This window comes from Sparus aurata, chromosome 8 (assembly GCF_900880675.1).
Source record: "Sparus aurata chromosome 8, fSpaAur1.1, whole genome shotgun sequence".
In the NCBI taxonomy this organism is placed as follows: Eukaryota; Metazoa; Chordata; class Actinopteri; order Spariformes; family Sparidae; genus Sparus; species Sparus aurata.
This window is the reverse complement of record NC_044194.1, coordinates 29,274,158-29,418,336: the sequence shown is the minus strand read 5'-3', so window position 1 is coordinate 29,418,336 and position 144,179 is coordinate 29,274,158. Positions and strand designations below refer to the sequence as shown.

The window sequence follows — 144,179 nt, the reverse complement described above, 5'->3', positions numbered from 1 at the left end:
AAGTACATATCTAAAGAGACCCATCTGTAGCACTGGAAATCCAAGCTGTAGTCAAACACACACTTGCTTTGACGGAAGCTTTTGAAGCAACGTGACACACCACAGCTGTGCAGCAGGATATGAAGCAATGTGTGAAGACAAGAGCTATTTAAAAAGGGATGGTGGAGAAAAATAACATTCTTAACGGTTCTGGTCGCTCATAAACAATCATTAAATCAAGCTGAATTAATTTCCTGCCTTCCTTCCATGCTTCTTTTTTCTCGGCCCCTCGTTTCCCCTCATTTTCCCGCTGCGTTTTTTGCGGATTAAAAACAAATCCTTTTCATGTAGCTCATGTGTTTCAAACCCCCAAACTTTATCCCATACCCTAAAGGAAATTCAGAGGATTCTGATTGTACATAAGTCAACAGTTTAGCAGAATTATTTCAGCCAATGGAGAAAAAATTAGAAATGAAGTGACTACAGCTGAAATGAATACAATTTTTCTGGGTCCTTTTGACCATTTCCCTTGGTTTCCACACATAAAACTACAGGGGTTCGTTAATGACTTATGATAGTTTGACCTGCTGTGTTTCTTTTTGGCCTTTGTTCCTAGCTCTCAATAAACCACACACACAGGGTATGTTCAGACTGCTGCCACCTTCCATTTTCTTTGGACATAGGCAGATTCTTTCCAGAATAGTTTTAGGGAGTCTGGATGGCAAAAAACAACACACATCCTCCTACCTTAAAAACTGCATGAGTTGTTTGTCGGCATCAACCAAAATAACACGAGTATTGCAGTAAACCAGCAAGTGTAAAAGACCTTCGTTCGTATAGTCGCAGGTCGGTTAGGTTTCGGCACTGCAAAGACTTGGTGAGGTAGAAAATAACAAAAAGTGCGTTATGTTATGTACATGACGTTACTTCCCTTATAAGAATTTGCCACAAACAGCAGTTTCCTGAATAAAACTCAACTTCAACTTTCTCACCCTCTCCCTATATGGATTCCTTTGCTCTTTATATGGCTTGTCCTAACTTCCTCCTTTGCAGCTGTAATAATAAGTACAGCTGCTAGAAGTTGCCACCTAATAACATCCATCATCATGGGTCTTAATAAGCTGCTTGAATTTTAAACACATATTGTCATTTTCCAGGTGAGAACCGGCTCAAAAAACCACAGCAAATGTGATTTTTAAATTTTTTTTTAACCACATTTGGAGGAGGTGCTTTGTAGTGCCACTCACTTCACTCATGTCTGATTTGATTTGTCTTTTCTGTCATCTGCAGCATGACACACAACATCATATCCGGAATCATGGAAGTGTAGCTGAGCAGAGTGTTATGGAAGACAACACAGAAAACAACTGTCTGTGGAAAGTCACGCTGAAATACATTGTCTGCTCTGCCATTTGACTGGGAGATTGCTTGGAAGGGAAGACCCTGTTGGAAAGCCGCTTCACCAGCGTATGTAATTACAGACTTACTTGGTGACGTCTGGGCACAAAAATCTGGTCTGATCACTTGCAAACAACAGTGTGGATAGTCTTACTGATCCGATTCTAGAAACAAATCTGATCATCCCAAATCCTCATCTCATCTGTTACATGGAAAAGTAGCAGTCTTGAGGACAGCAGAAAAAATACATTTAAAGCCTGAATCTGTGGCGCTTTAGTCTAAACATAGAGGGCCCTATTTGGACGGTCTGAAGTGCAGTGCACTAGTGCGTTCAGGGGGGTGTCCAAGTCCATTTTGCTAATTAATGGTGGAATATGTGGGTTCAAAGTGCGGCACACAACGCAAAGAGGGGGAATTTACATAAATCAAAATAATCAGAGTGTTGTCTCCTATTCCCTTTAAGAGCCAGGTGCCAGGACCTGAAACATATTATATAGTAGCGCTCCTCTTCCCTGAGGCTGCTGGACCCTCTGCCCTGCCATTCCACAATCATCTTTCCCATCAATACCTCTGTTTGACTGCATATGAAAACATACAGTGATCTTAAACTGAGGAGGAGGAGGAGAGCTGCTGCGTCCCTCTGTGTGTGTGTGTGGATATCAGTCTGAGGATCAGACGGGACGGGTCTTAAAAACATCATTATCAATAACTGTTGGGACGAGAGGTGAAGATACGTCCTAAATTAGGGGAAAAAAATGTGTGACATTACCTGCAGCAATCCTCCAACATCTAACATGCACATTTGTTCACAAGGAACAGCTGATGAACTCCATTGATTATTTAAAGCTCCTGACTCGTTTCCTTTGGAGACTTTATAACTACATATTTTAGTTTTGTTGATTCAGTGTGCCACGATATTTGTTATGGTACATGACTGTGTTTATGGAAATGTTTAGAATAACTGAAGGCAGCCAAATCATAAAATCAGAGTGTTTTAACGGTGTGAACCCATCTGTTTAGGAGCATCTAATGCTTCCTTTAATTATCAGGAAACAGACTGCACCTTTGACTTCACACCAGCTTTTTGTTGGTCTATGGCGCTGTCACTTTCAGCTGCCTCAAGATAGCAAACCACTATCAGTGCTTCTGACCACACCTCATTTTTAGACCAACAGGGTTGCACAGATGGCACAAGTGCATTTGTTGTTTAAAGCGTGGGCGCTGGGTGTGAAAATGACAACTGCGTCCGTCTGAAACTAACAATGACACTTGCCCTGCGCTGTGTAAACCTTATATGTAACACAAGCTGTACACACACCTGCTGTGGTCACGGTTATTCGTGATGGAGATTAAAGTGGTAGTGAACACTACACATGCATTGGTACTGGGAATGGTTTAACACTGCATTTCTAAGCGAACAAGTTAGCTTTTAGCATCTGGAGGCATTTGATGACAAGGGAAAAAAAACACTTTAAATTCCAGAGAGCAAAGGTTATTGCATTACCAGTTACCCCTTTATAATTACAAAGTCAGTGGATCAATTTATATGTCAAATATTGATAAGTGTAGTTTTAATGTGTAACATACTCTTCACCCTGAGACATATGATGCATTTTTTAGTTTCATTCATGGAATATGAGCTGTAAGTATGGTGTAAGTAAGTCAATTTGTTATAATGGGTCCAAGCTGTACTCATATCAATGTGAAAAAAGCTTTGTTTGATGTTATATCTCAATCTGAATGTGAGACCAACAAAAAAGTGTTGGGTAAAAGTTTAGTTTATCGCTTATTTTCAGTTTGGAGCAATTGCTCCAAAGCTTTAACCCAATTTGCATTTGCAGTCCCTGAGAGGGAAGGAAGTTTTAGTCACTTTGTGAAAACTTGTGTATGAGCCAATTCCAGGTGTGAGAAGTAAACAGAAAGAGGCCAGAACGATAGGAGGGCCTGCAGTTGGTTGCCTGAGGATACCATTAGGACGTGTCACATTATTCTTTACTGTCTGCATCCATTTGAATGTGTGAAATGACAAAGCTGGTGTTTTATTCCTGCCGATAACAAGTTTCCCAAAAACTCTTCTTTCCTGAATGATAAGATGACAAAGTGCTGAGCCAGCGTTATGCAGAATCCACCGCTCACAGTGTCAGGTGTCAGTCACATTGAAGACAAAGCTCACACTTGCTTATCTGCATCCATTCACGCACAGTCTTAATAAACACAGCCACACATTGCCTCAGGCAGCATGGACAAAGTCCGTTGTTGCAAACACTGACTTGGGGAATGAAAAACCTGTCTTAAAAAGACATAAGAATGGAACAGAAAGGGGATGCTCGTCTTGGAAGGGGAGTCTCTCGGGACAGCGAGGTTCATTCAGTGCCTCTGGTCTTTAAACTCCCCTGCTGCAGAGGGCGTGTTTTGCTGAGACAGTGATTCATTAACATACATATGAGGGAAGTCTGCTCACCAGGGATTTTAGAAGGTTTTAGTTTTAAACTCTATAAGGCTTTGGCAGGTCTGTGTGCGTGTGTGGCTGTGTGCGTAGACAAGCATGCGTGTACGTGCTCTTGAGGCCACAACAATAGTGTTCTCTGAAATTGAATGAAGGGTCCCTGTTTGTCCTTGATGCTTCATTTCCACAGAAAGTGGTCAATTAGATCCAAAAGTGGATCAGGTGGATTTAGAAATATGATAATGCATGCAGCAAAACGGATGAGTTTGCTTAGGGACGACGCCAGGCAATTTAGGGCTGAAGAGCTATTGTAAGTGCTGTAAGCTGGGAAGGCCTTGGGCCCTTTACAGAGGTAATAAAGGACAGCCAGTATGTGCTCCAAGAAGAGATGTTACTACATTGGCGTCTAAAAACACACACACACACACAAGCACATACACATTCGGGTACTAAAATAGTATCTTCAAGGACTTTACTGTTCCCACAAAACTTTGAAAACACTACTATGTGACTAGTGCACTACAACAGACACCTTGGGGTCTAAAAAAATCGTCTCACCAATGGCAGATTGTATCAGTGGCATTCCTCAGGTTCACAACTGAAAGGAAAATGCAGGATGTATACTTTTTAAGGGCTATGTTTAATGCTGGACTCCATTGATTAGCAATTACAAACACTAGGAAATTGGCTTGAAATTAAATGAGCATGAAACCCCTTCTGGCCTACAGTACGACCACAGCTCACTCCCAAATCAATACAACTTAAGTTACGCCCGGTTGCACACAGATAGTTATATTAAGAATGACAGCAAGAGCAGATGGAGAAGGTTACATTCAACATGTGTTTGTGAAGAAATACCTGTGGAGAAGAGACAAACCAGTTCAAGCATATTGAATAGAAATCCCTGTAACGCCACAAATGGCAGTTGTATGACACACACTGTACGTTCCCACCAAAAGCTGCTCATCTTCTTTATCACAGCCAAACCGGGAAACATGTCAGTCAATTGTGTTGTTGCACCGATGCTAATGCACTGTTGAAATTCTCGACAATTTGAACCGATTTGGTGTGGCTGCAGACGGTCTGTTTCAGTAGCCTGGTGGGATGAGCTGAGGACATTGTGAGACTGAGGTACAAGATGTGTGAGCTGTGTTGAGCTGTAAAAGAAGTTGGTGTCATGAAACCATATGCATGTGTAGTACAAGTAGGATATAAACTGTGGGGAAAACCTATTTTAAACCTTATTTTAGAGCACCAAACTTTGAAAGCAGTTTTGATCAGATTTGAGCAGTAATACATTACATATAGTTTTTATTTACCATTGGCCATGTTATGGCGGTCTCTCCCCACTAATTTAGATAGTGGTCTGGTAGCCTGCAAAAGTTTCAAGGCTTGCCTGAAAGGACTTTATGCAACCAGTCCATGTGTCTGCTAATTAATACTCAACATAAAGTCCAACAGAGTCTAGTGGTAATGTCATCACTACAAGTATTTGGTTATGAATAGAGGTATTGGAAAACATTTAATTATTGACCTGATGATGGCACTACATGACAAGTCAGGGGATTATCAAAGTTGTTGCAATTCATCCTGAGGGGAACTTGAACATCTCAACCACATTTTACTCCATTTGGAATAGAAATTTCACTCAAAACCCCAAATGTCATACTCATGGTGATGTGAGACAAAACATTTGCCCAGAATCATTATGATTCATTCTCTTGGAACCACAATGCTTGTGCTAAGTTCTGTGGCAAACCATTTAGTAAATGGTAAGTAAATGTTCTGGAAAGTGGAGAACTTGACCTGTTGTTGGCACTAGATGAAACCTCAATGAATCAAAGTCACTACGGTTAATTTATTCACAATTCTGTGGAAATTCAGCTACTAGGCATCAGTCTGGTTTAAGTTGTGAATTTAAGTAAGCTGACCAACAAAATGTTCTGCCGTAAAGTATTATCTAAGTGTTGTCAGGCCATACTTTGTCGATTGATTTGTCAGGCTTTCATCAGCAAAACTAAGCTGATTTTACCAAGTGTAACAGAATTCTGGTGAAGTCAATTAATATAACAGTGTGGGTTTGGTTTCTCATAAGCTGACACACCCAATTCATTAGCCAAGACAACAGCAGGAGCGAAACAACACATGCCACCATCTGCTGCTGCTACAAGCCCATCACCTGTAGGCAATGCTGGGCTGTCAGTGGCGAACAATCGTCCTTTAATCAAGGTGAAGTGCTGCAAATGAATAGCCTTGTGAGGATATAACAGCAAACAGCGAGCAGGGCAACAGCTGGTGTAACTGTGAGATAAGGCTAGAATCCGGATAGAAGCTCCTATAAGCTGCAATTTTCACTAAAGGGAACAGTATAGAAGTGAACACACAACAGAATGGGATCTTTTCTTATATTAATGATGAGGTCATGTGATCATTAAAAACCATTAGTGTTTATTCTCTACTGATGTAATCTACTTGTTTGATTCAGATATATCTTGTCCTCAAAAATGGCCTTTATTGCCTGATGGTGGTGACCAAAATGGAAAAGGTTCATCCTCTGGGGACCACCAGTGTGCTCAGTAAACTTGATGATAATCTGCTTTTGAGATATAACTTGAGTTCAAGTAAACAGTTTGATTGTGCTGCTTTAGGAAAGGTCAGTCACCAAAGAAGAAATGGTGTCTCCTATATATTTTATGACTGAAATGTAATCTATAGACCTAGTGGATGAAATTGAACTTTGTTGGTAAGACTTGCATGTTGGGCAATTTGCGTAATTAGCATAACTAGCTAATTAAGGGGAGATGCAGGTGAAGAATAGGGATTTTTTTTAACTAATATATCACCATGAAACTTCCCCAGTTGATTACTTACATTAGGACAATTATTTTTTGTATTATGAGTTTTCTGAAATTGTATGATTAAATATGCAAATGGGGCATTATCTTATTAAATGTGCGTTAATTTGCATACATTTCTAGAACATAAATCTAAACACTGGATTAAGCCAGGTTCCAAATTCGTATTTCATTTTGTAGACATATTATAGTCAAAGGTTTTTACAGAGGGAATTTTGGATATCTCTTTTTATCACTCCATAAATCAGAAAATACTGTCAACAGCCATTAAAAAAATAAAATAAAATTGCCCTGTTTTTAGGAATAAAATATGATATAAATCAGACTATGAATGATGTATGAACAAACCCCTCTGTTAAAACCTTAAGAATATAGATAGGAATAAAATTGGAAAGTTTGGTGTATATAAGTGCTACTGACGTGGAGATTTTTGGCTCAGAGTTTGAGAAAATGACTTATGAACGGCAAATTCACTTTCAAAACACTGCCAGATGGTTCGGTTGATAGGACAAAAGTTATCTGCAGGTACTGTCGACATGAAATGAGTTACCATTGAAGTACGTCGCGTCTCAGATATCATTTGCAAGCCAAACACAAGGCAGATGCAGAGAGCCCCCCCCCCCCTCGCCAAAAGCAGACATCACCATGTTTTGATCCCATTTAGGGTAAGGGGATATTTTTTTTGCCTTTTATTATCCTACATGATTTTTACTGTTGAATAAAATTTTCATAAAGCAAGCATATTTGCCTAACCCTAACCCTTTCTTATGTTGTTAAAAGTATTAAAAACTTGAAAAAAACTACATTAAGGTAAATTTAGAACAGAAAAAAATGTGCCAAAAAAATTGCGATTAATCGCGAGTTAACTATGGACAAAATGCGATTAAAGAAATTAATCGTTTGACAGCCCTAAAAATAACCCAAAATCTCAAAATTGTAATCAGCATAATTAGCTAATTATCAGGTAAAATAAAGAAGAAAATAAAAATCATCACAGAATTCCCAGAGTAGGTTTATTTTAATGGTAATGTACTGCATAGTGCATATAACATATAACAAAACATTTCTAGCCCCATTGTCATGCCCTCATTAGCATAATCATTAATACCAACACCATTTTTAATGAAAAAGCTCATTTGAAATATAAAAACATGTAGATTGTAACAAAAAATAATAACTATATTTAGCTTATAAATCACGCAGCTAATATTGGCTAAAATTAGCTAGGTGGCAACTAAGTTAGCTAACATAGTGATTCATAACAGTATACCTTTATCCTGCGCTCTTTTTTTGCTCCTTTAATTTTATTTTTTACGGCCTTCAGCTCCAGATGGAAATTTCCATTTTGGGAGGTATTATCACTCATTGTGGATATTCTTGAGGCATCGTGGGGAATCAAGTGCAGAGCAGCAGGTGACAGAAGGATGGAGGAGGGGGGTTATGAAACATTCGGCCCTTTGGGATTTCTGGATAATACAATCATGGACTTAGACTCCTAGATTACCTTTTGAAGTTAACTAGAAGCAAAATTATAGCCATTTTCAGTTTCTTGCGATCAGCCAAGATGGTTATTTTGACCATTTTCAAATTTATATGTGCAATAACTTTGATGAATGAAAAAATGCAATACTGTTTTTTAAAAGTGTTTTTTTCCTAAAAGTGTCTGTATTTTAATTTAGAAAAGTTTTCATATAAATTACACAAAAGACAAAGAAAATATGATATGTTTTACCTTCTTTGGCTATAAGCGGTCATATTGTCACATTCGTATATATTTCTTATGCAATACATATCTTTAAAGGATGTTTTCTAAAAATTTGCTTTTTCTCATACTCTGAGCCAAAAATCTCCACTTCAGTAGCACTTATATACACTAAACTTTCCAGTTTTATTCCTATCTATATTCTGAAGGTTTTAACAGAGGGGTTTGTTCATATATCATTCATAGCCTGATTTATATCATATTTTATTCTTAAAAACAGGCTGTTGACAGTATTTTCTGATTTATGGAGTGATAAAAAGAGATATCCAAAATTCCCTCTGTAAAAAACCTTTGGTCATAATATGTAAACAAAATGAAACAAGAATTTTGAACCTGGCTCTATCCAATGTTTAGATTTATGTTCTGGAAATGTATGCAAATTAGTGCATATTTAATTAGATAATACCTCATTTGCATATTCAAACATACAATTTCAGAAAACTCATAATACAAAAAATGATTGTCTTAATGTAAGTAATCAACTTGGTAAGTTGGTGATATGTATTAGTTAAAAAAATGTCCCTATTCACCTGTAGTGTCTCCCCATAATTAGCTAATTATGCTAATTACTCAAATTGCCCAACATGCAACTTTCAGCAGTCAAGCTTAATCTCATTTGCTAAACCTATAGATGACATTTTAAAAATAAAAGTTCATAGGAAACCACATTTCTGGGTTTAGTATGGGCCATATAGGGACTTCCAGTTGACTATTAGGGTACATCACCTGGAGACCATAATTATGCACAATACATTAAATCTAGATATAGACAGTTGCATGTATCAACGTGCTGGTGAAGAGGACATGTTGAACTGATGACAAAAGATGAATGGGCCATCATAATCAATTCTGGGGAACCATGAATATCCAAGGTAACTATGCACTTGAATGCATGATCAATCCCTACTGTAGCCCTTTGAATACAACTATCATGGTGGTAACATGATGATGGCACTATAACAAACTAACTACATGCAGATTTGACCCAAATTAAAATATGGCATTAAAGGGAATAAAATGTGATGAGCTCATTGTGTAAGATCTAGATTGCTAGCAGGATTACAATGGGGATTAGATACCACAGCAAGACGTCTGCATTCTTATGTCTCATGTCATTTAATATGAAATTTAATGTAAATACATCAACAAATGCAAATGCAATGATCCATTCTCAAAGGCATGATAACATCATCTTGTATACTTCAGTTTAATAGCTTTCTCTCTTTCTCACCACATTATCATGAGGCATACAGAAATGCAACAACTCTTCACACAAATAGAAAGACAGAATATCTCAAACTGTAAAAGGAGTTTCCATCCCGTGAGAACCCACTCAAGCACCAAAATCCATGTCCTTATGCGTCACTTTGATTGGTGAAGCATTTGCCCATGGGCAAGCAGGATCTCCACTGAACTGATTCATATGATTCATGTGTTTTTTAAAATGTTCTATCCAAAGTCCCTCTCCACTCAAAAATGTGTTTGGCTCATTGTTCCTTGACATGTTGGAGACTCACTGTGCAGAATGACGGATGTGCAGAGTTTAATCTGGAAGGCTGTTCTCACAATCATCTGCTCGCTCTGAGTTCACCTTAATTCCGAGGTCAACATGTGTATGTCATTGCAGGACAATTAGTTCAATCCAAGCCAATCATGGTCCGATTTGCACCTTACACAAGTGTGATGTGGAGATTTGAAACTTTCAGTTTACATTCACATACAGAGCCTGAGACATTATGTGTTCAACAGGTAAACATTTAAAACAAAAATAATTGCATATGAGAAAAGGGTGCTATATAGTGTAATTTTAAAGAACAGTCTTACTGTGTATACGTTTCTAAGGAAATTATCTGGAAAAGGGTCTTTAAAGAGTTTTAATTATTACACTATTGAGCTACACTATTTCTTTGAGATGTACTCACTTTGTGTCTGCATTTTGATTGCATTTAGAAATCGTGTCTCTATTGCATCTTGCAAGTTTGAGTCAGTCAGCAGAAAGAATGTCCATATGTGCGCATGATGTCCAAATCTGTGCATCATGACTACCATATGGTTGGATTAGGGAAAGATTGTGCTTATCATTAATAAAAGGGTGAATGTTAATTGGAAAGATGGGAACTCAGGTCTCCTACAGGACATGAAGATGCACTACGTGACATCCACTACACTAAAACAGTACTTCCTGCAGTGGCATCTAACAATGTCATTAAATGTACAGTAAATTGAGGGGCCAAATTGTGCAAAATGGATACCAGTCCCTGTGATACTGCACAAAAACCAACACATCTTCAAACCATTTTCCTGAACAGGTCTATTGCCAGTGACTCTCAAAATCATCATGACAGTTGCAGTGTATTATTATAGAAGAGATGCAATAGATGCAGTGGCTAGTAGCTCCTTCAAATTATGCTATATTTATGATTTGAACCTTACTACTGAAACACATATTTATATTTTTGTATATGGTTAACTGTTTATACGTTTTTTAATTTGTGTAGCACGAAAAAGTTTATGAACTTCCATTATGTAATGCAACCCCGTGTTGTATAATGACAAATTCATTTCCTTTTATACCATGGTCTGGAGGAATATTCGATTCTGATTGGCTGTGGGGTGTCCATTAATCCCTGATATATGGACACCTACTAAGTTCCAGTCAAATTGTCCGTTCACCGCTCTTAATTAATGCGCTAGCTGAAAAACTTTATATTTTGAATGTAAAACGCATGAAAATATAAATTAATGGTCTTAATTTCTTTTCTTTGGCAAGTGAAAATGGTAAAAGCGGTTGCCTCTGCGAAGTCCATTAATTCCTGATTATGGACACCTCGTTGGGCATTTTCCCTTACGTATGTCATACTTTTTGCCTTGTACCTTGTCCGAGCCACAGATGTGCCTGACCTTCGTTGTATGGTCACAGTTTGGTAAGAAAACCACTTGGTTAGGTTTAGGAAAACATTGTGGTTTTGGTTAAAATTAAGAAATTACACATGTAACTTACATAAACACGCATGAAGATACATATGTGTGCAGTTACATACCTTACTTAGGTTCCATTATGGATATGATGTTTCTTAACTGCAGTAGTAGCTGCACACCAGACATAACAGCCGTCTCCGGAGTGAATATTCCGTCTTTGTTTTACCCAACCATCCATCCCATTCTCCTCTTTATGCAGAGTTTGTTGCTCTTTATTTTACACGACCTTACTTCCCTCTTGCCTGCCATAATACTGACTGTGGCCACTGAGGTCCCTGCCTAACAATAAACCTAATATGAGTTCTAACACCCTGCTTGCGCAGTTGGTTCGTTTTGGCTGACAGAAGCCCATTACACTCATGAACAAAACAAAAATTGTAATCCCTTACAACACACTAACATCAACCCTACTGTAGTATATGTACCTTATACAGTAAAACTAACACACTGTCAGCTCACAGGCCAAAATATATATATATTATCTGAATATGATAATTCAGCCTGTCTTGGGCAAAGATATAAATAACAGGAAAACAAGGGCATTTGCTGACCTGCTGACCCCTCAGTTCCACTCCCGAAGCTGCTGCCAGTTAGCTCTTACTGCTACTTTTTAGTTAGTGTTTTTCTCCAACAGGGGATGAGGAAGGGAAAAAAAGCCAACTTGAGGAAAGTTTCCTTCCTCACGCACAGATTGCTGACCCAGTCCTTTTTCAAATTATTTTCAAGCATCGCTCTCCAGAATCTGTCCCCCTTGGGATGATGCTGCTGCAACACTTTTTTGATAAAGAGACTCAACTTGGCTACCAAATCAGGAAATATGAAAGGAGATGTCCGTAGATGCTTATTTCTGTAGATAACACGCATTAATCCATGACGACATGAGCAAAGTTTGTTGTCTTATGTCATGCAGTGCCTCCTCAGGACTTCTAACCACCTGGAATATCAGCTTACATATTAAGAAACAGAATTATATTTTAATATCAGCATATGAGTCCCACAGTCTCTGTGCAAAGTACAACAGCAGCATATTTGCAATATGCTCAATGTTCCTCTGAGACCGCCCCAACAGTGTTTTCTTTTGAAGTCTCTGCTTCTGTTTCGAAAACTTTTTGTTTTTGCTAGAGGTAATATTCCCCTCCATTCATCATGAATGATCCCAGCCAGAGAGAGGAAATTTCTGCTTTTCCTGCAACACTGGATTGGTGAAACCTTTAACTGAACTGTGACAAACATTACCTTGAATCCCATAAACCAATAACATGCTGTTAGAGGCAAAATCTTTAGATGGATTCTTGCAGGAAATGTAGATGTATAAATCATGACTGAGCAGAAGAAAATGCAACCCGGCAGTCAAATATTAGGTGAGATGTGGAGATGGAAAATGTACATCTACATGTGTATGTGTTTGTATGTGAGAGAAAGAGAGAAAAATTGGTACAAATGTGTAGGCATTCACATGCTAACGTTGTGCTGATTAGGCAGACACCAGCATTTCTGGACCTAAGATATGGCATCATGAATGTCTCCATTTGTATATTCATGTCAGTTCCACCTGGATGAACTCTGCAGCACTTTGTTACGTACACAAACCCACAGCCAAAAGAACTCCAGATACACTGACCCACCAGTCAAGTCGGGTCTATTTTTCCCTCTGACTGTCTTCAATCATTCATGCTATTTTTTCAAGTGGCACAAAGATCAAAACTCCATCCAGTATCCTAAAGTACATTGGTGACAATCAGTGTGAAAGTCAGTGTGGCCGTGAGCTGCGGAAGCATTGTGTTAATGTCAAAAGATTTTCTTCGTTGTCACTGGGATTTTCTTTTGAGGTCAGTCCAAACATTATAAAGAATACAAAAGATTTTGTTCTGAATGGAAATACTGAGAAAAATCAGGTGCAGGTCTTTTTGTCACTGGAACTGAGATGGCAGTAGAATTGGAACAATGACAGTCATCAGAATTTCCACAATCATATTCATCCGGATACACAGCATGGCCATTAAAACCTGACACGTTCTTCTCCATCTCATTCCTTATGTGTATTCCTCTTATGCAGTATGTGATTGTTAAGGGGATATTAGATCTCAGAGCTGAATCCTTGTTGCTCAGTCTGTGAGAGCTCCTACGAATGTAACTTTGTAACTATCCGCTACAGACTTGCAGTATCTGCTGGCTCATGTATGCACGGTGCTACTGCAGTATCACAGTCAAACAGAGCACACATCTCATGACACTAGCAGAAATGTAGTAATTAAGCTAGCCTTAGTGAATGTGGGTGTTAGTCAATCTCACAACGCCAAACATTGACATGCTGTAGAAAGTTAGATGTCCATTTTTCCACACAGCAGGCCAACAAAGGGGTTGATAAAATACTGAGAACCTACTAAAACTCTTAATCCAGAGAAATGCACACAGCCTGTTTTTTTAGATACTGTGCCTCTAAATGAGCCCGCAGGACGTTCTTATTGTTGTGATGTCAAAAACATGTGCAGAGCTGATCAATCGGAGCAGACTGGGCTTTCTGACAATGGGACCTTAAAATAACAGCTGTAAAATCATTTTGATGGTACAGTGTCTTGTAATAGGCTGAATGGTGTCTCTGTCTCAGCCACTTCGCCCCTCCGTCACTTGTTTCTGCACTATGTAACTTCAGTGAGAGGGAAGGATCACAGCTTAACAGACAGGTTTACTTTATAATACAACTTTTCAACACAACTTTGTGAAGACCTAATGATTTTTTTAGTTAGCACAGAATGAGCGTGCATGATTTCTTGCATTGTGTTCCAATGAAATATGTAAATTGGACTTCCAGTCAGGAATCGTGTAGAACACCCAGCACAGCTGATGCCAGATTAGGGCGTACTCTCAGTCTTGTAGTGGTCTATTGTTGTCATACCACTCAAAGTGCAAACCTTATGAATTTAAGGTATCCGACCTCTAGTAGCACTATGAAGCTGTATTTCTTCAGTGGTCCCACCACATGCACATGGATGACACAATGAACAGTCCTACCAAGGGTGACACAATATTCCACTCATCGACAGGTGATGGTAATGCTCGAAGAAATGCAGCAATGAGCCACCAACAAGAAAACTGCTAGCAAGTACACACTGATTTTACCAATGCAGTGTTAAAATATCAATGAAAAGTGATGCCTTTCCCTGATTGGTTGTTTTAGCTGTCTACATACATACATTTGGAATAAACAGCATTGGTAAGTTCTGAGAGGATCTTACTAGATCTATTACCAGGTGAAAAAAAACTTTTATTTTTTTTTACTTTTACTTTATCACGTCCTTAATGTAGTGAAGGAGTAAGAAAAAAAGAAAATGGGCAAGGCAGGCCCTGAAAGAGAGGACTGAGAAAGAAAAGTAGAGAGCAAAAAGAAAAAAGGATCAAAGGAAGCAAAAGAACATTTTCAGGGGCACTGATTCATCCGACTGACTTTCTGTTATGATGAAAAGTCTCACCAGAGCCACTGAATGAAAAAGTCAAAGCAATGTTCCGGACACGACTGCGCTGCATTCAAAGCTGTATCCAGAGGTATGCAGCAGCGAGGCCACTCATACTCAGTCCTGAAGAAAGTGACACTGTGGAGAAGCTAACGATAATGACATTCTATCAATGAGCTGATGCAATTTTTGCAGAGAGACGGCACACATGCCAGTCAGCCAGGCAGACAGGTTTGTTCTCAGAAAATTTTAGATAGGGCTTTTTTTAAATTGCCATCTTATCTGCAAAGATTAGCTCTAGTCTTACATCCAATCATGACTTCACATCCAGAAGTTTTGCTTTTGCAATTTTTCGTTTCACACTTTTAATATAAGGTGAGCAGATTTCTGAAATTGAAACCAGGGACATTTTCTTTTCTCCTTCCTCTCCTCAGGCTGTTTTTTCTTAGGTTTGGGGGATTTTTCTGCAGCTGTTTCTCCAGTGAGTAAGTGACATGATCAAACTTGGTCTAAACAAGCACAACATTATTAAGATGTTAAGCGATGGGCTCTCTCTTGTTTTTTCTCTAATGTGTAAAATATTATTTAACTTTGTGGTCTGACAGGCCATCAAAAAGGGGGACTGTCCCTGGAAAACATTGACGAGCTCTATCATGTTCCTCTGCATCTCTTTTCAGCCATAATATTGGATGCTGTAGCTCTGTAGATGGCTAGGTAGGTCGGTCAGCCTCTCCATGCATTTGGGACTGATTAACAGCCATTGTTGACTTGTCTGGTTTAAATGTTGGTTGTTGTTGTTGTTGCTGCTCCAACATTATGTATGAGGTCTTTAATAATTTTTATTATAAATATTTGAGAGATGACGATGATGAGAGATATAGTTGTTTATCAAATTGTATTTCTAATTAGTAAGTGGTTTGACCTTTGGTGTGCCTTGGGTACAAACGTTTAAAAACCACTGGGATACGATGAAATATTGTGAATGATGAATACTGATGACTTTGGTGTCATGTCAACATAAGGAAAACATTTGTGGTTTTAAGTAAATCTTCTCAATACAACTGAGTGGACTAGCATGAAACAGAGATCCATGTCATGTAAGTAACGCCACAGTCTTTTAGGCAATTCTCCCCACTTAGGGGCCATCTTGGTTACGCCCCAGGGGGATAGTGGGATGAGAGCCATAACTACTGTCACAGGGAAGGGAACAGCCATCTTAGGTGCTTCGAGCTACATGCTGACATTCTCATAAGGAGAATGCTAACAGGCTGAAACAAGCAGATAAAATGTATACCACGTGAAAAAATAAAGCTCTTCGACTGATCCTTCGATCGGGATAACTTCGTGTTGTTGTGTTTATAACACATACTGTAATCATTATGGGAACTCCTCGGTCTCGCAACTCCTGCTGTCCGGCAGTTCTGCACTTCTGTGCCTGTCCCAAAACACAGCTGGTCGGCGTTGCCGGACAACAGCTGGGGGAACAAAACTGCACTGGAGCCGGAACGCTGTGGACATGCATCCAGTGAAATCTTTGGGTAACATGTACAACTGAGGCTGACGGGGATGTCATCAGGGAAACTAAATGTCAGCCTCATGGTGGTGCTTGATGAAAAGTCTGGTTATCACCAAATCACTAGGATTCATCATCTGGGACCTGTCTGTCATTTCAATTCAACAACTATAGTTGAGATATTTATGCACCAAAGTGATGAATGGACAGATCAACCCCAGCGACCAATAATGCCATCCATATAATGGGAGCTGTCAAGAGCATTGTAATGGAAGTGTGGTGAGGAAGAGGACGAGTAAAAAGAAAACAACAATCAGAATACATTTAATAATCGACGTGTTGATTAGCTGGAAGTAAAGCGACACCAGACTGATAACAGAGCAGCTGATTGCCATTGTTCCAAATGTCAGCTCTATTATTCCATTCTGTGGAAGACATACAGTACAGGTCCTGGTAGTGTTTCAAGATTTGATGAGGTCGAACTACATTTGAAACATCGCTCTCTCTTCTCATTAGAACTGTGAGCTGAGTGATTATTTCTCCCATTCCCTCTTAACATTTCATTCAACATTATAAAGTGACTCAATTGTGTTATATTTTTGCTCCTGGCAGTCCTTAATTGGTGATCACAAGACACGAGCAACTTCCTGGGAATCCTTTGGCTCCATCAGCACTTATTGAACACAGCCGGGTGTCATTACACACCTGCTTTACCTGCACTTACTTTAATTCAGTTCTCTGTCAGTCCTCTGAATCTGAATCATTTTACTCTCAGTCTTTTCTCCCATCTCATTCTGCGGGCTGCTACTAACACTGCCTCCCCCCCCCGACACTGCCTCACCCCATCTATAGCTTGTTAAATTTGATTGACAGAGCCAGATATTTGTGGTGTCAAGGCAGTGAGGGTTTGGAAATGGAACAGAGATGTCCACGCATGGGGACTGCATGGAGGTAATATCCATATATACATCCTTTCACACTTCTATATCTTTACCCATTTGTCACAAGTGATTAATTTAGCTTCAGGAGGTGTGAGAGCCTGTAAATTATGCTTCATGCTTTATAATGATTTTGACTAAGTGCGGCAGACTGTCACTTTGTAATAGATGTTGGGTCCCTATAATTTGCTGGCAGACACACTGTTGCATGGCAGTCAGACGTTTCGGGGCGGTGACTTCCACCGGACCAGTGCCACGCTCCAGCGAGAAGAAACAGCCGAGAAAAAGGAAACAGACTCTATTGTGGGACTGTTTGTGTCCTGTCTTTTCACTTGAACATGCCAGTATGTCATTGGCATGTCATCATTTTCCAGGATTCCACCAGAATTCAATCATGCCTGCGAGCAGCCAACTCCGAATCATTTCCATCTCATTTTCTTCGGACTTATCTTCGTCTTATTCATGAAACACAGCTCCACCGTTCGGACACCTCCCGTAGTTATACAGACAATAAAACTGATCACCAGTGCGCACATTGCTTTGTAAGTGGGTCAAATTAGATTGCATGCCAATTATCAGTAATTGCTAACCTCCATAGACTTTATATATGTCTGTCACAGTTTTAGCTTGTGAATGCTCACACAGAAGTAATTATGCCTAAGAGATTTTCCATTGAATTCTATTATACTAGTTTGATTTAAAAGGTCACAACTAATGCAAAGTTTTTCTATCATGTTGAATCAGTGTGAATAAATTAGATAACTAGGCGTGTGACTGAATACAGGAGACAGATGAAATGCATTAGTTTTGTGTCACACTTGAATAATAAACACTTGAAAAACACATTCTGTTTATGAAAAAAAGTTCACCTCACATTTATATGTTATAATTGAATAAACTCAAAAGCTTTATGCATAAATCTGCATTCATTTAATTTGATTTGTATTAATCATTTAATTTATTCTCATCATCAAGGCATAATAGAAAAGATTTATAAAACTGTAACACTTTACATTGAATTTACATTTACATAAGATAGCATGTCATTAAAATGCTAAAAGTCAACATTTCATGCACAATTTATGTAAATACTGGTTTTCCTCTGCATGGCATGGTTTGTACCCTTTCACATATGACATGATTAGTTGTAGATATTGCTTTTTGTCATTTATTAGAGAGCCCAGTAGAGAGGCACAGGGGTAGCAAAAAATGAGATGCAAAAACAGGTTGACAGGGGACTTAAACATTGAACAGTATGGTGTGACCTAACCCAGTGGCTGGGGTGGGAGGTAGGTCTGCACAGTGATCACAGCATGGACACATTTATAACAGGACTCCCTTTTAAAGCAGATTACGAGTCTACACCAAATGTGACAACAACCACAACAAGGACAATAAAACATGATGAGGCATATCTCACCCTCAGTTTTACCAGTACAATGGGGGGGCTAAGGAGTGAGACATTACTGATCAGGCAGCACAGAGGCCACTAACAAGGCTCACTTTTAATATATATTTTCCTTGAGTTTCTCTTTTACACTCAGTGCCAACTACACGATGTGAAAGCACAGCACTGAACAGAGACTGATTGAAAAGTATTAACAAGACGATTGTTTCAGCTTCAACGCACGTCAAAGCATTGTGCCTGACAAGGGGAGAAAATGAGCACGTCCACCCGGTAAACACCCATGACTATTGCACATTGATGCTGGAGTAAGTGCTGATTATACACATTCAAATTGAAAGAAAAAAAAGAAAGAAAAGAAACATAATGGCAGTTCATTAGAGTTAAGAGTGAAAGGGGCATAACTGTAAGATCTAAGACAGTAGCCGATTTGAGGGGGGACACCGCCCCCCTTGTTAGCTAAATGACCAAAATTCATCGCCATTGTTAACCTGCTGCCCCTCTCCATCCCCCCCAGATCACTGATAGGCATTCCTGAATTCTCACAAGACCTACTCCGGCTCTGATTCGTTCTATGGACAACCAGAGGGAGGACGGAGTTCAATGGGCCATAATGTATTTACTTTTTGCCACAACAAACTGGAAAAAAAAAATAGCTATCTAGTTTCCTGTTTATTCTACCCACGGCAGTTGAGAATTATGTCAAAAGACCAAAGGATTGTAAAGTCTTCTGCTAAAAGTTCTTAGAATATTCATTCAATATTAATTTGTTATCATTAACGATTGTCATTCTCTGCGTATTCATCACTACAACCATCTGTTACACTTCACATAGTTTCATCCATTGCTATTATAAGGCATTCATTAGTGCAGCTTTACATGTCATGCATAGCATGGTTTGTACCCCTTGATATATTACGTGATTTTTTTGTAGATATTGCTTTTTGTAATAATAGACCAGAGCTAATAATTGGAACAATTCATTAGACCCATGGCCAGAAAAAAAATGATGTGTTTTTTATTCATCATGGGCACATGAAACACTTTAATGTAACATATTTTATCTTAAAATGTAGGTTCGATATATAGCTTACTGTTCTTAATAACCGGAAGCAAATATGCTGTTACTCTGCATTTACCGTAATGCTGAAAATACTTGTACACTCTAAATTTAAGTGTGGCTGATTTGACCACAGAGATCGCAGTTTAATACTGGTGTCATTCAAAATCTAATGTGTTGTGTTGTGGCCTTTGCAGCGCGTTTTTCTAATGTGTTGTGGTCTATGCAGCGCTTTTTCTAAATGCTGCACATGTGTTGTCAAATTGATGATTTTTTTTCTCAATTTGCTTGTGTTTTGTCTTTTTGCATTTGTTTTCTTAAGTTGCAGTGCTGTGAGCTTTCAGGGCCACCGTAGGTTTCTGATTATTTTGTCCACATTTATGTCCTGTAACAAAACTACTACAGAGTACTGTAAAATTATATCATTAAATTATTAGCCTAAGGCCTGTCAAAAGTTGAGGACCGGCCAAAATGTGCCGAAAAAAGACTGGTTCTCACAAAGATAGCTATACAAGTACAAACACACACACACTGTTGTAATTATGTTTGGTGATCAGGGTTGATTGCACCTGCTTGTTGTTCTCTTATCTGAGCGGTGATACAATCAGCGATCATTTGCCAGCATTGTAGGTGGTATGTGTTTTCATCTAGTGTGCACGTGAATGTGTGTGTATGTGAGTGTCCATACCTTTGATCCACGGTGTGCTGTCTTTAACAAAATCATGATGGCAGGGCCGGTGTATGTCTCCTCAACAGAGCAGAGATAAGAGAGTTTGTTGCTCGGCTGTGAGGCCAAAAGGTTAAAAATGTAATTTCAACTAACTTTATACAAGAGAGCCAATATACTGACACCTTCCTCAGCTTTCAGTGTGGTTTCCACTTAATTCAACTTTGGCCAATTTGCTTTCCCTATTAGATACAGTGGATTTCATCAAGTGCTTTAATTTGATATATAGATCTCCTTTATCTCTGATGGCTATCTGGCTCCAACCCCTCCCCTGTTAAATGGATAACGTAGAAAGCCTGTATCTTTTATTACTGTGGGGAAAGTCATTATAAGACTCAAGTTCAAATACCAGCTTCCTACAGTACTTTGAAACCATCTGCTGTGAGATGACTTTGTGGGCCCGCATGTGTCTACACTTGTTTTGAGACATAATGGTTTAAGCACTTGAGATCCAACACTGCTGTCTAATGAAAGTCAGGTCATCTCTAAAACCTCTCATCAAATCATAGAAAAGCAATCCTTTTTTTACAGAGATATTAGCAGATTCTTTTCTTATGTAAGACACAGTTATATTTTCTGAGACATAAAAAAGAACATTAAATCTCTCAGTTTATTTTACAATCTGTGAAAACTGATGCAATTTATCATTAGTTTGCGCTATTATATCTGATAACCCCTGACACCAAAAAGCTGACAAAAGAAATTACATCAGAATCATTTGATTCTGCCATCCTGAAATATATTCCATGATCGTTAATCAATTAGATCAATAATACTGCGTCTAGCATTATCTTATAATTATCTTATCATTATCCTTTATTTCCACATCAGCAATACACAATGAAATTCTGTTTTCTTCCTGTTAATGTAGAACAAGTAGGGTTTTTACAACAAGCTACATTTGGACTTATTATGACAGGATAAAGCTTGCACGATGGTTACAGTTGGATGTGCCAGTAAGCTTTGTCAGTTAGCCAGTATGCACAATAGCAGCACTGCCACACCTAAATACAATGCATCCATTATTAAAGTAACTAGTTACACCTGGGGCTGATAAATGAAAGAGTTAAGATGGTCTGTTAAATCTGAAGTCTTGAAGATAAGAGTCGCAGGTAAGAGCTGTATTTGCTTTCTCTTCCAACCCACTGTGAAGCCTGGCAGGATTAGATGTTTGTGAATAAAATTCAATACCATCCCATCTTACAACAGCCAAGACTCCCATTTCTCATCTTCAATTGTGTTGTTAGGTTTACTTGGTAAGTTGCAAGATATATGCCAAAGGGGAATGACGTAGAAGAAAAGTAGCGATAATTTTGGCAGACAAAGAAGGTTGATGTTTTTTTGGTTTTATTCGCTCTTTTTATGTCCAATTTGAAATAAATACAAGTTGTGTTCTGAAAAAGTTTGACGGGATTGTGCACACAGCTCAGCACACTGGAGGTAAGCTAGATCTGTTACAGTAATTATTTGGCAGATTTTTTAATTTTTTTTAAACTAGTGCAGTGCCCGTAAGAAGAGTGTATTCCTATAAAAAAGTGGGAGATTAAGAGGCTTTTTCATGGATGGCCAAATGAGGCTGTGTTTGAAGGTGGGGCGTCAGGGATATTTAGGTTTGTTGTGAAATCCGATATTCCAGGGTATAATTGGCCGTTTTTGACTATTTTTGATTTTGCCATTATATTTCACCTTAACTATTTACTATTTACTTGGTGTCATTATTTTCAGCACAACCTCACGTGTGACTGTACAGTTATTTTTTTATTTTGACAAACTGTATTAACACAATGGACCTAAAATCACAAAAAAACCCATAAAATCCGAGTAGAAAAAGTTAGATTTTTTTACTGTGAAAACCACAAATATGTTTAACAAACCATTTTTTTTTTTTTTTTACTTATAATGCAAATATAAAGTGATGTTTGCTAAATTTGTGCATACATTTAAAAAATGTACAAATTTATATGTAACTATTTACATTTAAATGCAAGCAATGCTCAGGTCTGCCTGTGCTCCTGCCTGCTCCACATTCAGCTTCTCCTCATTGTTCTGACTCATTAAACAAAAAACCGACTCTACTACACACTAAACACACTACACCAAACACTACATAACACACTTACTACACACTCCAAACACGCTAAATGTCACAAATCTCTCAACTCTCAATATCGCTGTCTGTACACCGTTCGCGAAAAAGTGTGGCGGACATTATTTACCCTAAGTCCGGTTTTGGACGTGCCGATGCGTCCGGTCAGTCGCCTTGGGATGTGGGCCGTGTAGCTAGCGGCTACACATGAACATCCACAGATTCCGATTCCACTTTGTTGTCCGCGCATCTCCGGATCTCCTCAGACCCGAACAGACTCGGTCCGGACTCGTTTAATCTCATTAATCCATAACAGTCAGTTTAGATGCACAGAACAGAACAGAACGGGACCGAACCGCCAGCAAAATCCTGTTCCAGCTCGTGCCGCTGCAGGTATCAATCTGCTTGTTTCTTCAGGTATGTCGTGGGCTTGAGCTCTGCAGTGATTGGCTCTGGTGCGCACGTGGCCACGGTGTGCAGTGATTGGCTCTGGTGCGCATGTGACTGTGGTGGCTCCGGTGGACAATGCTCGACGGAATTTGTAAAGCATTTATGAAATTATTTAGTCACGGTATCATTGCAGTCCAAGCAAATGCTTAGATGCACACCACTGAACCATGCAGCAGCCATGTTGAAATTCTCGGGTCAGTGTGATCCTGATCCGCAGAGATATTTGACTAACAGACACATACACACACAGACAGACAGAGATTCCGTGCTTTTATAGAGAGATAATACCGTTATAAATTAGCTGACTATTTTAAATTGATTCAAATCAAATCCATTTTTATCTTTATTGCCCCAAATCACAATCACATTGCCGTGATGTGTCACATGCACAATATCTACCGCATGTCACATGCGGTAGATATTGCATGTACATAACAGAATAACAAAATCTGTAATTATTTATTTGAAAAGTAATTACATTACACTTCATTAGGCTAGGAAACAAAACATTGTGGTTCGACAAGCAGATAGCCTACAGTTCGGGCGTATTTGTTGACCATCAGCCTTTAGCACAATGTTATCCTTGGTGACTGCATGCAACATGGTAGATGTCTGGTCATAAATATGACAAAGTTGAGGTTGGAAGGCTTGCAGGAAGGCTAGCCCATCTCTGCCACCTCCAGTCCTTGTGCTAAGCTAACGTGTACCAGACAGGCCTCAGCGCTAAACAGACTTGACATCAGCCCTCGAAATCATAATTTAATATAAGTACTACATTTAATATTGGACTTTTCTTGCATATTACTGTAATAAGTAACTCAATGTTTAGGCTGCTCATGTAAAGCTTTAGCATGGACACTGAGCATGAGACATGATCAGTCTTGTGACTAATGGGCCTATAAGCACTTGACTGAAGAGGAAGCTTTGTCTGTTATGTTTATCTTCCAAACAGGCACTATTACTTAAGTACAGCTGATATGTAGTGGTGGCACTTCTGCCACAGTACAACCCGTCTCCTTTGGTCGTACAAAACCAAATGAGGAATATGTTCTCTCAACAGTCAGCACTTAGCCTATACAACACTTTACATTCAATCCACTTTCATTTACTTGATCTGGTGACAAGAATCTAACTGAAGTTGTGCCTTCTATGAGCAGAAAGGAAAAAAAAAAAAGAAAAATGATTAAAAATTCTATCACACACTTGAGCACAATAACAAGGGCTTTTTTAGGAGCCTTATAGTCCATTAGCGGAAATGACTTCCACACACTAAGATCAGTGCAATTTTCATATTTAACACACCCTTTTGGCCCGTGCTTCCTGCATCAGAACCTTATTACCCTCCTGAAAGTCTTATTCAAGCTGGCAAGTTGACTAAAGACAAATTGATATGTTATCAGAGGGGCTGCAGGAGTTTAAAAATAACAGCATTTTACTATTCATAAGTTTAAGATTAAAATATCTCTATAAGAAAGGATAGAGGATAAAGGAAGGACAATAGTTGACTGGTTTCCTCAAACTGGATAGAATAAAGTTGTATGTTTGGAAGCAGGAATGTCGCTGGCTGCTGTGCAAACAGGTTGTTTTCGTTCTTAAAGGTCACTGGGTTGTTCTTGACTCTACATCTCGGTCAAGGGTACGCTCCAGACGTCAGCCATCCGTCAGACAGTTTATAGTGCAGAGTCACTCCAGATGGGATCCATCACACACAGACGTCCAGGCTGATGCTGTTTAGTTTAACCAGCCCCAGCTCTGAGAACCGCTCTTAGTTTGGTATCACTCCCCAATTATGCACACACAAGCACAAGCACACACGCACACACACACACACACACACACACACACACCATGTGGATAAAAAGCCACAAAAATGTGAGCAAATCACTCTGGTTATTTGATCAAGCTCATTTCCGGAAGGTTTCAGTAGGTACACACACTCACACACAAATACGAACGCGCACATTTGTTTCTCATAAATGATTCTTTGATTGCAGTATTTAAAATATACAAGGAAAGTCAAAGTTAACGTTAATGAAGTTGTCCCTGTCTTAGCCTGGCACAGAATATAGAGGAGGATTGCAACATTGCTAGACGGAAAACAAATTACAAAAAAGGAGAAGGATCAAATCGTCATTCAGCTTCGTCTCCCTGCCTCAGCTGAGACCAAACTACACATTTAATATGAGACCCACATTTCCATAATCCCTCGTGCCTTTCCCTGCACTATAATAAAACTTGAGGAGATGAGGGAGTAAAAGGTGCTGTGATGAGGAGAGTGACCAATTTACTAAGTAGCTCTGAATTAACTTAAGGTGCGAAGATACTTTGGCGACATCTACTGGCACAAACACCCCCTGACCCCACCCCCACCCCACCCCACCTTATCCCATTGCACATGCATGTCCATTTTGTAAATGTTTACAAGGGATTGAAGTGTGCGTGAGAACAGCTGAGAGCGGGCTTCATGTACACCGGATGTCCATACAGAAACGTGTGCATTTAAACCAGGAGTAAATTAACAAATACAACCAGATAACTTTATTATTACGCACGTGTTGAAACACTAGGGTTTAATGGGATGACAGGGTTTATAATCAGCGTGGAGCAATCAATAGTGTTGACATTTGAAAAACATTGTTTCCTCTATCAGCAGGGAAGACTGCTGGACTGAACGCCTCTACTCAGGTGACCCTGCGTGCGTCATGTCTAGAGAGCGCATAAGTTACTTTATATGTGTGACTTGGAATCCAATATTTCTCAGCGCTTGTCTTTTAGTGATGTGTTGAAATGATGCCTTCTGCTCATTTGTTCGCGATGCCGCGCAAGAGAAAACGCGTAAATACGCACCGGACAGGACCAAAAAGCTTGAAGTGGAACAGCAGTGCTCACAGTTGACTTTGTAATGACTTCCTATAACTTCATGATGTCTTTCAAGCATCATGCAGCGCACAGTAAATGCGAAGCGGACATTTAATTTATTTTTAATTGAATTTAATTTAACGTTATTGTTCTTCTGTTCATGTAACCTGTAAATTTAACGCGTAATTATGGAGCAGAAATGCGCACAGGAGACGAGGATTAATAAACACCAGCGTATTCCGTCTCAGTTTTGCTGACTCTGATACTCACTTTTAAATGTATAAAGTCTACATATAACTTGATTAAGCATTTCAACTCCCATGGGGCCCCTTAGTGCATGAGAATATGATATTTACCGTCGTTTTTGAACAACAAACACTACTCTCCCCAAGAGGCAGTTCACTCTGTGAGAGCCACACGCACATAGCCAGCGTGTGTGCTGTCTGCGTGTGTGTGTGTGTGTGTGTGTGCTGAGGGGAGGGCTGGCTCTTATTAAAGCGCGGAGCTCCACTTTGGACCTTCCCTCGCCTCAAGTCGAGCAGACAGCTGCGTTCACCCGAGCCCGCTTACTTCACAGCCTCCCCCCTTCCCCCAGCTGCTTCCACACTCCCCACCAACAGTGCGCACTGATCCGGGAACAGCAGCGGGAACAGCTCCTCTCTCCGCCACTTCACCGCGGTGCGTCCCAGACGCGCTCTCGCCACTTCAGGATGGACTCGTCTTCCTCTCTTCACCTTTCCCACTGAGCGTGACGCCGCTGTAGTTTGGTGGAGTTGTTGGGGAAGGAGCTGGGACTGATCGCCCGTCCGCTGTTTCGTCTTTCCGCGGGGTTTTTGTTTTGATCTGCCACTGTGCACTCATCTCCGGGCTCCGAAATGGGAATGTACATGCAGCTGCTGCTTTTGCAATACTATTTCGTCTCGAGTTTTGTGTGCAATGCCGTCGCTTTCGTGGAGGAGCCCTCTGGAGGCAGGTTGGACGGGTACTGCGGGCGGATCCTCCGGGCGCAGACACAGGGGACCCGGAGGGATGGCCACCATGAGTTCAGGCTCAGAGTGGAGGGGGACCCGGAAAGCTACCAGCCTGGCAGCACCTACAGAGGTAGAGTTTACAGAGTCCATCAGTGCGTAAACCTGCGCCAATTTTAACAAGTGTACTGTTTGTCAAGTTGGAAAACAGAGCCAAAATGTCTAGCAATCTTTTCCAGAGAACCCCGGTGTGTCTAACCAGCTAACACTGTAAGTAACAGCCACGGCAATCTAGATCTGTGCTGGCAATTGCAGTATGAAGGAGACAGTTTCCAGATGAGTCAGTCAGTCTGACTCCTGCAGGCAAAGTTGTGGTTTGATAAGGCTACTTAGTCTTAATGTCTGACCTATATACATTTCCTCTCTTCTTCCTGCAAGCACAGACACACACACACACACACACACGCACACACACGCACACACACACACACACACACAGGAATCTGGCTCCAATTCAGCCGACCCCTACAAATGTAAAGTCCCTATCCTGTCTGGTGCATTTGGCCACATGAAATAAAGACTTTGAGCCGCTCACAGAACTTCTCAGTGAGAAGTTAGAACAAACACAAAAAGCAGTGTTCATCTCAGACCACACCTGATCACTTTGTCTGTTACAAATCAAAACTTTATTCCTTAAAATTCAAATGAATCTTTTTTTACACTTTAAGGTGTAATAACACCTTCTGGCTCCAGTTTTTGTCCCAGGCTTCAAAAATGAGTAGGAAGATCGAGGGTCACCTTGTCTGGAAGTCTTACACCGAGATCATACGTCAGATCATTCCTTTTTTGTGTGTGTCTGTGACGCCACATTTGGCAATCCAGGGCTTAATTCTAATCAGCTGTCAGGGATGTGTGAAGGACACCACCAGAGGGGAAAAAAACTAAATTATTTCCCAAACCTTCACGCTCTTTAAGTAGCAAATAAGTTCACTTTTTAAAGAAACGGAAACGATTGAAAATATTGACGTCTTCGATCTCAGCACCAGGAGCAAGTTTTAAGATGAATGGGCCTGTATGAAAATGCAAGGTTGAAAAATACAAGCGGACGAGCCGAATAAAAGTCCACCCACATCTGATTATATGGCTCAAGTTCCTGGCCCAAACTCCCTGCATGAGATTTATAGGCTCTCTTTTATTCAAGTGTGAGATGCTGAAGCTCTGTTTACAGCCCTCACTCTTCCACACCGTGCTGATGCTAACAGGAGAGCTGCTCTCATGCGTGTTTCCCTGGAATCATCCACGGTGACCCTGCGTCATGCAGTGCGACCCTGATGTGTCAGTGTATGTGCCTCCTTTACTGCTCGCTGTCTCTGTGGATTTAATGTGCTCTCTCCCTCTGCTTTACAGTGACCCTCCTGGCGACCAGCCCTGCTTATTTCAGAGGTTTCACCCTCATCGCGCTGAAGGAGGGCAGGGAGGGCACCACAGACGACGACTACACCGGCCAGTTCCAGGTAAGGATAAGCAGCTGTGGAGAGGAAAAGAGAGAGTCATTGCATTCTGAATGCGCGCTGAGCTTTCTGTGAAAGTTCGCGAAAGATTAACTCATTTGCATGCTATAATGCACATGAGAGTCGACTCGGCTGCTCCCCACTGTCTTCTGATATGGAGGTTAAAGGAGGTGTTGCTGACAGATGCAGCACAGCTCCCCTGGATGAGGATGGAAGAAAAAGCTCTCCTGTTGTGGCACAGAAGAGAGAAAAGAGAGTCGCCTCTTTGCTCTTCTAGGGTGAGGCATCCTTCTCACTGAGAAGCAGGAACTTCCTCCTGCGGAGGAAAGAGAAAAGGAAGGAGGAAGGAAAGGAAGAGGCATGTGAGGACAGATAAACAGAGAGTTCAAGGGAAAGCAGGAGATAGAAGTGAAATGTTTGGTTCAGTAGTAACACAGCTCCCACTGAGCAGCACAGAGCTCCTGAGGAGAGAGCCAGACTTCCTCAATTACCTCCTGCTCAGTGTAAACAGGAACACACATCTGTAGCTGCGCTTCCACATGCTGGTCCCAACCAGACTGACCAAAAACTCACCAAACAGAGCAAGCGACGGCTTTCAAGTCACCAACGTTTTAGAACGAGGACTGGGGAAATTGTGCTCCTTGGTTCCACAGAGATTGATGTTTGTTTTATATTTTGCTGTGATGTTGCTTCCCCTGCCAGCAGAGACAACAGGGAGTTGTGAGGTGTTTACCAATCTTCAACTCTGAACCTTCCCTTTTATCACGTTGGCAGCATCTTTGTTTGCTGGCTTCAGTTTGGGTTTCCATTGAGGATGGAGCGAGAGAGACTTCAGTCATCAATTCTTGATTTATGGATCGGCTCAGGAGTTTCTTGTAGCTTTGGTGTTGAATGTCATTTGTCGAAGCATGAAGGTACCCTGTGGGGTTTTTTGACCGCTAGCGATGCTTTCGCGAACGTTTCGCTGTTTCACTCCGTATCCTGCACACACACAAGCACAAAGATGCAGCCAGTGAGATACAAATTCCTGCCGCCGCTTTCCCGCTTTTTCACTGAGCCACAGTTGGCGGCGGCAACGGGGTAAAGAAAAGTAGCAATGTGCCGACCTCGGCAGGAAAATGAAAAGAGTGAAGCCAAGTAAACATTGGATGAATTAGTTTTTCAAACCAGACTGGTATTCTACTGCCATGCTCGTGGCTCTGTAAGGTTGTGCTTGAAAGCAGTGGTGCTTTGAGCTAAGTGCTAAGATCAGACGCTAACGGATTCAATAAAAAATAAAAAAGTCCTCCTCATGATGGCGCTAGAGGAACAGTCAGAGGATCACCAAAGACATGAAGATTCAACCTTTGTCATGAGCAATGTATTAGATTGACAGACTGAAAGACAGACAAGCTGACAGATGTTGTCATCCCTACAGCAAAATCTGATTTGTTCTGCTTACAACACACACCATGTGTTCTGGTGAGAAACACTGACTGTAGAGAGAACTGGTTGTTTACAAGAAGACTCCACAGGGCACAGCCAGAACAAACCAAAACCAACAGTCAGTTACAATATTAATATAATACATCACAGTTTAACACAGTACAGCTAAACAGCACCACAAACTGCATCATCCAAAATGGTCATAAAGTGGAATCACCGCCCCTTTAAAGTAGTTTTAAACAAAAACTGAACCTTTATTGCGGGTCTGTTTGTATGAGACTGCATTATGAATCTGATAAACTGGCAACTGAGTGCAACAAACACGTTATGACCGAAAGCATGTGGACATTGGAACAAAGCCTATGGGCACCTCAAAATCACACCCATTAATCTGCTGCTACACCAGCCTCCCTCTTCAGGGAAGGTTTCAACCTGATTTTGGAGCCCGGCAGCAGGAATTTACTCCCATTCAGCTATTCGAGCCTCAGTGAGTTTAGGTCCAAGACTGATGTTGTCTCACAGATGCCGTTTCATTCACTTCTGCCACTCAAGTTCTTCTTAACCAAACTGAAAAAAAGAGAAAAAAACATCTTCTTTAAGGGCATGGGCCAAAAATACACAGCTCATTATTTATACTAAGGTACGACAAAAAAACAATACTGAGGGCTGTGTGAATCTTTGTTGTATCAGGTTTTAAATGCAAAGCATTAAATGGATCCAGAAAAAAAAACACCACAAGAATGCTTCAGCTGCATTGTGTCTTTTTTCAGCTAGTTACTGGATTTTTTTTTTCCATGAAATTTGAACATAATTTCACTTAACATTCAGCCTTTGGCAAAATAATCAGTTTTCACACTTAGTTGAAGGTGTGATATGTGAGAATTTTTGTAAAAAGCACAGAAATAAATTAATAAAATTATAAAGAGAATGTGAAGAAATATATCGCACTGTATCGTTGCAGAGGTATTTATGGAAGGTAGCAAACCAGCTATCACCGGCTCATCACAGTCCAAAGCTCCTGTGCTAGCAGTGTCAACACCAACACTCCAGCTGCTCTGAGCTCCGAGCCCGGAGTATACATTCAACATGTGGCCAATTGTTACATATTGCACATCTGATTGTAGAATGAGCATTTTAGATCATTTAAGTTTTCTCACGAATAACTGGCCTCATGTAAATGAAAACCTGGCATATGTATAATGTGATTATCTACCACCATGTGCTCACGCAAAGCCAAATGCAATTGCAATTTCGAGACCATTATCTTTCTAAGAAAGTGACAAAGTTGAGGGTTGCGCAGGCTTGGCAGGGCTGTTTGGTCCTTGAATGCTTTCAAGATCGTTTCTTCATTCGCTGTCAGTCATCCTGTTCCTGAGTGGCTCTTAGGAAGTACGGCATTGACACACTGAACCAAAACGAAGCGTTCCTTTTTTTTTCATGTAGTTACCACAGGCGCTGAGAGAGCGTAGGGAGCTGGGTTTCTGACACCCAAAATGTCTTCTTGTCTTATTTGTTCGTTTACTTTCCTCCCCTTAACAATGTGTGTTTTTTTAAAAATCTTAAACAGTGTGAAGACTCATATGCTTGGCCGTTATTTGACAGTTCTTGCATCTTGCAGCAGCTTTGCCTCGGGGTTTACTCCCCACGATTTCAACCTCTAAATTAAAATGAAATTTCTTTTCAGGTTTACACACTGCTCCACCGACGATAAAACAAACAACAGCCTGGGGATGAAACGTGAAAATAAGGCATCATTTTAAAAAAACATTTAAATAAGGGGTCTGAAAAATTGTGTTCTTAAGTTTTAACAGTGATTTTGTGTGGCCTCCCTAAGGAGGTTGAATACAGTCGTGGACCGATGTGTGCGGTGTGTAGTCCTCAGTGCGGTTCTTCCCGGCGATAACACGGCTTGTTGTGTGAAAATGGAGATAACAGACTAAACGTGTTGTTTTTCCAGCTCACAGTAGGACCTTGGTTTTGTCTGAATTGCTCTGATCATTTTGGTTTAAACAGTTCAAACTCAAACACTGCAGCTCACTCTGCTCTATTTGATTTCTGCTCCCCGCACAATAAACACCTCTCAGGCTGAACCTCGTAGTCCCGACAGACTGTGGAGTGAGGCAGAGACCGGGGAGCAGGCAGTGAGCACAAACTGGAACAGTGTGGGCTGAGCCTGAACAAAATTAAAGTTGACAATCTGGCTTTACAATCTGTTTAATACATATTGGCTAATCCATCAGACGCATTTTGTTCCGTAATTGACAGTTGTAATAGACACTTTAATCCACATGTGGGAATAAAATAAGGCCTCTAGAGATAAGCTGCTGTCACATCACTGTCAAGCGTTTAAAGAATGTACTTCGCTCAGAAAAGTTCTGAGACGTGGACGTGTCCTGCGTGACGTTAACTGCTGAAAACTTTTGATTCAAGTAATAAGAGAAATGAGTTTCAAAGTGATTCCATTCATTAAACACGCCGTACTTTGTGTCCCACTTATATTAGGGAGACGATAAGAGAAGATGCGGCGTGACAGCCAGTCTGGCTTTTTATCCAAATGACCTCAATCCATCAAACTCAGCCTCTCGTTATCAGAGCGGTTTACATAATAATACTTATGTAAAGTGAAGTTTATACAACGATTCATATTCCTGACAGTTTGTTTTCCTCAAGTTAATTATGCGGGCTGGTTTTTGCAATGTCACGACTGTTATTGTGTTATTGTGCGGCGAGAGCGGGGCCGGATGAACACAGTTGTGGCTCCTCGCACGGCCGTTCCCTCTCCTCGTCCTCTGGTCCTCGGTTGTTTCTGGCAGCTATCCTGGAATGTGCCCGCCTGCTGTTTCACTAAAACAGCACAACTGAGAGTCACTGCTCATTGTTTTTTTTTCCCTTTAGCAATAATCTGCTCTTTGTCCCCATTATTAACATTTAAAGACGTCAGCCTTAATGTGTCGGACCTTGGAGAGTATATCTGTGAGTGTGCATCAGTGTGTGCGTGTGTGTGTGTGCGCGCGCACGACTCAGGATCCCTCAGAGTCTGTAGTCATTGTCCGCTTTGGAAATGTGTGTCTTTGTGCTTATGTACGCACCGAACGGGCATGTGGGTAAACGTGTGGCTCTGCATGTGTGTTTTTCCCAGCCCCTCTTCTGTTAGTGTGGTACATGGGTCATATTTATCGAGGCCGGGTCCTTGTTATTGCTCAGGGAGACAAACGGAGCTTGTTTGGATAAGGGGAGAGATGAGCAGACAAGAGATTCTATCGTCTTTTTTTCTTCTTCTGCACAGATTATCTAGGGTTCTGAGTTTAGCCGGGGATAAACAAACCAAATCAGTTTAAAGTGCCAAAGCTAAGTCATGGGTTTCAGACGGAGGCAATTACATAAGCCAAGCCGAGCTCGGAGGACTTTAAAGAAAAGGATGTGTGTGGAGTCAGAATGATGGTGACCTGATACGCAGCATAATCACACCAAGATGTGATCCTAAAGTAATTATTGCCTCTTTAAGTACCCAAAGATAGATACACACAGGAGACTCGCATCCCTCCTTGTTTATCAGGCTAACAGGAATTTAGAAGTACAGCTCTGTGGCTGTTTTCTTCAAGGAACCTCCACCGAAGCTGGAAGACGCTTAACATGCAACTTTATCCACTCTGCTCGACAAGCTGATTAGCTCGGATGCTGATGGTGGCTAATTACTGTAAATACATAATGCAGCGAGACTACAAACAAGAGGCAACCATTTCTAACTAAGTGATTGAGTGAGTTTCCACAAGGACGTGGGAAATCATTTGGGTTGGATTGTGAATTGATGCAAGAAATGTGCACGATATGGATTTACAGTCATTTGCAGTATTTCAGTGTTGCTATCATGGAAGTGAAAACTACCCAAATGAGTAGCACTTGAGTAAACATCTTGAACACCTTTGATCAAAAAGTATTTGACAGGAAACGTACTGAAATATCAACAGTAAATTTCTGGCAGTAAATGTACTTTGTTTCAGAAGTGCGAGTAAACGGTGATGAAACATTGTTCATTTTCATATCTAGCTCTGAGTAGAAACTGTAAACAATGATCATCGTCCTAGAAAAACTCAAGTACCTCTGTAATTGTAAGTAGATGTACTTACTGACATTTCATCAGTGAATGTTTCATATCAATGAATTGCTATTATGCTGATCTGTACCGCAGAACATCTAAAGTACCCTTTGCTCTGCTTAGCAAAGTGTTTCTCTGTTGTGCTCATGTTCTGAAAATTAGATTTTTATGGGTGGGAAGCCAGTGAGGGATTGGATCAGCTGGCTGATTTTTAAGAATGAGGATTGAGCTATGATAGCAGCTATCACCAAACCTTGAAAACAACTCCTTCCCGTAGTTATCCCAAACAGCGAGTAGATGGCACAACGCAGCAACAAGGATCTAATCCCTCACCGGCTTCCCACCCACGAACATCCATTTAAATCAAGCGAGACTCGTAATTTCTAAGAAAATGTATTGTCATGTTTACAAACAGAATGAGAAAGTCTTTGGCAGTTAGACTCTATTAGACACTTTTGGGAGGTGTGCATAGAAAAGGAAATCCCCTGATGGAGTCTAGACACTGGTCTTCTACTTATTGTAGTCCTTACAACTGCTAATGTACTAATGAGGGTCACACTGCCCCCCACCACCTGAAAAAAATAATTTCAGCTAGAAGTCACCAGTGACTAGTGGCTCCCTCAATGGCTTCCCTCTAACAATGAGCTGTTGGATCGACTGCATGCACGATGGAGCTGGAAACACCATTACTGGCAATTAAACTTTGGTTCCCTAGGGTGGGATATGTGTCCTCAGATTACTATTCAAATTGCTTGATGCCAGCTGATCTGTAGGAAAACACCACAAAGATGGATACTAGATACATTATGGGTCATAATATTTTACCATTTGCGAATTCCAAAAAACAAAACTCTTTTTTTTTTTTTTTTTTGTCAGATAAATGCTGAAAAACTGTTGGTATAATACACACCACCAGCCAGGGTCAGCAGAAATGACTTGAAAAAAGGGCACCTCTGTTTGTCATAGAAATTGCCACCACTTAGTTTTTTATTGTTTGAAAGTCAAAAGCGATGGAGGATGACTGCTGTGGTCTCAACAGCTCTGTGACTCAGCCTTGGTCTGAGCGGGAGCCTGTCTAGTTTCTTCAAGCTGTCTCTCACTGACAATAGCCTAAACAAACTGAGTGGGCAAGGCTGGAAAACAGAGACACACACACACACACACACACCTACACACACACAGACAGACATAAGTAGACACACACAAGCAAGTCAACCCTATTCATATACACATTGCAAACGCATACAACATTGCTGTGTTTACTTGCTAAGAATACAAATGGCCCAACACTCTGGCTGAGGTCTTAATTTTTTTAATTATTTATTGGGGGTCCCTATAGCTAAGGACAAGCCATTCTCCAGGATCCCCCCTTAAAATGATTAACTGATTATTTTTTATTTTTGCTTCACTCTTACTTAATTGTTTTTTTTTTGTTTTTTTTGTTTTTTTGTTTTAAATCTAAAACAAAGCCAACCAAAGCTCTGATTTGTATTTAACTTGAGAATGGGAGAAAAACAAAGTGAAACTGGAGATATTGTAGGTGTGTGTCGTCTGCAACCAGTTGGAAATAATGAGTCTTCATTAATTCAGAGTAACTTTATATGCAGGAGTCAAAAGTGTCTCAAGTGTTTGTAAATGGCTAGGCCATGCTTGAGAAAGTCTTTCACTTTACCACATTGCACTGCGGTGCACATGTGTCGTCTTCTCTCTGAGTGCGCTCTTCAGTCAAGGTGAGAGACTTTGGTTGTTATTGTTGGAGCTTTTCGCACCAATCCCCCAATAACGTCAGAGCTTTCGCAAAAGAAAAAACAGTGATTAGAAAAGGAAATGACAGACAGTTTTTTTTTTTTTAAAGGAGAATAGAGACAGACCATTTATGGCTGTAGTCTGCATGAACACAAACAAGACACAAACACTCCTCGGAATGATTGGCTATGACAGCATTACAGCTCACAAAAGCTTTAAAAAAATCCCTTAAACTGACTTCTCCGAAGCCTTACAGCACTAAAATGTGTATATAACTGTAAAAAAGGTGGGTTTTACAAAGAGCTTTGGGGCCATTTTTGTATTAAACAGACCCAGAGAACAATACGCTCCCTCTCCGCCTATGTTGTTTTGTGTTATTGAACGCCAAAAGCCACAGAATTGGCTCCATTTGCTGGAAAATAAACCTACATACACACGTATAGTCATTTTTCATAGAGTGGCTGTTTGGATGTGTGACACTGCTGCCTTGGTTGGGTGGCTCAGGCACAGAATGTAATATGATGCAATATTTGTGATAGCCCCAAGATCTCGGCGGTATTCTGCAGTAATAGTAGAGCTTTGATTGATGGAAAGCTCAAGGCAAAATGTCAGCGCCTTCGAGGTCTTCATCGAGCAAGAGAACTTTGTTACTTTCTGAAAATAAGCTCATCTTCAAGTGTTGACGTGACATTTCAATCTATTCGTCTGTCTGCCCGTGTTTTCCCTCCAAAAAGTTTCATCTCCAAGCTCAGGTCCCAGAGGTTTGAACTGTATTCACTCCTTTGTAACTGCTTTGCATTTAATTACAAACGTGCAATGTGTGCAAACACCAGCACACACACACACACACACACCTACACACACACACACACACACACACACGTGCGTGCGTGTGGACACACACACACACACACATTAATATAACTCTTATTGTCAGTTTTCTCCAGGGATCCAGGGTGTCTGTTCAAGCCTTGGTTTGCCTTGTCTGTCTCCCATCTCTTTGTGTGTGTGATGACGTGTGTGTTTTTTTGTGTGTGGCTGTGTGTGTATGTGTGTGTGTTTGAACAGGGCTCTGCATTTGCTTGTGCAGGCACTCTGAAGCATCTGTGTTTACCGTCTCAACAGAGAGCGAGAGATTGAGTGAGAGAGATTGAGATAGACAAACCGTGGACACACACAGACATGCCAGCCTCTGCAGTAAAAACAAACGCTCCTTTGCCAGTCTTCCCACACTCCCTCTCTTTGTCTGTCTCTCTTTCTGTCTGTCCTTCCATCCCTCACACATTCTCTATTACGAATGATAGAACAATATGGCTTGAAACTTAAAAGTGCTTTTTTCCCTCCAGTTTAAATGAAAGTCATGACAGGTATACCACTATTGCGTACGTCGTAGGTTTGAGTCCCACTTGATGACATAATGTTGACTTGAACCCCATTGACTCCTGACTCCCCCTGAGCCAAAATTCGAGGAGTCTTTAGGAATCAGCATTCACAGAGAGAGAGAGCAGGCAAAAATGCTGCTCTCAAACAAGGCAGTTTCCATTTTGAAATCAAATTTGAATGAAAATGCTAAAAACTACAACTTAGAATCGAAATTCTAGGTCTTATCTATCTGGACTTTGAATTGGATTGTTGAAACTTAATTGTGCTGACTAGTGACTTGGGACTTGAGTCTTTCGAGTTAGAATACAACTTGGGATTCCATTACCCTGACTTGGAGCTGAACTTGGGCATTGCTTGCAGATTTGAAGCCAGTGTTTCAGACATGAGACTTTATTTTTAAACTGACCTGGTCTGAGTATTGACCTGGGACTTGAACGTGTGTGATGTGCACGTCTAGAATTTGGACATGACGATCTTAACTTTTAACTCAGTTTAGACTTGAGTTTAGTCTTACTAGTCTTGACATGGTGCTTGAGTGTTTTGATTTGGGATTTAATTCACTTAACTGTGATGCCTTTGGACTAGCCTGTCCTGATTTTGGGTTGACATTTGGAAAAAGAAATGTGGAATCTATTACTTCAAATGAAAATTAAATGACTTGATACTTTGATTGGCTGTGTGAACTCTGGACTTAACTTATTTGATTTTTGCCTTGACTTGTTTGTATCCTGATTTAACCGTGTAAAACCACTAACTTGACACCTTGAATTGGGTTGCCATTTTGAAAATATATTTTATTTTAATGGAAAAAGGAATAGAAAACAGGCACCATGACTTAGAAAGTTCAAGACTTGGTACTGACCTGTCTTGTTGTGGGGATCAACCATCTTGGCTGGGATTTGAATGTCATGACTTGGACCATGACTTGAGATTTGACTGTCCCAACATTGGGCTTAATGTGGGACCCATCTGTCTTGATTTTTGATTTTTTTTTGTATTGAAATTGGCAGTGAACTTGATTTAGTACTTGACTGTCTTGACTTGGGACTTGGGTGTCTTAGAGTTTGGACTGTTTGGACTAGGAACCCAGTGCTTTGGACTTGAATTGGGACTTAACCTGTCTTGACATGCAATTTATTTTGTTTGGCTACAACAACTTGGCCCTGGAACGTCTTACATACAAATATCTAAACTATCGATATCTTATAATGTTTTAACCTGTGAAAATTACCTGGGACTGGACAGTCATCACTCCGGTCTTCGTGTAGGGCTTGAATGCTCTGAGTTTAGACTTTTCTATCTGGACTAGGGACCCAGAGTTTTGGTCAGGCTATTTCAGTTGTAACACTAACTTGATATTTGATTCAATTGGCTGTCTTGACTTGGAACATTATATTGGACTGTAATGACTCTGGTCTTGATTTAAGACTTTATAGTCTTGACTTGGCATTTGCCTGTCTTTGAGTTTGGTCTATTTGGACTAGGAACCTGACATCAGGGGCTTGTCTTGACTTGGCACTGACCATCTTACCTTAGGACATTACCTGTGACTGGACAGCCACAGCTCTGGGCTTGAATTAGGGTTTGATAGACTTAATTGTATTATAATTGTTTTTATCAAATCGACTGCAGTGTTTTCTAGTAGAAAAGTTCAGCCTGAAAGAACACAATGATGGATAACAGTTCTATTCATAATTGTTCTGTTGTTCTGCTGAGCAGGCGGCGTCATCACAGAAAATATCTGTGCCTTTTCTTGTCTAGACAGTAGCTATTTCTTTTAAGTATTAGCCATGTGCAGTTTCTGTTTCAATTCATCATGGTGTACCCTTAATCCATCTCCATATTCCTCTCCATATGTCTGTCTGTTCTGTATGTCTTTTCATTAAGCATCTCCCCTTTTCTTTATGTTTCTCACTTTTGCCTTTTCTTCCCTTATCTCTTTCATGTCTCTTTCCCCCCCTCTGTGCCTTTCTCTTCTTCTGCCATTTAGCCAGTTGTTTACGTCTTCTTTTGACGGAGATAACTTCAGTCTTGCCGACACAAAGTAAACCCAGCTGTGTGTAAGGAGGCATGATGAGGAAGTCTGTACAGAAATACACAGAAGTATGTCTGTGTTTGTGTGCTATGTATGTGTTCTCCAAGGTCTGAATAGATTTTGATGTGTTTACAGTGTGCATCTAATTGCATTTGGGTGTGGGATAGAAAGGGTTGTGGAAGAGAGAAACTGAAAAAGAAACAAAGAAGAAAGGAACTGTCTGTGACATTTGTCTGCTTCTTGATGTCCTATCAGTTGAGGTCTGAGTGTTAGGTCATTGTTATTGTTGAGCCGAGGCAGCTGGAGAACACTAGCAACAAGGCCATAGGCCATGTCAGCATGTGCGTCTCTGACTGTGTGTGTGTTTAGTCTCTAAAATGTCTGACAAGGTGCGAGTACCGAAGGGAGTGAGCTGGACACAACTTGAATTCACAAGACTCCTATTATACAGACTGCATAACTTGCTTTTGGCTCAAGCTGCTGTTCCTCTGTGATTCACTGAAGAAATAAAAGTTGTTAATGGCGTCAATGCAGAATCAAAGATTGGTCATATTACTGCTACTGGGATTGTCTTGATATCAAGTATAGACATCAGTCAGCCACTGAGATTAAGGTTGGATAAAACTGGACATGCACGCTTCCATCACCGCTGCACTCTGCAGCTCCCACCATACAGTGTCTCAGCACATGAAACATTTTCCTTCTCTTAGTCTCTGATCATTGATGATGAAAGACTACTCACTCTGAGCACAAACAACATATTTACAAGGAAGCAAAGTGAATAGGTTCCCCTTTGATAAAATCAAAGGTCATATATGCTAATTTTTGAGGTTCCTACTTATATTTGGGGGTCCTAGTAGAATAGGTTTACATGTTTTAATTTTCAAAATACACATTATTTTACATTGCTGCAGCACCCTTTTTTCACGCTGTGTCTTGAACGCGATGCTATGGAGCGAGACAACCCACATTTGTTCAGTCTTTGACAAGAGTTGCATATGCGCATATTACTTAATGGGCAGGATGTAGCCAATCAGAGGCAGAGTAGGGTGGGTCATGCAGAGCAAGGTAGTGTGATCAAACATAATGCTAATGCTTATGCTACAGCTGGTATGCATATGTGTGTGTGTGTGTGTGTGTGTGCTCCTTCACCTTGAGATAAAGGAAATATATATATATTTCCTTCTGAAAATCCTCCAGGGTATTATATGCATGGTCTAGTGGTTTGTCATTTTAAATAAAATGCATTGCCAAAGGTGTATTTACTGCAATTAAACCCAACCCATTTTCAACAGTTGTATAATTTTATTGCAATCTTGTAATACATGGTTCAAATGGACAGTTACTTTGTTGAACCATTCTATTAAACTGGGACTAGATTTGCCATAAATCCTGTTTCTTTACCAAAGTAAAGCCGGACTACATTGTCCAAGCTCAAATGTTTTTCTTACAGAGTTCGGTCTGAACACATCTACAGCCTCCCAAGCAGCTCTTTAAGGTCATTATGCTCATTCTACCGTCAATCAAACTGTAAGACATATGATCAAAGAAAAAAACAGGACTTACAGAATTTGCGAAATTATAACGGTGCTAGATAAAAGAGATCATTAAATCAGTGGTATCATCCTCTGGAGACCAAAGATACCTATACCAAATTTCATGGTAATCCATCCAATATTTGTTGAGATATTTCAGTCTGGATTGTGTTGGACTGAACGACCAGCCTACATTGGCACCCCTGGAGCCAACTATTAGATGGCAATGAGCTTTTGAACTAAAATTAGAAGCAAGCACCTGGCGAGTGGTGCATTTGTCTGGTCAAGTATTGGAAGGTTTAAAGTTGATGTATGAGTGACAAAGAAATCTCAGTCATCTTATTGAGCCTTGTCTGAACACAGTAAGAGAGGAGTTCTAGTGGGTGGCCATTGAAAGATCATGGTGACATTTTCAAACGCATTGTTGTTTCCTTTTCAATATGTCAATCCTAATTCCCCCCTTCTTCTGTTTCTAGATCATTGATGAGGACGACACACAGTTCATGACCAACTGTGCCCCTGCAGTGACGGAGAGCACACCTCGCAGACGCACCAGAATACAGGTCTACTGGACTGCACCGCCTACTGGGGCCGGCTGTGTTATACTGAAGTGAGTTTTTTTTTCGTTTGATATGGTTCAATTGTCAGACAGCAAAGTTTGGCCCAAATTATCTGGTAATGTTAGGGATGAACTTATCCAGTCTGACACCTCCCAAACCGCCTCAGTCCCATCAGGGCCGGCCTGATAAATATCAAACGTGTTTGATATCTATGATGTCCTTTCATGATAGCCAATGAGAGAGGTATCCTGGAGCGATGTTGCCGAGCAACGCTAAACAACCCTTACCCTTGAGGCTAACGTTATTAGCATACTATTGTTGACAGATGAAAGAGGTGCTACGTCGCTCCCTCTGGAACGATAATCTTGATGATATCCTGTAGTGTGTGACGCGCCTTTATTTTCAAGTCTTGTTGTGTGTGCAGGTTTGAGATTAGAGAGAAGAACCTCTGTGAACATTCTCAATCAACTCAGCGACATCTGAAACATTACAAGGGGACAGAAGTATACACTGATTTTAGTCATAAGCAAAACATATTTGCAGTCATGGTGTGAGCTTTAATAATGTGTTCTAGTGTAAGCTTCTTAAAGCTGCCTTTTAATGTGAAGAAAGTAACTACAATAGTGACTACAGCTGTCAAATAAATGCAGAGGAGTAAGAAGTGTCATCTTGCCCTCTGAACTGAAGCAACTCACATGATAATTATGACACAATTGTACACACAAATGTCTAACAGAACAAAATGATGAAGTGATGACATTTAATAGCCAAAAGATCAAAGGTCAACTTCACTGTGACATCATGATACATTTTGCAAAAATTGTTATTATTTTTTGCCATTATTTTTTTTTTGCCATTATTCACCGCCAAACCTCACCAAAAGCAACTTGCATGGTGTGCAGAGGCAAACAACCACAAGGCAGTGATTCCAGTTTAGATTAAGTTACTTCCCATGATCCTACTTTGAAAATTCTCCTAAAATACAAAATCCAAAGGCAGCTACCAAAGAAACCCTTTGAATTACGCAGCTGTGTCAGAAAACCAAAAGAAGAAATGAATGAGTGAGTTTATTATGTGAATGTGTTTTTCTTTAGCAATAAACTGTTCAGACTCTCCGGTGTCAGATATCTAGACCTGAAAACAAAATCAAACAGAGAGATTACGGGGAGTTACTTAGATGTGCTGATAACTCTTTTGACAAAATAAAAGTGAAAAAAAGTATAACTGCGATCGTTTCGAATATCCACACGTTCATTTCGTGCAGCGACAAAATGAAATTCAGAAGCTGCCTAAAAGAAGGGAAATTAATCCAAAATCCATATGGTGCGCTCTGAATACAGGAGAGTACTAAACAGAAAGTCGTTTTTAGATAAATTTAAAAACCACAGATATGATCCATCAAGTTATATAAACCCACAACAGCGTGAGCACTTTATCTACAGTTTCTGCTTTTTACACTTGCACATTAGAAAGCAGAAATCTGGACTTCATGGCCGTTTTTACAGGCAGTCGTTATGGTGGTATAGTGGTTATAGGCAAGACATTAAGTAAGCTAATGCCAGATGTTCCTCCAGAACCAACGACACACTGTGGCTTGTGAAAAGGGACCGGCTCGACAACAAAGAGACAGATGATGATTACGGGGGCAATTTGTGGTTCGAAGCAGGTGTGACGCTAAACCTGCACTGTTATTTCAAGAGGAGCAAATATGTGTGTGTGTGTGTGTGTGTGTAGGTGTGTGTGTGTGTGTGTGTGTGTGTGTGTGTGACCTAAGTTTGGTGGCAGCAACTGGTAGAACTACTGAAACTGTGAGTACCTGAAAACTGGCCAGCACTTTGTATCAGACGAAAGGCTGTGGACTTGTTTCTTGTGGACACACATTAGATGGGCACTAACCGGCTCTCTCCGTCATTTTAAAGGTTGCATAAAATAGCTGTGAGACGGCTCGTTTTCATTAGCGATTTGAGTGTTTCCTCGTGAAACGGGAGGGGGCTGTGAAACCAGTAGCGTGGTGGTAACTGAAGCAGTGTGTCTGCCATGAATATTAATGACGAGAGGAACATGTTCAGGTGTTAAAGTGCGGCCTGAGAAATCGGCTAGGTTGATAATCAGCCGATATAGCTTGTATTATCAGATACTGTAAATTGGTATTAGCGGATATGTCTGATAGCAACAAATGACAAAATCGCAACAGAAAATCGTATCATTGCAGCAGTTCTCTAGTTACATTTTAGTTATCCGTATCAAAATGTTCACCAGGCATCCATTATAACAGCCAGTATGCTGTATATCAGTGTGGTGTTGCATTATTAAATGACTGTTGAAACAAATACACTTGAAAAACAAGCTTTGACCTCAGCTATGTCATGTTATCACATTTAAGCATATGTGGTTGCTGAAGCAGATGTAAAGCAATATTAGCATTCTAATATTTTCTGTCCACGTGGGGAATGTAAGTCCAATGTTTACTCCTCTTTTAGCCCTGTTTTGGTCTCCACCTCCTTAGAGAAATACCTGGCTCTTAAGCTTCTACATCCTCCACCGGGTTCACCAGCGGGAAGCTCACTTTGTCTGGTTGCTGTGTGGTACTGGGCAGGTACACTCCGGTGTCGGTACCCAAACCTTTTTAATTGACAAAGTGTCAAACGCTCCAGAATAGCTTCACATCAATTCCGGCTGACTGCATTGTATGCATTGGACTTACTGTAGGAATGGAAATCGGCTTTATCTCCTATTTTTTGACTTGTATCTCTCATTACTGCACATGCTTAAAATGCAGAAAATCTACATGTCTGGAAACAATGTAGATGAGAGTGATGATTCTGGACCAGGCCAGAAACCATAAATAATGAGCCCAGAAACAATGAGATAGAGATAAGAGGAACTTTAGTCTGCTGATAATTCTCACTGGGTATCCTCGACTTCGAACAGCCCCTGCACATAGCTATTTTACCTATTTTTAGTATAGATATATTGATTAGTGCAGCTTTTACACTTCCATATCAACAATATTATTTATTTAAAAAATGCAGCTTTGTTTCACTCTATCTGAAGTCCAAATATTACCAAGTAGACACTAACTTGCCATGACTCCATGGTAGAGGACCACGACCCATCTGTCCCACAGAAGATATAATTTATCTCAGACATCAGACCACGTGCAATTCTGGAATTGCTGACCAAGTCAAATGTTTCTACACTATTTTTTAAAGAGTTTAGACCAAAAATTACATAATTAATGGAACAGAGGAAAGGTGTTTTTTTTGTTTGTTTGTTTTTTTTACACAAAATTGCTTCGTGTGTAGTAACAAAAGTGACAACACATTACTCTTCTTAGCTTCTAGGGGTGCACTCATACTGGGTAATCTGTACTGTGCCCATGCATGTTTGACCCCCCAAAGTCCAGTTTGTTTGACTAGTGTGAGCACTCTGTGCTGTGCTCATGCACAGTACACATTTTTGGCCCTGGCACAGTTGGAAGAGGTGTGCTTCGGGCTTTGGTCAGTTGCTCATGTACGAGCACAGGCATGGGTGCGCAACGTGGACATATGACCATGTGTATTACGCCACCTTGCATAATGATGAAATGATGATCAAAACAACACAAAAAAGCCACAAAAAGTCAGCAAAGTCATGATCTCTGGTTTGTTCTCCATTGTGCTGCAACCGCCCTACGACGTGATGACGTATGCACAGGAAGTTATCGTGCTCAGGCCTGGTTTCAGCTGGAGCAAAGTGAGTGCAGGCTAGCAGGAGACGGGAGAGGAGGGACAATCATGCTTCAGCGCGGTACGGAGCGACTGCGCCCTCAGGCTCATGCACTAATTATCATTTCCCATGTCCAGTGCAAAAACAAAGTCAACCAGAACAGAAATGATGTGAAGCTCTTTTGAAGTTTATCCGAGACAAGTCTGATGATTATCCGGTGACTTAAATGATGTTTTGCTTCGTCTTGAACTGCCCTTCTTCTTAACACTGCCAGACTGAAAGCTTTGAAAACCTGTAAGGAATCCAACTTTAAACAAGGAGATTCATGCTCTGAATCACTAAAGAGTTTTCACAAAGACCTATGATTAAAATTTTAATTAAAAGGTGTACATACTCTGTTTAGTGTACACACCATGACCTCAGCTCCTCTGTGGAGGAAAAAAAAAGTAATGTGATTGAACACGATGAAGTCTGTGTTTCACCCCCTGGACTTCAATACTTTGACGCTGACGTCATGGTGAACACGTTCATTCTTATTCTTAATGCTGTTCTTACTAGAGCCACGGGCTGTTGTTGAATTAGGAGAAAATCATTAGATAGAAAGCTGAATCAAGCAAGTAGACTGACTTCAGAGAAAGAAAGAAGGGATTGTTTGCAGCACACAGTGACACCGATCGATGCGTCTGCAAATGTACAATTTTCTGGTAGCTCCTAAAATAGATACATAATGAAAAGTTGAGTCAAATTCATTCCATCTGTGCATTTATAAACAAATCATTTGGGTTGCCGTGGTGTACTGTGGTGTCGAAATTGATAGTTATCATACCAGATACATCTGTTGATCTACAGCAGGGGTCCCAAACTCCAAATCACTCGGGGCCACTGCTTGTACTGTCATCTTGTAGGAGGGCCACTTCAGCATTCAAGTACTACAAGAAAATTCAGTATTTTCCATTAACTTACCAATACAATGATAATGCAAAAAAGTAGTTTGTAAACATTTTGATATGATTAGTTTTTTACAGCTAGTCCAAATCTCTTTTTCTGTTTGAGACCTCTCATTTATACTTTATTTATTTATACACCTGGCAGCATTTCTGCGCATATTTAACCAAAAAAACCAACCAAACAAACAGAAGTATACGTTTGATCGCACATTAGTTTTTAACACTGCAAATCTTTTTTCCTCGTAAGTTACTTATTTAAACCTCGCAGTAGGCTTGTTGTGGAGCTGTTCTTGCCGGTCTTACACCATGGTCTGACACTGATGACATTACTTTCAGACCCACTGTCGTTCTGCTATTGAAAAAAATCATTAGTTCAACACGTTGCAACTCCCGGAGGCTTCTACTTGGTGCAGCAGCGGGGCCATTAGCAGTCAAATGAAACTTTTAACATGGAGAGAGCTTGGAGAGCTGAATGACAAGATGATGGCGGAGGATTTGTTGTCAAAGCGAAAAGCAAAAGCAGTGATTTGGCATTACGTCAGAGTCAAACTCAGTGATGATAGGGGGTGGCAGTTTGAGAGTGTTACTACTGACTCATATTTCAAGTTGAATTCAAGTTCAGTTTCATTCGGGTCGTGATATTTTGTGAACTCATGATAAAGTTCAACCAAAAAAACCCTTTTATTGTTCCTTGTGACTGATAATAATGATATTTAGTAATCATTTCTGAGATGATTGTCGTGAGGTGTAAATCTCATGCCATTGCAACCTGAGAATGATATGTTAGCTCATACAGGTGCAGAGAGTGGTGGCAATATGTACAGGTTGAGAATACAAATGATAAAGAACTGATCACTTGGAATGAATACGCCACTGAAATAGATTTATCCCTCTGTCTACATCCCTGCCTGTTTCTCCACAGTTGTACTTCTTTCCGCCTCTCTCATTTCCATCTCCTCATCCGACTTCCCGAAGGGAATAACCTCCCTGACACGCGTCTCTTCCTCCTCTGAGCAAGATGCTATAACTTGCCCTTACCTCCACAGTATACTCACAGCTGTTACTTTTAATTTATCTGCTGCTGCTGTATGACAGATGGCACGTAGCCATCGCAGTGTTTGCTAGTCCAATAAATCTACCCCTGCGTAGGGAAACATCTGCTATGCAAATTCACCTCGTATTACTGTCACTTTTGTCTGTCAGCGGTGAGATAGAGATTCGGCATTGCCTCATCTAACATGGTCGTCTTTCTGCCTCACTCTGTCTTCTGCCTTAACTATCCACTCTCTGCCGTTTTCACTTTATCTTTGCTGAGACCAGTTTTTTTTTTATTTTTCCCCGTGGTGCTGCTGGTGAGGGCTTCACAGCGAATTAATGTCAGTCAGAGAGGAGATACTTCACAGTCGGTCTTTGTTATAAATGTCACTTTAGTGGACAACATTAGCAGCCGCCTGCTGTGAGTCTTTCCTCCTTCATACTGTCCAATGTTGTATTCAGAGGAAGAACTGTGTAACTTCAACTATGAACCGGAAGATCACCAAAGCTGCATATTTTACTTACCTACGACCCAACATCATCCTGTGTCCATGGACAGTATCACCACACTTGCACCATGGGAATGCTCTTTGTTCCCCTCTCTTTGTCTTCTCTCCTTTCCATGCATTTATATTTTCACACCGATCAGCCATAATATATATATATATATATTTTTTTTTTTCAGTTTTACAGATGTCTCTTTTATAATGACACATGTACGAATCAGAAAATACGGACAGTTGACCCAAATACAAGACACTCGAAGACAACAAAAACACCAGAATACATAACAGAAACACCAAAAGCTTGAAATAAAAGTATATTAAAAAAAGTATATATTCAAATATTTGTATTGAATTTTCAATAGGATAGATTGTGAATTACAGACATCAGAATTACAATTATTACGTACATATACGACCACACCGACTGAAGGAAAATCAGCCATAATATTAAGACCACTGACACACAAGGTGCCACTGGATAATGCTTTATACATGAGGAGTTTGAACTGTGTCTGCTGCGATGTTAGGATTGGTACGTGTCAGACAGCACATATATATTCCATCCCAGCACAGCAGACACATGTCTCTCAGCTGATTCTAAGGAGCTTTGACTAAAACACCTCACAGTTGGGAGATTTGGGAGCATTCCAACACTTTCCACTCTCTTTTGAAACCTCGTTTGTCCTTCAATCCACAGCGGGCCTCCGAGATTGTTGGTTTTTAATTTGATGCCAACTTCAGCACCTGCTATCTCAAAATCAGTGCAACTATTTACTTTGGAGGAGTGGTGTAAACGCGGTCAGTGACAGCTGTAGTGCTTAAAAAGACAGGCTTATTTTTAGTACTAGGTAAAGTAGAGATTTTAGACCTGCGAGACCGATCGTTAAGGAAAACAGTATTATAGCAAAATCTGTCTTTACTAGTGGAAGGAATAGTTCGACATCTTGGGAAATGTTTTTTTTTTTCCTTGCGTTGAGTTCGATGAGGAAATCCATCCTACACTCTATACAGAGCTACAGCCAGCGCCTGGATAGTTTGCCCTAGTATAAAGACTAGCTCTTCCATGCTAACAGGCTAAAGAAATGTTTTTGAAGAGAGCGCCTGGTGGAACTAAACAGAAAAGGACACAGTGAGGACACGGGAGGGAAGAAGGGAGACAACACAAGTTGAGTGAAGTAGGCAACTGACAGCATTGTATTTTTTGCCAACAGTCAGATATTTTGTTTGTCATTCTTCATCAGTGATTTCTTTTAAGTTGTGAACAGGAAATGGAACATACTGAGCTGTCTCTCTCACAAGCTGAGATACCAGCACAACAAGCTGGTTCTCTTGCTAACAACTACTAACGTGGGAACATGGCGATGTTGCTGTTTTAAAAGAGGCAAGAAAGCTGACTATCGGAACATTTGTTAAACCAAAACACGATTGTCGGCGCTTGTTGTTGGTTTTCTCACTGCAGTGACGGATTACGGCCAGACACACTTTATTTTAAGCCAAACCATGATGCTTTTACTAACCCTAACCAGGTGGTTTTGAGAGAAATGCAAAACTGAACCTAGACAAATGTCAAGTTGCAACAAAGAGAAATGTTAAATTTTAACTTTCTTTGGTTTCTTTGTCTTTGGCTTTGGAGAAATGTAAGTGGGGGGTAAGTGGGATTTGGTCAAAAATCTCAACAGTTGCTTTGGTAAGAACAATCTTGTACAACCACGAAGACTAACGGCCACAACCACATTTCTACCCATCAAATGATCCTTCAAGATTAGAGCTGAAATAATTAGCCAATAAATCAAAACACCGGGAAACCAGCAATTTGATTATGGAAGCTTGGACTGAGAGAATCTTTATATTTTCCCATTTTATGGAACAAGCCTTTAACAAGAAGTGGTTTGCAATGAATGAATTAAGATGATGAAAATAACAGCTGCATTTACACGGAAGCTGCTCCTTCTGCTTCCCACTACCACTTGGGACTACACTTCTTTTCACAAAGTTAAGTGATGCGTGAGCCGAAAACACCTGAGAGAAGTCAGCTGTTAAAACACGTTCATCAGTTTCTTGGCAAGCAGAACGTGTCAGCCGCTTCAAATAGCATCCCGCATCATGAGCTATCTCTGCTCGTCTCAGCCGTTGCTGGCACTGGAACTAACAACTACCTCAAGATACAATGTGCAGCTTCTCTCCTTGAGGCAAGAAGTGTACAGTCAGGCCTGCCCTCCTCCCCCTCAGTTGGTCAGCGTTTCGCCCCAACTGTTGTCATTCATCCTGCCGAGCTGTCTGACTTGAAACAACATGTAGCCTGAGGTGGAGGCAGCCAGCGAGCGCAAAGCCTCCACAGGTGCTGGAGAAGTCCATGCTTGTGTTGACCATGCTTTTAACTTTTCTGCCACACATATTTAGCTCCACTGTGTTTATTTTTGATACATTTTTTCCATTCCCGCTGTTTTTGTCTCTTACCTAAGGTTTGGCCTAAACAGGCAAACAGGAATCCTGGCATGACTTAGTGTTATTCAACGGATAATGTCTCCATGGGTAAAGTGGAGACGTCCATTACACAAGTTTTATTGAGCTTCTACAGCGGCCTCGTGCAAAAACAGAGGCGGTGTTTAAAATGTTCTCATTTTTCAAAGCGTGTTTTTCAGTCAGCTCAGCCGACGATGAGCTCCGTTTCACTGAGATCGAGTAGTTTTTGTTTTTGACAGCTTTCTGCTCATGATTCCTGCGTCAGATCTGCTTTTCAAGTCAAATTCCTCATTGAATCCAATTAAGTTTGAGCTTTCAAGAGTTATAAGTAATGACACTTATAAGTAGCTTTAACTCAAGGATTTAATTAAGGTTTGTAATTGGCTGTCTGTTTTTCCCGCACCCTAATTAATATTCACGACCTGCATCTACAACCTGAAATTGAGAAGAGATGGGGAAGAAATGAAATATGAATTAAATTGATATCCGACACACAGCAATTAAAGGTTCAGCTTTTTTTTTCATACCCAATCTAAATAATGGTTTCGATGCAGATAAATGCCACCTGCACATGAGATCATGAGAGTCATGATACATTTTCAGTGAACTGGAACATTTAATCATGTTTTAGCTACCATAGTGCGAATCCAAAAGGGGGCAAGTTTTCTATTTTGCAGGGTTAGGATTAGTGTATACAACACATATTATCACCAGATAAAATTGTAATGACTGATATGTTAGTAGAATTGCATATCGACACAATGTGTATTGTGTTGCCCAATCTGCTCACTTTTCATGGCTTTGGTGATAGGACAGCTAAGGAATGACAGGAAACAGGGTGGAGAAGGGATGACATGCAGCAGTGGGCGATAGGTTGGATACCAACACTTGGCAGCTGCAGCGAGGACATAGCCTCTATACATGCACATAGGTCTGCCAACCCTCTACTAACTGAGGCTCCGGGTTGCCCCATTTGCGTAAAGTTGACTTCTTGGCTAATTGATGCAAATCAGGTGCATCCAACTCGACCGCCGCCCCTGAAAAATTCAGAAAAACTATAAAAACGAACAGTTGTTGATCCAAAATGAAGGCAGATTAAGCAACTGCGGGGCAGATTTTCAGAAACACATTTTGGTGAGCTAGTTTCATCGTCCAAGAGCGTTTTGTAATTGGTCCAATCAGGCTTGTTTGACTAATTCTGTATTGGGCAGGTAGCACTAGATTGATGTATTAGAGCCTTTTAACTAAAACCTGCTAGCTGCCTGCAGTTGTTGAAAACTAGGTTGTTGAGAAAAGTGATGATCGGTCGATCAAAACAGTGGAGTTGCACTAAAATAAGCTAAAATGCTTTGTATAGTTTAACGGATTAGTATCTCTGGGTTTGTCAGTGAAACCAACATGTTTCACATTATAGCAACATTCCTGATTAGTGCAACTTTAGGGGTTATTACTTCTTTAAGTACTAAAAAAAACCATCTTTCTGAAGAAAAAAGCAAAGCTGCTTAGATGTTTACACTGATATGTGATTTTTTTTTTACCCGGGGACATTTTCACAGTTTCTCAAGAAAACAACTCTGAGACATTCACGCACATAGATCTTTGAAATGATCTTCCAACCTCTGTAGATGAAACTCGTTGGCACCAGAGAGTTTCGATGATATCTGGAGAATATATAGTAAAAACAACTTGATTGCATTTCTGTTTCTTGGGGAAACTGACAAATCTTCTCAAAGTGCTTAGATAATGGTGAAACACCCACACGACTTCCCCCGGCTCTCCAACTTCAAAGCATCCTCCACTTTCAACTGCTGCATCGTAGGATCTTCAGCGGGAAGGTTTTTTTCATATTTATGCCTTGTTTTGCTTTTTTATCTTTTGCAAACGCGACATGCCTGAATATACAAGATCCCTGGGGTGAATCAGGGTGTGTGCATACGTACATGGGAGATTGTGTGTGTGTCTGTTGTGTGTGTGTGTGTGTGAGTGAGTGAGAGATTCTGTTTGTGTTTTCCACCTCAGGTCACCAAGGTCCTTCAGGTAGTTCTGATGAGCTCATCTCAAATCTGTTCTTTAATCTCTAAGAACTCCTGAAAAGTCTTTCGGTGTCTGCAAACGTTTCCACCTAGAGCTAAAAGAAACACATAGACAGGGTGAAGTGAGTGTGTCTGAGTAGAAAGAGTGTGTGGCAGACTGTTTTCCAATCTAAGTTTTGCTATACTGTTGATCACGTCTCATCTCCTTATCAAGTTTACACTAACATTTCTCCTCTCGCTCCATCACTGCCCTCCAGCCGTCTGCTCATCACATTTTCACCTCACATCGACCTTCTGCTTGGTCGCCCCATCAGTATTCTGCTGCTGTGACTGGGAGGCCTCCTGGAGGAGGAAGAGGCCACCAGTCGTCTGTTCGCTCAGTGACAACACAAGTCTGAATGTGAGACTCTGTGAAGCTGCTTGACAGGAGGATCTAAACTACTGTCTCGACGCAGACAGAGACGAGCCTTTAGTATTGATCACAGGACTGGATTATTTTAAGTCTGCTCAGGCAGAAACCACTGGCGCCTGGGTACTTGCTACTATTTACTGTCAACTTCAAAGTCCCACGAATGATAAATAGGGAAATGAATTTGTGCCACGAGCTGAATCTTTCTGTGGTGCTACTTTGTTTTCACCAGCCATCTCAGACCAGTAACACACTACTATTTAAACCACTCGTAGCAATAGAGTTACTGCTTAACCGTGATTCTGGTCATCCTGTGCTACTGTTGTTCACACTTCACAGGAGCTAGCTCAACATTCAGTTCACATTCAGTTCTCATATATTCCAAGCAGGTTTTGCAGAGAACAAGTTAAATGAATGCATTATACTAATGAGATTCTAATATTAATACAGTTATGAGGTTGATAGTGTCTTAAACGACATAAAAATATGTCACATACAACTGTTTTTTTCATTAACATTTTTGGTCATGAATACAGTGTTGAGAAATGTTCATAAAAACTAAGAAGAAATGTATCCTAAACCCTAACACGTTGTCATTGATCAGATGAGATGGGACTAAAATGTTAGAGGTGAGCTATCGTACATTAAAAAAAATGCATATTTACCCCCAGTAGTGCTTATCAACTGTCAAAACATAAACCGTGCATTCCTTTCATTGGCTGACAAGTGAAGATCCCCAGTATCAGACTGACAGTGAGTTAGTGACAACTTAACGTTGACAAAGATGTGTGACTGTTCATTGACTAAAAGCAGACAAAAATGTCGTCAATGTTGTCAACTAAGACTAAACTAAAACTGTTAAGGATAGAAAATACTCAAATTTGGCATTTTTATCTTGAGACAAAGACTAACACTACATCAACAGCTGTAAAGCCGTGGCTGTAAGAGACATACTTTTTTTTTAAATTCCCAGGAATATACAGTTATGAGGGCTCTGGTACAATCGTATCCCTTTAAGATTCTGGTCAACGTTTACGGAGGAGCAATAGAAAGCATCCTGACTGCAAACGTCGCAAACTGGCACGGTTGGTGCACGGCCCAGGACAGGAAGGCGATTAAAACCACCCAGAACATCACTGGTGCCGTCTGCAGAGCATGAGCACACTGTGTTTTCAGAGAAGTGAAGTGAGATGACTTCACAGACGCCCGCCCCTCTTTAGATTCATGAATTGCAGTCCTTACTTACAGGAGAAGGGTGTCCTCACCCCAAGTTGTGTCATCCAGCTGGGTGAATTTGCTTCCTCTCATGTCTTTGCCAGGATTTTTTAATACAGTTTAGCCACCTCTGTTAGTTGCTCCGTGTTCCTTTGAGCTGAGATGTGATTTGTTGCAGGTCCTCTTTGTGGGCCATCAGGTTACAGTTCCCCCCTTGAGTCTATGAATGGGTCACTCACTGAGTTTAAGGGCTTTATTGGTGACCGTTTGTAGATGGTGGCAGTGTCTTTATTGAATTGCAGCACTTGCCAACTTTTTGTGGTGACATCACATCACATCAGGGCCTAAGAGGGGTAAGAAGGTGCAGGGTGAGATGGAGGAACCATATAGAAATGATATTCAAAAATGTCAAGCATGCTCAGTAAGACACGCCTTCTGATACTCATCACACTTGAATACATCCATGTTTTACTTTCTCATCTTGGCATTTACTCATCTAATTCCTAAGCTAACCTTTTTAAAATGACCTTTATGCTTTCCTTTTCCAACTTAGAGTATATAACCAACAGTTGAGCTGCTGTCAACTGATTCCAGCCAAGCTTTCCCTCAGATGCAGAGGAATTGTGATTTTCTTCATCATCAACTTCACTTGTCCATTCCTACTGGTCTTGTATTTGTTTTGATATTTTATCAACACAGGCTCCTTTTTTAATATATATTTATATTTGTTATATTTGTTATAGTTGCAGATAAGTTAATAACTTCGATGAAAATAATACAGGATCTTAAAAGTAAGTCGATGATCTTTTGTGAAGTCTATTAGTGCAGCCAGGAGCACTTGTCAAGGAGTGAAAACATTATTGTATGCGAGTGTAACACAGTTGTATGTGTTGGCGCTGCTCTCTGGAGAGCTCTCCACATGAATCCAAACAGCATGCCGCAGATTCAGCGGGGAGCGCCGTCTGATCCTCCAGGGTATAAGAGAAGTCGGCAGACATGTCGCTGAGATGTGGAATATATATTATGCATGAGGCGTGAGATGCCAATAGAAGTAAGATTAATGAGAATCTGAAAAGAGGGATGCAAGGGGAAGTACAGGCAATAAGAAAAAAATCTGCCAACAGCAGTGTGGCGGATCAGAAACAGATGGAAACATACACACTTTGAAGCAATGACATTCTTTGTTGCAAGATTGACTTTTTGTGTCGGAGACAAACGTTTATTTTTCCTACAATAGCCAAGTGTGCCGTCGCATGTTTTAAAAGCAACGTCTTAGAGGCATCTGCATGACGCTTTGCTGCCAGTACGTCAGGAAGTGGGAGAGGCATGTAGCCAGCTGCTTCACGGGTGTGCTATTTGACATGACAGTCAGAGAGAGAGGACGTCTCCAGAGAAAAGACCGGACGCGAGAGTCCAGTTCTAACGTGAGAAGCCTGGTGCTGAATCCCACAGTCAGAGGAGAAATGGCAAAGGAAAGAGCTGTGATCAAACTGTGGCTGGGCTGGGTGTTGTCTTTCAGTATGCTCTGGGCTCTGTGCAGACATCTCACTTTGCTAATGTCACTGATGCTCTGTAGGTGGTACCAGTGATGTTCTGGTTAGTTTAATCACCCGCTGTAGAGCCGTCCTGTCCTGGGCCGTGCCTGAAACCTTGCCATTTTGTGATGTCTGCAGTATGACATAACATAATATACCTGTGTGTATGTGGGGGCGAGTGTTAGGCTGGCCTATTTTTGCAGGACACAGGTAACATAAGAACACACTACATGTTTCATTATCTTTAAAGCTGCAGTTAATCAATATTTTCACATAAACAATAGATGAAATGACTAAGTGTAATGTGAAAGTGTAATGAACCAACAGGAAATCATTACCCAACTCCCTGTTCCCCTCAGGTCCACACAGACTTTCATCGTCTTTTAATCTAGTTGTTTTGGTTTTACTGCCTCGACTTTACTGTTTGGGTTCATTCACACCACTCACATCAACTGTGTTTCAGGCAGCAAATGCAGGCATGTTGTTGGAAGACAGTCGCAAAACCACCAGACACTACCTGCACAGCACAAATGGCACTACCGACTAGCTGGTGAACGTAGTGGAGCATTTAGCAGCCACAGAGCCAGAGGCTTTGTTGGTAGAGACAGAGCCAAAAGGTGACTCCAATTGCCAGTAATACAACTGTACATGATGGCTCTGCTGTCTGCTGTGTCAGTGAGCAAATGTGAATTGCTTTCTAGGACATTCACCATGGCAGGATGGTAATTCCTCAGTTGTTATCCCACTGCCTCCAAGATGAGAAAATCAGTTAGACATTACAGTTTCAAAACAGACTGTTTGAATGTGCAGCATCCGAATTCATTGGCCAAGTAGGTGTACGTATACAAGGAATTTGACATTTATAAGTTGCTCATAATGTTACACGCAGTTACAAGAGTACTTTTTAACATTTTATTTGTCATGAGATGCAGCTGAGATAGTATAATAAAATGCTGGTATAATCCCCAAAACTACACACACACACACACACACACACACACACACACAAAACATACCGACTTATTAAGTAATTTAGAGTGCAGAGTGTGAATTTAGGGGTCTCACAGCCTGAGGAAAGGAGCTGCTCCTTGCTGTGGTGGTACTCATCAGATACAGCATGTGGGTGTTGTCTTCGTATCCTTTGGGTTTTGTGCAGACATCTCACCGATATCACTGATGCTCCGTAGATGTACCGGCACCAGTGATGGTCAGGCAGGCTTGTGGAGCCTTCCGTTCCTGAAGACAAAAAAGTACCAGAAAACATAACACAGAGGCTGCCGTCTACCATATCATATCTGTGAGATATGTGTAAATGTTTAATATGCACGCTGACCAGTCTGAAGGCACACTGTGCAGAATTGTCTTACGAAACACTATCTAAGACTCACACACAAAAAGAATCCTTCTCAGTCATCACTCATGACCAACTAGAAGTGTGGTGCGGACTCCGCAGAGCTCCAGCCTTCTGCCTGTATTCTCTTAGCAGCGTATTATGCTCCATTCGGGAGGTTCACCAGTCAACTACCTTTTTCCAAAATCGGTTACTGCAGACACTGTAACATCAGCAGCACAGGCATCTGAAAATGGTACAGTTTTGCCACTGATTAAAAGTGTTGACGTGGAAAGTGTGTAACGTCAGTAAAGAACTCAACACTGGTTGCAGAATTTCAAGGTCAATGTAAAGTAGAAACTTTTTCCGCAACTCTGGCGGCACGGCCTTACATTCCCCCTGTAGAGCACTGGAGACGATGCCGCACCGAGTCGTTTATGACCTCTTTAGGACCGGAGGGAAATGCAGCAATCTTGTTAGAACTTGTTTCCTCCCTCATATGTCTCTATTATTGTCTGCTCTCTCTCTGAGGCACGGCGACCTGCAATTGACACATTGACAAAACAGAGACAAGGAAACTCACAAACTGATTCGCGGACTGAACAGGTAGTGAGGAGCGAGATACCTTAACGAAAGACAGGCAGGACAAGTAATTGAAGGTATGAATCAATTTTACTGACAGCTCACTGCGAACAGATGTAAAATCTTTGTGTCCCAACGATCGGATTCATTGTGGAATGTGTCTGACAAATACAGCAGTGATCATTATCCTCATTCAAACTATTACAGAATTTACTTAAGAACTATCAAAGATAGCTCAGTAATAGTCTATATATTTCACTTTTGTTTTCAATTTCATGCCCAGGCAGTCAAGCCATGTTGCAGGGTATATTGCTCCGTTCAGTCTGTATAAGATTTATATGAGCAATATAACCGATAACTCCTACTTAATGTCGCCGGGCCCTCTCTGTCTCCACCGTCAGTGCTGTTCAGCTCGCTTTCATATCCCACTTTTATGTCTCTCTGCTGTATGAGGTGCAGACACTCCGAAGACTCCACTGCTACAAAAATACTGTTTTAAAAAAAAAAAAAAAAAGCAGTTATATAATCGTTCTGTATTCCCATTTATACGACACGGTTATATTATATAGTAGAGCTTTTCGGGGCATTTTCTGATGCAATAACCTGCTTGATTTAAGGCATTCTGACTGTGAAACTGGGTTTTTCTTGGTCATTAATCTGGGCTTTGCTGTAGTTGTTTGCTGTCCACAAACTGCTCCTGCTGAAGATAACAATTCTGAGGAGTAATTTGGGGACAGGCCATGAATTGCTTTGAAATGATCAAATAATAAATGAGGATTACCTGAAGCCACTGTGAGATACAGTATGTGTCTTCAGTGATTGTCGTGCAGTTTCCTCTTTTAGCTTTGTTTTAGTGTTTTTTTAGTGTCCTCCGTCCGATCCCTCAGCAGTGCAATAATCTCGTCTAATGATACGTTTGTATTTCTAACATTTATCTGTTTGCTTCTTTATGGTGGTGTATCTTAAACTAGTGGAGAGTCGCAGTACAACGCTGGCAACATCCACTAACTGTATGTAATGGTTGTTACAGGACATGTTTATGCACCTTTTGTCCGTGGCATGCCTTCCTGCCTGTCAGTCGCCCGTCTGATTGACGCTTGTCCGGTCGTTGTCGTGTGATTAAAATTCAGAACCTCCTAGCCAGCCTGTTAAAGCCCAGACTCAAGTTTATGTTTATTTATGTGCTTTAACCTCCACAGGAAAAATAAAGTACAACAATTTGATGTGATTAAAACACATACTGCACACGTACAGTTTGTTTAACAGACTTTAACAAATCTAGAGACAGTACTAGCCTGTGATATAATCAGCAATACTTCAGCATACACACTATGTACCATTAGATTCCAACAACCACACAATATAGAACACTACACTTACCCAACATATTCTTCTCAATGATCTAAATAGACTGCAGGAGGAATGAGTCCCGAAACCTGAAAATAAGTGAATATTTTAGTTCATCATATTCCCTTGTCTTAAAGTCAATTTGTTTTTTGAATGGGGTTTCGGCTCGATGCCTGAAATAAGATCTGTAGTTAACAGAAGCGCGGAAGATTTCTGTATAGTGTTCTTCAACATCAAATGCATCGGTTAATACTCCACTCGTGGGTTTTTGAAGTTTGTAGCCTACATGTCTTTTAAAAGGCGGTTGCCAACAAGCTGCCTAACGAGACTGCAGAGTTTGTCGGGGAAATTAAACACCATCACAACGAGCGCACAGGCTCGTCTTGCTTCTGTCAAAGGGATCCAGGGCGCTTTAAGGTAAGCCTATGAAACGACGTCATCCCTGCAGCACTCTGTAGCCTTAAATATTTATGGCTCATTAGCAATCTTATCTGCTGTTATTAAAAGTAGTCTTAATCAAAAGTTCTGTGATAAATGATGGTAAACGCTGCAGAGGACAGAACAGTTTTCTTTAAAGTGGTAGTTGTGGATGTGGAGGGAGCTCTGGCACATATTACCCAGAATAAAGATACTGTAAAGCAGCTGCTCCTCCACCCTCAGCCAGGACAGGTCTCGCCTCACCTCCCCATCTCAATGAGCAGGTCAGGACCGCAATGTGCTGCTTGATCTTGAACTTTCTCGAGCATCTGCACATCATTTCTTGCTGCGCTGGACTGCAGCGCAGGGTAAAAGTTCACATATGTCAAAACCAAGAATTGTACAATCAACTTTAGTGTCATTAGATCATATTGGAATGAAAATATAAAGATGGATATATTTGGTACGGTGCGACAGAATAATTGGTAATCTTACGCACCCACTTTACAAAAGTAAAAGTGCAGGTGTTACAGACACAGTAGAAAAGGAAGTTAGGCGCTGTTGTCACCAGGGGAGGGTTTTTTCCCCCTTGTAGTTGGTATGTTAGAAAAACTTAGTTCAGAAATGTAAAACAAGGTTTGTGACATGGGATATGATTCACTGTAGTTCTATAAATTTGAGCATTTTCATGAATATTTCCAGGCTAATGTAGAACAATTATGCATTCATGAGTTTTGGTCCCTGTAGGCGCTCTTATTTTTAATTTTGGCTTCCAGAAAACAGAGTTTAGGAAGCTGGTGTAGAAATTGAACAACACCCAGATTCCTATACGACACATTTAAAAAAATAAATAAATGTTTGATTCAATTTGGGATAAGCCATGTTAAGTGCCAACAATCACATCTTCATCTACAGCTTTATTTCATGACAGCACACTCATATAAGGAAGTATTTTATCTGAGGAAAATGTGCAAACTTGCTGAACTAGTACTGACAGTATATGCAACTCCATTGCACCACATTGTTAGCGTGTTGCAAGGCCACCAGACCTTATTGTTCCTCCGACAACCTTTTTTTTTAACCTCCTTTGTCACCGCAGCGTTTCAATTGGAGTGATATCGCACACAAGTTTGACAGCTCTGTCTATGCAGTACGAGAAATTCATTTCATTTCACTGAAGAGGAATGTAAGGGATATGGGTAAAACAACCTATTTTCATTGGGACAGTTTCATTTCCAGCCAATATTAGCTCATAAGTTAGAATGTGGCGGTGTGCTCAGCCTGTGTAAAGATCTATATTCCCGCTTCCAACTGTAATTTCCAGCTCTCTCTTCTTCATGTCTGTGGGCATGATTGCTCGGTTACATTTCATATTGTAGCAGTGTGATTGTGTCATGAGGTCTGGAAAAATACAGCACCGCTCTCTGCGAAAAGATGTGTAATCTGTGTCCGCTATGAAATCTCGGAGAACCCATTACCTCCCTCTCTCGCCACGGATTACATGGATCAGATATTGAAAAAAAAAAAAGATACGACACTATTATCCCTCCAGTGCCCTTTTTGCACTCCTCTTACTATCCAACTTTCTCTTCCTTTTTTTTTCTCTCTCGTAATTTCTCAATTTTTTCGCTCCTCTCCTTTTTCTCCCCGCCCCCCTGTCTGTCTCTCCAGGGCCAGCATCGTCCAGAAGAGGATCATTTATTTCCAGGATGAAGGCTCCCTCACCATTCGACTGTGCGAGAAAGGTAATGACAGCTGCCCATCATCTTCTCTCCCTCTCCCTCGTTGGTCGTTTCATCCTTGACCGCTCATCGTGGTGCCATTATCACTTGTTCTATCTTCTGACGTCCCCCCCCCCACACACACACACACACACACACACACACACACACACACACACACACACACACAGAAGAACAGGTCTGTCTTTCATACTGTGGTTAAAAAAAGATATAAAACCAAGCGAACCAGCAGGAAAAACTGTGATGACAATGAGTCACAGATCTCCTGGGAGTCTAAGAGGAATTTAGATATTGCCTTGAATTTCACCACAGAGCATCACTGTTCCACTGTTTTCACTGTACCTGTTCACTGCTGAGAAAGATGCCGAGTTTGGAAAGCTGCCCGCTCCCCAAATAAACACGCAACTCTCGCTGAGACGGTGAGGAGACGGGACTCTCTGAGGTCTAATGCACACCCTTATTGTACAATAAAAACCAGAGCCTGGACAAATGGTTTTCAAAATTCAATCTCAGGAGAATTTCACTTTCGTAAAATCTCTCCTCTCCTCAAGAAAAAAAAAAAAAAAAATCTAATTTTCCAGGCTATTATGCAAGCCAATCAAGCCAGCCTGTTTTCAATTTGCTTACTCATTCTGCGATAACTTAGATGTCAAGTGAGAGTTTTCTCCCGAATAATTTGGCGACTCATAAATATTCAAGAACTCCCCTTGACCTATCTTTGAAAAACATTGGTCGAGGCCAATATGTGAATATTTATGAGCCTGCGTCAAAGCTAATGTGTCATTTAAATAGCAGTTTAATGCAACAACGTAATATTCTGTCATTCTCAATGGTTCCCGTTGTAGTCATTCAACTGGTAATTTATGCAGATGTGTACTCTGTAATTGGCTTGTGCATCTTGTTGACCCATGAATCTTAACGTGTGTGTTTGTGTGTTTGTGTGTGTGTGTGTGTGTGTGTGTGTGTGTGTTTGCCATGTACACACCCTGTCTCCCTGTAGAGCGGGTGCCCGGTGAAGCCACGGAGGCCCCTGCCATGGAGTGCTGCGCCTGCGGAACAGCCAAGTACAGACTCACCTTCTACGGCAACTGGTCAGAGAAACTCCACCCCAAGGACTACCCACGTGAGTTCAAACCATGTGCATTCTTTATGCGAGTGGAGGAAACGCTGTAGATCTGCACGTGTGCAGATAAACATATATCTCCTTTATTTTCACAGTTTGGACACAGTCTGGTGCTCTTTAAGTCCAAACTGTCACAAGTTACATGAACATAAATAGCTTTAACTTTTTACGAAACTTAATAATATAATACTGATCTTTGGCTAAGCCTCCTGGGAATTAGTACGGGGAATTGACATGACCACAAGATCGAGTGACAAGATGCTTTGCTGACTTAGTGGCACAAGACATGATAATTAGATATGTTATGATTAGAGGTCAAAATACTTTTAGGTTCATTATTAAACTGTGGTTTACCAACATTACCCATAATGCAATTTAGCCACTGAGTGACATCACTGGAGGTAGTTTATCAGATTACATGCAGCTTCCTCTGGAGCCACAAAAGGCTTTTTACTACTTTAACACATATGCAGTAGTACTCCCCAAGACCTGTAAACACAATTAAATATGTACAATCGGTGGAGTTACCCTTTAACTAATCTACATAGAGACATTCTGAAAAATGTAATTCATTATCCTTGTCTCAAAAGGAAGACAGTCAGCTACAGCAGCTACCCATTCAATTAGCTAGTATCCCTTCTCTTTAAAACAGCTCCAACCTAAATGTCTGTCGTCGCTCCTCCTGTCTTCCAGGACGAGCCAACCACTGGTCAGCTCTGATTGGTGCGTCTCACTCCAGAGGATACGTGCTGTGGGAGTACGGAGGCTACGCCAGCGAGGGCGTCCGTCAGGTTGCTGAGTTTGGCTCCCCCATCAAGATGGAAGAGGAGATTCGACAGAAGGTAGGGTGGACATCAGATGGAGTCTCTGCGGGTTCTCTGTCACGTCTCCATTTTTGATGTAACACAAGTGTTCCTGTGGCTTGTAACATGTGTTCTGAACCTCCACATCCGAGTTAAACCCAATGCCACTGGCAAAATTTGGAAGCATAAAAAAACTAATGAAAAATTAAGAGTAAACTCCAAAAAACTCCAATCGTGCTCTGACTGAAACCTTCAACAGTGCATACACAACGTAAGTACAGTATCATCATCATATGTGTTCATGCCCCCTTGCAATATGTCAGGGGCCGTTACAGCACACTGAGAGGTTAATGACAGGCTGAGGCAATAAGACTATGAAAAGATGTGCACACACACACACACACACTCAAACACACAAAATGGAAGCTGATGAATGCGTGCTACAGTGAAATTCCCATTTCCACAGTGGGCAAAGCGTTAGCAAAGTGACACAGAGTGCCTTCCTGCTCTAATTAAACCAGATGCATGTTGACAGTGCATGGTGCTGCTTTCAGCTTGAAATCAGACTCGTTTGGAAAACATCAGCAGACTTCTTTTGAGTGAACTATGCCTTTAGGGGATCAGATATTTTTGGAAGGCATCCACTGGATAGCACCCAGAGAGGACAGGCTGTTGCCTCAGCTCCCCAAGTGTGTGTGTGTGTGTGTAGAGATATTGAAAGATAGCTCAGATGGGAGAGTGCATGACAGGACACAGTTGAGATATGTGCTTAAGGATGCTTGTGTGTGTGTGTGTGTGTGTGTGTGTGTGTGTGTGTGTGTGTGTGTGTGTGTAGGTGAGTCAAATGCTTGCATTGGCAGGGTCGTTGAGTCTCTAACATCTCATATTAAGACACACAATGTGTGAATGAATTGAAGTACTAACATGTTATTTCTCTTAAAACAATGTAACTCACTAATGCACGTTGTAGAGAAAAAGTTTGAGCTAGGACTGTCAAAGTGAATGCCATAAAAACACTGTACATTTTTTGGACATGCGACTAACGCACACAAGTTATGGCCCTCGACTGCCCGTAGTTTGGGAACTCGGGAAGCATTGCAGCAGTAACTTTGTGGATGGCAGCAGGAACAAACCTTCTTGAGCAGCAATAGATATAGAAAATGGTCTTTAGAAAGGCAGGTTGAGCTTCACAGCCCTGCCAGATGCTTCTGTCCACATGAACAAAGCTATTTGCATTTACAGTCGATGTGAACTGAGTTACCATCGGAGTACATCCAGTCTCAAATATCAAATACCGTGCTGTAAAGTTTGCAATGCAGACGGCTGAACAGCTCTACATGAGACAAACTGACAACAGTGTTAACTAAGTTGGTGGATGCAGCTCGCAGGCCAATTAACATTGTCCAGCTTACCTTTACAAGTGTAAAGCTAGACACGACACTGTGTTAGTATTACTAAGGAATGTTACATTCAGGTCAGTGTGTCCATCTGTTGGTGCTTGTTGGGCTTCTTGGGGCCCAACTGGTTTGCAGCCATGATAGTCTGATCAACACGAGTTGCTATTTTTCTGCGTTTTGGTTCAGCGAAGAGATGGAACAGTGTCCTACTGTACTGGTCGAGCAGTATGGCTTGCAGTTTGTCAGATGAACATTCTCTCCAAACAGGAAAGAACAGAACAGTACTATATTAAAAAATTTTTTTTACTCTGTGGTATTAAGTGACAGATGCGTTCTCATGCTGCTGTCTACCTGCTTCATCTCTGCATTCCTGGCTTATCTTACCATTTGGTTACATCATGTCTGCTTCACTGCCAGGCTTAGATAAATGTGTCTGAGATGTATGCTGAAATTTTTAGAGGTAATTTGCACCTTTCCTTACATCAACATGTAATGCTATCAAGCAGTGCTGTTAGCTAGGAAGTGGCTGAATGCTAACATTAGCTGTTATTGAACGGCAGTCAGTGGGTTATCAACAGTGTTGGGGCTCGTTAGTTAAAAAAGTAATATATTACACATTATGCATTACTCTCAAAAATAGTGATGCCTTACATTACATGATTACTCCCTGAAGAAAGTAATTAGTTACATTACTTGTTACATTACTCGTTACATTCATGTGGCTTCACGGTTCCTTAGCATAAAGCTTTGTGTGTGTGTGTGCTGTCTCTGTAGGTGATTCGTTAAGTTTGAGGTAGTGTTAGCATCAGTGGAGAGAAGTTTCCAACACGGGCAAAGTGTACACCTTACAGTCAAGTTGTTTTCCTTACGTTTAACAAATTCAAAGTAATGTTTGTATCTCCAACCGTCAAAAGTGGCTTTACGCAGCGGGGGGACTTCAGGCAAGTCACATGCAGCAGCATGTTCTGCTCGTGTTGTTGACGCTGCCATTGTTATCCCATCTCCCCTTGCGGGTGGCGACTAACCAATCAGTGATGGTGAAAGATACCTTGTGCCAAACCCCAACCAATCATTGTTACATTATCGACGGAACTGTTTCGCTTCTCCCTCTTCGCTGCTTTCCTCTCTTTTTCTTTTCTTGACCGGTAATGACAACTCGGCCTTTTGCCAAGAGTCGAAATCACCGTATTTTCCAAAAATGTTAAAGTTAATGTGAAACTCATCCATACTATTGGCCTAGGATTACGTTTTTTTCCGATATGAAATAGACTACAGATCAGCTGACGTCGCTTAGCGACCGAAGACGCTGGGGTGATAAGTGACTGGATTACTTGCGGAGCAAAGATTTTAGTGCTCGGAGTGCTACTAAATACATGAATCAGAGGCCAAAAGGCCACTTTCCTTGACAACGGTCAAATATGCTTAGCAGCGGTCAATTATACGAAAGTAATCGACTGCCGAACGTTGGGAAGGCTCATTCAAGTATACAAGTATAAGTATATATACACCAGCACAGTGTGTGTGTATATATACACACACACTGTGCTGGTTGGACTGAGGCCCACAGTATATGGCTGTCTCTGTGCGTCCTCTTTCTGCCACACTCTCTTCTTCTGTGGGCACTGAAAGGTGTGTCCTGGCCATTTGCGAGGGAACAATAGTGTGTTGTTAGGGGGCTGTCAGTGTGGTGTGTGCCTGTCAGTTTAGGTTTGGGTTGTTGTGCGGAGACATTAGAGGCTGACGGACAGCCCTAACTCCTCTCTTGGCTGGCTCCCTCTGTCTCTGGGCTAATAACTACCCTGACACAATGGAAACTTCAGCCTAGTTCATGGCAGAATGAGATGGCTTGATTGTGTACTGTAGACTGGAATGTCAGCAGTTGAGCTGCAGAATGAAACAGCTCGATTGTAAACTGTAGGCTGGAATGTCAGCTATTGAGTTGTTGGACTTTGTAACCAGGAGTCTTGAACCTTTTTTAAATCAGTGAATAAATAAGGTCCTGTGTCCTGTTCACATGTTAAATATAGGTCCCACAGTGTGTTTAGTGTATAGTAGACTGCTGTGTTTTTGCGGTATGAACGTCTAAAACATTAGACATGCTATTAACGCTGCAGCTTCTCTGCTGTGGACGAGTCAGGAATCTGTCAGGGTCTTCTTCGCTTGGAGGCAAACCGCAAGTAGAGCATTTCAAAGTGAGAATTACTTCTGTTTCACTTCACCGGCTGCCACTAATGACCATTTCTATTATCAACATAATGTCCGGTAAATGTTCCCAGTTAGCTTTTTCAGTTTTTTCAGTAAATGGTAAAATAAAGGAAATTTTAAATGAAACAAAACAGCAAATCATTAATAAATTATTTGTCAAAATGTTTTGATCTCATGCTAAATTGATTAATTGACTAACAATTTCTGCACTAGCAAAAATTGGAATTACTAATATTTCTTGTGCTGTGTTGATGTGTTGTGATCACTGAGCTGGTAGGGTTATGGTCAAGTTACGTTACAAGATTTTCGCCATGATTTTCCAGCAGCGCTCATTTCCCATGTTTGACTATCGCCGTGTGTGAACTGATCAAAGACGCGATCCAGGAGCTCGCAGCAGCATATCGCAACGTATGCTGGACACCTGGTTGAAGGTCGAGGAACTAGGATCTCTGCTATCATCCACAGTAGCTCCCTGAACCCAGTCAGATCATGCATACTGCATGCTGCTTGTATGGAACGGGCACATCGATGGCCCGTCAGAATGCGTACGCACAAGATGTTCACTATTTGTAACCGTGTCATCCTCGCTTAACCCTCAGTACTGGCAGGCAGTTTTATGTTGTATTTGTTAAAATGATCCCTCTCACCCATATATGTTCTTTTCTTCCTTTTCTTACTTGCTGCATATCAGCGCACAAACAACTCGGACAGCTTGGGCCTCATCACTCCAGTGTCACATCTCACATGTGCGATCCCCCTGCAGTCGATCAGTCATATAAAGAGCGAACTGCGACGACTGACAGACTCCAGATTACGAGAAAGAAAGTCGTGTAGCGTGACCGAAGCATTTAAGGGACCCCTCCTTTCAGCAAACAGTTGCGAAGCTTGTTAGAATAGAGCACTTTGACATCATTAAAGGGATATTTCAACATTTTGGAGGTCTGAAGATAACAAAATCTGCATATCAACATCTCTGAAGCCCAGTGAGTAAAAATGATTTCTTGTTTGTTTGATTTCTACAAATGTCAAGTGTAAAAACAACAGTTCAGGATTCTTCTGGGGGTTGTGTGTGAATGCTATGTGTGAGCTTTAAAGTAAAGAAGGCTGAGCACGTAACGATCAAACCTTTATTTGCAGCATGCCACAGATTTGTCTGTCGTTATCTGCTCGCCCCCGTTAGGTCAAAATCACCTTTAGATCGCCAGCTGCTTTAATCTTAGGTGATAATTAAAAGAAGTTCGGTCAGGTAAAGGGAAGCAAACAACACGTGCTTTCATCCGGAAGGTGGTGACACAGGTTTTTATTTTAGTTCGCTCCAGTGTTTGTTTTAGACCTCATGTACATTGCACACACATGCATGTGGATAAAACGGTCTCTTTTGGATGTTGAAAGAGATATCGAAGTTATCTTTTTGAAGGCACACACATACACTCACATCTTTTCAATTGTCTGGGGCGTCCAAGTTCAGACTGGGAGAACATCGAAGAGGCTGCTGTAAAGGTGGGAAGCCGACATGGGTCAGTAATCCCTGTCTTAGCGGAGAATCCCAACCATCCAGAGGAGCAATCAGCTGTGGTGATGTGTGGACAAAGCCTTAAGACCAACCTCTCCCGCCCAGCGCCGACCCTCGCTCCCCCTGACTAACACAGGCCAAAGCCCGGCACAAGACAGGCGGACTGGCAGACAGACGCGCAGACAGACGAGTGGCGGGGAGACGGACCTGAGAGCTCTCGCTGTGATGATACGAGCGCAACCCAGCACATCTCTGTCAGAGAGGTGCTCCCTCAGACTTGTCAGCGACGTCATACTGTTCAGAAAGTCGTGTGGAGGAATATAATAACAAATCAGAAATTACGCACACAAGTTTTTTTCTGGAGGCAAATATTTAGATGCTGAATGAGTGTTGACACGCACCTGTTTCATCTCAGCGGTGTGAACTCGTTCAAACAGCAGTCAGAGTTGAGGCGTTTGTCGACTTGCCGCCGTTGCTCTCGGAACGATAACACAAATCTATCGTCTCCTGCTTTGTTTGTTTCACTCAGGCTTGGCCGTGATGCCGTCCGTCATGGCTCTCCCCTGGAAAGCGTGTAAGCGCAAAGGCCTGCTGGACAGGGCCCGACACGCATGAGCATGTGGAAAATATGTGTGATAAAGCTCATTCCGAAAAGGCTTCAGGCGCATATCAGCTCATACCGCAGCGCACGCCACACATCTCTGCACACCGGCTGAGAGCCACAGCTTGGTCTACTTTCTGAAAACAGATCTCTCAAAGCACGGGCGCTGTTGACGGAGCGGGGTTCGACGACAGGTTTAAACGTGCCGAGATCTTGAAGCGCTTTTGTTGTCACTGAAGCTGCCTGAGCGCATCTTTTATGGACAAATAGAGCAGCACGACGGGGACTGTGCTCGTACGAACTAGTCGGAAATTGCTTGTTTCAGCTTGGTTTCAGCTCACTTGTGCGCGAGTGTGAGCAAGTCACTCAAAAAGAAGCTGACACCTGAGAATTGAAGGACTTAATAAATGAATAGTGTTGTGGTGGTATTAGGGGGCCCAAAAACTGAGCTTCACAGATGCTGACTCAAATGACATCACTGAAGTCAGTTTATCAGATATAGGGTCACGGCTCTGTCTGGAGGCACAAAACTTTTTTCACATATGCAGTTGTTCACTTCCAGACTAGCAAATAGTCTGTTTTAAGGCACAGGATTTGAAAGGGACAACCCTAAATACAAGAACTAAATAAGATGAATTTGATAAATATAAAAACTTCTCTTGAATCTCCTATACTTTCCACTTAAGCTGGGCATACATTGTATGATGTTAGAAACATGCTATTTAATTCCAGCTCATTCTGTATGATGATCGTCTGTGATGGGAGCCAAAGCTTACAATTCATGTGGGGTCTAACCTTTAAGTTACGACCTGAGTGCTTTCACTGTATGTGTAAAATGGAAAATATATATGTTTTTTTTTTTGGTCATTTTTCCCTTAATAAAATGTACCCGTAGTACTGGGTCATACTATGTCTCTCTTGATATTCCTGCCAACCCTTCTCTTGTTGATACTGGCCCTGATAGAAGAGGGAGGAAAAACCTCAAACCGGCCTGTTTGCTGTTGTCACAGCTCGATCAATCTGGCCTCAGAATGTCTGACATGTCAGAAACTCATGTGAAACGTCTGGCATCTGTCCTGGAGCAGTTGATCGATCCTTGCTGACCCGACTCTAGGATGGCTCAGAAGCAGGCTCACATCATAGAGTGTATACCCATCTTTACTCTAAGAACACGTCTCTTTGTACTGGTTCTTGCGCAAGGCCCAGAGAGTGTGTTACAGGCTGTTCAGGAAAAGAAGCTTCAGATATGCTTCATCACTAAAAAACAAGTAGATTAGGTTCATTTTCATTCTTAAAGGTCTTATTTGTAAGTTAAATACTGAGGCTTTGTGATTGTTGGTGAGGTAGGTGGCCATCCCATAGCCTCAGTATTAGATTTACTGCCTGAGCTCATTTTGAATGACAGCAGATGAAGTGGGATAAAAAAGATACATGTCCCCTTGTCAAGAGGAAATAAAAGTATGTTTTTAATGTCACCACTCTCTTAACCAAGAAACCAAATTACACAGCACATCTTATTATTGATTGCTTGGAAATGTCACATGCAGACGAGAGTGTAAAACCATCACGCGAGCGGAGGTTGCTTTTTGAAGAGCTGCTGGCCGAGATGTAAATCCTCAGTGCTTTTTACGCCACTGACACTGCCACGAGACAGAAAAATAATCTGTATCTGCCTAATAATGACTCCCTGTGAAATGCCACATGCTCTCAGCCAGGTGTGATCACACGGTGATCAGACAGCGAAATGTCAAGAGCTGCTGGCCAAGGAGCCGTTTGTACCAACTTTAAAGGAGAGAAGTGTTGTCACAGGCCTAGTCAATTACCTTTTAATGAAGTTAATGCAATTCTCTGCCTCCCCAGTGATTTCTGCATCCAAAACCTCAAGGTCTACCTGATCTAGCACGCTCCTCGGTGCACTCTTGCTCACCTCGAAAAAGGATTTGTCAATTGTGTTCCTCTTCTTTCTGCGTGCATCGCTCAGCAGGCGCTCCAGGGCACTGCCTGTCACGGCTAAGGCTGTTGTTGAAAGCCATTTGACGTGCGATTCTTTTGTGTCGAAGCTTAACGTGTTTTTAAAAAACTGGCTCAGCTTTTAGCACTGCAGGGAGCAGTCAATCGCTCACCTTTTCCTTTTCAAGCACGGAGACAAAGGAGGCAGTATAGAGACAGGTGGACACAGGGACAGAATTTCCCTCCAAACGTTGCCCTGAGCCTTACGCCGGGCCATATATCGCCCTGGGCGAGAATCTATCAGGCCTCTCTGGGGAAAGCTGCAGCTGATATTTCCTCTGTAGAAAGTGGCACTTATTTCCATTACAAAGTCCCGGTTTGACAAAAAGTTTGACTGTTGGAAATGTGAAATGTGTCACAGTGACCTTCTCTGTGCCTGGAGAGATCGGTCATGGCGGGTGGTGCACTCACTTCCACTGGTCTGAGGCTGCTTCGCATACACAACCTTTTCTCCACAGACGTGTAGCTTGATCAGTGCTCCTCAGCGGTGTAGTCTTTCGCTCCCCTTCCCGTCTTTCTAATATTTATCACGTCTCACTTGTTTAGCATCTCACTAATTTCTTTCTATCCCTTTTCCCGAAGGAGCGAGGCAGGAGGGGAAGCGAGGAAGGCAAGGAAGTCTTCCTTCCACTCTTTCTTCCTGCCTCGCTCCTTTAGTTCTCGTTTTATTCCAGGCTTCCATCATTCGATTCAACTCCTTTCTTTCGTCCTTCCTTCCCCTTGCCTTTATTTAGTTTATTTGTTAGATGTAGCGATACCGACGTTTCCTTCCCACTGCTGATTCTGATGCCTGAACTTTGTGTATCGGCTGATATGGAGTACCGAGCAGGTAACAGGGCAATTAAACATCCGTATATTATTCTCACTGTATTCTATATTATCATTCGATGTGGTTATCAAACATCATTATAGTTTTTTAACAACACCTTCTCCTCTCACCCAAACTACGCCCTTAGATGGAGTCTTTGTTTCTCGGCCTGCGTGCTTCTTCTCTTTTTTCATTACACCCCCTCTTTATTTTATTCCTTTTTTCTTCAGTCCATCTTTGCTTCCTTTTCCATCGCTGTTTCCTCTGAACACCTCACTGACTAACTGATTGACGTCGCTTCACGAATACCCCAACATCTTCTTTTTTTGCTTCCTGTCTAATGAGTGCATCAGTTTTCCACCCGTCTTCACTGCCTCTCTTTTCTGCCTCTCTTTTTCTTTCTTTCTGTCTTTCTTTCTTTCTCTTTCCTCTCAGTGATTTGATTACTTTCTTCTGTTTCTACAGGCCTGTTTCTTGAGACAGATTGTCAGAGCAGGGTGCGGGGTGAGACGAGGTAGAGAAGGCAGGGACGGGAGAACAGGAACAAGAGAACTATCCTTCACTTTCATCTCTCTACTCAAAACACTTCACAGGAAATTGCTGCAGACATACCACAGATAGGCAGAAAGGCTACCAGGCAAACACACACACACACACACACACACACACACACACACACACACGGACAGACTCCCAACATCTTTAATGCTTTATTGCAGAGAAGTCTGCATGGCTCCAGTGAATAGAGACGCACAAGGCGCTCCAGGAACACTCCGAAGTCTCCCTCTCATTCCTTTCTCATGGCTGACACCTGTCAGATTAAGAGCGAAGGAAGTAATGCTAAGTGATTTACTTCCTCCTTCTCCGAGTGTATCTACGTGTGCATGTTCGCAAACCGCCGCCGCTCTCCGAGATGTTTTGTCAAGCCGTCACAGCATGTAAACTTTCGCGGGAGAAAGGTTTTTGTGGTGCTGCTCAAAATCCCTCAACAGGGACGATTTTCTCTCCGTCAGTGTGGTAGTTAGCCAGCGCCGCTGCTCACCGTGAGTGCAGTCAGCTCCTTCTCTCCGTCTCTATCTGCATTTTACACTCCGACTCAAAGTCCTTTCCTATGTGCAATGCAAAATGTCTGGATACAAAAAAATAGCTATTTAAAAATCGGCTTGATTTTTATTCATTTTAAATAACATATTTTGGACTTTTGATGGACAATTCATTAGTTTAAGTCAGAAATTACATAGTCATTTGTTAGTTCCGAGCATTCTGACGCTGTACGAGCTACCGTTGCTACCTGCTTTGAAATTTAGCATACTGATGTTAGCTTACAGGTAAAGGCAGTGTTTACCCCTTTATATCAGACTGTAGTTCTTTCCACAGTGACAGACTGACTCGTCATTCCCAGACTCTGGCTGTTAGAACATAGTGAACTCACCGTCCCTTTTGCTCACTTCATGTACTTGGGGCTGCCTGTGCTTTCTATTGTTACCTTGCGACACTGCTGGATTTACAAGTGCATTTCATGAATACAGCTGCCAGGCCATCTTGCACGGACCGTCCATCAACCAGGAATCAGAAATGTAACGCGAGCACTATTCATATGTGAGGTTAGCTTACATTTTTTAGTTTTTTTTGTTTTAGTGCTTGTCCTGGTTGTTTTGACACTCCCCCATATTGTTTTTAATAGGCATTGTGAATGCATACAGTCCATACATGCTTTTTCATTGGTTGCGTAAAATAACAACTTGCAGAATGCTTTGCGTCAGTACAGGTCGAGCAGACCATTGAAAGAATTAAAGAATTTGGTGAAGATGACACTGTTTGACTAATCAAGACATTACAATTGCACTGAAACATTAATTTATCATCTTGATTATTCCTCCACTGTCATCAGTTTTTAACCTGTACTTCCCTGAAGCCCCCGCCACACGTTCCAACAATACCATTTTTATCCGTCTACGACCAAGTTTCACTGATCCAGCAGCCAAATATGACAAAAAACAACAAGCGCCTTTGAAAAACAAATGGAATCTCACAAGTGTTGCCTTTATTGTGATACCAAGATAATACACATAAAGCTTGTAATTACAGAGATATACCCTATTTAATCTGAGCATGTCATTTTCGAGCAGGAGCCTCAAAAAAGGGACTCAGGGAAGAACAGGTTAATTTAATTTCTCAACCTGCAGTATTTTTCGTCAGAGATTTCATTTTTTATAACTTACTTCGGTAACACTCATTTTACAGGTCGGGAAATTGTATGTAAAGTAACTGGTAGTTACCACACAGCATATTTAAAATTTTATTGAAATCACCCCAAATGACAACATTAATTACCTCAAATATTCTCTCCCACACAGTTAATAAATCACTGGTAATTCCTTTAATGCTTTCCCAGGGATCTTCTGACTGGTTTCTGCTTATCTTAATATATCTATCTAAGTTTATATCAAACTTCTCCCCAGCAGCCGATAAACTGGAGTGAGCTGTTGCAGCTGCTGAGTTCTGACTAGTTTTTGTCCGACCTCTGCAGGTCAGTGAATTGAAGTACATTTACAGTCTCACCAATGCAGCTATCAGGCTCTTTCTTATTCTCACGCCCATGCAGTACTCAAGTAATTGTACATATGAACTTCTTCAAATATATTTGCTAATGTATTGTTGTCTCAAATTATAAAAAAGAGTGACATTTAACTTAAGTGCTGTGAAGACATAATTATCATTAGCCCTCCATAGGCAATTAAGGCATCAAGCGTTTAAAATGGGAAATTATTCACTTGATTCTTGATTATGCGGTTGTTTTTTGTCAGTCATTAACAATTTGTGGTGGCTAACTATAAAAAAAAAATGGACACTTAGGAAAATTGTTGGACTTGACTGCTGAAGCATTAGTAATTGGTAAAAATGTAAAAAAAAAAATCATGTAATGACTAAAGGCTGTACCTCAATTTAGTGACCTGCTGACGTCGGGCAGACACTAGTCGGAAATGAAGATGAAACAACTCATTTCAATTTAGCGGCTTGCTGTGGAGAAGTTAGACAGATAGTAGCTCGAAATTAAAACGGCTTGTTAAGCAGATTGCATTTTTGGAAATGTATTGACGATATTACCAGTTATTTATCAGCTGCTTCTTGGAAAACAGCAGAATAATCGTGAAAGAAATGTTGAGCTTATTGTTTGATATTATTTCAATGACATTTTAAATGTGTTGTCATCATTATTGCCACCAACTTAACAATAACATTTGTGGACCTGTTGATTACATGTTAGTGTTACTTTTTTTTCCCTCTGGCAGTTACATAAACACATAAACCTCTCTGGGAGTTCAAACTTCCAAAGGGATTAGAGAAGAACAGAGGTAGGGGTGGGTGTCATCCTGCGCTAAAACAATGTCATTTTAATCTGTATAATTATGTGTTCTGAGCATCTGTGTCACATCACATCATCCCTTCGGGAAATGAGAGGTGATAGGCAGCTTGTCAGGGCCTTCATAAATAATGACACACTGATGCCAACAGCTCTTCTTGATGGAAACGTGGGGAATAATTTTATTTTCGGAGTGTGCTTGTTATTCATCATGTAACAACTCCCCATCTTGATGTATTGGTTGGAGGTGTCTCGATGAGTTCGCGCCGCTGCCTTTCTGCAAACCTGATGTCTCGCACTTCTCCCTGCCTCAAGGCATGTTCGCTTTAATCAGACACACATCATGTTCGATAAAAACTGGATGGAATATATTAGCCCTTTAACCTCCGTTCTGCTGCTCTGTGGAGAAGACGCTTTGCTTGTTTGGTTATGTAGTTCACACATTTTATTTTGCACAGTTTATGCATTTCACACCTGTACATGTCTGCGCTGCACTTCATTAGGCCTCGGGGTGATTTGACAGTGTTCGTCAAGCTGGTCATAGAGCGGGCTCCAGTGAAGGGTGTTGTCTGCCGCACTATATTTGGACTTAACTTTTCTTGTCTCCAAGAGCGAGAGGTGGGTGGAAAATGAGAGACAGCTCAGCCCGGCACTGGATTTGTGTGTGTGTGTGTGTGTGTGTGTGTGTGCACGTATGTGTGTGTGAGCGTGTGTGTGTGTGTGTGTGTGTGTGCGTGCGTGTGTGTGTGTCTTTTCCTCTCTGTGTATCTTTATGATACGTGCACACGTGGGAGTTAGTATAATGTAACGCTATCTTGAGTTCTTGCTGTGAAAGAGTGAGGGGTAGTTAAGTCAGGGAGCAGCTGATGACAATGTGACACGCGCACACACACACACACACACACACACACACACACACACACACACAGAAACGCACATCCCGCTCACAGAGCCGGTCCTGGGGGATTTTTGGAAAGCTATTGGCGGCTGACAGACGGACAGAGTCTCACAACTAACTCTAATTGGCCGACAGTTTCGGGAGGGAGACAACTTGGCGAATGAAGCGGAGGATGAAGACAGTGACAGCTGAGACACATCCTTCCTAGTCTGACAGATTTTTGTTTTATTTCATTTGTACACTGCAACCTCAGCTTTCCAGCCCCAATTAATTACTGCCTCGCTCAAATTTCATCACCCCCCGCATCATCACCGTAAAATCGCTGAATGCCGTGCGTCCAGCGGAGAGATAAAAGCAGATGGAAACAGTTTTTTGTCAGTTCTAGGTGGCATAAATTGAAGAAAAGTCACAACGCACACAAGGTGGAATGTTAAGACCATTTCCATGTTCCTTTAAAGGAATCTACTTAGTGGAGAAGAATGTTTTTACCACAGATTCCTTTATTTGAAGTGACCCTGAGGAGGACTGATGATTACATTTTTTTCACGGAACGTTTCCTTTAAAACTGCAGCATGTTGAATCGAGCAAACGTGTAGGTGTGACACTGTAGGTGACACTGACGGACCCAACGTGCACTTTCTCTAATGTGGCTTCTTTGTAGAGCTGAAAGGATTATTTTAGTCGTCCTTGGTGACGACTGGTACCCTTATTAATGTTGTTTGTCACTGAAGGTGTTTGACTTTAACTTAAAATGTTCACTCTTATTGACAATGTGAGCATAGTTTCCCATTAATTATAGAACATCTTATTTATGTTTTAATGGAAACATTAGCGAAGACGCCGGTGTGTCTGTAAAAGGATTACGGCAAATGTGATGCACACACAGGTTGAGATGTGAGGCCGCCTGCTGCGAGTGACAAAGGTGAGGGATTACAGTTAGACATTTATAGAGCCACCCTAGGCCAGGCAAGAAGGTGTTCTTTCTCTTTAGAAAGGAACACTTCTTTTATCACTTCTTATTGAGGGGTTTTCAGCCATGTTAGCCTCGTGGCTTCAGGCATGTCAGTGCCGTTCTGTCTGTTTGTTCATCACTTTGGTACATATTGAAATACCTCAACAACAGCTGGATTGTCTGTATTTTGGTACGGATATCAATGGATCTCATCCAGCTCCACCAGCAGGTCAGAGATTCTCTTATCCAGTGAAATATCGCAGCACCTGCGGCTTCGATCTGCACAAAATCTCCGGAGGATGAATACAAATGACTCTTTTGATCTCAACAGTTCTGCTATGTTCCCTTCTGAATGAAATGTAGCAACTTTAGTCTTAACATTTCATGTAGCACCATCATCAGGTCAAAGTTCAATGCATATACCATGGTTCATTATTTTGAATGAATGCACTGTAACCTGAACCTGAAAACCAACTGCATACACCTCGATGTTAGCAATAAATCAAATGAGGAAAGCTGACGAGTGTTGTCCTTCAGTGCGCCGTCCTCTGAACACCACAGGATGGAACCTGTAACACACAGGCTACAGGAAGTAGCCTACACTTACCCTCAATTCATACTGGTTTAAAGTGATCACAGCACATCACATTTGCTGGCTGGCTAGTCTTGTTGTTGAACATATCGTCAGCCTAGATTTACTGTTTGTCTACAGCATGCAATGTTTTTAACTTTGAACCTTGCTACCTCGCTAACAGCTGAGCCAAAGGGTTCCATGAGCTGATTGGAATAGTTTATCTTCTTTTTTTTTTTTTTTTAGGTGAAATATAACTTTTAATCACAAAATAGTGCAGAAAAGAAAATTATAGTTTGTTGTTTAAAAAAATGTTGCTAGATCAAAATGACAGTATTCATCTAGCTTCTCTAAAAAAAAAAAAAAAAGGAAACAAAAATAGCACCTCATCTGCCAAAAACAAAAAATATCCTGAAGGACCTCAGAGTCCGTGTTGGAATAGTTTATCTTCTGTTGCTAAACCGTATCTAGGGTTCGCTCTGAACTTTATAAGATGGTAACAGTTGTTCAAGGTGTGAGTCAATCCCTCACATGCTGCCATGGAAACAGAGTCATGGCTTGTGAAAACCTTTATGTTTTGGTCATGTTAAGATTAGCATGATGATGTTAGCATTCAGCTCAATGCACTGCTGTCACCTCAGTAACAATAATAATAATGATAATACATTTTATTTGTTTGATGGCGCCTTTCAAGTCACCCAAGGTCACCTTACATAGGATAAAAGCATAAAATCACAGAATAACATCACAGAATATTAAAAACAAACATTGACATAAAAAGAAAAAGAAAAGAAAAGAAAGTACAGCGTCACAGAGCATGGCTGTTTTTTTTCTCCTGCTTTTAACATGCTATTCGCCCCCAAATTAAATCCTGGCGTGGATGCCTCTGCCTCCGGAGGACGGACAAATCCAAACTTTAAAAGTCAAACACAAACTGTCGTGAACATGGTGAGCGGCACTCCGGAGACAGCTGGACCCACTGACATGAGATATCTCTCTCCGTCATCCCCTTTGGTATAAAGCAGCACACATCAGCCACGTTGGCAGACATTAATGTGAGGTTTATGGACATCAACACCCAGGGGTTTGGGTACTGAAAGGCAGACTTGTTAGTTATCGGTTTCCTCTTAGAGCCATATGGAGCATCCAACATGATTTAAAGGCAGAAACACCTGAAGACTGCCTGGCACACATATATTTATTCTTTAGGGAGATTACTTTGTAATCCAAATTGGATTTTACAGCAGGTTATTGGTAATAGTTGACTGGAAGGGTTTACAGCTCAATTACATCCTGCTGTTAGAGTGGATGACGACATCTCTCAAAGCGCATCTCATGCCTCTGTCTTTCTTTCATCTAATGTTGAAAGGCTTTAACGCTTCACTTTGTAGTGGGACTTCATTTAAGCTCAACGCTCAGATGCACTGAGGGAATTTTTGCCTTCACGAGTCCTTGTTCTATCAGCTCCCTTTTACTGCGGAGAAGACTGCTGGCTCTAAATAGCCTTATCTTCCATTATTTGCCGACATTTTAATTCCTTAATGCCTTATGTGACATTTTTAACTCTTTGTCCAACCATCTGTCATCAAATATTATATGTCACGATGCTTTTTCTTGAATATATGTGATCCTGCTGATCTTGTAAACGGGTACTTTTTAAAGAGCCTCGATGAAAGTGTGTGTGTGTGTGTAAAGATAATGTGACAGCAGAGCCAAATGTATAAACCAGTGATGTATAAGTGATGAATTAGGTTAATAGAATTGTGGTTGTAATAACTCTCGCCCAGTCGTAAATGTTTAATAAGGTGTTTCAAAATGCAGCGCGCTGACGGAGAGCGGTGTCCGGAATGGATCGTTTTTTTTCTCGGGGCTAAAGATCCCCTGTCAGCAAATCAATGGAAGAGATTGAGGCTGGAGCGAGACCGTTTGTTAGGCTGGCCGGCACCGCGGGGCCTGTCTTGTCCTTGGCATGTCTTACTTTGTTTTATTTTGTTTGGTCATTTTACTTCTCTGTCAGGGTTTCTCGGCTCCATTTTTGGAAGGAGGGGCAGAAAGGGGATTTTGTCTAAGCCTGAGTGAAAAGGGAAAAGGGACATTGAGTTTTTGAGAAGTTGCTAATGTGATGAGGAAGTGACCATAATCCCACTCGACAGGAGTGTAAACCCAAAGCTGAACCTACAGTTTCATCTTGATTGATTCATTTATGCAAGCGGTGTCCTCTTCAGTCCAGTGCCATAATCCACATGAGGAAAGCATTGATTGGTATCAAGGTATCTGATGCCGAATTGTCCCTGAAAATGGTTATGCCAGGGTGCTGTAAAACTGCAACTCTGCTGGACTTTATTTTATTTGATTGTCCAACTTAAAGGGACAGCGTGTAACGATTTAAGTAATTTATTAACTCAAATCAACGTCTTCGTTCATAAGTAAGTCCTTATTGGTGTACAATTACCTCTGCCAACAATCTGACTTATCCTCCTGAGCGAAGAATTACCTATCTGAATATACATAGCACGGGCAAGCTCTATGGAGGCCGCCATGTCTTTCCGGTTTAAAAAAAACTATGGACTGCCGAGAGGGACACAAAGCACTACGTGGTACTACGTAGTAAGGCTAAACGTGTTTTCGCTCAGAGCCAGCTTGACTGCGGAACTGAGAGGGAGCTCAGCGAAAGCGCTCGTCACTAACAGTAACAATAACTAACTACATCTTTACCTCATTACTTGAATCAGTAGAAATACTCGACGTTGTTGGGAAAGAGTCCATAATTTGAAAATGAGTTTCTTGTCCGTCATGGCCACCGTAGCTTCCGGAACGTCTCCAACGTATTCAGAATGGGAGGGGTGAGCAAAGGAGTGTTGCAATGTAGAACCTCACAGCTAGATGGCGCTAGATACTTGATATATTACACACTGTCCCTTGAAGTGCGATAAAGAATTCCACAATGAAACTGAAGGAAATTAGTCAACTCTTGTCAAGTTAATTGTATATATGCAGCCCAAGACACACAAAAAAATAGAAGAAATCCTGAAAGAGTGACAGAGGAGTGATCCCTCCCAACCCCAATCACAGAAAATACAGATTACAATGACAGCATTTCCGATACCTGTAGAACATAACACATATGTGACGTGCAACCTCCACTTGTGAGTCCATACCATGCTCTATAGTTATCATTGTCTACAGTATATAGGTTTTTCCATCGCATAATATTGATCTACTGGAAGGTGTAGAGAGATATGACAGCATCATTCATCCAGCACAGCATAATCCAACACATCGCCCAGTGTTTCTTTTACACAAGGAACACTCTTCCGTTTCTCCGGCTGCCACTTTGTATGTTTGCATCTGCAGCATCTGTGTCCGTGTGCGTGTGTGTGTGTGTCGTGCCACCATCCTCTCCTAATTGGGAATTTGTATTCATTAAAAGCCTTGGATGAACACTAAAATGCAAGTCCACACCTGTTGTTTGTGTCAGCGGCGGCTCTGTCGGAGGCGGGTCGGGATTAACAGCGGCCAACCATCCCACTCTCCTCTCTCATCAATAATCACAATCACATCATGAATCCCCAATTATCTCCCAAGCTGCTGCCCCGAGGCGAGATCCGAGTCCGTCTCCCAGCTTTTCGAAATAATGAAAAGATTTTTTTTGTAGCTATTACTGCACTTCCTGCCGGAGAGTTTCATCCTAATTATTCTTTCCCATTGTATCTCATTAGAGTGGAGAGGAGAGATTAGGTTTTGATCTAAAGGGGGTGTTTTTTGGGCATGTGGGCTTCTTGCATGCTAAAATCAGTGCCGTCATAGTTTTGTTAGTAAAATGAAAAACACGGATGACTGACGCTGAATTGGGGACGTACAGTAGCTTGTTAGGCTCACATGCCTAACCCGGTAGCAATATGTTGGGGGCTTTATAATGAGGCTGCTTCTTTCATGTGGACCGAAGCTTTAATCCCCATACACATATGGTAAACAGAGCACTGTTCGTCACCTGGTACACCTACACACCTTCTTGCTCTATTTTCCCTGCTTCCCTCTGAAATGAATCCATCTGCTCATTTCTCTCTCACTTCCCACATCTTCCTTCTCTCTTTGTTCCCTCCGGTTTCTTCCTCCATCCTCCCTCCCTCCCTCCCTCCCTCCCTCATTTCCTTCTCTTATTACCAACGCCATCACCACCATTATCTCAACTCTCTGTCCTTATCCTCATAACTAGGTTGGGAAATAAACTCCAAATGAGGATTATGAAGTGCTGCGTTTTGCTTCGATCGCTGCCGTGTGTGTGGGCCGCGCAGCAGAACTTGTCAGAATCTTTCCTCGCAGCCGCGTTGCTTGCCCTCGCGTACACCCTCACCTACGACTTGCTTTTCTTTTTCGGAGTTGTACAAGTTTGAGTTTAACTCTGTTAGCTGCTCGCACTGAGCTCAACACAAGTTGAGTCAAACTCGCAAGTTGCCAGAGACACTGAGGCTTTGTGCCTGCATCGAACAAACAGCCCCACTCGACCGGAGATGCAGTTGGCACGTCATTTGTGAGTGTTTATAAGGTGTGTCTGTCATGTTAGGATGGCAGAGATGATACGAGGAGACAAGTTAACAGCTGTCAATTATGTATTCTTCTGGATTTACTGAGATCATGTGATGTGATGTATGAGTGAAACACAGATGAGACTTACAGAAGTCAAAATTAAGGTTGTTGTAGGTTGTGTTTTTTTTTTTACCTTTGATAGTCAATGACAGACAGGAACGGGTGGTGATGGAGGGAATGACATGCAGTGAGGAGGCCAGGCTGGGATCAAACCCAGGCCGCTGCCTGAGGGTCCTCTCTACCCCACAGAAGGTAGTTTTTGCAGTGAGAGCGATCTTTATCAATTTGACATTTGAAAAAAAAAACTTTGACTCAAGAGGTGAAATGCAGCTCACGTCACTGTCAAACAGTCTGAATCCTCCTGAAATAAGTATAATGATAACCCTGAAATGGAACATCATCCAGCCGAACCTCCTGGACCAAATGGTTTCCACTCGCTGTGATTTCTCCACTTTCTGTGCCACATCCATCACGCCGTCCTCAGTTTCCCTCTGTCCAGCATGTTTTGTTTGGAGCAGCCTCTCAGCCTCAATCGAAGCCAAACCAAGCCCCTCACTTGTACATCCTTTTATGCAAACGTCGTTTATTCACAAGGTGGCTAACAATCTGCTTACTCTGACGTTAAGTACTTCTAGCTAGCCAAAATCAAAGTTCTTACAGAAAATATCAGTGAGTTAATTCGGTAGTTGCCTGGCAACTATGGAACCTGCAAATTGCGCTCCGTCTGATTGAGCCCTTAGAAGGAAAATTGCATCCACCTTCTTATCATGAGCTGCTGGAGCTGCTGCTCCATCCTGATTCCTCTATCCACTGGTTGTGGTGCTTCGAATATGTATTATTCTTCTTTGACTACTGTTTTTATACCACTTAATCTCCTTTTCAATTTCCATGAATGTTTTCAGTGCCATGTTCACCATCTTAGCTCAAAGAACATGGCACGTGGTGGCATTAGATGAAGTCAGGTGAATCACTCATCAGGATTCATCCTGTTGCAATGATGTATATTTCGTTCTCGGGGAAATCCATCCATCAGGTGTCTTTTTAATTTGAAGAAGTGTAATTAAAAAATGTCAACCTCATGGAGCTAGAGGAAAGGTCAGAGGGCCTTAGCCTCTGTGGACCCTGAATAATGTATTGAAATTCCATCCAATCATTAGTTATTACATTTCAGTCTGGACCAAAGTGGTCAACCAACCAACCCACACTGTCATCCACAGAGCTCCTCTGCTTGTGCGGCTTAAACCTGGTTAGGTTGCCATCTCCATGTGATGTAGACATGGAGTTGGCATGAGTGGTATGTGCCTGCATGCACTGTATTCTATGTAAAGATATGTAATTCAACTTTGTTTCCTTAATCCTATCTCTCCATGCTGCTCTCTGTCCTCGTCTTCTTACTCTCTTCATCCCCTTCCCCGCATGTCTCAGCCCCGTGTTACCCTTGTCACTCCGTCGTTGCTGAACACTTATCTGCCGGATATTGGATGATAAGGCGTAATCAGGGCCCTCGTCTCAATCTCACTGCCCGCGTGTCAGCACAGGCATCCGTGTTGGGTTGGCATTTACTGCGTGACAGCTGCTTGACACCAGTTCACATCCCTCTTCATTAGAGGAAACGTAGCCAGTTATACTCTGCGCAAATCAGCCTCGGTGTAATCAGTTGTGCACAACGCACTAAACGGGCCCTGTGACAAGATAATTACTGCGGTTTTCTCGAGGGAGCCGTGTGGCTGAGAGGACCACAGAACTCAAGGAGAAGTTGTGGCTGCAGTTGCATCATTAGAGTACACTGTACCTTCATATCCATCACTTTAATCAGGGTTCCTCTGTTTTTAGAAATACATAGGTAGAAATGTTTTCAGTGCACAGATGGTAGAGCTACATGAAATACGATGTATTGTTTGAGATCATACCACCCAATAGTCAATATATGTATATATATATATATGTATATATATGTATATATATATATATATATATATATATATATATATATATATATATTATATATATATATATACATATATATACATACAGCTATTGTGCCATCAAGTTTGTATTCCACTCTGAAAGTTAAGGCTAGTGAGCTAGGCTACCAGATAGAAAGTGGAAGCCTGTTAGCCTAGCTTCACCCCGACACATTACTGGTCATTATGTGTGTTGTATTTGTATTTGTTCGTTTGTCGGTAAAGAGGACAATGACATGTCCTGTGACGTCACACACAGAGCGCTGTTGTGTGCAATTAAACATGGAGGCCACTGAACTGAGCACTCACAATTTCATTTTTAACGTGAAATGCAGTGGAAGACATCAAACAATTAATGACATCACAGAATCAGGTTTCATAGATAATTTCAGGATGCCGAGGGCAACTTTTAACTACAAACATCCGCGCTTCTCTGCGAGAGAGCGGCAAGATACTGAATTCAGGCAAGTGACATGAAAGCGAGTGAGTTCGCATTGACAAAAAATCAAGCCTGTATCTGACTTTGCAAGTGGCCCAAATCAGATATAAAACGATCGGTTCCCCTGTGGTTTGTACTGTTCACACTGCTCTGAAAAACATTTGTGCCTTCTGTCTGAAAGTAGCTTGGAAAAAAATAGGGGGTCTTGCTAGCTTCAGCAGTCTTTCTTTTATGTACCCCAGTGCTCTGATGACCAATGACAAAAACTCACCGCACCGAGACCTCTCCATTGATTCAAATCACGGCATGGAGTAATATGGACAGTGCTCGAATCACAGAAAGTAAATGCTAACATCACCCTCAGCAAGCTAACTGCGTAGTCTTGGAACCAATACAGATGATAAACTAATTAAAGGTAATTGGTTATTAACTTTGACCAAATCTGTGAACAAAAAAAAAAACAAAAACAAAAAATACATCTGAATTTCAGTTCAACTTTCAGTAGCCTGAATGATGTGAACACTTGTACCGCTGATAATGTGTGACATGTTTCAGTTGCCTGAAGCAGCATGAAAAAAAGCACAAAGCAAGACTCATAAAAGATCATTTTTCATGCGGTGGGTTACATGGTGCAAGCCATTTCAGAATATGACACATTTTCCTGTAGCAGCTATAAGCCTTATGAAAGTTTAATGAGCAGGAAAAACCTGTTAATGTATTCTTCGCTGGAAAACTCTGGAGCCTGCTGCAGCCTCGATGAGACGAGCACAAAGAGAAGCAGTGTGACTGCTTCTCTTTCCAAGTCCCTCTCCAGTGTTCAGTCTATCAGCGGCCATAAACATCCTCCCATGACAGGTCACACAGAGCAGAATCCATCCGCCCCGAACGTGTTTCAAATATCTTCTGCTGCAGCCTCTCTCTTGTTCCACTGGCCTTTAAGCGTCCCCTCCCGTCCACCTTTTCCTTTTAACAGTTTCCCTGGGCAGCAGTGAAAACCGCCCGCCCAGACTCTCTTTCAGCCGGCCTCCTCCTGCCTCTGTGCTTCTTTTTTTTTTTTAAAGTGGTCATAAACAAAAATCCCTGCGAGCGGTGACTTTATTCCCGCGACTGGGCCGAGGGCATGGAATTCATCACTCTCTTTGACTGAGTTACTCCTCGGCTCAGCTCAAGGTCAAAGCAATTACTGGACTTTCACTCTCCCCGTGACCTCCTGCTTCTCCCTTTTCTCTGCTCTCCTCTCCACAAAACTCCACTTCTCCTACTCCCCCCTGACCCTGCTTCCTTCCCCCCGAACAGCCTCTCTCTCTGACACCCATCCTTACTTGTGCTTTTTGTTTTTCTTTGCCGTTTGTTTTTACAACTTTGTGACCTTACTCGCCTCTCCTTTCTCCCCGTACGATGCCTTTCTACTTGACCACATGTTGCACACATAAATGGCTATGTTTTTTGGGTCATTTTTTTTAAATCTTGCGTAGCGTGCCTTGAATTGAAGACTTGGTGGAACTTGCTTTAAAGCCACAGTTATGACTCTGTCCATTGCGAGTTTTCCTTTCCACACCAGCAGGTTGGCTGCACTGACACAGTGTCCAGGGTGTAAATCACTCCCTGATTTGATATTTAAGAATGACCCGAGCTGACTGGTGTGATTGGAGACCACTAGCAATACACTCTTCACAGATGCTTCATTTTACAAACCAGACGGTGGCCTCAGATGAAGCCTGCAGCTCTGTCTTCACATACAACTAGTCATTATCATTAGAGTCCACAGTGAACAGTTGATTCAAGTGTTGTTTTTGACTCTGAACTGATCATTGCATATCAGATTGAGGACACATTTTTACCAAACTAACTTTGTGAATGCCATCTGTCAGACCTCGTAGATGAAATGATTGGTGCGCGCCCACAGCGCCGGCCCTAATGTACGTACTTATGGTGTGAATTAAATGCAGGAGGGTCATTTCATGGCAACTCACCCAAGATCCAGAACTTTTCCCAGGTCATGTCATGTTCTTCATAAAAAAATAATTTTTAAACTTTTATTCAATTCATGGGAACTTGTAGCCATACCTTGAGAGTTATTGATTTTTGATGTTTTTGATTCTCTGTCTGTGTATTCTCAGCCTTAGCAATCACTTATTTTTCCTGCGTTGGGTTGAAAATCCAAGAGACCCTAAAGAAACTTAGATACATGTATCCATTTAAATAGTTGTTGCTGAACGGTCGCAATTAATAACAGGAAATCGCTTCTTTTAGCTGAACGAAGGATCTGTCATTTTCAAAAATTCATATCTCCACTAGTTTTCAATTTCTCACAACCAAATCTTGGTTCTGTGTAGTATTAATGTAGTTCTATCACATCTCGAAGTTGATTATTTGTTCATAAAAATGAAAAATTGAGTGCCATAGCTCTTGCTAAATACCCAATCCAGTGATAAATAAGCAATTGCTGAGGCTGCCAGTGCTCATACAGAGAATCACAAAAATGCTGAAATTTAGATCAGAGGGCCAAACTTAAAAAATTCATACCTTAGAAAGTATTTTGAGCACAGCGATTTTACAAGGTCCCATGAATTTAATAACATGAACTGAGAGGCCCTCGGTGAGTTCGTATGGACACATTTAAGCTGGAATTATGAAACTTTCTGCCAGACTGAATGTACTAAAACACGAGAGTGAAGGGGCCGACGATGGTGTTTCGGATTGAAGACTGAGCCAGTTAAATGGTAGGCAGCTGCTTGGGCTGGAGAATTGGGGGCAGAGCACAGAGCATCTGGTGGAATAAACACCCAGAGTCACCAGTTACTGCCCTCTGGAGTTGTTAAATCACACACAGCACTAGCCTAGCGTGTTAGCATTAGCTAGCTTCTGTAGCTTAAAGGTCCCATATTATACTGTTTTGCATCAATTTCACACAGCTGTCAGAGGTCAAACAACACTGTATTTGATATGCATTGCCCCAAACCCATCAATGGTCCTGAATTTAAGCTGTCTAAAAGTCGCTCAAGTGAGCTCTACTGAGAGCAGGCTGTTTCTGTGCCTGCACCTTTAAATGCTAATGAGCTCCGTATGTCAACGCCTGCCTTGCTGCTACACGCCCCTCTCAGGGAGACGATGCCGCTTACGCTAGCGGTAGCATGCCCTAATGTTTAGGGTGGATGTATCGCTATGACTCGCCAAGACACAACATTGCGAAACACTGCCAGCTTACCGCTGGACACACCGAACCCCACCTCGGGGAAGGACTTCCCCACTTGGATATCTCCTATCATCGTGCAGAGGACCATGGCCTATGAAAATGACTGCTGAATATCAACAGCCTGTAGGAGCACTGTTTACCAGTGGATGGGCTGCAGAGACCATACAGGACTTGTTTGTTTTCCTCATTCTAGGAGTTGGCAGGCTCAGGGAGGACCAGTTTATATATGTAGAGACTAGAGAAAATTTTTTTTTCATAATATGGGACCTTTAAAGCTAGTTTGACTTGTCTCAGTAACCAGGCTTCAGTCAGCTAGCCTCAGCTCCACCACAGTAACTCTTTGCACATTTATGGATTTGTCAGTTGGGCAGAGGCACTGAAACGATGGCAAGGGTCAGAACCACCTGCATGGAACTTAACAATGGCTCTTCAGAAACCTATGGGTTAGGTCACGTGAAGTCTACGAGTATGCTGTCGCTGACATGTGCGTCCTCAAAACTGTTATTATACGTCAGAGCTTACCCCAAATGTATCATAACATCTCTCTGGTCATAAAGCCTCGTCCATGCTTTCTGTAATACTCTTTAAATGGGAAGAGCATGTTAGCATTTCCTTAAAGCAAATACTGACACCTTAACATTCAAACTGATCAGGCCTATACTTCAGAGCTATTCAGCCAATCACAATTGCCAACCACTGTCTTTTTTTTCTTTTCACATTTGTTTTTTTCAGCCTGTCTGCTTCAATATAACTAGAAATTAAACTGCCAGAGACAATTTCAAAATCATCACCTCGGCTTCCAGAGGCAAAGAGCCAGTTCTCAGTTGGGCACATAATGACCTTTGCCTTCCGTCTAAATTACAGCTAAAAAAGGCTCAAGACTGCAGCATTTTGCCTGCTATAGAAAAAGCTAAATCCATAACCTTGGATAAAATGACAGGACCCACACCAGCAAATCGTGGGGCCAATCATTAAAGGTTTCTTGCCAAAGTGGCAGGATATCACAGTCACCACAGGCTCCAAATGACACACAACAGGACAGAGAAATTAGACCAAAAGGAAACTGAACAGGAAAAGAAACCCCCTAATGATACAAGACCCTCATTACACAATACATTTATTACACAGATGAACAAAAAAATATACCTTCTCTTCTCTTCTCTTCTCTTCTCTTCTCTTCTCTTCTCTTCTCTTCTCTTCTCTTCTCTTCTCTTCTCTTCTCTTCTCTTCTCTCACCCTCTGGGAGATCTTGATGATAATGATGTATCAGATTTAAACCTGTGCGTCTGATCCAAAAGCCTTTAAGGTGTCTTGGATGAGTGGCTGCAGTCGGCTGGAAAGCAGTCTTTAGAACGTCATCTCCGTTTCCCAATCCACTTCAAACCCATATTTAAATGAAGCGTTCGCATTTCTTCTCCGGCAAAACGTCAGTTTTCAAAAGCGCTTTTATGCCAGTTTATTTATTTTTCATTGTAATGACATCCATCTAATTTCTTATCCCAGCTGGAAAGTATTCATTTTTGTGTCTGTTTTCTCATCTATATGTTTTCACATTACATTACTGATGAAAATGAATTCTTTGCTCATTCGGTGGAGTCATCCATTTTCTCCAAACTACCTCAAAGTTAAATGGCTCGGTAAACAGATAAACAAATCAGCAAGTTATACGAGCAAGAGGCACATTAGCATTTTAAAATGGGATGATCACTGGGTGTTCTTAAACAGTAGATACAAATATCTGCGCATATAAGGGCCTGTGCCACATAGTTGTGGGCCTGGCATTGTATTCACAACATGAAATCCTCATCACTCATTCTTCAGACATTATTAATTGCGGCTGTTTGGTTCTTTGTAACAAACAGAGAGGTCTGCCAGGACGAAGCATGACAGTGATCCATGCTGACTTATGTGACAGTGTTTCCTCAGGTGAATGTGTCACATATTACACCTGACACTGGTGTGATGGATTGCCAAGGCCTCAGGTTATAATATCGTTGGAGGAAAAGCACACGCAGAGATACACACACCGACACCGACACTGACATACACACACACACACAAAACCACAACCACACTTACAATCACTGTGTCACAAAAACACAGGTGCACTCACAGTATTGTGGCTGAAGCACTGACAGCCACACAAAGAGGAGGCACTTACAAAAGTTGCAATCATTTTGGTAATTTTACATTCATGGTTTGTGTATTTCTGTTTTGTCTGTGCATCTCTTAAGGCTATTTTATGCTTTATGTTAGATACTGATACAGAAGAAGGCCTCAGTCCATACTCTGTGTTCATTTTGTCCGTAATTCTGCACATTTCCTGAAAGCTTGCGGATAAGGACCAACGGCGCTTTTGGAGGAGAGGTTATCAGTTTGATGAGACGTTTTAAATATCTGCATGACGAATAGTCATGAGGATATTAGAAGGGAATTAAATGTAAGTTTGATGGTGGTGATAGTGGCTACATAACATCCAAACCAACACGTAGGACGCATGGACATATGTGGCCAGTCACTGTGCTTTATTGTTTTTTGTAATCATAAAGCGAGCATACAGTCAATGAGCCTTACTGTTTTGAGGCAGGTGGACATAGTTCCATACATCCCTAAAACTACAGCAACATTTGGACTAAAATCTGGTGACAGGGTTGTTTACTTATGCTGCCATGCCACTGTCAGTCAAAGCCATCTTTTACCTTTGGTTCTGGACCACTGATGTGTCTCACTATCTTCTTGTGCAGTCATAGGATACCTTGGTGCTTGAAGACTCAGCACAGGGATTGGCAATGCCTCTACAACCAACGTTGATGGGCACACAATCTGCTTATCAGGTCTACAGACTGTCTCTTTTTCTTGGAGGCCTCCTTCATCTAGTCTTCACAGAGGACGTTACATTTTAGCAAGACCACTTGCTTTGCTGTGTTGGTCTTTGCGATGGAGTCTGAGACCTTGAGCTGCCATTCTAGGTCACCCTACAGCTACCATTCCCAAGTGGTTGCAAGAAGCCCACCTGTTCTTGGACTTTGCTATGTCTCTGGCCACACAAGACAATTGTCTTCCCCATTGGGCATAGTAGTGTGCTGCTGGCGATCCCTGTGTAGACAGCATCTGCTCTTGCCCTCATCACCTGAGGGATACCACCAGTAGCATCCACTCCCAGCAGCCCTCGTACGACAACTCAGGGTGTGCTTGAGGCCTCTTGTTCTTGGACACAATGGGGACAGCAGTGTTTCTGCCAAACCCTCGCAGAAAATGTCAGATGTGCTGTAGAGTCATGTTGGGCCTCACCTTACACAAGGCCCGGTTAAGGTGTGTTTAACAACAATAAAAGGGGGATTTAGGTTAAATTTGGCTATCAATAATAATTAATGATTATTTGGGATAATTATTAATTATGATAAATAATATGATCCAATTTGCATTAGATCACCTCGGGGCACCACCCTTGAAGAAGGGAAAAAGATAGCAATTTTACTAAATCAGTCTCATAAAAACGTACTGAACTGTTTATAACTCTGGTTAATAATTAACTTAATAACTACAACCAAATTCACCATAACAGCTAGTAATGGTTGAAGGATTTTGGAGTTCTTGACAGTGTAGAGGTTGGCAACATTCACTCATGTACAATATTAAATAGACAGCAAGAAGGTTCAAGATCTTTTATTTAACACAAAATGGAAACACACAATCTAACTAACATGTACTATACCAGTGTGTGTGTGTGTGTGTGTGTGTGTGTGTGTGTGTGTGTGTGTGTGTGTGTGTGCGAGTGCCTGGCAGAACAAAGGAACAATGGCGGTCAATGATATCACATGTGGGTGTGATATGCTCTAGCCTCAAGGAATGTGTGTGTCTGTGAGTATGTATGTGTGTGTGACGTGGTGCCAGGTTATAGAAGATGGTTAGTTGCATGCAGAGACCCTGAGTCTGTGTGAAGCGTAATTCAACTAATGTCGAATTAGCCGTCTAGGAAAGCAAACTACCAATAACTTGACTCGAGGTCACCATAACACCAAAACATTGAACAAACACATCAATTGAACACATTACATCAACCAGAGTTTAAAGTCCTGTGCTTAGCCGTGCTATGGTTTGCTATCTAAGCCCAGTTCAACGTTACCAGTCTTTGAGGAGAAGGTGCTGGCGGTTGCAGGAGAAAGTTGGGGCTCCAAGGTTGAACAAGCTGCTCTTGCTGTGCAAGGTTTGATGAAAGTCGGCAGAGGAGGAAACTGGTCGCTCCTTTACTTTGTAAGGATAGCAGCTCGGTGCTAACCTGCTTGGTGTTCCTTAGATCCTCAGATTGGCAGGACCTCGTGTCGCTGCAGTGAGGAGAAGTTCTTTGGGCCTGCTGCCAATGCAGCTTGCAGCTCTCCACAGCTTGTTGGGCCCAGAAGAAGGGATCTAGAAGGTAGGCAGCCCCGTGGGGGGAGGTGGAGAGGAGCCCTTGAAGATCCAAAGTTAAAGGAGTAGAGCGCGTTGAGTGAGAGAGAAAACATTGAATGCTCTGGGGTTTTGACTACCTGATCAGCAGGGGGTCTGTCACCCTGACCAATAGTAGCTCAAACCTGAATTCTGCACCTAGGTGTGAAGAATGGGGAATTCTGGGACACTGAGTTCATTTCAGAGTCCATTTTGAAATCCACAATGAATGACTTCATCTGTGGGTCCCAACAGTCACAAACCAACCGGATCAGGAACTTTGAGAAATGCGTTTAAAGATGTGAAAAGATCATCACGGGCCATGTTTTGGTTGAGGTTTATAAACTGTGTGTATGTGTGTGTGTGACTGCTGTCACAGCACCTACACTATCTATAAATATAAAATCCCAAACCATCAGGGAATTCTTCTCCTACACAAACACCAGGACTTTAATTGACTACATTCAATAAAACAGTGTGTTTTTACACCCTAACATCGCTACCTTTGCTGGTAGCAACATTGCTGCCAGCATTAAAATTGGAAACTCTGTTGCCAAAGCCTCATAAAACCTCACTTCTGATGGGGGGGGGGGGGGGGGGGGTGCTTCATTGTTTTGAACACTGGAGCTCTAATTGTGTGTTTAATGTGGAGTTTTCAAATTTTACACAAATTGCTGGAATACGAGCGATGATGGGTTACATGGAGACGGGAATGAACCGTATCGCCAGGGGCCACAGAGTAGAATGATCAAGTTATTACTAGAATTAGAAACATTTCAAATGCAAAGCTTTTCACCACGTTAATCAGAAACCTTGAAATGATAAAAAACAATAAAAAAAACACACACATATTAAATGTAGAATCATTGAATATTGAATTGTGATTTGCAACCAGCAGGCCCTCGGGGGAAAGAAGATATGTGTTATGTTTATTTCAAATCTATTTATGGTTTTGCTATAGGGGAACACACAGGTTGTTATTTTGTACAGTGCAATTACAGCAGCTTGCTTGAGGGACAAGTAAATTAGAATGTAATAGGACAGATGAGCCAGCATGTCTCTTCATATCCATGTCACAGGTGTTGATAAATAACCTGCTGAGCTGAAATTGTGTGCGCGTGTATCTCTGTGTGTTTGTGTGTTTATGACATGATATTTGACAACGGTTCGAAGACGAGGGGAATTACAATTTATTTCCACAAGGGCAGAATGTTTCATCATGTTGTCACCTTTAGGTACAACCGTGTGTGTTCTCGGTCTGCTGTGATTCTAATTGAGTTCTTACAAGTGTGAGTGGTTGTGTGTGTCTGTGTGTGTTCCAGCATTTTGACCTAAGCTGTGAATTTTATCCGACTGAGTTACAACATCGTGGCCCAGTCATCCATCTGCTCTGCAGCCCCTGTGCAATTGTAATTGCATTAGTGCAGTGTTGATTTTTTATTAGACACCTTTTCCCTAAGTCCCCAGGCTCATTTTCCTTTATTAGACGGAGTCTGGAAAGACAATTCAAAGCCTCATGCCGCCGTGCGGAGTAGTCCCTCCAGGCAAAACTTCATTCCAAAGTGAGCTGGTGATAAGTGGGCAGAACAGAGACCATGGAGGGGATTTGGGAAGGAATGGTGCAGGCTGTCTTTGTGTTTTCATCTGTCCTGTTCACACAAGTGTGTTTCTATACAGCTACCACAAATGTGATCCAAATTCTGCGATTCTGGAAAAAGCAACACGACGTGAATGCTTGTGCAAAAAGATCATCTTTCTAAATCAGGAAACTTTTTTGCTAATTGTTTCCTTTTGTCGTCTTGTGTTTAAAATTCATGCTTCCATCTTAAATATTACAATAGCTAATGCACAAAAAGATCCAGAGTACGGTAGGTTAAACAACAATATTATGCCTAAAAGTTTATTCTTGACCTTGGAAATAGAAGTTGGTTGAAAATACCTGAAATGAAACTGGATGCGCGTAAGTGATGACCTCCTCAACTCTACGGAACTCTACAGATCTGTCTGTTCATTTGGTTTCACAGTCTTGTTTCTGTTCACTCTCACAGCTTAAATAAGTGTTGTTTTTGGCTGCAGCTGTTTCCAGTGCAAAAAGCACCAAAACTGGCAGTACACAACCTGACCTCCACCAAACAGTTCACACGCTGATACTGTGTAGACATTGTGTAATACTTAGCAGCTTAAGAATGATACATTTCCACTGGTGTTGGCGGCGATTAAAACAAAGCTAAATGGAGATTGAATATTACACTTCAATCTCCATTTGGACAATGGACACATTCTTGAGGTGGACACAAAGTTGACTGGATGCTGCTGACTTGGTATGAACAAAAGCATCCCGGCAGGACTCCCAAATGTGGCTGGACTGTCAGATTATCTATCCAGATTGTTCGGGTCGCAGTGAGTGCTTACCTCAAACCATCCTCAGAGGAGGACTTGAATGTATGACATCACATGTGACAGCTGTGGGGATCACAAGATAAGTGAAACAGCATGGACCCTGGGCAAGAGACCAAATGAACACACAGCAACAGCCGTCATCCGTCGTATTCATGCAGTCCATTTACCATATGCCATTAACCGAACCCCTTATGCTGAAGTCTGTGAGATGTGGTTGAATGGAATAAGCTCTGACCGCGAGGGAAGTTTTTTTATCTTCAAACCATTACATTTATAAAGTTTTGTGAACCTCCAAGAATTTTGTGCTGTGTGGTTTTCATATCTGCTTTCATATTTGGCCGTCCCCTGCATCACTCTGTCTCTCTGTCTCTCTCTGTTGCACTGTTTCTGTTTACCCACCCATCAGCCAATGTGCTGTCAAAGCTCAGATGCTGCCCGGACAGCAGTGATTCAAAGCTCTCTTTTACGCAGGCCTTCACCTCAGCACCGCGTGCTTGTACGTTTGCCAGCAGTGTCACTTGGTATTCTTTGTAAGATATGACCTGGACTCCAGCTCTTTCCTCTACACTTTCACTGCTGTCACACCCGCTGCGGATGGCAGCAGAATTCACAATGACCCTACCTACCACTGTAAAGCATGAAAGTAGTTTTATTTGAAACAGCTAGTAGATTAGAGATAGGGAGAATGAGGGTCCTGTTTGATGGAGGGATTGGGGTCGAGGAGTGGGATGAAAAGGAGGTCGATTGCCTGGGGATGAATGTGGGCCGGACAGAGTCAGAGTGTGGATGGAGCATCTCGAAACCCGGGGGGTCGAGACTCATAGTGGGGGCACATCTCTGAAGATTTCGGCTTTAAAAGGGGAATAAACAACTTCTTCTCAAATCAATGTGGGGCAGTTCAGGGCTTCTTGAGGCTTTGGATTACACCCAAACCCCCAGGAAGAGGGCCCGGCTTTGAAGCTAGTTTTTGTAGTGGCCAAACCGTGTAATGACATCATCAAGTGATGCACTGCGACTCAAAGCAGACTTCCTCCCATAAGCTTCCATTGTTGAAAGAAGCTGGATCAGTTGCCGGAAGTCTCTTGTGCGCACGCCAGATGAGCCTTTCTTGTTTATTTCTTACATTTAAGTCCAAAGCTGCTTCAGCTGTTTAGGAGAATACCGCACTCTGTTTAGCTGTCAAGCTACTGAAATGCTTTGGCGACTACGAAACTTCACCCATCTGTCCATTGTCTTTTGTGCGATGACTGAATTTTCATCTTTAAGGGTGAACTTATCCTTTATCCTCAACGCACAACAGTAAGGTAGCTGCCAGACCACTCTAGAAGTTAGCAATAAAATCTTAAAATTAATTTGTCGAGTGCGAAACCTACGTGATCTTTACTCCCCACAATTTTCTCCTCCCTTTGCTGTCCTTACCTGACCGGCTTCTCTACATCCACCTCCCTCTCTTTCTGTTCCACTCTCACTTCTCCTTGAAAACATTCATGAAAAAGTAATGTGCATTTAAACATTGGTAAATCACAGTCATTTTGTGCCATTACGATAATTACCGTAAACAAACAAGACCATTACAGGAAGATTTGCATCTCCTCCAGCCTCCATGAGGCATTTTGGTCTATGTGATACCAGCTGAGGGCTGCCATAAAATGTGCAGGGCTGTTTCACGGGGATGGGATTTTCTCCCTTTTACCTAAATTGCACCAAAGCATAATGGAGGATGGTGGGAGTTAAGAATGGTGGAGAAAATTACCTTCAACATGCTTAGCCTCTCTACATGTTTATCTAGAAAGTGGGACATGAAACGTGTAATTACTGGCTTTCTTGCGTATGACCTACCATGGTGGGAAAAACATGAACTGCTGTGAAGCGCTTGAGTCATTTTGAACTATGATTTGAGCACTTTGTGTTTTACTTTGGAAAAAATGGAAAAGATGTGTCATGTAAAATAAATACCTTCTTGGAAATAGGTATTTTCCTCACAATTTGTGACATTTTCTAATTGTATATCGACATGAATGTTCTAAGCCCATAGGTTGCTTGAACTTAATGTCCATATATTCATGCCTTGCATCATTTCCTCTCTAGAATGGAATAATATAAAGCTCTTCAGAAACGATTAGTGATCTTACGTGTTTACAATCCTCTTGTGCTAGCATGCATTCTAAGCAGCGTTGCCTTCATATACATTTTGCAGTGGTGGGCTGCCACTGCTATATTGTTGCAGCCACTGCTTCAAAGTTTTATGAAATGTCAGGAAGTCACAGATATGCAACTCTTCAGAGCTGCCACTGAACTCAAATGAACAGCTGTCCGCTGTCTCTCCACTTTAAGGATGAGCAACTGAGACACTGACAGCACGTCAGTCACCCGCAAAGTCATCACAACCAAATAACGGCAGCGCTGGGAGTACATCTTCTTCTCAGGCAGTGTGACAAACATGGCAGACGGCAGGATCGAGTGAGTGGAGAAGAAGAAAAAAGGAAGATCGAACTAGCAAACGTTAAAGTTGTATTCTTAAGATTTTGTTCATGGTTGATTAGGCGACGCCCATAGTTACTGTTTATAGAACATGCAGCAAAACAAGCTATCGTTTTAATAAAGAAGTCAGGGAATCATTATGAGCAGAGCGAGTTGGTTATTCCTTGTCGTGAAGTTGAGAATCTCTTCACCTAACAGCTCACTGTGGCCGCTCTGCGCCGTGTCATTACTCCCTGTTATATTTCAAACCGATCTGCCGTCAACAGCTGTAGAAAATGATTGATGTTTTTTTTTTGTTCACACATTTTTGATGAACAATATCGGTCGTTGCTAGGATCACAGAATCTGATGAGTCACTGATGGAGCAGCTCGAGGTCCAGACTGGGAGTTGGAGTGGTTAGCTGGCTCAGTTAGCTTTGTTAGCTAACAGCAGCTAGTGATAGTGATAGCAGGCGATATGCTGCCTTTGTTTTTTTGGAATGACCTTCGACATGTACACAGCTCTTACATACTGCATTTTTTAAATGCACATCCCAATGCATTCTCTGTTGACATCCATGTTCAATGTGAGCACCAACAACAGGTACAACCGAACCCTTTGATCCTGCTGCTTTTATGGTCATGTTAATGTGATCCCGTCATGAACAGAGGTTGAGAAAATAACCTCTGTTCAGAAAATCCACCATAAAGGCTTGTTTGATTTATTTCTCCGAACCAGTTTTGCGTTTCAGTTGAACTTCGTGTATGAACCAGTTCATCTTTTTTTTTTCCATATAAGCCAGCGGAAACATGTAATCCCTCTTCTATATGTCTTGATATCATGTCTCGATATCATGCCAGCTGGTGTTTCCGTCCCTCTGGCTGTCTACATTCATATACGCATCCATCCACTTGTGTCCATCTCTCTATGTGTGTGTTTGTTTATGTGTCTGTGAAAGGACCAAGTGAGGTCTGAGGCCAGAGAGGCCGCAGAGCCCCGGGCTAGTCTGAAGAGATGGACACTGACTTTCAAACTTGTTTTCATCCACACACACACACACACACACACGCACGCACGCACGCACACACACACACACACACCACCGACACATACACACGAACGTGCGTGCAGACACTCACTGAACCACCATCAACACACACACGTACTCTCTCACACTTGTTTTCTTCACATCGCCCCAGGGAAGAGGGGAGGCTTTCAAGGCGACTGTGGAACCTTCAGTCAACCAGAAAATGTTTTTTTTAGGCATATCCCAAACTGAGGCTGTGTGTTTGTGTGTATTTGAAGACGGCTGAGTGTGAGTGAAAGAAAAAAAGGCGAAGACGTGGGGAAAACACAATAAATGCTCTTATGAAGCCAGAAAGGGCACATACGAACTTTCCAATTCAGTTCTAATCAACTGCTCCGCTCCACTAAATCCATCATTTGTCTTCCTGCTTTGGGCAGAGTAATTACATCCGATGCATTATGATAGATAATGTGTTGTGCAGTACTTAAAGTGACCATAATGCCACAGATAGACTACAGAGAGTAGTGGGAGTGCGTAGGTTCCCCACTGGAATAAAAGACAGCCATTATAAACCAGCACAGGGCCATTTTGTCCTGATAACACATACTTTGTCCTGGCTCTTAAGCCTTTGAAAAGTGGAATACTTGGCCTTTTCTCTGTCAGTGTTTCTCTTTGCTGCCTTTATCGTTGCCCATTTAGTGACAAATTGCTTCTTGTATCTCTCTCTCCCTCTGTCTCACTCACTGTCTCTCTCTTTTTTCATCCGCAGGGAGATGAGGTACTGACTGTCATTAAAACTAAGGCTCAGTGGCCGGCATGGCAGCCGCTCAACCTGTAAGTATCACTCAATGTCAAATTCACTCAGAGAAAACTTGTCTGGAAGCAAAATCAAAAAGAAAATCCGGAAATTGCGAAATAGCAACATGAAGTTTAAACACCATTTCACATTTAGATATATATGCCTCGTGTTGGTTTTGACCTGTGTGGGCTACTTATGTGGTCAGAATTGTGATTACTAAAAAGAAGAAATCTAAGTTTTATGTAATTTCCTGCCGTAAAACTGACCCCTACATTAGACAGGCTTCCATGGAGTTAACATGTTTGGGTCCAACTGGATATTTCAGTAGTGCAATGTAGGCTATGTGTGAACAGGCACTAAAAAGTATTAATACTTTACTTCCAGTGAGCACAAAGGCAGTTGACCAGCTAGGGGCTAACACTGTTAGCTCTTTCATAGTCCCATCTGTAGTTTCAGCACTTCCTACAGTAGCCTACTCTGGAACTTTTAAATAAAGGGAATGAAAAATGACATCAGGTGGGATTTGCTAGTAATGTTGGCAAGCTAGGTTAACTATTTTTTTTTTTTTTTAATATTCTTTTTATTTAACATTTTCAAAATTATAACAGTCCAGCACAGTGTATACAGATTACATGAGATATGTAGCAAATCTGTAATACATCCACAGTAATGATCTCAAAAAGTCCTTATTAGGTCTTACATTTCAGACAGTTGCACTTTGGGTTCCTAGGTACTCCAACACCCTGCCAAACTTTGCTGTAAAAAGGTCCTTCTGGCCATTAATACCAAATCTTAGCCTTTCAAGAGAGATATAGTCTGATATCAGAGACTTCCACGGATGTATTGAAGGAGGTTCATCTCCCACCCATTTGGTCATAACAGCTTTCCGGCCCACCATAAGTAAAAATTGTACAGTGTTCTTATGTGATCTTAATGGTACAGGGATACATCCCAGTAGACATGATATGGGATTGGGGTGTAATTGCTGCTTGATTATCACACTAACCTCATCACATACAGTTTGCCAAAACTGTTGAATCTTTTCGCATTCCCAGAGGCAGTGAAATCTTGTCCCTAAAATAGTCTTACATTTTGGGCATTTTGGAGAGGCCCCTGCTGTATATTTGCTATACATATATGGAGATATATAGACATTTTGTAGGATATTATATTGCATTTCTCTAAATCTGTTACATATGGATATCTTCGAAGGTAAGAGTAAAATTTCCTCCCATAAGTCAATATCAATTGTTGTTTTCGGCTGAGTCTCCCACGATTTCCGTAGGAATGATAGTCGATCTGTATTCAAATGTTGCAGCTTGGAATAAAACTTGGAGACAAAGTGACCTTGTTTAAGACTATCTAAAAGAGTCTTTTCTAATAAGTTAAAGTCACCTGGAAGATCGAGAGTACCCATTTTAGTATATACATAATGTGACCTGGAGGTAGGTTAACTATTTTTTGATTCACGTATACTCTATCTTGTTTGACTTTTGCAAGCTATACAGGACTGTTGCTCCAGACATTAGTGGACATGGAACTTGACAGCAGGGCAGTTATTCGCTGCCATGGGAAACAATGCCCTGACCAGAGGCATGAGGCACAGGGCCAGTTTTAGCCTGGGCTTGTAGCAATAATAGCTCAGCGACATAGGTACTAGGTAGCCAAGGGGTTAGAGAAGCTGACTTGTGGTTTATAGACTGCTGGTTTGAATCCCTGGCTGGATAGCATAAGTATCTTGTGACTTGACAGCTGGTGACACAGGTATTCTTTCAGATTTGAATACAACAAATCCATAAATACTTATTTTTGTTGGAAGCACTTAGAAAAATGTAAACCTAAAGAACAGAGGCTTTTCACCCTAGCCAATATTTACAAAACTAAAAGGTAGTCTTTTTGTTTCCAGACATGTCAAAGTTACATTTAAATCGGTAGCGTGGCATGTGTGGAACAAGAGTAATCAGGATTGATGGGGAACTGGTGGGGGTGGGGTTTTAGGAAGGCTTCTGTGTGTTTGTGCCTGAACATGACAAGAGATGGGCTGGGCAGTGAATGACTTTGGAGGTAGGCTATAGGCTGCCCATACAACCATAGATTAGGAACTTTATATTTATTGCTATTGTTCCATCGGCTGAACAAAGGTTGTTTCCAGTCCACCCCTGCCCATAGTGACCACTGGCGTGGATGATAAATAGACAGTGTTTATATTTATATTGTTTATACAGTACATATATTTATAATATTTTTTGGTTCTCTTTTAACATGAAATCGGAGAATTGAAAAAATCAGTTTGACATTTAAACAGTTTGCACTGACAATGGAGGTATTGAATTTTACATCAAGTTGACAGAAAACATTTCATCCACAGTAGAGCTCCTGATAGGTGTTTTGTTCATTTACTCATCATGTTTTCTGGTGTTTTTGTGTCTGATTTTCAGTTTCCTACTTAAGTACATCTCTGTAATTTTAAATAACTGTGTAACCTTGGATTTTTAAAATGTCTGATGGCAACGCTAAAATCAAGGAAGATGTCTTTCTGTTCATGAAATTTGATTATTTGGAGATGCACAAAACATTATTATTATTAATTATTATTATTTGTATTATTTATATCTTTTAGCATACAATAATGTTTTGGTTTGAGGTTAACAAAGATATACAAAACCCTTGTTCAGTGATCCATAAAACACATTAAATTACAAATGTTAAATCAACATAATTTAAAACACTTATGAGACACATAGTTCCTTTTTCTTTTTTTCTTTTTTACAGAATTCTTTCATATTGTGACACAAAATCAGAGAGACCAAATCTTTTTTTATCGCCGGTATCAGTTTCTTCATTAGCAGGATAAATACAGTGCTTAAAAGTTGGGAAAAAAAGTTAACTAGCTATAAATTATAATTGAAATTCAGATGATATTGTGTTGCAATGTCTAGAGTTGCAGAGTCCTTTTCTTATGCAGCTCTTAAAAGCCAGACTGACTTGTCTGAATAGTCAGACACTCTTGCATCCTGTGCACTCTTTGGAATTAGTTCAAGAGCAATTAGAAACTTATCACAATTCTAGCCCTCAGCACTGCACTCTTTCTCTCTCTCTCACACACACACACACACACACCACCTAATGTACTGTATCTTTCACCAAACATCTGTTTAATTACCCCTCCTAGCGTTGTCTGTCATTTGCGATATATTGTGCCACTATTATTTTTACTAATGAGAACATTGACACACATGCATGCACACACACAGTCACACAGTCAGTGAGAGTATGAAATATTAGCTCATTTTGTTCAATTCTGCATGCAAACTCGCCTACTAAAACACAAGTGTTGGCACTTATGCCTTGGTTAAGACATCATAATTAAGATACCAAGGAGTGTTGTTTATAAAGAAACTTCAGAACACACTATTATTACCCTCAGTGTATTTTTAGTAGCTTGTGGACATTCAGTGATATTACATCATTGTGAGCTATTTTCGGCCACTAATTGGAACTTTTGGAGCTTAGCCGAGTGTGACTCAGGTCAGAGGTCATGACATCAGAATCGACCAATTAGTAAACCAAAAATTGCAGCGGCAGGCTGTTTTTCTTCAGATGCTTACAGCTGTCTCAATTAGGTCAAATTAATAATGAAGTTTATTAATCCATGTTCTTTGTTTGTTTCTTTTTGTCTTTTCTTTACATTGCCAACCACGGTCACCAGGCGAGCGGCTCCATCAGCAGAGTTTTCTGTGGACCGGACTCGTCACTTGATGTCCTTCCTCACCATGCTTGGGCCCAGCCCAGACTGGAATGTGGGGCTGTCAGGAGAGGACCTCTGCACCAAGGAGTGTGGCTGGGTCCAAAGGCTGGTGACCGACCTCATTCCCTGGGATGCAGGCACTGACAATGGTGTCACATATGAGGTAATTTATACTAATTAAGCAGATTATGTATGTATGATAGCAGTGGTGCACACCCGAGAGGTGTAACATCCAGAGTGTTCCAGCTGTGTCACAATCTGCTAAAGCAGTTGCCATCATGGAGGAAGACTGGAGAATTGGCTGAGATGGATGGGTGACGAAATAAAAAAAAATAAAAAAAACAATTCATGAAATAAGCAAGGCGATAATAGCATCAGCAAAAACATTTACACCAGGTAGTAAAATGTCATCCGTATTGGGACGTGCAATCCACGTAGGGAAGAACACATGTTAATGCATGCTATGACCACATCTGGACGTAGTCTGGCACACATCGTGTTTGTAGCCGTTAACGCAACAAGGGCTGGCATCAGTACACAACATGCCTCTAATTAATGATTGTGCCACTATTCTGTGCCACGAAAGTGCCATTTATTCAACAGGAAAGCATGAAAAATGTAGGCAATACGCCGGAAATGATGGATATACACTAAGAAATGACTCAGTGTGTGTTGCACACATCTGTGTGGATGATCTGCTGCTAACAAAGCATGTAATTAATCCAGTCACATTCATCTTCATGCCAGTACATTAAGATGGCAGGATAAACTGACATAATATAGCAGGCACAAAGATAGGAATAATCATAGACAGCTTTTCACACAAGTTTATAGCGTTCCCTCTAACTCAACAAAACTCACTGATTGTTTAAAGGAGGCTGGCACTGATTTTTCCACCACCTCAAGCTACAGCGATTGCTCTGCAGGGTAGAGATCTGATTTCAGTGGCGATAACAAGAACGCATCAAAAACACCAAATGTAAACACAAAGGCAAGATTGGATTGTGTATTATCCAGATAACATATTCGGATACAGATCCCATGTTAATACCAGGTGTAAATGAGGTAAGAAAGACTTCATTTAGCATTTCTACCTACACATCTCCTCTCACACTTATAGTATATTATAGTATATAACGGTAAGAATAGCCTGAGAAATGTACGCCAAGTTCAGCTTCATAAATGTAATGTCATAACTGTTACAATTGTTGTACAATTTGTTGTTTCCTAAAAAAAACTATTAGATGAAAAGATCAGATTCATTAATGGATCTCATATATTCAGTAGCTCACTGATGTTGGCATGATGTTTAGATGTAGCAGAGCACAAGAATGGTCTTTTTAACTGACAAGATTCCATTATAAGCTACAAACAGCCGACCACATGCATCTAAAGTTAAAGATGGACATTAAGGGTGTGCTACACCACTCAATACAGCACCAGTCTGTGTATGAGACGTACAGTATGTTAACAGTGCCTAACGTAAAGGTGTACTAAGGACCGGTACTAGTCTAATTGTTAGAGATAATGCAGTTGGCCTAGTGAAAGCTGAGGGAGTTATTGCTCACTAGCTAACAGCAGAACAGAACACTTATTTCAAACATTCACGTCACTTGACTCATGCTTGTCTGTCCCTGAGACAAACTTCTTCCTTAGTCTTTTCACCTCCTCAGAGTGAAAGGTGCTCATCCATATTCACCCAATGTTTGGAGACTACAGCAATTTATTTATAGTTTACAACCTCATGAATAAGCAAGGAGCTTATCCCGCGAGGGAGGTGGTAAATACCTTTCAAAAACTTCACCAGCATATAGACAGACCACTTTTAATTCTTCTTCTGCTGCTGGTCCTTTTTAAAAGTGGATGCAGTCTTGTCTCTTCTGGGCCTGATTTTTTATTTTTTATTTTTTTGCCTTAAATCAGATTACTTATCTCGTCTCCTTAGTTCTCTAACCCTGAGCATAAACAAAAGTAAACATAGATTAGACTGTAGTATTTTCCCCTAGTTTGCTGTTTTTTTGTTTTGTTTTTTTATATTTAATATATGTATGTGGATCCATCTTTGTGTAAAACAGAACACAGCACAACTCTGTAATGCTAGGACAATGCCATTTCCTCGGTCCTTCAAAGTCTTTAAAACTGCAGTTTCCAGGCTTATCGTGTATTCTTCCACGCCGCTTCCTCTGGAAAGTCTTCCCCTGAAAACACACTGCTTATTTCTTTAAGTTTACCATGAGATAATGCACGCATTCTACTGTACAGCAGACATAAAATCACTGCCACCTACAGACAGAGACATGGAAGTGCATGTCTTCCAGACCCTGTTCACTGCATGAAAGGCAAAATCTTTATAGTTTCTTCCTGTTTGCAGATATTACATTGTAAGCTGTAGTTTGCAATTGTCTCCAACAAGTGATGGCTCTCTTCTGTTTGGTCTCATCCACAAGAGTGTTTTTTCAACCAAAGTGTTGGAGGAGAAACTTTCAGTGAAGTTGTGACTACAAAGAGAATCATCAACATTGTTGTTACAGTGCCGCCGATGAGGACGTAACTTTGTATCTCCTCGTATACTTCCTTTGTAGATGTCTTCACCTCGTCTTATTGGGCACTCCTGCATATATTTCACCGAAAGTTGGTTTGAAACTTACAACGGCGGCGTTGAGCGAACCTGTGAGAACAAAGAGAATGATTCATGGTGTCATGTGTTTTTATCTTTTCTCTCTGTAGAGAATTTTTCAGCTTTAACACTAGCCCCGCATGGACACACGCTACCTGGAAACAATGCCATGAATCCCTAATTAAAGGGCTGTTAAAATTGATATAAATGATGCATAGTGAGATCAAACAGAAAACAAGCCCAGGACCAGATGGCTGATGGGAGAAGCAGCCACTCTTTCAGGCCCCTGACACCTACCTGCCTGCCCATTTTTGGTCCGAATAAAGTATGGAATCAATGCAGCTATTGTAATGTTTTGAATTTTCATTAACTCTAATTTGCATGCATAAATTCCTGCCACTCTACTGTTCCTTCCCTCAAGAGAAATCATGTTGTTCTCTTTTTAAAAGCCTGTTTCACAGACATGCACACACTATGTGCTGCTATTGGATTAGTATTCTTGTCCCACAATTAATTCCCATGCCCTAAATTTTAGCTGTTTAACTTTGATTACTCTAGCCATTCCTCAGAGGAAGACTCAGACTCTCTTCCCTCAGGCGCATTTGATACTCGGTGTGCAAGAGCAGATGTTTTCCTCCAGGACAATATCCGTTCCAAAACCAAGTGCGTAATAATGCTAATGTGGGAGGGTGGGAATAGTTCCCCTTCAAATCATGACCCAGTCGTCACCTGTAGCATCTTATTTGGGCACGTCCATTTCCCTCAGATCATTAAAGAGCCGTCGGAGCTAACTCACCTTTAGGTTGACATTGAAAACTCAAACAGTATCTACCGGGGGAGATGAAAGTGAAAGTGAAAGGACCTTGTAGCGCTAAAAAACCTTCTGTGATGATGCTGAGTGCAGCAGGTGTGGCTTCTGCTAGGTGTTAAATTCATGTCCACAAACTGTTTTACTTTTCTTAGATATATATATTTTTTTTTTTATCAAGCCAGGTTACTGAAGGTTCACAGTGTTCCAGAGGCATCACTTCTTTTACAGCTGTTACTCAGGCCGCTGAGGGGCAACGCAACCAGCTGTAAACACAGCACTGACACTTTTAGCAGGGCACGTTACAAAAGCTGTTGATGATGAATTTGTTAGCAGACAGTGGCTTTTAAAAACATCAGGCAGACTTGGAGCAACATTAGCCTTCATTTAAAGTTGTCTTCCTGTCTGCTTGATGAATATAAATCAAATCTACACACCATTTTGGTTTAATCTTTGTTTTGGTCTCCACCGATATCTTTTCAGACCATTATTTGGTGCTGGGCAAGTAGTGAAAATTAGGTTCGTAGAGCTTGCTGGCTGAAAACAGCACTGATGGAAGCAGTAACACTAAACAAAACTGGAAAGGTGTTTGCAGTAAAACCAAAACAATGAGCTGAAACATGCTAAAAACGCTCCATAGAGCTGAAGGGAAACAGCTCGTAGGTGATCATTATTTGTGGGTTTATGATCACAGGTTACACATTTTATACAGCACATAGTCATTTGATCCATTGTTTGAATACTAAATATTCAACACGCTCACTAACCTTTTCCTTTTTGGCCTCTTTCAGTCACCAAACAAGCCCACCATTCCTCAGGAGAAGATCCGACCCTTGACCAGTTTGGACCACCCCCAGAGCCCGTTCTACGACCCCGAGGGAGGAGCAATCATGCCTGTAGCCAGGCTGGTGGTGGAACGCATTGCTAGAAAGGTACATTGTTGTATGTGCAATGTGTGGCCGTGTACACTTATGTGTGGAATAAATGTTTAGTGACCGAAAAACAAACCTTTTCACAACAAAATTCCTTGGACTAGCAATTTACAAAACGTTCAAGCATGTTACATGACAGAGCCAAAGCAGCTGTAACCTTTTTGAACAATTTTGGAACTGGACTACAAGTACTTAAAATGTTGTATTAGTAATTGGAAAACCACAGTATAGCGTCACTTGAACAACCTACATAAGTAACTCTATAATTTCTGCATTTCTACCACTGTCAGAATTTTCACTCAAATTCTTAAACAAGTAGAAGACAGGTATGATTAAGAAAAAAAAGGACAGCTAACACAACACAATAATGTTTCATCAAAAGATGCTTTTTTCACCAAATGTTTTAAAGCAGCCTTCTTCTAAAGACTTCATATGTTTTAGTTTTTATACTTACATTGTAATTTCAAATCATGAGTGCTGCAGTTTTAATTATAACTTACACGAGAACTGTTGGAAGCTGCAGCTAATGACTTTTTAATGTTGATTCTTGCCAAACAAGTCATGATTATGTGAGTATTACTGAGCAACATCGATTTTAATACTATGTACATATAATTTCTTACTAAATGGATGTCAAAGTATTTTTTCTATAAAAGTGAAATAAAAGAACCTTGCAGGCTCTCAACAGCAAGCAGCTGCATCCCTGTGTCTGACTGTTCTCATGTTGAAACAACATGACTTTGTGCAACTAGGTCGTGAACCTATGTTAACTACTTTATTTAACATAGTACAAATATAGGTCAATTAAATTCCCATCGTAATGGTTTTACAGTAGATCTTCCCCAAATCATTTGGCTGTACTCTGGCTATGTTGATACAGAAAACATGTATTAAACCACATCCACAGTACAGCCTGACCAATACTTGATTTTTGGAGCAGAGTAAAAGTCTGTAAAAACGATGATGTCTTGTGACAAAGATACGTAATGGAGGCAGGATACTTTACTGTTTACCAAAAATGACATCAGTGCACTGAGACAGTACGCTTCACGAAGATCTTAACAGTTACGAATTACCCCAAGCATCTTTTTTTTCCTGTATTATATTCCCTCTGAAAAAGTTTGCCTCATATCGGCTCAATATATAAAACAGATTATCTGTGATGAGTTTCCCGCTCAAAGACTGTTTCGTCTTGTGAGAACCTTTGGATGCATCTTTTGGTGTGTGTGTGTTTGTGTGTGTGTTTGTGTCTGTCTGTGTGTCTGTGTCTGTGTTTATATTAGTGTGTGACCCAAATTTTCCTTGTGTGTGCAGGGTGAGCAGTGTAATGTGGTCCCAGACACCATAGATGACATCGTTGCTGATATTGGACAGGAGGAGAAGAATGAAGGTACAGTTAATGCACACTCACACAAACACACACACACACACACACACACACACACACTTTCTTGATTATTGTTATCAGGTAAAGACCCTAAACAAGATACCATAGTTAGAGTTAAGATATGATAAGTTATGATTCAACCCCTGACATTACATGATGTTACATTTCTTACTGTTCTTTAAACGTGACTGCTTCATCAATCCACTCTGTTTGCGAAACACTCACTGTAACCATGGACTCACAGCCTGAACCGACACTGTGGGGATTCAGTGTCTGATGATGCTCAAGGACACACACGCAGCTCATTACAGACACAACTGGTCTGAGCAGAGTCTCAGATGGGCTCGGGTCAGATTGTCAGATTACACATCTGTCTGGGCTTTGTCTCCTCCCTGCTGTGAGGAGGTGAGCGACCCACAGCTGCAGAGCAACACACTTGCGTCTGGAGCAGGTCCTGTCTTTATCTAACATACTTTATATTCTGTCATGCATCACAGATCCTGTCACTCTGGATCATAACGTTTCAGCAGTACAACGTATGAGATACATCAAGCTGATGTCTCTGACTGGTTCTCTTTCTCTCTCACATTTGAGGAGTCACAGGACAAAACATTCAGGATTATGACCATCCTCTGGCCTATAAATTACATTAACGCAGGGCCCTATAAAATCTGTTTTATATTTTCCCACATTCAGTTTTAATTTTTGGGAATTCCTTTTTTCCATTTTATTTTTGGGGAATTCTGTTTTTTCCGTTTAAATTTTTGGGAATTCCGTTTTTCCGTTTTAATTTTTGGGAATTCTGTTTTTTCCGTTTTAAGTTTTGGGAATTCCGTTTTTTCCGTTTTAATTTTTGGGAATTCCAGTTTGTTTTACCTTTTACTCTTATTATAATACCAAAAACTGTGTTTTTAATGTAAATGACTAAAATGTGCCCAAATTAAATAGAAATTACCTTCAATTAAGTGAGGTGACAAACACATTCTCTAAATACTGTACCGTACAGTACATTAAAGTGCCTCAAAAACATTTCGACTTCATCACATCTTCATACAGTAGTGTATTTTGTGTTTTTATGGGTTTCATTGAATTAAAACATGGTCAGCTCTCAGGCAGATCCAGAAATTGTTTGCATAACAAAATTGTTCTGAAAATTTAAGTTGTAAATATTAAAAAAATTAGCAAAGATGACCAACAAAATGAGAAATTATACTAGTGACGTTACGTCAAGTTAGCATACTAACTAGCTAGCAGTGAAAACACCTGAGCTCCCAGCCCAGGCAGAGTCAGCTAAGAGGGCTAACTAGCTAACAGTAGCTACTGTTAGCAACAGTTACCAGTCACTCTGGTATTACATGCCGATAAAATGAATCGGACAGGTGGCTAACTCTCACGCAGTACACCTTTAATTATGATTTCTCAGGTCTGCTTCTTTGCAAAACAACAGTTCACCTGGCACATAAAAGTCGTTTGGGAGCTGCTCAGCTCTGTACTGAGGGGTTAATGTCAAGTTTCTCAGTTTTTTCGCCGACGAAGACAGAGCCGTGGGCAGCCGTTTCGCCATGCTTACATTGTTTTGACAGGGGAGCTCAGTCTGTGGGGAGGGGGCGGCGGCCAATTCCACGTTTCCCTCCGCGATTCCGTGATCGCGGAAATCATAGGGCCCTATTGACGTGGGACAAACAGACTTTTATATTGAATGTGTCTTCAAGATGTTCATCTTTTTCCATTCCATTAGTCTGCTGCTGCTTTCTGTCAGGTACCCTCAGTTTCTCTTTACTTTCACGTACTTAATATCACTCAACCTCTTTCATTGCAGTTGAATTGCAAGAGATTACAATGTTTATTAACTTGTAAGGCTACATGGACCCCTGTACCAACACTGACTTTATGTTTCACAATCAAACATATAAGATTTATAAAGGGATGTGAAGGGGATATTGCATCTGTCATTCATATTACTATTGTGGATGGTATAAGCCACAACGTGCACAAAGAATTGCAAAGGGGTTTTTATTTTTGGCAATGCAAAAGTAACTCCATACAATACTTTAGACATATGTATCCTTAAACATAAATGTATTGATTCTGTTCATTTTTAATGGTGGTTAAGGGCAATGACTTCTGGGAGTCTTGCCGTCACTGGAAGTTCCAGGAGGCTACAACACCCAGCTGCTGTTCACTGAAAATATGCTCCAGCATATAACTCCTTATAAAATGTTTATGCTAAGCTAGGCTAACTGCCTCCTGGCTCCAGCTTCTTATTTAAGTGTATCTTTATGGTTCGACCGTAATCTATGCAAATAGACCACAAGACTATTTGTGGTTAATTATACACTGTCATTAAGCCCCATGACGGAATATGTTGATGTCTTTGAAACTTTACTTAAACTTTCCGTTAACTTACCAAGTGTTTTATCTTAAACCATACTGAACACAGAACCCACCTTCCTCCATATTATCTTGACGCAGATGAATGTCACATTTTCTAAATGGAAAGAAAGGCAGCAATTACAATTCCCCCAAACATATCAAGCACATTGAATGAATAGTATATTCATATTTTGCCTAAATTGAGGGTAGGCAACTTAGGCACTTTCTGAACAGATATGTAGTGAGGTATAAAGACTGTCGATGAGGGATCACCAGAGTTACAGATGTTCTCTACCTCTTTGTCGACCTGCATACCGGCTAAACAAGACAGACGGGTGCATAACGATGTTGGCGATGTGCATGGATGCTTTGTGCTTCTTTTTTACTATAAGTGGCCTCGGGTAGGGTACAGGATTCTGCAGACGTAGCAGAATTCCTAACAAGGATCTCCCGCCGCCTAATAAATGTCCTCCTCAGTCAGTCATAGACCATTTGCTTCTTCCCCTCCTCCTTTCCTCCTCTGCTCTTACTCTATCCGTCCTCTCATTCTCCCTCATTCCCCCTCTTCTCTGTGTGAGATGGCACTACAGAGGTGAGTATCTATTCCTGCTGGTCCCCTTGTTCCGCTCTGAGCTCCGCTCCTTTCACGTACAGATCAGCCCGACTGTCCTCTTACCTTCCTCCTTGCTGTCTCCAGCTCCTCTCTCCCCTCATTCTCTTCTGTCATTACACGTTATCCCAGAGAATTGGACCCACTCAGATTTGTCCCTGAGGCCTAATGGTATATTCTCTCTATCCTATGCTCTCATTTGCTCTGCCTCTCTGAACCCCCGAGAGAGCATTATTAATTGAAGCCGGTACCCCTGCTTCTTCTTGTAGCGCTGCTCCCGCTGATAATTGGACAAGGTGTTCACAAATCACCCTCTTCTCTTCCTCCCCAACTCCATCCCTCCGCTCCTTCCTTGCCCCCTTCAGATGTCACTCTGTGGCCTCTTGTGGCCCAGTACCTGCAGTAATCAGCTTTTGGATACCATGTTAAATAATCAGTCCAGTCCCCGATCCCCTCCCCTCCTCTTAACTGTGACAAATCAGCTCAGCAGCTGTACTGGAATGAAGATTGAAAAGGAAGTCTTGAAAAGCAAATTTAACTAGCGATAAAGATGTGATTTAAATGAAGAATATCAGAATTCACTGAGCAGCCCTGTGTGTTTCTCTCCTAGACGACACACCGGAGACTTGTATCTACTCGGGCTGGTCCCCCTGGTCGGCATGCAGCAGCGCCACCTGTGAGAAGGGCCGCCGGATGAGGCAGAGGATGCTGAAGGCCCAGCTGGACCTCAGCGTGCCGTGTCCACATACTCAAGACTTCCAGCCCTGCATGGGGCCGGGGTGCAGCATTGAGGGTAAAAACACACACATATACATGCACACACAGATGACAGTACATTAGCTGCTTAAAAGGTATGAGAGTTATTCACCTGCTCCCACTGGAAAATGTCAGCAGGGACTTTCTTCAGCGAGACTCTCCACTGTACTGGCTGTAAGTGGTCGTCGGCGCTCGTACTGCGAAGAGGCTCATTTCTAGAGCCATATAGATATAATTAATGGAGGATTTGGAAGAGAACAAGCATTCTCAGCCAGTTTTCCTTTAATAACTAACCTTTATTTGACCGTGTGGAAGCACTTCCAGTAACAAAGCCAGAGTGGGAGAGCAAATCATTCTTCATTTCCCTCATTACAGTGAGTGTAACTGCTCTTTAATTCGCTCTGAACAGGGCCAAAAAGGAAGCCGTATCTCACTAAAGGGCATTAACGCACATAAAAACCCGGAGCAAGGCATTTTTTTCCGAATTGATTTAAAAAATGAGTCCAGCAGCTACCTTAGGCTGCTGTCAACAAGCAGAAATATTTCAAAACGTGCTGGGAACATAAATATGGTTTATGAGTTAAACTTTTGAGCCACACTAATGCTGGTGCTCTGAGCCATGTATACCATTTTGGTCCAGACGGAATTTTCCTGACAACTATTGCACGGATTACCACAAAATTTGGTACAGACAGTCCTGTTCTCCACAGGATGAATGAGTGTATTACACTGGTTTGAATTTTCTCACGGCCTAAGCTGTATTTTGTATTTAGTGTTAATTAGCAATTGTTAACATGCTAATCCAGTAGAATGAAATGGTGACATGAGGAACAGCATCAGCTTCCCGCATGTGCTGCTGTAAGAACGGTGGAACGCTCACAGGCTGGTGTTCGAATTTAGCTTTGTTTTTTTCGTTTTTTCGGGATTTTTTTTAGATGTTTCTGTTGATGACGAGCTGATCATTTAATCAGGTGTATTGTAGCAGCATAATAGCAGTGATCTATTTTCTAAGTTGAATGTGAATTGCTTTCTCTCATGTATTTATGACTAGACAAAATGTGTTTATGTGCGTTGAACTGATTGAACTGGTTTCTGAATATTTTTCTATGATTTTTTTTTCTTTTTTCCCCAAAAAACTTCACAGCTCAATAACACTCACTCATGGGGAGATTTACCAAGGATATATGGCCCTTTTAAGTCATTGAACAGTCAAACTGCACTGTAAATTGTGAATTTGGACACATACAATGTATTTTTAAGCTGTTTTCTGTTCAGTAGATTTGCAAGAAGGCGATGGAAACTCTACAAATATCTACTGCATATTTGCACGACACACTGGGACATATGAGACGTATCTTGTGGGTCAGAATAGGCAGAAAAGCATGCTGGCTTGCATCCTGCAAAATGCGACTAAATGGCATATTGCATTTCACAAACTTAACATTTGGACACGCTAGATATTTATCTGGCATGCTGAATAGTATGGAAGTTTGGGTATTGCAACACAGGGTACGTCTGAAATGTAACATCATTGTAAAACTGAAAATGGCAGCACTGTTAATCCAACGCACGGAGGGCGAGGGACTCGAGTCAGGTTGAAACAGTCATTGAGAGAGGCGAACACCCTAGAAGGGGACAGAAAATCATTGAGGCGTGGTTCAGACGGTGAAAACACCTTAGATACAGTACAAGAGAACGATGAATCAACAGACACATCATTGTCAAGTTACCTAACAGTGGGTCTCATTCAAGTTTAGCAGCAGGACTGTTTACCTTTCCGTTCGTTCAGTGCAAAATAATGAAGTGGCCGCTACTTTTTAAGTAAGCCTGTTGTAGTTTTTTTTTTATTATTTATTTACAGAAACGATAGAGGTGAAGGAGCTTTGAAAGTTCTGGATTTTTTCACGACATGTTCGATCTGTGATCTTGTTTTAGCTGATAACGAAATTCTATTGAAATGATATTTCAATCAAGCGACTGAAGTCAAGATAATTGTTTCACACGACAGTGTGATAATTAAGTCTTGACAGAAAATCTTTAACTGTACGGGAGATTTTGTTATCAGTGGTCGTCTGCCCTGAGCAGCAGAGAGATAATTCCTCAGACACTGGTGATGGGGCAGCTGACTGGTGATGAAAGTTAAGTACAAATGCAGCATGAACGTATTAAAGGCAGAGAGAGATTCATATTGACATAGACAGCAGCGGGATGATGGGCTAACAGTGTAGGCGTGTTGCTGTGCTGTTGGATGAGCTGAATATACAGCCCCTGTTATGCCCGCCAATGTAATAATGTCCACAAAGGTAATTAATTACAAACGTAATCAAAATCTGCAGCATTTAATGTAATAACCCCACCAATGTAATACATTTTCCACAAACATAACAGCCGCTGCCTACTACAAACGTAACACGTGATTTCCCACAAATGCAATAACTATTACGGCTGCAGGGATTTATTACGTTTGTGAGGAAGTGAAAATCTTTATTGTAACAACTTCCCACAAATGTAATAATACAGTGAATAATGGTCATTGTGGTTGTTGTTTTTTTGTTTGCCTATACACCTACTAATGCTACTGACCGTGGGTGCAAAATCCAGCTGCTGAGTCTCGGCTCCACTATCACACAACGGATCCCCCCCCTCTTAATTGATTTATGGCATATAAATAAACAATAGGACCTGTGTCCACATCGAGAGAAGTTGTGCTGCTACTCTGAGCGCTTCGAGTTGAAATTCTCTTGACTTTTCAGAAAGTTGCTGGTGACATCAGTTTTCTTTTTTCTGGACTAGCCAATAACATTCACTGTATTTTTGTCTCCCACAGATCTTTTCATGCACCTACATCCTTCTCGCTCTGATGTCAAATGAAAAGAAAAACGGATAGTGAACCACAAAGAGGCGGTGTCGATCATACAGCGGCGTGTATTGTTTTTTCTTGTTTCATCTCAGCGCTTTTCGGCCAGCAAAAAACAGCGTGCGGCCACGGGCCCTGAGGATGAGAACGAAAGAGTGGACGCGTTCACATTCCAGTTATTTGAATCTTTACTATCAGTGTGATCACAGACAAGCTACGACACTTCTCTTAATCTTTATTATTCAGTTTTCTTCTTCCCTTTTTTGACGCAAGTCCTGATGTGTGACGACGTGTGATGTTGCTAAAACCTGCAAAACTTTTTGTTTGATGAATCTGAAAGGGAATGGCCTCCTTCAGCAGAAGAGACTCGACTATCTCAGTCAACTTTACGTGCGTACTGAGGTGACACACATGCAGCTACAGGCTCCATTTAATTATTAAGCTATTAACAAAACTTTGATCTCTCAATGTTGTCCTGAGCTCTTGCTTAAAATATTTAATTTAGGAGACTTTTGATCACAAAGCGAAAGGTTTAACAGCTTCTTCGATCTTCCGCCTTTGCGTCACAGGACCGCCCAGAGTGTAGAGCACTGGTGTTTGGAGACCAGTAAAGTATTTCTATAATGCTGGAAGTCGTGCAGATTTTCTCTCCATGAGCACAGAACAAGTATTGAAGTGTAGCCACAAGCCTTTTCTCTCTCACAATGTCAACATCTTACTCAGTTGAGGGTTTATTGTATATGTCAGATTTAAATCATAATGGATAGACAGCTCACTGTCAAGCTTTGGATCACTGCAATACAAACAGGCTTAATCCTCAGCTGATCCGTTCTTCAACTTACAATATTCAGGTTTGGAGAGTGGAAACAATCTCAATGTAGCTTTCATTCGTGAATATCTCATAAACTATACGTGCTCTGCTAATCATGCTTGACACACAGGTGCCCCACGGGCATATGTTAAACATAGGTCAGTTATTAGGTATTCTACATTTTGGCTGATAACTCGTGAACCATTTGGAGTAGAAGAAAGATTTTGTTCAGTGGGTTCCTTGGAGGCCACTTGAATTGGATCCCCCAATATTTCTGGCAATTTTAAAACATTTTTAAAAACCCCTTTTGCCTCTTTTGGCACCACATTTGGTACATACCATATTTAGATGAGCACAGACAAAGCTTATCTGTTTGTTTTTTGTTATCACTCACCCTGTTATTGGTTATCAAACCATAATTTAAGACTGGAGTAGCCTACTGTTGGTATGGGTGTCATTCACTTACCAAAGTAATATTTAACACCATATCTTTATTTTTACTTAAAGGTGCACTACACCTTGAAATACATTTCAATCAGAAGTTTCAATCATTGGCTACTTTTTTATGCCTTAACAAACTAAATATACATCAGTCTTTCTTTGTTTTCAGGACTGAGTAAACTGAATAAACAAACTGACCTTAAAGGACAACACAGTTTCACACTGTTTTACTATGTGGCGGACCCTGCCACCTGTACAGCTTCATACAGTGTTCTAGGACCTTATTTTTCTGTGAGAACAGCTTTTTTATTCAGTTATGGAAACAATATATATTTCACATTTTTGTATTATTCCCTCATTAATGTTGTTAATACTAAAAATCTGAGTTTGAATGTCTCATCCAAAACGACACAGTGCCCCTTTAAGTGTTACTTTTGGGAAGTTTTACAACACTGTATATCAGACACCGACACATGTCACCTCTCTATGTTCACATCCTTATTACATACATACACTCACTGTTCAGGGTTAACCTCTGAACTTGTTGAACTCTGGCAAAGATATGCAACATGCTTATCTAGTCAATTACATTTCTTTGAACTCCAGAAAGTCAAACAAACATAATTGTATTGCCGACCTATCAACACAGTGATCCTGCGTCACGCAAACAAGCATTTCTTTTGCTGTAATCCTTTCAGAGTCGGGGCGATCAGTGAACCCTCAAAATAATGAGCAGATTAAAGTTTAGATGTTTATCTCATCCCGACTATACAGAGTCAGTGACTGTGGGTGGTTCATTCTGGCTTAAATTGATGGAATCTGGAGAAAACACAAAGCTGCGGCCTCATTTATATTTCATGGCCCGGTGGGATTATTTTATCCAGAAATTTAATTGCGCAGCCATTGCATGACAATAGGGGTTATTATTGTAGGGGATTACACAGTGTTTGAAGAAAACAGGTGAAACAGAAGAAGCAGGTGGCAGCCCAGTGATTACAAGGAGAATCTGTAAACTGTGAAAGCAGAGGCTGCCTGTGAAGGCCACACAGCTCCGAATCTGTTATGGCTACAGCAGAGACAGAAAATATGCCACAAAATACAGTAAATCCCTAATTACACAGTGTAAGCACTGGTGATTGGAAACCTTAATTATTTCGCTGATACATAACAGATTAACTGGATTAGCTGTTGATGCTGAGCGTCCTCCTGCAACCAGGCTGCTTAAACCAGGATTTGATGTTGTTTGCCTTTGACTAAAAGAAATCAGCGCACCATGCCTTCATCGTTGTTGTTAAAGATAACAGGGACAACAGGAGGATCGTGTACGTCCAGGAATCTCATTAAGCTGCGGAAACAAAGTGAAGACGCCAAGGCACAGGCGTGTTTAACAAAGCGGAGATTCGTGGTTCACGGTAATCCAAGTATCAAAGCAGCTGACAGATGTGTTTTAAGCAAATTAGCGTTAACTTTTTCGCCAGTTTATCGTGGCTGTTGTCAAAGGGGAAGTTTCTCTCTCTGGTTTTCATCGAAGCCGACAGTTTGATGCTCTTTTGCTGCGCTGCAATCCCGCAACAAACACAAGCATGAATCCCCAGGAGTTTTGCTTTTGTCCAATTTCCAGTGAAGTTGTCAGTTTGGAACAAATGCTGCGAGGCTGCACAGTCAGCGTCTGTCTTCCCCCTCCTCATTCTTCCTTCTCTCCCAGCATGTCTACCAGCTATCAGAGGAGTGGAGCTCAGGCTGCTCAAGGCTGAGAGAGCTTCACACACACACACACACACACACACACACACGCACACACACTTCCAGCCTTCACTGCTCCTCTTATCGATTATCAGACAGCAACATGGATAGCATTTTGTTCCTGGGCACCTCTCTTTTGTTTTCATTTAGCGCTCCGTTAGCGTGCGGTGGGAGATTGATAATTGCAGGGTTCATGGTGGGGCTGAGCAGGGACCGACGCCCGGGATGATTAATATTCCTGGGAAGCACTTTGGCTCTCAGGAGGCCTCTTCCGAGCTGGAGATACCTGTATCTTTTATTAATGATTCGCTTAGTTCTGCTTTATTAGGCCACAGGCGGTAAGCAATGCTGATCTCAGTTTGTTGGAAGGCAGAGTGTAAGGGAGTCAAGTGTGAGTCAAAGAAAAATCCATGCCAAGTTGCTCAAAGTTCATCCATCATTTATAAATAATTTTTGCACAATTGCTCAAGCTCATTTCCAATGTAGGGCTTTTGTCCAAAGCGACTTACAGTAATTCGTACATGCATTCATACTGCCATGCAAGGTGCTGACCAGCACATCAGGAGCAGTTTGGGTTTCAGTATCTTGCCCAGGGACAAAGACCAGCGACCTTCCAATACCAAGACGCTGGCTCTACCCTTCAGCCACAGCCAGCCGCAATTTTTGCCCTCACCACTCCTTTTCACATGCTCCTTTGACCCTGAGGACAGAGTTACAAGGGGTATTAGTAGATATCTGCCCTGTGAAAGACCCTCATACATCACCTTTAGTCGTCAATGGCGTTTACATAAACAGGTGCAATCGGACATTTACTGTATGCTGTGAGCTCTCTTACGTTGCCGTGGCAATCCTGGTGTTATCACACTGCCATTTGTCATTTAGCTCACCCTCGTCGCCAGTATATAAGGTGGTTAACGTTTCTGCAGATACATCCAACTTGGTACATGTCAGAGGCTTGGACAGAGATGTACCCTGGTGAGGATGTGCCATATCACCTTCATCTAAATTCTTTTATTAGTTGACGTTCACACCGGGAGATGGAGGGGATGATGTTAGAGTTAGAGGCCACAAGGCCGCTAAACAGGTGACTGTAGCTGGAGTATGTATGTTTCAGCCTTTGTGTGTGTGTTACTGCTGGATATTATTCACTTCAGCCTGTTTGTGCCGACAAAACCGGATGTTTTTAGGAGACCGTAGGATATTTCTAGCCGTGTTTGTGGTGACTAAAATCATAGAGATTTCACAGTAAGGCAGGAACCGGACAAGACTGTGGGACATTTTCAGCCGTGTTTGATTTTCTCCATGGGAAGTCGAGCCAGCTCATGACATGTTTGTAGTGACGAAACCAGGTGTTTTTAAGGAGACCTCGGGACATTTTCCAGCTCTGTTCGTGGGGACGGAAAAACAGGTATTTTAAGCCAAAGCAAGGTCCTCACCTTAACCAAGGGATAACCGACCATAGCTGCCACTTTCGTTCAGACGTTCAATTTGAACCTTTCCTAGATGTGCTTAGCTAACATCTGTTCTGGTGACTGGGTTGAGTTTACCTTACGGAAAAATGATAACATGGACGCTCACACTTCGTTCACAACTACATGCTATCAATCATGTCATCGAAGAAAAACACCAGTAATGTTAGCGGTGTTTTATAGGCTAACACCCACCCTGCCAGACTGCACTGATATGAGAGGAGCAGTACCGAGTATGGTGACTTCAGTTAAGTTCTGGGCATCATACGCCTTCAAGGGGCGGGATGCAGGATTCAAATACGTCAAAATGCAGGACTGTCATACAAAAATCACCAATAACAATGGAATGCTGCCATGACATCAGCAAATGCGTGGCACTTGTTTTTTGTTATGAAGAAAGGACCACTGTGCCCTACTACCACACTATCCAAAAAAGAATCAGGACATCGTGCACCTTGGCGTGAAGGCACAAACGGAGAGGTAGGGCTTATTTGGTAGGAGGAAGGGGTGTATTATGATTGGGCCTTAATATACCATCTGCAGCAGGACAAAACTGTCAGAAGAGGTGTTTGAAGGAGACAGCAGTAAAGGGCTGTCAGACTCGTACAGGGACTCTCTGTAAAGTGAAGAATGGTGAGATCTTGAAGTGCCATGCTGGCTAATAATGATAAAAGACACCAGAGCGAAGCCTTGTTAAGCCTGAGAAGCTGCGGTTCACTTTCAGCCGGTCATACATATTGACTCTCACTCCCTCAGGCGCATGCTGTGAATAGAATTGTCCCTCAGGCAACTCGCCTTATTAAAAGAGAGCCGAGGCACTTTCTGAGGAGGAGCTTTTTCATAACGGCACCTTCAACTTTGAGGTCACTTAAGGGCTGAAGTCCCAGCCGCTGGTGGAGAGTGCGGTGTGAAGGGAGAGTGTCCTGTGACTGGAGGAACTGGGTTCAAGGGTCCGTGTCAGGCATCCTCCTTTTTGAAGGGCTCTTCAGCACTTAGTGTAGCCAAAACAGCTCAGCTGAGAGGGTGTCAGACTGAACATCTGAAGGTGCTTGGTTCATTCCTGGATTTGGCAAAGTGTTGCATTACTGCTGTCAAAACTCAACACTGCATTAGTTTCCAAATCGCCATTTCATCGATTAATTTTAAAAAAGAAAAACAACTAAATAAATGCCGTGATAAATAAATAAAAACAAATACATATTTTAAAGATAGAAGCCTGAAATAATACAATTGCATAATCTTCCTTCCTTCCTTCATTATTGTATGTCCTAAATAAAAAAAAATGTAATTGATAAATAAGTCCTTTTTTTTAGCTCCATATCGTCAAGTCATAGCACAGATTGGTCAGTAATCATTGAGTCAGTGGCCTCTCATGAAGGCCGTTCAGTGTGTTTCTTTCACTTATCACTTTGCTCGATATTTAGGGAAATCCAGGATTGTAGGCACTGAATTGAATATATTATTTAGAAATCAGAAATCAGAAACCCCTTTATTAGTCCCGCAAAAGGGGAAAATTGGTGAGTGATAGTACAGTTCCATAAAACAATAGACAATAATGACAGTAGAAAATAAACAATTTAATGAAAAGGTAAGAAGGAGCAGAAATAGAAATAGAATTGTATATACATTATATGTACAAATATAAACAGTGTAATTATAAACAGTGTGGGCAGTGTATTTTTTTTTATTAATAAATAATACATAGGAGTATGAAAATTGCCCAGTTAGTGCAAACCAAAATGAGAAATCAGTTATGTATAGAGTTTGTATTGCACCGTGCACAGTGAGGTCTATTGGGAGCAGTGCTGGTTTTACAGTCTGACAGCAGCAGGAAGGAAGGACCAGTGATACCTCTCCTTCACACACTTGGAGTGTATCAGTGTATTGGCTGAAGGAGCTGCCCAGTGCTGTGATAGTGACCTGCAGGGGGTGGGACTCCTTCACCAGCTTGTCCATCATCCTGCTCTCTCCCACCACCTGCACTCGGTCAAGAGGGCATCCCAGGATGGAGCTGGCCTTCTTGATAGGTTTATCAAGTTTCTTCCCATCTGCTGTTGAGATGCTGCTGCTCCAGCAGACTACTCCATAGAAAATGGCTGATGCCACCACAGAGTCATAGAAAGTCCACAGGGTTTCCCCCTGCACTGCAAAGGACCTGAGCTTCCACAGATTAATATATATTTATAAACCTGTGGTTATGGTCAGCCTGCCGATAAAACACAGCCCACCTCAGTGAGAGTGCTAAAACACCTGCAGCCGCTTTAATAATCAAAACTTTTCCCTCAAGTATTTAACTATAGAAATATCATTAAATCACTGCAGTGGCCTGCGGGCTTACAGGGTGTTTGATAAAATAATTATGAAACACAGCTTTAAACATTCAAAGGGGCTAAAAAATTTTAAATGAAAAAGCAGCTGCCAAACAAAGTGCAACGTGACTCCACAGTTAGTCTTGTTCCGACGGAAACAGAGAACGAAAAGCACAAACACACTCTAAAGATTTCTCAGTGTTGAATCCACAAGAAGCAAAATAAAATATTCCAAAAAAGAGCGCGGCCTTTGATTCTTCACTAAAGCATTACTTCAACTGTTATACAGGGTTACAGGGTTACCATTATGTCATAAGGCCATCCTGTCTCATGGGGGACTAACAGACCAGCACATGGCTGAGAAAAGGTGTGGAGGAGAAAGAATCCAAGAGAATAAAAGCTACAATTGAAGGATAATGATTGTGATGTATGTAAAACTAAATTCTTCAATGATGACAATTTTCCAACCTTTCAAACCCGCACTGTGTATTTATCTTAGGCCCACAGAACCAATCACAATGTTTGTTGACGATAATTTGTAGAAAACCTCTGCATCATACAACCTTTTCCATTTTGTCATTTCAGTGATACATAAAGAAAATGTCTAGATGTTCTTCTATTAGTATCTGTCGTATGATCGGCATCGCTGTTGTGTTTCTTCTTCTTTTCCCGGTGGACAGAGCCGTCGACGTGTATGATGTCAGAGTGGATCAGCTGGTCGGCCTGCAGTGTGTCCTGTGGGATGGGGATGAGGTCTAGAGAGCGATACGTCAAACAGTATCCTGAGGACGGCTCGCTCTGCCAGCTCAACACCGAGGAGACGGAGAAGTGTGTGGTCAACGATGAATGCTGTGAGTCTTTCTTTTTGCTCGGCTGTGTGAGTTTGTGTATGTGTGTCTATGTTACAAGGTTAAAATCAGATTTTAGAATCAACCAACTGTTTCAAATGTCTCAATCAATGATCATTTTTTTCATAATGCACCTTGATCATCAGTTCCTTTAATTTGTGTCATCTTCATTGCATTCAGCTGTATGTTGAAATGTGAAAAACTCTGCAGTTGTGTCATCGTGAGTCATGTTCAAGTGTGCTTTTGGTGTGTTGGTTTCCTATGAGTGACTTTAAGTTTATTCAATTACAATTTTCTAATCACTAGAATTCAAACAGTATTTTCCATATTCTGGAAAGTCATGGACAATAAGTACATTTACCCTAAGTACCTTACTTCTTACTTTCCCCAAATATTTGTAGTTTATACCGATACCCCTATACAGTTAAATCCATTACAAAGCGTACTTACAAGATTAAGAGTTTATACACAAAGCATACACAGTAGTATATAAAAAGTAGGTAAAATGTGCAGAAATATCAAAACAATATCATCTTACACAATGCAGTATGAAAGGGTGTAACCAGTACTTGGTAAAAGACCATTTTGACGAGTATTTGTTTTCCTATTGTTGAAATAGTGACAAAACAACCAACAAAAATGTAAATATATATATATATATATATATATATATATATATATATAGCAGAATATTAATATGAATATTAAACAATTATATATATATATATATATATATATATATATATATATATATATATATATATATATATATATATATATATATATATATATATATATATATAATTGTTTAATATTCAGAAAAAAACATTAAACGATTACAATGATTGATATTGAAATCTGGGAATATTAGAAAAGTCCAGGAGTAAGGATTATCTAAAGAAGGTATTTTTGGTGAAAGTGTGTGTGTGTGTGTGTGTGTGTGTGTGTGTGTACACCTGTCTGGATATTTCTGTTAGAGGCAGTGAGTGGCATGTATCCATGTCCAGTGATCCTGGTCATGTTGGTGTGAGAGGTGTGTAGAGTAAGGAACATGAGCAATGTGAGCAGTGGAGAGAAAATAAAAGAAAGGAAAAACGAGGCATACTGGTAATCCTGTAGTGGTGCCCTATATGATGTGCCTGCTGAAAGTATTACTTAAAGTACTACTCAAATGGCACCCGAGGTTGCAAAGTGCTTTACACTGAACAGCAACACAGGAAATACAGATTCAGTTTAAGAGTACTGAATAGAAATAGAAACAGAAAACAGCAAAGGCAGTGTAAGGTTGGACTGACAGAAAACACATGAAGTCCAGTAAATCATTTTGAAAAATAGCAAAATTCATTCTGTGGAGTCAGAAGAAAAATACTCACAGCATCATCATCAGTTAATTACTAAAATCCCATGACTGGAGCTCAGCTCTGACAAAGACTGCTACAGTTTAGGACAGTGATACACTATTACCATGTTTTTAAAAGACATTTCAATCATCATACATTACTTTGAGCCATGATATACTGAAAAATGATCCGTTCTGTAAAATTAAAGAAGATAAATAAAAACGTACATTATCATTCTCTGATTTTACTTTAATGGTCCAGCCACCAGTGGGTGTCTTTGTGGCGAAACTTGGTTAAGAACAAAATACTAACATGCGTATATATTGTGTTGCTGTGATTTTGTCCTCCCCGCAGCGCCCAGCAGCTGTGTGGTGACCGAGTGGGGCGAGTGGGATCCTTGCAGCGCCACCTGCGGGCTGGGAATGAGGAGACGCGAGCGCATGGTGAAGATGCCGCCTATAGACGGGTCCATGTGTAAAACTGAGGTGGCTGAGGTGGAGAAATGCATGATGCCGGAATGTCGTGAGTTATCAAATATTCATTTCCTTTTATTTCCGTGGTGCTGCAGTTTTATCACGCTCACATCATTAGCTTATTACTAAGTACTTAAGTTCAGATCAGTACACCGAGATGAGTAAGCAAACAGATGAGTTTAGTGTGAATCAGGTTAGATAAATAATCATCAGTATGTTTTATTACATAAAGCGCAGAACTAAACAACAGCTCCAGCTGTTAATCAGCGCTCACTGTCGTATGTGTGTTTGTACACGTGTGTTCGTGTTCCTCTGCAGACACCATCCCGTGCATGATGTCGCCCTGGTCCGACTGGAGCGAGTGCAGCGTGACGTGTGGGCGGGGCATACGAACACGTCAGAGGATGCTGAAGTCGGATCCCGCAGAGTGCACCGAGGAGCTGGAGCAGACGGAGAAGTGCATGCTGCCCGAGTGCCGTAAGGACAAACATGCCTCTTTTCATTTCCTCACCATCATTTCTAACAGCAGCGGAATGTAACTACGTATGTAGCTCACCCTGATGGATACTGTGGTGAGAAGAAAACTGTTATAATGGGACTAATTGCAGTAACATTATTTCCTTTTACCCACACAAAGCACCTCTGTTAATCTGGATGTCAACAGTGGCCCAGCCTCACTTCCATATATCACTTGGCCCCATGTCTTTCCAATCCCTATAGCCACTGTGCATTTAGGTAATCATTTAGTATGCCCCCTGCCCTTCTCCTCTGACCTTGGTGATATGCAGAGCAGTATGTCATGAGGTGGCAGTTCTCAGAAGTTATTGAAAACGCTGGCTGTTGAGCGGACCTGAGAACTGAGATACAGATGATAAGTAGCCCTGCGTTAATGACGCACTGTGCACTGTGTCACGTATTTGATTTGCCAACTCAGCATACTGTAGCAAAAGTTAAGACAGGCTCAATTTTCATGCCTGACTACCCAGCATTGTAATCCTGCGTTTTCACACGCAGGGTCACCATTCATCTGAATGTGGGCCTCAGTGGACGACACAGAATTAGTGATTGGAAAGAAATGAATCTAAAAAGCCTGCAAATTTCTGTTTAGTCACACTCAAGCTGGGCAGACACTGTGCCGATGAGGCTGGATTGCATTTCAGCTGCACCTGACCAATTTTAGAATTGGGCTCAAAGTCTGCCAGATGAGTCGCTGTTTGATGTGCAGTGTGAGGAGGATCCAAACGCTCGGTGAATCACCTCAATGATCGATGCTCTAACTGATGGACGATCTGTCTTTGGACTGTGAACTGAACTTTCTCTAACATTTCCTTTTGTTCTCCCCTTCTTCTGTTCTTCCTCGCAGCCGTTGACTGCATGATGTCTGAGTGGTCCGAGTGGTCCGAGTGCAACAAGTCCTGCGGTAAAGGACACACCATTCGGACCCGTATGGTCAAACTGGAGCCGCAGTTCGGTGGCAGCGCTTGTCCCGAGACCATCCAGAGGAAGAAATGCAAGATCAGGAAGTGCCGGACGAAAACAAAGGAGGAGAGAGGAGGAGGCGGAGGAGGAGGAGGAGGGGGAGGAGGAGGGGGAGGAGGAAAGAGACGGAGACGGGGTAAACAGGGAAGAGATTCAGCGGTCGAGGAGCAGCCGGCAGGTTGGTTTAGATAATCTGTTGTCATCAATATTAAAGGTGTTACCTGGGAGCCGAGTTGAGATTCTGCTGTCTGTTGTCGGTCCCAGCAGGTTGCAGGATGCAGCCGTGGACCAGCTGGACGGACTGTACCAAACCATGCGGAGGGGGGATCCAGGAGCGTTTCATGGCGGTGAAGAAAAGAGCCAAAGGCACTCAGATGGCCAGCTGTAAGGACCGGAAGGAGATCCGTGCCTGTAACGTTCATGCCTGCTAGGGGGCACTACTGAGCAAAAGAGGAGCAACAGGATGAAAACATGGGTTTATTTGATAACGATGATGCTGGGGATTAACTTTTAGTGTACAGGGAGGTGAAGATGAGGGGTTAGTTTGACACTTTGAAAAAAAGGAGATGGGTTTGTGTAAGTAGAGGGGAAGAAAGGAGGAAATAAGGAGAAGATGATAATGTGCTGTTTAGTGAAGCCATTGTAGGCATGTAGTTAACAGGCCTGACTTTTACTTTAGACCACAATGGAAGTATTAGAGAGTTACGTCTGTGTCCTGCAAAAATATCCACTTTTCAGGAATCTTTAGAAAAATAAACAGTCGAAACATTCAATACTTGTCTGTTTATTCAGTAACATTGGCCCCAGGGGTCTGAAATAGGGTTGGAATTGGGATCCTTGTATTTCCCGCAAATTCTTGTTAATCTGCTGTGAATGTCCTAGGAAAAAAACAAACAAAACAGGAGCCTGCGCTTTTTGTACTCCTGGTACTGACACAGAGATACCCTCTCCAAACAAAGCCGCAGTCTGGCCTTCATATTGCATTGCAACTGTTATATGTTTCACTTTAGCTTCTAGATACAATAATACGTGTAAACAAAGCAAAATATACCCATATACCCACACAGGATGATTAAACATATACAACCCCCATTCCAAAAAACTGTGAGACGCTGTGTAGAACCTAAATAAAAGCAGAAAGCAGTCATCATTTTATGAAGTGTTCCTTGGGCCTTTATACAGTCATGTACCTCGCCTCATCCTTTGCACGTAAACGACTGAGCCTTTCCATACCCAATCATGACACCATCACCTGGTACCAATGAACCTGCTGACACGTGGAAGGTTCCAAACGGGTGTTTTGTGGAGCGTTCCACAACGTCCCCAGTCTTTTGTTGCTTGTTTGAAACGTGTTGCTGCCATCGCAGCAAGTACATAGTTACAAAGAGCAGTGAAGTTAATGAGGTCAAACATTAAATGCATTGAATTTGTACTGTTTCCAGATGTGTACGTTTCAAAAACGAAGAAGAAATCATCCCAATCTGTTTTATTTGTGTTTTACACAGTGTCTACCTTTTTTAGGAATCCGAGTAATATCTGCCTGAAGTAGCCACAGATATCGTTTAGGACAAGACTGCAGGCAATGTTATAATCTGTTGTATTTACAGGTTGAAAAAGACATTTGTCCCCAGACTTTAGCCCTGAAGGCAGGAGGCATAATTACATCCATAAAAAGGCACCGAGCTTGGGGAAAAATATTGTCTTAAGGAAAACTAATAAGCTTCATACACGGTGATTACAGCTCAAACATTAGTAGTCTGCTGAGAGGACACACACAACTTCAAATATGAAGCAAACGCTGACCAAGTCTCCATGTTAGTAGTAGCTAGGTAGTGCTTCTTAAAACACAGACAAATTTATTTTTGGACCAATTATGGACTATGTTAAGTTGAAAACTGTCACTTATTGATAAAAAAAAGATAATAAAACAGACTGAACTGAAGATGTAGGAATTTTTGCAGGACACGGATGCTCATACAGCAAGTCTCTAAAGACGTATGGATGTACTGTATATCTACTATCTAACCAACACTTATACATGACACGACTATGTAAGTACTAAAAACCACTTTCCCTAATAGAACGGATACATTTAAATGGAGATGTTTTATACTGTTCCGATTAGTCTTTATATACTGTACTGCTGTTTATCTTGTCGTTTCAGCTGATGTAGCATTGAACCTGCGATAGCTCTCGCTCCGTCAGAAGATCTTGTTTTTAGCATGTGCAAAGATGATCATGTTTGGTTGAACATTCTGCTTCTCCCTGCTGTAGATGTTGTCTAGAACAGATAGCTAAATGGCCGCCTGCCTCCGAAAAACAAGCGGCGCCTCCGAGGTGTCACGCCTCACACCGCGTGCCGCTGCAGAGAGAGTTTGGATGGAGAAACGCTGCAGGGGTTTTCTTTCCTACAGCATCACAAACTGTAGGACAGCTCAACGTACAGTCGACTGTTACCGGGGGCCTTGGTTATGACACACTTTATTCTCATGTATTTGTTTTTTAAGTGGGCTTTTCGTTGTATTGCCATGATGAGAGTGACGTGTAAAATCTTTTTTCTAGAGTGACTTTAGATTTTGTTTCCTGTTTGAATAAGAATGTCATCACCAAAGTTCTATTTTCTGTAGATGTTTTCTTGACTCGGTTGCCTTCACTCTTTTCTGTTTTCAGGCCTCTTTCTTGTATTTCTTTGCCTCTGTATCACGTGACTATTTTCTAAGAAACCACCTTTACAATAAAAAAACTGTAAATGTGAAACTCATGATGTCACTGGACTCATTTTGATCAGCTCTAGTGTTCTGAACGCTCTGTTCTGTTTGCGTTTTATCAACTTTGTGCATGATCACTTTTCACGGGACTCCCTTTGGGGTTGGATAGGATGACTTTGAAAGGTAGACAGCTGCTCAATACAAACTAGATGGCCGTTTTTGAAATAAGTAATGTACTCCATTGGATTGGATGACAAATAGCAATCAGATTTAAAAAATCTTTCACACAGTTGCGTTCCACACAAAAAGGTTCCACAAATACACTAATTTAACAACTAAAACATTTTCAGTGCAACTAAGATATATTTTGCATAGTCAGCATCAGCAGTCAGCATCACGCAGTATGCTGCGTGTATTCTACAACGTGTGGGGTGCTGTTTCTTTTCTATTAGCGATTCTTCGGTCTTAGAGTTAGGGTTTTGCACAATTTTCACTGCACATAGACATTCTTGTGTCACATATTTTTCAAGTTGAAGTGATGGTGACATTGCCAGGAATGGAAGACTTCTATGGAGGGTATGCAGGTGGTTTGAACCCTCCATCTTTACTCAGCAATGTTTGTTTTAGCTGTACTTGTTTTTTCAGCATGTTATTTTAAAGGAGTTACAGTACGTATTAACACAAATATGATATAATGCCAATGCCAACTTTTAGAAGATGCAGACACAAGTGGTCTGTGTCTCACAGTCCTTTTTGTTTGGGCTACAATAAAGATGGATGGTTAGGTATGTTTATGCATTATCCACATGACATATAAGACAAGATATTTCCTTTATTTTATTTATCTTTCTATGATTTATTTTCTATTTTCTGTCTCTTCACTTTTACTCATGCAGTATTGAGGTCTACAAAAGGTCCAAGGCATCATAGATCTAAGACAGGTAAGAGGATGAAATTGGACGTAATTGTGTGAAAGAACAGTCCAGGGCATCTGTTTATATTGTTTTGTAAAAAGAAAAGGAAAAAAACAAAACCACTTATGGACTGCATGGTCACTGAGACTGTAGCCCTTAAGGCTCCCTCTGCTCTGGTTTCTGCACTTGCAATGTCCCTCCACTAGATGGAGATAGAAGAATACAAATCATGCAGCCTACAAGGAACTCATGGTTAACTCAAGATGATACTGGAGCTCATAAATAGAAGAAGTGATTCAAACTCACAGATTGCGTTTATGTAGATTGGCAATCCTGCAGATATTTAACATCATGGTTTCATCTCTGCCTCCCTCATTATTACTGATCATCACCTGTTCAGTGTAATGTCCTGTCTTCGGTCTTGTCTCTGACATATTTCCTCAGTAAAAACTTTTTCAGTTTCCAGACATGATCATAAACCCATCGAAACAACCGGATGGATACTATTTAACCCTTGAAAGTTGATTTACCGTGAATAAAGATATGAATATTCTTAAGGGGGCAGTCCAACAATTGTGCTGTCTGTGACACATGATTATACCTGATGACAGAATTATATCCTCATTACGACTTATTTTCTCAGGTTCAACAAAGCTCTCTGGAAGCAAATATTTAGTAGCTTTCACAGGCAGTGTTGGAGAAGCTACTTTGCAAGTGTAGCTTGTAAAACTACATGCAGTTCAGTGTGGCAGTAGTTTGAACAAACTACATTTCTACCCCTGGAGAAACGTAGTTTGTAAAACCACTGCTAAAAAAAATAGCTTTAGCACCTACTTATACTCATTTAACTCAGCATTACATACATCAACATATGGTGTATATGAAACAAAATAATAGCCTACAAAAAAATTCACATGCCAGCAGAAATATGCCTCTCCACTCAAGTTTTATTTTTCAAAGAACAAAAGCTGACATTTGTGGTCAGCATCACAGGAACTTCAGAGGCACAAACACTGAGGCACTAGAACTAGATGTCAGGGCAGAATCGCTTATTGACACGAACACGTGAACACGTAGGTTTTGTGTCTGTAGATGCATCTATATCCAACATGTACACGCTCAAATATGGCCATGGTTGGGCTGGTGCGTTCGGGGGCACATCAGAGGTAGCTGAGGGTTGTCCATGACGTGCTTGTGCCATATGAGCACTGCCTTCCTTGGCACAAAGACCCGCCCACTCTGTGAATCATTTGAGTGCTGCCAGTGCAAGCCAATCAGAGGCAGCGTTGGCTTAGCATGTCATGACATGTTTCATGCCTTTTTTCAAAGAAAATTAAAATAAAATGTGTATTATATAGGTCTTTTTTTTTTATTTATAAAAATATTTCATGTTAAAATAATTTGTAGTTTGTAAATTGAGTAGTTAAACTACAAAAAATGACCCAAAAAGTAGTTGAAATACTTGACACAGCACAAAAGATGAATGTAGTTTAACTACCAGCAAGTTACAGCAAATTGTAGTTAAGCTATGTAGTTCAACTACATGTAGTTTAAGTCTCCCCAACACTGTTCACAGGTTGAGTTGTATTCACCATAACTAGTAAAATGATACTGACATGTAAGATTAATGGACTGGCCCTTTAACAATCCAGATGAAATAAAACAGACTCATAACAAAACTGAATGTTTAGTCTAACTTTAGAGTTCTATTTTGTACACTAAAAGGGTGTAATATGTAAGATTTGTGCAGAACAGTGTCCAAAAGTGACTTGACCTTTGTTAAATATTCTTTGTGTACTGACATTATCCCAAATGTTTTCGACAATGTTCAAGCCCAGAGAAATCTATGAGTTTAGTCAAGGTAACAGTGCATTCAATTTTGTCGGCTCTTGCTAGAAACTAGGGGGAGCTTAGTGGGGAAGGAGGTCGGCAAACAAGTCTGCACGTGAAGGAAACTCTTAAATATTATTTGTGCCTGAGTCGAGTCTGAAAGACTTTCATCAGCAGTGGTGGTCATTTAATTGTCATTTATGATTCTATGTGTGACTCACAGGAGTGTGAAGTGCCCCAAACAGCCAGATTACTCTACTTTACATCAGAGCAAGGAGCAACGGCACTCACTTAGGTGTGTGTGAATGTGTGTGTGTGTGTGTGTGTGTGTGTGTGTGTGTGTGTGTGTGTGTGTGTGATTTACTTCAGGTGCCTCTCACTAAACTCAGCACTCGTCATAGACTTCGGTTCTCTCTTTTCTTTTCTTTTTAATATATAATAAAATAATAAATAATACATACAATATATTATTAATAATAAAATAATAAAAAGTAAAAAGTAATCTCTGAGCTCTCCTCCTTTCGGTGAACAGAACCGAACTCGATGTAACTCTGGGTGTTTATTCCTCGAGAGGGTCTGGCCTTGCTACCACAGCGTGGCGGCTCTGAGCAGTGGCTCTCTCCATGGTCTCCCCGGCTCTCCCCACATAACCCTCAGCAGACATTTTTTGTTTCGTCACGATGAAGAGAGTGGCAGAAGTGACATACTGAGCGCTTCATATGTGATGAACTCGTTAAACCCCGAAGTCTTCGATGTTGCACATCCGCCACTGATGTCAAGTTTGGGCGGCCTGCTTAAGTGAACTGTGCGATACAATGAGACATTAAGTGTTATGAAGTCAGCCCTCATATCACAAGTAAAGTGTTATCGTGAATAATGAATGCTAGATGAAGTACAATAGCTTTTGATATACTAATGATCAATATTGAATGATGTTTTGCAGCAGTTGGGTCGTGGGCATGGTGCTTTAGCTCGTCCAATGAGAGCAGCGATTAGACATGCGTTCGGCCTCAAACTGAGTATCAGACAGAAGCACTTTGTGACATGTTCCCATGATAATAGCTGCAGTCATTTTCCCTTTATGTAAAAACCTCCCAGACCGAAACATTTCACTGAGGATGTGCATCTAGGAGCAGCGGAGGGAAAAAACAGTCATTTCACATTTTTAATTATTAATCACACACACTTGTGTTGCACAAACCTCAAAAAATGTTTAAGCAGGATTCCAAATCAACCAAACACAAAACATTTTACAAAATGTTAGTGAATGTGTAAAGATTGAAAACAATCCATAGTGTTTCTCATGGGTCCTCATGAGATATGATTTCTTGGATCTGAATAATTCAAACTGTAAAAATAGCACTCTGAAGTGAATATAATAAAAAATATTGGAAACATTGTTAAAGTGTTAACAGTTTAGGCCCATTTTGTTTGCATACCAGAGTGTTATTCTTGCTAAGAAAGACAAAGTTTTGAGACCAACGAGAGTCACAACTGGAACTGAGGTCACAGGGTTACACACATTTTGTACATTATTACTGTACACAGCCTCTGCGACTAAACTGTTGCAGCGTATCCAGAACACTGCAATGTGCCTTGTTTTCAATCTACCCAAATTACCCCCCCTCCTCAGTGACCTCCACTGGCTTCCTGTTGCTGCCCGCGTCTGGTTCAGGACTTTGGTGCCAGCCTTCAAGGCCAACAACAGAACTGAACCCATCTACCTCCAAACACTGGTCAGTCCACACGCCCCAGCTAGAGCACTTCGCTCTTCTACATCAGCTGGCCGGCTGGTACCGCCATCGCTGAGAGCAAATAAAGCTCGCTTAGCGAAGTCGCAGCTCTTCTCTGTTCTGGCACCTGGGTGGTGGAACGAACTCCTGACCAATGACTTCTTCTGCAAAAGACTCAAGACTCATTTGTTCAGACTTCACCTCGACCTTGCATTGCACGTGGAATAAAAAGCTTCTGCAGTGTCAATTTTGATCATTTGTTTATAAACTAAAGAAAATGTGCCCAACACTGTTACAGCAGTTCAATTTAACTAGTGATAAAGGTTTCAAAACCTGGTTAACTTCGCCACTGGGTGACATCACTGATGGCAATTTATCAGATTACTAGATACTAGTAACCCAGGTATAATTAGTATGTGACTTTACCACAGTTTTATTATTATTATTATTATTATTTTTATTATTAAGCTTATTACTACTACGGTAATGCTAAGGTAATCAACTGCTGTCTGTAGGATTAGGGTTATTATCACCATACAGACATGAGAGTTAATGAAGTTTATTCAAACTTCTTTTAATGAAAACTGCCAGTTCTTAGTTTGTTATTTTTTTCATCTCTCTCATTCTTATTTGTCCATTTAAATAAAGCAAACAGCTGTAATAGCACTAATAAACTTGTCTCTAGTCGCATTTCTTTTAGCATTAATTTACTTAAGTTTTTTAAATCCGTAACAAGCCATTAAAACTAATAATCATTGTACAGCCACTTCATCACGAAAACCCACTCACTAGTAAGAACATCTGAACCAAAGTCTATTAACTCACTGTATCAACATTTGCAGCTGCACATTTCATGGCTCATTAGAATGTGAGCGGGTCACTCATCAGAGCTCACAGGTTCCTCGGTTTCTCAAAAGCCGCTATAATTGTTAGTCATCAATTAATAAAGGATTCTTCGACTGCAATAATCCATCCGAGTCAGACTTTAATTTGCATCTTAATGGTTCATCTGCTTTGTTAAGGGCCCATTTGGTGCACGTTACAGTAAATCTGAGAGAAATGTGGGCTATTACATACACACAAACAAAAAGCACACATCCAGCATCTCCTGTTTGCAATGTCACTCAATCTCCACTTGTTTCCCGGAGACGTTTCGTCACGCCCCAAAAGAAGTAGCTTCCACCTTAGCCAAAGAAAAAACATCCCTTTCACTGTTGAAGGAAAAGAGGAGTGATAATCTTCTTTATGCTTGTACAAAGCACAACTTCATATTCCAGCCAAACTAACCTGCTGTATACCTGAAGAGGCTCTTAAGGCTTATAAAGTGTTAGTCTTTCATGGGAGATAAAAGTCTTAAGACCGGACAAAATATTCAGGAGGAAGGAATGTTTCACCGTGCATGTTTTGAAATGAAGCTCGAGCAAAAGTTTAGACTTAAAGACTTCTCTTTGGCACACTCAGTCCTCAGTTCATTTCTCATTTCATTCACTCCTCTCACACCTTAACTGTCGGCCTTGCCTTCTTGCTGTTGTCTTTTGTTGTAACCGCCTGGGCTTCACAGTTTCATCGTCTCATCAGCCATCATCTGTCTCAGAGGAGTCATCGGCCATCACCACCACCAGTGTCTGGACTCCATGAGGGGGATTCCTCTAGCTGCTGCTCAGAAATCTCCCTGTAGAGTCTAACCGCCAAATACAGTCTGACATGACTCATAATCACTTATCATCTGCCTGTAATAAAGATTTACTTTACTTCCTTCACGACTCTCTCCTGATGGAAATGCTTTTATCATTACTGTAAGTTAGATCAGCCTCAAATAGGCGAGCTAGTTTGGTACAAAGACTAGAAACAGGGAAACAGCTAGCCCACTTACAACCACCAGTAAGCCACTGCGCCCACACAACACATAATCAGGTGCATAAGCTCTTGTAAATCCAGTTGTTGTTTTTGTACTTGGTTTTTGCTTGGATTACCTTTGGACTGTATTTCTCAGAAGGAACTGTTCATTCAAACAGAAATGCCACAGAATTCGGGACATTGTTTTTTTTAACAAAGTAGAAAATTGGACTTGTAACAGAAACAGTTCATCCACTGGGGCCGTCAACATCCACGTTTCCCTGGTGGTATTGTAAAGCTTTGGGGACATCCCACAACATGAACGATCCTGTGGGAAAGCCTATATTTGTTATCCAGTGTCTGTTTCTCCCTTGCCGGTATACAATCCATTTTTAGAGGGTTCACAATTACTTGAGTATTATATAACGTGTCGTGTTAAAGGGAAGAGTCACTATAGATCTCTGTCTCACTTGTTTTTTTTTCCTCCTGTGTATGTGTACCTCCTCTGAGTCTGGCTCGCTGCCATCTATTAACATAATTCCCTCACATTCCTGTGATCCCGGGGCTAACGCAACACTGTGTGTGCATACTAAACTGCACTAGTCCAACTTTTACAGGGAATGCAAAGGGCAGCACCAAGGAAAAATGACCTCTGGGCTCAGCATCCATTCAGGAAGGTGAGGGGGGTCCAGCAGGAAGATGTGCATGTAAATGCATAATCAGTATGCCTGTAGTGTGTGAGGGAAAGGGGCAGGGCAGGTGGGGGGGGGGGGGGGGGGGCGGGGGGGGGGAGGCACACAGACAACTGTCCAACTACTGAAGCCAGTGGTCTATACACACCTAACACAAAAGGTATTTTTTCAGAAGTTACTTTTGGCTTACATAAAAGCAACTTTCCAATCGCTCAATACTGAAACCTTATTATCAGGACAAGTCGTATGAGTTTCCTTAACCATTCTTAAAACAGAGAATCACACTTTTTAAAAAATGTACTTCCCCATTAGTGTTCCTTGTGGTATTACTGTAGGGGCCACTGTTGCAAAGACGCCGCTAACAGCCCGGCTACTGTCCAAACCTAAAAAACAACAGGAAGAATCCCAATTTGATCTAGAAACCAAGATCTCAAAGCTATGTAAAAAAAAAGAAAAAAAAACACTTTCTTCTGTTTTTGTGACTTTATGATCCATTAGAAAGAAAGCCGATTTTGATTCGTCTCAAGTCCAGGTAGTAAGATGAAACATATATCAGAGAGGAATCAGACTTTGACACATCACCAGAGTGCTCTCCATTAAGTGAATGTCTGTCCATTCTCTCGGTTTAAACTCGGTTTCTATCACTCACCCTCTTCACCTTCTTTGCCCCCTCCGTCAGCAGGTTTTCTTTTTCTTCTGCAGTGTAGAGTTTCCTCAGCTAATCAGGTTGTTCGACCGTTACCTGGGGATAGCGACCGGAGAAGAGACTGCCTTTTCCTGTTTTGGTTCCACAATGTCAGACGCACTTTGTGCCGCAATCTGACCTTTGCACAGTGTAACGGATGAAGAAAAATGACACCATCCGTGTATAGATTGGTTATCCTCCAGGGTGGATTTCTCTTCGAAAAACAATCAGCATTTATTTCAGATGGACAACTTAAAGCAGAATGCCTGTGTAATGTACATTTAACAAATGAAAAGTAAACACACAGAAATGAGTCCCCTGGATTGGCTGTTATAGGTGAGAGTAAGGGCCTGACGTAATTTATCGCACAGTAAATTCGAAGTTTATCTGGAAAGCTTTGGGCGGCACATGCTGCCTGCACTGTTATCAGGCTCTCTCCAACAGAGGGTTCAAGACAGTTGGTCCTTCCTTTAAATCCTGCTTTAACTGCGCTGTACTGATTCACTTTAATTGTATTAGTTCTGAAGAAGTCTTCAGCAGCATGGTGATGCCTCATCAATCTCTACATCTACATGTGCAGTCAGCATGCAATGTAATCCATTCATAGCCACACCTGAATTCCATGGATTCCATTTTTAACAAACACCAGTGCTCAGGCAGTGGTACATTTGATATGGTAACAGATATGTGGCGTACATTTGGCTCTCATGCTCTCTGCACATCCAGCTGTGACGGTTGCCACATGTGGCCCAGGAATTCATGCAGCCTTTCACACTGATGGTTAATAGGACCAAAGCTGTAAGCGCACGCACACAGCCATACTGTGGCTTTGTCGCATGCTGAGCGTGAAGCGAATGAAAATGAAACGATTCACTGAATTTCAAAGTGAAATGAAGCACCGCCTCGTCGTTGTGCTGAAGGAGCTCACAGGTGCTCGGTCGTGACAGGAACTCCATTCACCTGTGCACCTGTACAGTGGGTCAGGACTTTAATTATGTACAAGTCTGTGACTGCCTGCTGTAGTCATTTCTGTCATTTTAGCTCCATCAGGTGGAGGAACAATGTGCAGTCTAGGAGGACAACATTTTCTTTACAGATGTGTGATGAAGTAAGAGTTTACCAGCAGCAGTTCATTATCTCATCATGTAGGCATTTTGTCATATCACAACAGGGAAAGGAGGAGTGCTAATAATGAAGTGACGGCTGAATTTCATTTTGCTGCCACAGTATCATGTTACTGGGAACATCTGTGATGTTCCCACTATAGTCCAAATGCAGGTTGTGAAAACAGGTTGCATACAGGTGCGAAAGTGTTACTGTATGTGTTCACCCTCTCCTCACTGGCCTTACAGTAAACTGCACATCAAGCAAAGCTGGATCAATTATGAAGACCATTCTTTGCAAGGTGCAGGTGTATAATCACTATTATTTTATATCATATATTATCTTACTATATTTTATTGCTATCCATTTTCTTGGCTGGCCAGTTACATTTTATAATAGGTACATTTTTAAATAACCGTTTCAATAAAATATAAAGCAGACATGCTAGGGTGTGTGAGGCTGAACTTAGCAGTGCTTTGAGCTAAATGGAAATGTCAGCGTGCTAACATTATCACAGTGACAATGCTAACAGGCTGATGGTTAGCCAATCTAGTTGCCAGAATGCATGTGGCAATGTACGTTTCTGTAAACCATGGATATGTTGGAGCTTAAGTAAATGTATAGTTACCAAACTTCATTTAATAGTTATATCAATTAAATGCTTTATAAACCATTTATTATGCAATCGTTTATTGTAAAGTTGCAGCTGATGTTTATGATACTTTGTAAATGTTAATAAATACTGTGCAGTTCATCTCTATATATACATTATTTGGATGGCCATTATAAAGTTACCACCAATGTTTACAAAAGCTATCAAAGTTTATACACCTTTTATAAATGATGGTTATTATAAAGTCTTACCAGCAGGCTTATGGACCATTATTAGGTCATCATAGCTATATCGGTATTGGTCTTTTATAAAATAAAAAAGTACAAAATGAGGTCAAACTCTCATTATCTGTGGTAGGTTCACTGGCAGGAGCAGTCCCTGTCTTGAGGTAATGGATGAATCTGCAGATGGCCAGATTGAGGACTGTGCTGCTGCAGTGTAACAACACCTCACTTTGTCATGCTCTGTTTTAACTCTGTCACATGTTGTGTTCCTCCATTGTGCTGTGAAGGTAAGAGGACACTTGTGTGGTCCCCATGGATAAAGTGAGATATTGAAGCATCGACAGTAAGATGATACAGCAGAGAAGAAAGTAGAACACAAGCTTAGAATAGAATGTAAACAGTCGAGGTTATGTAAACCGATGCAGCTGATTCAACACTCTTGTAAGCACCCCCTCAAAATTATGACATTTTTGTGCAAAGATAGATAATATTACTGCCCACACTATTAATAAGGTCATATTACTCACATGAAGTGAGCTGTTCATATCTAACGGCTGAAACATCAAATAATGGAATTAACAACAACAACAAAAAAGATTCTAGTGAAGATGCAGTGATCTGACATGACATGGTAAAACAGATTTAATATCAGCCATGGCCTTTCTGATCTACTTATGAATTTCTTTCATTTGAATTTCTTTGTTGATGATTTAATTCAAAAATGTATGTTTCAGTAACATTTATTTAGTCACAGTAGGGTGCTGGGACCTTTTCTTGTACCAGTCCATGACCGCATTTTACCTTGAATAAAAGAGTCAAGCAGCCATGCTAGCAGCTGTGTGAGGCTTTGCAGCAGTGCCTTGAGCTGATTGGAAACATCAGCATACTAACATGGCATAACAGAGAGTATCGATGTTAAGCCAACCCAATTGTTAGAATACATTTTTGGCAGGGAACATTTCTGCAAGCCATGGATATGTTAAAACTTTAAATATCTTTAAGGGGCCGTCCAGACGAGAACGCTCTTTTGCGAAAACGCACATGTATTTTATCGTTTTGGCCAGCCGTCCACACGGATCCTGAAAACGCAGCGCCTGAAAACGCACTTTTTTGAAAACGGGTCTCAGGGTGGAAAAATCCGAAAATGCAGCCCTTCCGTTTACGTGTGGACAGCGAATCCGCACACTTTCCAAAACGATGACGCCATCGCCCCACCCCGCAACAACAATCGCGGACTACATGCTCGTGATCGTGCCGCAGAAGATATTAAGCCTTTCTTGCAACTTACTCACCTTGTAGTTGAGTGTGAGTCGCAGCAGCAGTTCGACCTCATTATCGGTCCACACGAACGATTCTGGTTTCCTTGTACTAGCCATTTTCATCTTCCTCTTGTTGTGTTCGGTTTCTCCGTCTACTGTCTGTTTGTTTAAAGCACGCCAGCTTTATGCGCATGCTCCGTCTCTTCTTCTCCGTTTTTGGTGAACGTCAAGCGCCACCTAGAGGCCTGGAATATGAACTACAGCATTTTCGGTTGTTTTCAGTGGATCCGTATGGACGCAAATATTCTTGAAACGATGCCGAGGAAGACAGAGGAGAAAGAGATTGTTTTCGTCTGTGTGGACAGCCCCTTAGTATGCTTTGGTTAGGTTGTAGACACAATGATCATTTGGTTAAGTTCAGGAGAAAATCATGTTTTTGCTTAAAATACCTCTTTTGGTTGCTCCAAAGTGGCTGAATACGTCCTGAGGTCTCGGTCAAAACACTCGGTTTGTCGCCACAAACACAGCTGGAAATTGCTTTGAGGTCCCGTTACAAACATCCAGTGATGTCACACTGAAAAATGTTGAAACACAGTCTCGAACTATGAAACAATGTCAATTTGAAATGTTAATCGGCAACAATTATTTCTGGCAACTTGGCTGGTTTTGCAGCTAAGCATGCTAACATTTGTGAGCTTTGAGTCTTTTGTTTTTCAGGTAGTCATGATCACCTGTCACCAACATGATTGTAATTCATCCAGAGGGGGGCTCGAATACGTATCGCTAAAGTGACAAATGTCAAACTGCTGGTGGTGTTAGAGGAAAAGTTGCGGCTCATCAAAGTCATTAGACTCATCCTCTGCGGACCATGACTCTCTGCATTAAATGTCATGGGTTATTCATGAGATGGCTGCTGAGATGTTTAAGGCTCGACCAAAGTTGTGTACTGACTGGCCATAACAACATGATAGATATAATTACTTTAATGATCCCAGACTGGGAAATTAGATACAGTGATACAGTGTATGTGTGTGACAAAAACAGGGATAAAGGCTGCGTGACAGTCCGGTGCTTTACCATCCATCACCAGACTACCACAGAGCAATTCCTTGTTAGTTGTGTAAAAACAGCAAAACCTGTTACTTTTTTCTCGAGTTCTGTTGGGCAATTTTCACTTCAGCACCCTCATACAGAGTCGGGACGTGAGGCATTGTAATCTAGGCCAGCTTTCAAGCAATTACTAACAAGGTTATAGGATCCAGATTACATAATATATAAAACAGAACCCCAACCCCCCGAGAAGACTTTGCAGAACATACATGTAAATGTGCAGCTCCTTGAACTGCTTGTGCTTCCCACAGAGGATTTCTTCAAGTCCCTTTTATTCAGGGGTTCCTGCCCAGCATGCTCGCTGTCATCAGTCAGCTGGTCCCTGTGGGTCCGGCTTTATCTAGTTAGGTTTGCCAGCTCTGGTGGACAGCTGAGAGCGGCTCAAAGTCTAGAGCAGCGCTCTGATTTACCAGCAGATGTGAAATATTCATGATCTCATTTCAAGTCAATCTATCCTCTAAGCTTTTTATGGCATGTTCTAACATTTCACATGCATGCCTCTGTGTCAGCTGCTCAAACATCCATGATAAATGATTAAGTGATTACATTGGTCACATATTCTTTACGTGGCTGTTTTCCCATGCAATCATCTAATGTTCCTTAGCAATGCATTTGTGTGATACTACATGTTATTTCAGTGCATCTGATCATGCATTTTTTTTCCACCCTGAGCTCACAAACAAGTGAGTAATTCACTGCTCAGTGACAGGAAGAAGAGAATACATCTCCACACAGGAACCATTAGCGGGCCTGAACCATTACAGTGTATGTGTGTGTGTGTGTGTGTGTGTGTATGTGTGTGTGTGTGTGTGTGTGTGTGTGTGTGTGTGTGTGTTCATTGGAGTCCCTTTGGTGATGGTGTGGTTTCAGACTAAGTGATCTTGTTTGCTGCTCTTTCAAATAAATGCTCCGGCTGGTGGGATGGCCTCAGTACTGCCTTCCAAACCCCCTTCCTTTTTCCTTGTTCTTTCTGAGGTCAAACACACACACACACACACACACACATACACATACACACACACACACACACACACACACGGGTGGTTAACGGTGAATTGTGAACACTTCTCCATCTGGTTATGAGGGAGAGATGTGGTCACTCATTAATTCATTCATTCATCCCCTCCTTCACAGTGTCATACAAAACCACACACACACACAGACTAACCCTAATCATAACCATGTCCCCATAAAGAAGGCACGTCTCCACAATGTGAGTGTCTAACAGATTAATGTCCCCACAATGTGAGTAATATACACACAAATACACACTTACACAAAGACACACACTCAAACACACAACAGAGAAAAGAAAATCAATGGAAAAACAATAATTAGTGTCTAAGAAGTCCAAGATTTGAGTAAAAGAGTCTCTTAAGTAATTAAAGCCTGATAGCGTTGAAGTTTGCTACTTCCTTTAAATGACTGAATGAATTAAACAGGTCCCTCGCTGGTTGAACGCGGTATCCTTAGTGATCTGTTAAAATGGGAACGGGGCGCTAAACAGAGCAAAGCCACACTGTGTGGGCGTGTATTCAAATTAAGCTGTAGCTGAACACCTACACGTCTGCATAAGCAGAAATAACAACAAGCCCAAGTGCAACTGACGGCATTTATGACGAGGGCGTCCAAGTACTTCTCTGCAGCCCCCCTCTCTCAATCAAACTGATTAATGCAATATAATCTGAAAATAAAATAAATTTATAGTTAGCGAGAAATATAGTCCCTCTAGGGTGTTCAGATATCTTAAAGAGTAAAGGTCCATGGTGTTTACAGGGCAGAGGTCTACTGAGCAACAAGACCAGAGAGCTGATTTCTTTATTTGTTTATTTAACTTCCACTTAACCACAGAGGTCTGCTGAGATTGACATCTGTTCTGGCTAATACTGGCAACACAATTAAGTTTAATGAGGCAACATAGAATCAACTTGCACTGAAAGCAGAACAGTATACAAAGTAGAACAAGATGGTAGATACCTGTCGTCTCCCTTATATGATTGTTTCTCGCTGAAACCATCCTTCATTTAAGTCCTTCAGTTGACCAAAATGACAGTTTATTGAAAATCTGTTGGCGACTGGACTGATTTATTACTGTAGTTTTATACCAAAGTGGACAGATAAATGACAGAAGTGGATGTTTACTCTGATTGACAAGAGAAAAACATTCACAACTTTCCATTATTCATTAGAAAGATGTTTTCTATGATCAGTTATTTCCCCCTTTTAATCTGCGTCATAAATATTTAAGTTGAGGAGAGCAGACGAGTCTGTTCCCTTCTAGCACTAGACACATTAAATGAGCTAGAAATTCAAAAATCAACTTTAAACGTGTTTCAGCCTGTGAATATCTAATGTCTAATTTGAAGTTAAGCAGAGGTTTTTTGTGTTCGAGGTTGACATTGTATGGCTGATTTAAGTGTTCATCAGAGTGACGGCCTGTGGAAAGAAACTGTTATCATGTCTGGTTGTGCTGGCATACAATACAATACTCTACAGTGCCCACTAGGAAGGAGAAGTTAGAACAGGTTTCCAGCGATGTTTCCATTTCCATTTTAGGGCATTTAGCAGGCGCTTTTGTCCAAAGAGACTTACAGTACATACATACATACAGACAGACAGACAGACAGACAGACAGACATACATACATACATACATACATACATACATACATACATACATACATACACTGATGGCGGTGGCTGCCATGCAAGGTGCCGACCAGCACATAAGGAGCAGTTTGGGGTTCAGTATCTTGCCCGAGGACACTTCAACCTGCAGACCAGGTGAATCAAACCAACAACCTTCCGATAACAACACGCTGGCTCTACCCTCTGAGCCACAGCCGCCTCTTGCCAATTTCTATGCTCTGGCTCCTTGAATGGACGGCAGGCTAGTTGATCCAAACCAGACAGTGATGAATGTGAACAGAACAGACCGATGATTGCAGTGTAGAACTGGATCAGCTGCTCCTGAGGCAGGTCGAACATCCTGAGCTTGTACAGAAACAAACGTTTCTAAACATCTCATAGAATGACAACAAATAGAAGATGAGCTTCCATCAAAATTGCAAGTTCAACGCAAGGTTTAACTTAAAACCTTGGCCTTACCCCAACCCTAAGAAATGACATCTCCTAACTGAAATCCAGACAATTTCTCAAATATCAGTATGTCCAGGAATATGTCCAGAAATCAGGAATGACTGATACCATATTCATTCTATTCAAATCTATTGTGTGACCCCATGTGCCCTGCATAGACCTTTTTGCATTTTATCTCTGCACTCACATTTGGTCTTTAATTTTTCATTAATCTGTCGTTGTACTATCTCTGTGTGTTTTGATAAAATATGTCAAGCATATGTGCAGATCACCTCTGGTATTTTACAGTAGGATGCTTTCTGCTTATGTTGGCTTTAATTTTCAAAAACTGTAAGCTTAAAGGGACAGTTCCACTCCAAACTTCCCTTTCTTGTGGAGCTATTTATCAATCTAAAATGCTCAGTTTCTGAGGTATCAACTTAAAATATGTTTCCCTTTTCTGTAATATATTCAAACTAGATGGCACTCAAAATGTCTCCTTCCAGAATTCATGACCTGGTTACTGAAAGTAATTGGCAGACCTTGCCATGAACCATTTTGATGTATTAACGACTGTCTTTCTACCAATCGGCACCGTATCACTGCACAGTCCAGAACATGCATCTACTCATGGTTCACAGGTACATACTCATCCATGACCATTGACTGCCAAAAAAAGTGGACAGGGCTACCAGCTTTTCTTTGATCTGACTCCAGCTAATTTAAAAGCATGCAAAGAAGTTGGGCATGGATAGAGCAGAGGGAAGCCGGAGTCCGATTACTGAAAAATGTCCTACTGGCTGACAGCTACCCAGCTAGCTAAAGCTCAGAAGGTGGTTGTGTTCCCATAAAAAGGGAAGATTTTGGCCTCACATCAATTGCACAAGTTTGATTGTAAGATCATTTGTGTTTGATCTAGTTTACCACATGAGTTTTACTGCGGGTTTATTCACCTAAAACAGCCACTACATCTTACTGTACATTAGCTGCAAGATAGCGAGCAAGAACAGGTATAGAGGGAGTATGTGTCGGTGTGTTTGTATACACCTTAGTCTCTGAGTAACAGTAACATCCATTCAGCATTCCAATAAATAGAATAACACTTAAGTTAGATTACAGTGGATTTCAACACATTTGTGACTGGCTGCTGTAGATGTTGAGAAGTGAGAGTGAAGAAAAAACACTGTGCTCTTCTTAACTCCGGATGTTTATTCATCCAGAAAGTCTGGGCTCTGCACACGGCTATCTCATTCAGAGTTGCCAGCTGCAGCACCTGTCTGCCAGGTAACAGGGTCGCTGGTCGATCCAAATCACAGTCGCCTGTCCCTCCAAAATTCTACTAAAGGCAAAAATGCTGCCAAGACGTCAAGATCAGTGACTGGAATTAGCTGAAGTGAGGCTGAGCAGGCAGCT

General features: G+C 41.3%; 1 protein-coding gene across 2 annotated transcripts; it reads left to right on the top strand.

The window, feature by feature from the left end:
- The first annotated feature begins 26,408 nt into the window (after positions 1-26,408).
- spon1b (spondin 1b) lies at positions 26,409-127,738 on the top strand. Of its 2 annotated transcripts, none has more exons than XM_030425801.1 (16): positions 26,409-27,010; positions 28,285-28,391; positions 41,085-41,218; positions 60,367-60,440; positions 61,438-61,560; positions 62,254-62,402; positions 97,951-98,015; positions 101,690-101,891; positions 105,945-106,085; positions 107,400-107,475; positions 111,066-111,248; positions 121,522-121,692; positions 123,384-123,551; positions 123,821-123,979; positions 124,866-125,159; positions 125,246-127,738. In XM_030425801.1, the coding sequence occupies exons 1-16, from the start codon at positions 26,785-26,787 to the stop codon at positions 125,410-125,412; spliced, it is 2,439 nt and encodes an 812-aa protein (XP_030281661.1). In that variant the 5' UTR covers positions 26,409-26,784; the 3' UTR covers positions 125,413-127,738. The 2 variants fall into 2 exon arrangements, with proteins under 2 accessions (XP_030281661.1, XP_030281662.1); XM_030425802.1 differs by having other exon boundaries at positions 26,785-27,010; positions 125,249-127,738.
- Positions 127,739-144,179: the final 16,441 nt, after the last annotated feature.

What these genes read in the sequence shown, in the direction of transcription:
- spon1b (XM_030425801.1), top strand. Translation starts at nt 26,785, where the DNA reads ATGGGAATGTACATGCAGCTGCTGCTTTTGCAATACTATTTCGTCTCG. An exon ending in GCCGGGGTGCAGCATTGAGG is followed by an intron (nt 111,249 to 121,521) that starts GTAAAAACACAC and finishes CCCGGTGGACAG; the next exon opens with AGCCGTCGACGTGTATGATG. An exon ending in GGTCGAGGAGCAGCCGGCAG is followed by an intron (nt 125,160 to 125,245) that starts GTTGGTTTAGAT and finishes TGTCGGTCCCAG; the next exon opens with CAGGTTGCAGGATGCAGCCG.